This window comes from Hoplias malabaricus, chromosome 12 (genome assembly GCF_029633855.1).
Source record: "Hoplias malabaricus isolate fHopMal1 chromosome 12, fHopMal1.hap1, whole genome shotgun sequence".
NCBI classification, from domain to species: Eukaryota; Metazoa; Chordata; class Actinopteri; order Characiformes; family Erythrinidae; genus Hoplias; species Hoplias malabaricus.
In genome coordinates, this window is record NC_089811.1 from 22,862,035 (window position 1) to 22,995,065 (window position 133,031).

Genomic DNA, 133,031 nt, shown 5'->3' on the forward strand with positions numbered 1-133,031 from the left:
AACATTAAGAGTTCCTTTCACTGGAACTAAAGGACCGAACCCAACTCAGCATAATTCCCCCCTACCCCAAACTTTACACTTGGCACAATGCAGTCAGACCAGTCTCCTGGCCAACGCCAAATCCAGATTTGCCCATCGGACTGCCAGACAGAGAAGCATGATACACCACTCTAGAGTCCAGGGGCAATGCAATTTCCATCACTGCATCCAACGGTTTGCATTGTGATTGGTGACGTAAGGCTTGGATGCAGCTGCTCAGCAGTGGAAACTCATTCAATGAAGCTCTCTACACACTGTTCTTGATCTAATCTGAAGGCCACATGAAGCTTGAAAGTCTGTGGCGATTAACTCTGCAGAAAATTGGTGACCTATGTGCACTATGCACCTCAGCATATGGTGACCCCGCTCTGTCATTTTATGTGGCCTACCACCTTGTGGCTGAGTTACTGTCATTCCCAATTGCTTCCACCTTGTTATAATACCACTGACAGTTGATTCCTGTGGCCATGGAAGTGATTGAAACACTGTGAACTCAGTTATTTGGATGGGGTGAGTAATATAGTGTTTGGCAAGATAGTGTAGGTCTGGCAAATTTTCTGCTACTGTAGTGTTTTCAGGGCCTGGCACCCAGGACACAGTTTCCTTCATGTTTAAGTATTCTCTGCTCCCAGCACACTTAATGCAATTTTCAGTTTATAAACAGAATTAGAATACTTGATAACAATTACTTATGAAGTAGATGAAGTAACACAAAGGCAGCCCAGGACAGTATGACTAGGTCTGGGACATAAGACAAGAACACATTTTCCAGGCGTAAGCCAATAATTACCAAAAACGATTTTGTTTCATAATATTTTTAAATAAACAGGCAGAGTTTTACAGCAACATACTATTTGTCCTCTTGAATTTAACTACAGGTATTTAAGAAAAATGAATAACACCTTCCCAGGACATTTTAAGTACCACTAAAAGTGAAACACATGCCTAGAAAAAAATGCATTGTTGTATAATCTCTTTGTCAGGCAGTGAATATTTACCGGCATTACATTTGCTAATGGAAGGACACAGTAACAGGTCCATCTTCATTCTGTTGGCATTATCAGGAATAATACAAACTGGATTCCAAAAAAGTTGGGACACTAAACAAATTATAAATAAAAACTGAATGCAATGATGTGGAGATGGCAAATGTCAATATTTTATTCGTAATAGAACATAGATGACAGATCAAAAGTTTAATCTGAGTAAATGTAACATTTTAAAGGAAAAATAGGTTGATTCAAAATTTCACAGTGTCAACAAATCCCAAAAAAGTTGGGACAAGTAGCAATAAGTGGCTGGAAAAAGGAAATTGAGCATATAACGAACAGCTGGAAGACCAATTAACACTAATTAGGTCAATTGACAACATGACTGGGTATAAAAAGAGCTTCTCAGAGTGTCAGTGTCTCTCTGAAGCCAAGATGGTAAGAGGATCACCAATTCCACCATTGTTGCGCAGAAAGATAGTGCAGCAATACCAGAATGGTGTTACCCAGCGTAAAATAGCAAAGACTTTTAAGTTATCATCATCAACCGTGCATAACATCATCAAAAGATTCAGAGAATCTGGAACAATTGCTGTGCGTAAGGGTCAAGGCCGTAAAACTCTACTGGATGCCCGTGATCTCCGGGCCCTTAAACATCACTGCACCTCAAACAGGAATTCCACTGTCAAGGAAATAACAGAATGGGCTCAGGAATACTTCCAGAAAGCATTGTCAGTGAACACAATCCACCGTGTCATCCGCCGTTGCCAGCTGAAACTCTACAGTGCAAAGAGGAAGCCATTTCTAAGCAAGCTCCACAAGCTCAGACGTTTGCACTGGGCCAGGGGTCTTTTAAAATGGAGTGTGGCAAAATGGAAGACTGTTCTGTGGTCAGAGTCACAATTTGAAGTTCTTTATGGAACACTGGGACCCCATGTCATCCAAAAAATGGCCTTTTCCCAACTTTTTTGGGATTTGTTGACGCCATGAAATTTTGAAACAACATATTTTTCCCTTAAAATGATACATTCAGTTTAAACCTTTGATCTGTGATTTGTGTTCTATTCTGAATATAATATTAGATGTTGGCACCTCCACATAATTGCATTCAGTTTTTATTCACAATTTGTTTAGTGTCCCAACTTTTTTGGAATCTGGTTTGTACTTCTTATATTCTACATTACCTCTCTGGAAGTGAGTACAAATAAAGTGTGTTCAATCTGTATAAATTATACTTATATTAACCCAAATTTGAACCAAATGAAATGATTAAATTTCCTACATGCCTTGAGTACCTTCCTACCTCATGACTGCTGTGTCTACACATTTACTCACTTATTGATGTGAGTAGTAATATACTACTATGAAGCTTTACACACACTGCTGAAACTTAGTGAACAGGCAGAGTTGAAATTGAAAGACAGCCATGCTTTGTGCTCATCCCTTCAAGGCTCTCTCTCTCAAGGACTCCTCCAGCTGTAGTCAGGCAGCGCAAATTCATGTTTTGGAGGAGTGGTTTTGAAAGAAGGGCTGAATGTAAGAGTTCATTCGGTTGGAAATTTTCAAAAGAAAGCGTACACTTGCTGAATTCTACAAAAGTACCAACCCCATTTAAATATTTATTTCTTCCTGCCCTCAAACTTTAGCCCTTGAGTTTTCTTTGTTTTGTGTCTACTTCTTTGATTCTGTGAGAGATTCAAATGCCTTCTCCTTGCCTTTGTTTGCAAAAACAGAACTGCCAGACAATGTCCAAATTCTATCAAATCCAAAACAACTCCCACTCTGCTTTAAAACTCACAGAGACATTATTGTCAGTGATGCCTAACCACACAAACTGTAATCACGTAAGCCAAAAGCCCACTTTGGAGGAGGCCAAAGAAGAGAGCCATCTCCTGGCCTGGACCCCTGGTACCTGGCTTGACCAGTAGATGTCCACACTTTGAACTTAATAAGGCAGCCCAAGACGCATTGGGTGGACTTTCTGGTGGCTTGTTTGCATTCAGCAGAGCTGGGGGCACGAGAGGTGGGCCAGGTGCATGATCACAGCAACTACACTGTGGTGCTCCCTTGGCTTTGGGCTGGAGTGGTGCAGGTGGAGCTGACCATGGTGCATACCAGCAAGGCGGTGGTGGTCCTTAGTCTCTTCCACTCCGGATTACTTTTGGAGACTACAAAATGTGACCTGTGTTTGCCCCACAAGGGACAGCCCCTGTGCCACTATGCGGACCCATAAACTAGAGAGCCCTTGTACTGCTACAAGCCCAAAATGTTAGGCTGTGACATTTGAAGCTATCATTCAAACGGGGGATATAAGAAAACCCTTTTCTTCTTAAAGCTTTTTTTTTGTGAATAAAGTGCTTTACCAAATGTGTGTTTGAATTAAAAAATATTATTCAAAAGACTGGATAATGTATAAAAAATATTATTTTTTATTATTATTTTGAATGTAGTTTATTCTGCTACCTGTTTTGACCCACTAGTTTGATATTATTGACTGTAATTGTTTCTTTTTACAGTCGTGTAAATATCAGAGTTCCTATCCAATGTGAATGTATTGCATGCAGGAAAAAAATGTTTCACATTGTCACTAAACTCTTTATAAAATATGAGTGTAGAGTGACTTAAAGCTCCACTAAGAGAACACTATATTATTTCACAATCCAACATATGTGCTTAAATGAAGGATATTTTGTTTTATTTTCTCTTTTGTAACTGACATGTGGCAATATTCAGTAATATGAGATGCCACGGTATCTTAAAATATTGTTACTGCAGTTTAAAAACCTCAATTCCAGAAACATCAGAATTCTTTATTTAACTAACAAAAGCATACAAATATCCAGTGTTTTCACTGTGTCACGGATCACGGGGCGGACTGACAGAGGCGGACGCACTTGCTAGAACTCGGAGAGTTTTAATATAACAAAAGATATAACAAAACACAGACAAGCTATAAAAGAAACAACAAGACGAGGATTTTAAATTACTTGAGACAGGAAATACACTAAACGACAAAACTAGGGAACAAACATGACCTGACTAGAAACGGGAGACAAACAACACGACATGACTTGGGACAAAACAAAGGAGAAAGGAGAAGGAAAGAGACAACACAACAGGACTCGGAACATAGTAGAAACACGACATGACTGGGCAACAATACAATACAAAATGAACGACAACAGGAAGTGATGGAAGGGGACTTAAATACACAACATAGACGAGACGCACCTGGACAGATAACGAGGAGGACGGGTTAACACATGACACAGACGAGAAGGCGGAACAAAGGCGGGACAAGGGCGGAGACAGGAACATAAACAAAACATAGCCATGTGCTAAAAGAGCACATGACCGGGGAAAACAGAGGTGACGAGACGAGGGCATGACACACTGATCAACTTTATTGTTGTTTGTAAATATAAACAAAGTTCAAATTTAATGCCTGGAACACAAAGAAAAAGAGACATAATGGAAAAAAAAAATTCATGCCTCTCCATTTCAAGGTACGCAGGTGAATATGAAAGGTAAAAGGAGCATCCACCAAAGGCTTCCCCTTTTCAACTTCATGTAATAATTTTCAGAAAGTTCAAAAGAACATTTCTCAGTGCAAACTGAAGAATTTACGACATTCCCCATCTACTCTTATAAAATATTTGCAGAAGATTTAGGGAATCCAGAGAAATCTCACTCTGTGTAGGGCAAAGCCAGACACACAAACGCGGTCTCCGGGCCTGAACTAATCTGAGATATCACTGGAGATGGTTTCAGTCCATAAAAGATGACAGAGGTTACAAATATTTGTTTCCAAAATATCTCAAGCCAATGGGCCTATATTAATCAGACTATCATGACAGATTCTTATGGAGAGTGATTAGTCTCAAAATACTTTACAAATGCATAAATGTTAATCCACAAATTAAACACAAGTCACAAATATGTTTCACTGTTCACAAATGAATACATCCCAATCTGTGTCTCACAGACTGTAATTTGTACAAATACAGTTACATTCATAAATAAATGTTTTTGGTTTTCATAGATACATCACAATTTTATGCGAAAATAAATACATTTCTTTAAATTTACATTGCATATATTTGTAAAGTATGGGTCTCAAATTAAAAATTTATTTGTAAACTGTTGAATCTACATTTGTGGACCAAGTCACTCACGTGTTTTTCGTGACGTTCATTTCCTCTCATGGGTTTTTGGATTCTGAGACTTTCACATTTCACCCGATTCCAAATACAAATACAACCTGATCCACAAATGTGGCCAGTAGGCGAACACACTTGTGTCAGTGTTTTTCTTATTCATTTTTTAAAGATAAATACTAGATGATCTACCACCAAAGTTCAGTTCTGTGTTCTCTTATAGGTGAAAACTAAATGCTGTTTTATTATCAAACATCAAATCAATTCTTTTTTTTTTTTTTTTTCTTTGGTATTTTTTTAAGCACCTTCTTTCAAATTAATGTGTAAAGCAAAAAAATGGCACTGCACTGAAATGTAAAATTCATATTCAGCTTTAAAACATTTCTGCTTTAATACTGGGTGCAACTTTGTGCAGTAGTAGTAATATAACTTCTATATCTGGCTTTTGCCCTTCAATTTCATGTGGTTATATGTCGCTGTGTATTAACAAACACTAAAATAAAAAGATGCACCAAAAAGCAAAAACTATAATAGCTTTCTTTATTTCTTTCCTGCATTTTCACACTGGAGTCTGCAGAGCAGCCATTAGCACATTTTGAGCATCTTCAGCCAGCCCACCTAGACACTTATTCAGTGTGCCATACACCGTGGCAAAGGACAACACACCAGCTACCAGAGAGCCAAGACCTGGGATTAGACCAAGCCAGTACTCTGCTGCTGCTTCTGCAACACCTACAGTGCTGCCAGCCAGCAACTTAATGATCAGATCTTTGTTTATTTCTGCGTGTAGAGGGGATTTCAGTACAGCTTTCAACTCTTCCACTGGCTTCCCTTTCTTTCAGAGAGTTTTTCTAAGGAGTCAGGATCAAGACTGAAGGCATTGTAGTACCTTATAAGTTCTTTTACAAGGATTGCCACATCTACAGTGAGTGAAAAAGCTGCATTTACAATAGGGATGGGGAAGGCCGCAGCACTAGCAGACAGCAGAGCCAACTTCCATATGTCTTTCTTCAGAGCATTTGTCTTCCTCCTATTGATTTCCAGGGTAAAGGGAAAGTTGAGAAAGTTCCACCTCCATGGTCTCTTCAATACAGTTGAAATCATAGCAAGCAAGATCATATCACGAGATCAGGAAAACCACAGGAGAGTTAATTCCAATCTTTTCCAGCCCTAGAATGAAAACACATGTTTATTTTAAAGCACTGAACACACTGAGCTCATTATAACACAAAATTCCTTGTTTCTATATTTGTTGTAAGCATAGATATTTACTTCCAAAGAACCAAGATCCAAGACTTTGGAAACATAACATGTTTTCTAGATAATTCAAATTACTTTAAAAAAAATTACATCAAAGCTACAAGAATGTCAAATAGAAACTTATAATCCCAAAGAAACTAGATAGAGCCATATTAAACACTTATCTCATAAACTCATTTCCACAAATAGTGGGTTGCTAAAGTAAAGCTGAAATAAAGCAGACTGTAAGGATGTGCAAATCATTTAAACCCTATAGATAATTGAAAATACTACAATAAAGAATTTCAGATATTGAAACCTTTTAAATGTTTTTTTTAATCTGATGTCAACAAATGCCCATTTAAATTTGATTCCAGCAAAATCTTTCAAAAAGTTGTTTAATGCTTAAAAAAATAAAAAGCAACTAAAGCAACACTAGGTAATATTTTTACCTTAAAACTACAGCTTCAAATTTATTGTGTCACATCCTGGCCCAGTCTCGTCTGTTTTCCCCACCATGTGCTCATGTAACACTCGGCTCTGTTTGTTGTTGTTCCTATCTCTGCCTTAGTCCCACCTTAGTCCTGCCTCTGTCTCATTATTGTCTCCAGGTGTTCCTCATTTGTCTTCTCCTGATATACCCCTGTAGTTTGAGTGCTCCTTTGTCTGGTGTTGTGTGCGTAGATGTATCCCAGTAAACAAGGAACGTCCCTGGATGTTCAAAATAGGTTTAAATGTAGTCTGTCCGTCAAGGACATTTTTTAAACGTCAATGGACGTCCAAAATCCATCTTAATAAGTTAGTTATCAAGTGGTGACCAATCGATAACGTCAGTGGACGTCCAAAATGGGTTTTATACAAGTAATGTATTTCGGGACCAATTAATAACGTCAATGGACGTCCAAAATACGTCTAATAGTCGTCTTTTCAATGTCTGTGTTTGGACGTCTTTTCAACTTTCATTTTCAACCTTAAGAGAACGTTGATTAGACGGCAGTCATTACGTTATTTCAACGTTGAATCAACGGCTATATGTTTACTGGGATGTTTCTCAGTCTTTTTTTACATGTGTCAACCCCAGTTCCTGGCTCTTCTCTGTCTGCCCTAGTTTAACTATGTTTAGTTTAGTTTTGTCTTTATTTAATCTGTACATACTACCCGTGTTTATTTTGATTCTGTCTTTGTTTAAATAAAACTCCTTGCGTTTACGTCTGCCTCCTTCGTCCTCCCTGCGCATCCGTGACAGAACACCAGACCTTTATAATGGACATAGCGAGGAATCCATTTGCAGGGTGTGCTGTTCTGTTCGGGTCCTGGCACTCCAGTGGGGTATGTTGTGGAGGCTAAACAACGGAGTCGGCGGAAGCAGCGTGCTGGAGTCTCCCCCTCACCAGAGGACTGCCCCTTCAAGCCCGGGGAAGATTTTGGGGGGCCGTTGAGGGTTGGTGCTGTTAGCCTCGAACCTCAGGGCAGTAGAGGTGAGGCTAACAGGGGTGTATTTCATGAGGATCCTTGGTCAAAGGACTTCATGGACTTCCTCATGAATGCGCCCATTGGACATCTTGAACCCTCAACACCTCCAGCACCTGCCCCTCAAGTAGCCCAAGTCCCTGCCCCGTGGACATCATCGCAGGGCCCCCTGCCTCCGTGGACATCACTGCAGTTGCTCCTGACCTCCAGGAGGAGCTGGCAAGACTCACTGCCATTTGGGATAGCCTTCAAAGGTGACACCTCGTCTCCGCAGGGTCTCCTGTTCCCGTGAAGGCAGCGAACCCAGCTGCTCCTGTTCCAGAGAAGTACCTGAAACCAGGTGACTTTCAGAGAGAATTTGATATACCCAAACTTTAGCTCGCTTCAGAGACACACCAAGCAAGATTGGAATTTGAAGATAAGCTTTTCAGAAAGAACTGGCCCCAAATTGGTGTCTGGCTGTCTGTATCAGAGAGTCATAAAACTGACACTATAGGTCTTTTCAAGGAAAGTTTATGACCGGGTCTTGGGGGATCATGGAACTCTTCTCAAAGGCAGGATGCAGAGAGACACTCCTGAGGATCAGTTTAACTTTAATTAAAATATAATTCCCATTGGTTTAAAACAATTTGAAGTTACATATGTGCACAGCTGTTTGAAATTAATTCCATTTGGACAATCAAAATGGGTGGGATTAATTTACATGTGTTTAAAGTCATTTTTGTTTATATGAATTTATGTAGAACCAATGTAGCCACATAGTATGTGTGTAGTTGCTTAATAATTATGTAGAACATGGTTGTCTGAATGATATTACTTTGTGTTAACATAATCTTTTATAGTGCAAAAGCATGATTCAGAATTCTGGGATGGTCAGGAATTGTCTTCAAGTCTTTGTCTTGTCAAGGGTCATAAATTCTATGTGATGCCACTACCAAGGTACAGGAAACAGCCAATCAGGAGCAAGAAATGCTCCAATTTTCCCTCATTGAGGACGAATCAGGTATTCGGGGCAGGTTTTCTAAACTCTGGTTAAAAAGCTGGGGCGCCAAATGCTTCGGCTTTTTCCCCTTTTTCTCCGCTGTTCAACTCTTCACTTCACTTCAAGACTGTTTCTCACAAGGCGACAGATCAACGATGACAAAGAATCCCCACAGAGACCTTCAGAACGCCACCAGCCCTGACGGCTGCATCTGAAAGCCTCGGGAGAAAAGGAACGTCCGCGGTTGCAACCTACAAGGCCCGCGTCTGCAATTCTCCAGGAAGTCGTGCTGGAAGGCACCGTCAGCAACATGCTCCCTGTCCATCTCCGGATACGTAAGGTCACATGGTCTCATGTCTCTCATGGCTCATGGGTTGCTACTGAAAGTTTGCTGGGATAAACAATAGGCTTTCTTAGAACTTAGGGTAACAATTATCATAGAGAAATTCCCTCATATATTAATCTCCCTGTTCCCTCATATATCGCTGTAATGCATTTCATTATATGAATGTCTAATACATATTCATTATTTGATATTACAATTAATAAACCAGTTGTGTGATAAAACCAATCCTTTGTTATTTGTTTGTGTGTGCATCTTTCTTGTATGGAATTATAACTTCTAGTTATGAGCATAATGAGCATAATTCATTAATAATAGTTCATTCTAGCTAATTCTGCTGTATAATATGTGAAGATGACCTACTTGTCTAAGCTAAAATTAAGACAGGTAAGGACATTTTAGTTAATTGCTCCCAAACATGGAGCTTAGCAAAATGAATTAAATAATTAATTATTAATAAAATAATAATTCATTATCATTGACTCCGCTATGTAGTGCTAATGCCACCGCAACGTGTGCATACTATTTCCACTACACTACAAATCAATAATAATGTTTCTCAACTTAAAATAGTAAAGATCTTGGGGACTTCTTCATCTACATTTCATAGTATCTTTAAAAGTTCCAGAGAAATCTCTATACTCAAGAGACAAGATGCTAAGCACCCATTAGCTGGCTGTGGTCTTCCAGCCCTCAGAGGGCACAGATTTACAAACAGACAAGATTATGCAGTGGAAACCACTTCAGAAAACCATCATCCATGAACACAGTTCATCCCCATGCATGTTAAAACTCCATGAAAGAAGAAACCATATATAAACATGATCTCCACCTTCTCTGGCGCCAAGTTCATTTATAAGATAGACCGAAGCAAAGTGGAAAAATGTCCTGTGGTCTGGAAAATTTCAAATGTACATTCTTTTTGAACATCTGTAATGTCTGTGACCAGTTCAGGGTCGCAATGGGTCCAGAGCCTAATTGGAATCACTGGACACAAGGCAAGAACACACCCTTGGCATGTTGCTGACATCAAATTCAATATGTTTTCAAAAACAACCTTTCTCAATTTAAAATGTCTTCATTGCACTGTTTACCATTTAATAAACAGATTTAATGATTTGCACATCAATGGATTTTGTTTTTTTACAATTTGCACAGGGTAGCAATTAATGTTTTTTTGAAAATTGAGTTTGTATTTGTCTTATTTTAAGTTTTAAGTTTAATGTAACATGTTAATTGCTGATAAAAAAAACCTTTATGGCAGTCTTTCCGAATGTCATCCAGTATCTTGTGCTCATTGAACGTCTTCTTTCTTTTCTCAGCAGAAATGTTGCAGTCAATCTTAGAGCGAACAAAGTAGAACTTCTTTTCCATTTTGTCTATTTCAGCTGCCAGTTGAGCGTGACATTCCCTGAAGCGATCTGATGCGATGATGATGAAAAAATCATAGCGTTTAAACTCAACCTGTTTAAGATATTCATCAGCTTTGAAGTTGGGTGTTCCAATGCCAGGAAGATCCCACAGTTTGACATTCTGATATTTTGGATGCGAGTAAGGTGTAGGAACCATATGTGGTCTCTACAACACCAGTTGGTGCAGAGCCCTTATCTTCATCTCCCAGTCCCCTGAAAGCATTGACAAAAGAGGATTTCCCAGAGCCAGACTCTCCAGTTACACCAATGTTCAGTTCCACATGGTCTTGCTGTTCAAAATAATCCTGAATCTTCCTGACAGCCGAAGGCAGATCTTCATTGGCTAGGGTCGCTTTAATTTCATCAACAGTGATGATTTCAAAGTCACTGTCATCACTGTTTTCAGGATTGGCGATTTCAAGCACATCCATCTAAAAATTGAATACATTAGCCTTATTTTAAGGTAAAATGCAGGCACAAGTTGCATTGAGTATCTCATAGTTTTAAGTAACAAATCCATTCATACATTGTCTGTAACCAATGATCCAGTTCAGGGTCGCGGTGCATCCAGGGCCTGCCTGGTAACAGAGCCATACTGGCTAGGATTTTCTAATGCTTATAAACATATCAATTAAATGTACATCAGCCATATAATAAAAAAAATTATATATCACTGCTCTGACAAATAGAATCAAGATACGTAAGATGACATTTAAAAATGCAAAATATAGGCCCATCAACATGAAATTTTAAGCCTTATTCTAGAAAACTACATATCTCCGCTATGCACTATGGAAGCCACGTTACTCCGCTACTGGCATGTTTGGCAGCTGTACTGTCAGTGGAGCAGTGCGAGTCTGTTCTAGTTAGTAGTTGTGGAGCTAACATTATAAGCAGAAAAAACAATCTGTTCATTTAAAATTGCACAGCCTGTTTAACACATGCACAGTAACCTGGAAATCTTTGTGTCCATTCTGTGTGAATGCTAATATTCTTGGACCGACGTGTAATTTTTGCCTGCAATGTCCTTAATACAGTATTTTCCCACAGACAATAACAAAGAATATTTTCATTTTTTCTTACATTTTCACACTCAGGCAGCAATGACAGCACTAAAACTGGAGAAGCATGAGCAATATGAGTGGACTCTACATGGAGACAAACTTTAAATATTGACCCCAATGCCCTGATCGCAGAATTTTGAATGCTGATCATTGCTAACTACAACTTCCTACTAAAATTACCAACCATCATGTTCAGGAAATAAATATGTAAACCAAAGTCCATGGCTGGGTGCAGGATTTGTTTTCACCCAAAATCCTGCAATAACACAGTTCTAAAAGAACAGGAAAGCTAGATGTTAATTAAGGAAACTTTGTACAGCAAAGTATATGTTATAAATATATTATATATTTATGCTGTGATAATGTAGTTCACATTTTTTGTCATTGACATGAAAAAACCCAACGTTTGAAACTAGTAAAGTAAATAAGAAAATATTCCTAATTTTTATGGTATTGTACATTCAACATTTACAGCCTTACTGATGAGGCAAAACATTATCTATAAATTTAGGATTTAGTTTATTGCACCGGGATTATCTTTTTCACCTTTTACATTGTGTGACTTAAGCCACTGCCGCAATCTTTCACTCCTACAATTTCACTAATAAAAAAAGGTAGCAAATAAAAAGGGAATGCTCAGAATTAGCTACAAAACAACTTTGATCAGAGAATACCAGGTAATTAGTGGCAAAAAAGTAATTATTTTTAATTATATAAGCCTCATTTTTCACATATTTTTGTGGTAGTAGAAAATAACTGTTGTGAAAAGCATTTTAAGGTTTTAAGCAACAGGATTCACTGCTATGAAACACATTACTATTTATTGCTGTCTGTTTACTTCTTTCAGTTTCAGCATGTTTCTATTCATTCCAGTAAAGAAGTTAATAACTCCTACCTTCACACTGGACCAGTGCTACACTGTGGATCTTCCAGAAACATGTAATAACCTGCAGAAGACCTCTCTGTGAGCTGAGGTCCCATATTTACTCCACGTGTAGCCAATTAAAGCTGCAACGAAGTAACTTTAGACTACAAGCTAATTTTATATCTGTCCAAATCTGTACATCAGCAGGCAGTATTTTATACACTGGATTCAGACATGACTCCCTGCCTCGGAGTAAAGCCTGAGCAGACAGCAAGTTTGACATTAACCAGACCTAAAATTAATGGAGTATAAAATTTACCCTTTGGAGGAGATTCATCACTGAAGAGCTGGTGCTTTTATTACATTATTTAAACTTGGATGAGATATTTAGTCAGTAGATATTCTTTGACTAAATATTATTTACATTCTCATTTAGTAAATTACAGTTCCTATAAAACATTAAAGGTTTAGTAAAAAGGTATTAAGATACTAACATCCAAACTATCCAGACACCTTCGGATGAAGAAACAAATTAGATTTCTAGAGAGAAGCACTGTTATGAGATCAGGAGACTCAGGAGCATCCACACAGGAACCCAGTGCAAAATGTCAGCATTGTGGGGCAGTAGAAATGTATTCTCTGAAGTAATAGAACACCATCTAGTACCATTTGGATAATTTGGGAAGTCATTTCAATTTGTGGTCCAGATTTAAAAGTTCAAAATCAGCACCTGACCTTAATGATGCTCTTGTGACTCACTTATAACAAATACTTAAAGGAATTTTCCAACATCTTTTATAAATCCTTCTCAGAAAAACTAAACAGTTACTGAAGCAAAGGGACTAAACCCCTTCTTAGTACTCTTGATTTTATAAAGAGAATCTTTGGACGAGCAGGCGGAGGAATTTCTGGTGTATGTCAAATAAAGCTGAAACTGAAAATAGGTGAAAAAAAGTGTACTATGTTCTATGTTTCTACCAGTCACAAGGTCAAAAAAGAAAAAGAGAGACAAGATAAAGGAGCAGGAGATTTCATGGTCAGAAGTGTAATAAATTAACATAAATTAACAATAGCAAAGCTCTATATTTTTCCTTTTTTATTTAGTTTCTTTTGAAAGACAGCAATGAACAGTCTTTTATTAGAAAAATAAATAAAGAACAACTAACAAGTTATTGTACGAAGTGTGGCAACTTTATAGACTGTTCTTTTTTTATGAGCTTCCATTGTGCATTAAGTCAGGGTATTTCTGACTCTATTTGAGCAATCATTACTCACTAGGAAAGGGGATCGGATTAGGAATCAGATGTTTGAGGCCTCACCAGATGCCGGTCGATTCAAAAGGTATCCGACAAGATTAAAACAATCAAATTGGATTAAACTTGAAAAATGGGTTTTTACAAACAGATTAAAGGTTTTTTTTATCCTGAAAATTTGGATCTGGAGTTTGTAATCCAATCATTAATCAGGATTAAATGCTACAATTGGTTTTTTCAAAACTTCCAGCAGAAACCTTGGATAGTTTTGATGACAAATAACAGGATTTAACATAGGATAAAATATAAATAAAAACTGTGGAGATGGAGAATAAATGGAACAATGTGCTCTATTAAAATGCTTGATTTAATCATTTTACTTTTCATTAGCAAAAAAATGCTACAATTATTCGTCCAGCAGATGGCAACACTGAGGAGCATTAAATCACAGAAAATCCAGATCTAGAAATCCCTATCCTGAGATATATAGACCAGCTTAATCCAGTCTGAAAATTTTTTGAAAAACTGGGGCAAAATCTCTGAGATCATTTTGATCCTGGATAAGAAAAAAGTGGATTTAATTATCCAAACAATTTGGATCAAGATTAAAAGTTTTGAAAAACCAGCCCCTGCAAATCCCACAGTTTCAGACTGGAAAAAAATTATCCAGATATAACTGAATGAGAGATTCCGGATCTGGATTTTCTGAGCTTTTAAAACAACAATGCGGCCTTCTGCAGGACAAGTGATATTTTAGCTTGAATTAGATAATTTTGCTGAACTGATTTTTTTTATAAATGGCTGACAAATGATGTGAAAATGTTTGCCTTTTTTGCCTAAACTATTTTTACAGTGTACATTTATATAATGTTTAAATAATGAGTGCAGAGTTTTAAATCACTTCTAGAGCACATGGGTTTATTTTTAAATTATTTCTGTACAAAGTGTGTCCTCAACACTGTCAGTACAGCTTGAATCCTCCTCACAATGTGGGGTTAAAGTCATCCTTAGATTTGGTATCAAAATATCCAAGATTTCTGATTAAAGATTTGAAAAACCTAGATGTAGCATTTAATCCTGTTTAAAGGGTAGACTGGATTACAGAATTCAGATCTAAATCTTTAGGATCCAAAAATGTATCTGTATTGGAAAAACCCCATTTCAAGTTTAATCAACCCCTCCACACACCCCCACCCCAAAATAATAATAAAAAAAATAAATTCATTCATACATTCATTCATTATCTGTAACCGCTTATCCAATTCAGGGTCGTGGTGGGTCCAGAGCCTACCTGGAATCATTGGACACAATGCGGGAATACACCCTGAAGGGGGCGCCAGTCCTTCAAATAAATAAAAAATCCAAAGTTAAAACAAATTATACATAATACAAAATAATGTACCTCAAATCACATGCCAATAATGTTAGCTAATCTACTTGTAGAGTCATCATCCAAAAAAGACACCTGATGCAAAACTTAAATGTTCCTCTGTTATGAAATAATACTAACACAACTTTCTTCCACAGCTCTCCATTCTTTCTTTGTTTTAGTGACCAACTGAGCTGGGAAAATAAAACAGTGTGCTGTGTGCTGCCTGTGACACTCTTCAAAAACATCCTGAATCTTCACACTCACACATTTGCAAAAGTAACTCAACAGATTATTAAATAAAAAAATAAAAATAAATTGATTAAAAAATTCTCTTTACAGTGGACATAATAATAATAATAATAATAATATATATTTTATTATTATATTAATATATTATAACTACATTATTATTAGTGATTAATATGAGATTAAATTCTGTGCTTTGCAGAGCATACCTGAGCACACTTTAAGCATCTTTAGCTGATCATAACAGTGCATCAGTGCGAGAGAAACACTGTCAAAGGACAGTGGAGCAGCCACCAGAGATCCCTGAATAGGCACACACTGCAGTGCAAAAATTTTTCATAAAATGCACATATTAAACTGAAATCTAACCCTGTCTGAATTAATGAAAAGCAAGTGTATGTTAAATGCAAAGTTGTAGATCTGAAACAGCTGAGCTGGGATTTTAAAGGGTTATTTTTGGAGAGAGTAGGTTAGAGAGTCTGCCAACTGTGATGTCATTCTCTATTATGATTAAACTAATTTACCTCAGAGGAAATAACTGTTCTTTATGCCCATGTTTCAAATTTGTCTGTTTTAATTCCAAACACCATGACTATTAGTTCTATTCTGATTATTAGTCAAAGTTTCAATTAAATTGCACAAAAGACATAAACCCATTTCCAGGAAAGTTGGAACTATGCATCTGTTAAAACTGAATGATATATACAAGTTGGGGAGCAACATTAAACTCCTTTAGTTTAAACACATAAAATATTGCATTTGTACTGTGTTAGGTATTGGATTTAAATTATTTGCATATCATTAAATACAGTTTTATTTAAATTTTTCACATTGTCTCAACCTATTTGGAAATGGTGTTAGCACATTATTTCAAACATGCAACCCTTTTCAAAAGATTGAAAAGTGTTGAAATTATATTAATAAATAAATATTTATTTGATCTTAAGGCAAGGTATTATGAAGTAGCAAAATATTAGTTTAAATGTATGTACAGTTCCCTACACAATTACTGGTACCCCTGGTAAAGATGAATAAAACAGATAATGAGAAATTCTCCATATTGTCATGACCTGTCCTGTCATGTCTGCTTTCCCTGCCATGTGCTCTCTCAGCACATGGATCTGTTTGCTATTGTCCATGTCTCCGCCCATGTCCCGCCTTCTTGTCCATCCTCCTTGTTATCTGTTTCAGGTGTGTCTTGTCTGTGTTATGTATTTAAGTCCCCTTGTCTCACGTCCTCTTGTCGGTCATTCGTTCCAATTCACAGTCTTGTTGTTTCCTTCCCTAAGTCATGTTGTGTTGCTTTATGTCGCTCAGTCCAGTCTGTTTGTCTCCGTCGTGTCATGTTCTCGTTTCACTTCCTAGTTATGTTGTTTTGCGTTTCAATCCCTAGGTCATGTTGTTTAGCCTTCTACTCTGTCTGTCTCTGCTATTACTTGTTTCATTTTCCATTGTCTTGTTGCCCCCAAGTCTTTCTGTCTCTGTTGATCCTCTTTTAGGTTTTTTCTCTGTTTAGTCCACTGTTTAATACTCTGTTTATGACTTTGTTTAGTTCTCTAGTCTTTATGTACCATTAACACTGTTTAGCACTCCATGTTTATGTTTAGTCTGTTTAGTACTCTGTGTTTAGGTTTCGTCTGTTTAACTGTGTCCTAGTTTAGTTCACTTAGCTCCTTTTTGTCCAAGTCTCTGTTAGCTCTCTGTTTTGTTATTCTTTTTGTAAATTAAAGTTCACTGTGTTTTAGCATGTGCGTCCGCCTCCGTCAGTCCGTCCCACGATTCCTGACACATATGTTATGAAAGTTTATCCTCTCTCACACGTGCACACACACACACACACATATATATATATATATATATATATATATATATATATATATATATATATATATATATATATATATATATATATATATATATGTATATATATATATCCCAAAATTATGTAATTACATAACTTCAAATATATATATATATATATATATTTGAAGTTATGTAATTACATAATTTTGGGAGTAGGACCACGCCCAAACTCCAGCCCTATATATACCCCGCAAATTCATGTCATTTCCGCGTTGGACAAACTCGCTTCATTTAGTTCAGGAGACAGATTTCGACTCGACTGCTTCACTACGTCAGCTCACTCCTCCGCGCTGGGTCATTCCTGCTGATCCCCATATTCGTGTTCGGCCATTATCAAACCCAATGAGCCTCCTGTTTTAAAAAACTTGCTCCCACCTCAACACCGTCTCCACCCTTTTCTCATATTCATTTATCCAACGGGGGAAACGGGGCTATTCTTGATAAACTGCATATTCCAAACATCTGTGCCGGGGTCGGCTCCAGGCTATGTGATGGTGGGGCACCACACCCCGGAACCCCCAAGGCTAACACTGTGCACAACCACGGTATTCAATACATCGACTACGCCACCCCTATATTATGGGAAAGGGGACCCCTTGCTAGGCCACTCAACCGAATGAATGTGAGGGCCAGACAATAACACACGTGTATCACTCAGGATGCCAAGTATCAATACAAATTTTATTTCAGTTAATTAAAAAAAATGCACTAAGGAAAAAAACACTTAATACTGTAGATACTCTTAAAAGGCTGTATGGGGTTAAAGCTGATATATATAGACACCAAGTAACATATCACAGACCAACAGAATATGTGGCCAAGGAAGTGCCCAACCCACAGAGCCCTTTGATTTGCACACTAGTCATGCAGTCAATAACACTACCAAGCAAAACCAATATCAAACCACGGTCATCAAAAGCAAGATGACAGCACCACAATAAACCACCTCCAAAGAAAGCACAACCAGAGCACCTGGGGTGACCCACCCCTTGACCACAAAACAAAGAAAGAAAACTAAAAACAACAAGAAGCTAGCGGCATTAAGGCCTAAACCCCAAAACAGTATTAATAAAACCTTTTAATTTATAAAATGGTAACAAGTGGCTCAGCTAATACAATGTCCACGCATGTAAAAAAAACACAATAGACAGGGGACAGAAAAACAGTGGCCCGCAGCACTTCTGGCTGCAGCCCCACTCCGAGTAAAAAGACACTGCTGTTGTCAATATGATTGATATACCAACGTTCTGTTGACACAAAATGTCTCAGTAGGCGGCAGTCAAGCAACACGAACGCCCTCCGACCGTTGATTCAGCTACCTGCGCTTCTCTAGTTCTCAAGCGATTGGCTCCAGGCACCAGCACACGTACACAGACCAAGTCCCCCTAGTAGCGGTTGCAACGCACCAGACAATTCCCGCCGTCCCGTCGTTTAAACAAAGTGGAAGTGAACTCTCCTGGGTGTGCTCCCTTTTATCTTCCCCTGGGGATCACATGCTCCCTACCTGGGTTCAGGGTCCCTATAAGACCGCTACTGGTCTTTAAAAGCTGCAAGAGTCCATGTTTTCCTATACAGAACTATTAGGCATTTAGCCATACCACACATCATATAACGTGCTAGAATGATCCAATTTTCCCAATTTTCTATACAGTATTGTCATATCCTTAAAATAGGCAATGCATGAAATTGATATCTAAACAAAATTATTGATTGGTTTAAATTTAAACATACCACCTTCTCATTTACAGCAGAAATCACTCTCTTACCTGTAATCAATTTCCCAGACAAGCCACTGTCGTTCTCATGACGTATTAATCTTTTATCTAATCTAACTATAATACTTGAAAGAATAAGTTCTAATAAAAGTTTCTAGTTCTTTTAAAAATACTTGAAAGACGAAGACGACTTCTTGGAAGATCAGCAGGCTCTTTATTTTCTTAAAGCATTGGGGAGCAGTCTCAGAAGCCTCCTGCAGACTCACTCACAAAGACACACACAAAACCACAGTTTACATACACTTTTTTTGGGGTGAGGTCATCTCGCCCCTCCTATTAGGTTGCATTTCATAGGATACAAAATGGTACCCTTATCTCCTCAAGGATGCAGTATATCATAGGAGCCCAGTTAAAAAGTATCCTTGCCTTCTAAGGAAGTTGTATTTCACACTGTACCAGACAATCTCATGCTACCATTCTCCTTTTTTCCCACAGAATTCAGGCCTGAGTTTTAACTCAAGTATCCCTTTGACCATTCTAATATCCTCTGCCACAAAACTCATTTGCCCAAAATAATTCTCATGTCTTTATATTATTTGATCACTACAGTCACATGTTTTCTATACTATTTGTTTATTACAGTCACATGTCTGTATATTTTTGCCTCTGGGGAAATGTCCCATGCCTGATCTATGAATAAGTGAATTCACCATCATTCCCCCCTTTCACGACTACTAGTCGTGAACCCCTGCATCTTTTTATAAGTGTAAATAAATTTGCATATATGCATTTATATAGTTGTTAGTATATACTGTGTATAATAGCTGGATATATGTCTGAATAATGCAGAGTATTGGACTAAAAATAAACTAAATAAAACATACCATAAAAAATAAAAATTAAAAAAATTAAACATACCAAAACATACCATCATTCCTTCCCAGACAGTTCATACTATTGTATGATAGAATACTAGGCAGGTACCCTTAATAAAACACGTCCCAGCACGGATGGCTATAACAACTTTTAGAAATGTCGACTGTCCTGGGACAAACTGTCCTAGGTGACATTAAGAGTCAGTCAAAACTGGAGGCTGGCACAGCTTATATACATAGACCATGCTCATCAATCAAGCACCAACCCTCCTTTGGGTAATAGGTCCATAATGCTGAATTTTCAGGTCCTCCTTTCTCCCATTATTTGGGCATTTCATGACTGCTCAGGCCTTATAGCCCTGTCTTCACACCCTTTAACAGTCTTTGGGGCTACTCAGCCAATAACCAATAGGCCAAATTACATCCTAATATTGACTACCTTACAATACAGAGTCTATCTGGGAGTAATGTATATGTAAATATTTAGCAAGCTTAACTATCCCTGTTCCTAATAAACAAGAATGGCATATACAACTGCGTTTTCTCATGAGTAAATACAAATGAATATATGGATAATTGATTACATCAAATAATAACAAAAGTAAAAACACATGAGTAAATACATGGATAACATGAAACATGCAAAGAAGGTGTTTGCTCCTGAAGACGTTGTCTTCTACCTATTGTGATTTTACATCACATGGATAGGCACGTTGCTGACTATAGGGAGAGGTTGCTAGCACTTCACCTCAGTCAGATGACTTGACAATCCGAGTTGGGGTAAGGTCGGACATGACATGTCACACGAATAGTTTGAGAAGATCCACTGGATTGTACAGGTTGAAGTACAGGATATTGTCCTGTGAGTCCAGACATAATCTTGCCTACCATACTGTGAATAAATGGCATAACACAACTTCCCAATATAAACAAAATAAAAAGAAACAAAAGCAACAACATACCCATTCTAATCAACCCCACTTTCCATTGGCCTGAAAATAGCCAAGACAACCATCCCTCTCCAGGGACTCCTCCCTTTGTGTTGACCAAATGTTCATCTCTCAGTTCTCTTAATTGTGTCATACATTTAGTGAAATTACCATCTTCAGCAGTGTTCATAGGAATATAAGTACAACACTCTTCTCCAAACAGAACACAAACACCATCATCTGGAGCTCTCATAGAATCAATAGAAAACCTATTTTGTATCACCATTTTAGAAGTTGCATCTATCTGCTGGCCCAAAGAAGCCAGAGCACCTATAGTGATATTCATAAACCTTTGCTGGTTGTATCAAATATAATTACTCCAATAGGCATTCTTATAAGTCTGATGCCATGGAAAACAGGCTACCCAACTGTCAATACTAGATTGAGACATTACCATGTGTTCAGCTGGTATGTCAGTTGGCACTCCAGAATACGTTAAAGTAGGTTTTTGAAAATATAGTGTCTTTACCTACAAGCCAAGATGATACATCTCGCTTGTTCCGAGCTGTCAATAGATGCACAGGTAATAGTGCAACCTGACCTGATAAAGTAACTGGAGCACAACAGGTAGGAGCTAAAGATTGAGTTATTTGTTTACCATCATCACAAACCCAAAATATATCAGCCACTGGTACTGTACCCTCACCCTTTGCTTAGTCTATGTTCAATAACTTTGTGTTACTGTCCAGATCCCAACCTGTACTATTTAGCTTTCTTCTTCATCTGTGAACTATTCCCCTCTCATTTGGGACAGAATATTGACAGAAACAATATGGGTATGGCCATCCATCATCCTGCACCATAGGTGGAGGATAAGTGAATGGTCTATACAATATTGAACAACTGTGGAACAACTTCAGGACTGTAGTTAAAATTCATGCTCCACAATAAGCAGATTAATGGGCATACTGTAGACTTATTTACACATTCAGCTAAACCTCCCAATGGAACAATTGTTGGGACCCCTTTTTTAGAGTAACATGCTATGCAATCATTGTCAACATTAGTAACATTTTATGGCCTGTGAATTGCAAATATTTATACAACATGTTCTGAGTAGCATACATTGTAACTACCTCACCTTTATCCTTTTGGCCATTGTTAGTCTTAGAATCAATAGTTTCCATTAGCACGTATAATTCTAGGGCTTCCCATTTGTGTATGACTACTCTGTGTGAATAATTAAGGTGTATACTTTCATAGCACATCATTCATTCATTCATTCATTATCTGTAACTGCTTATCCAATTCAGGGTCGCGGTGGGTCCAGAGCCTACCTGGAATCATTGGGCACAAGGCGGGAATACACCCTGGAGGGGGCGCCAGTCCTTCACAGGGCAGCACAGACACACACACACATTCACTCACACCTACGGACACTTTTGAGTCGCCAATCCACCTACCAACGTGTGTTTTTGGACTGTGGGAGGAAACCGGAGCACCCGGAGGAAACCCACACGGACACAGGGAGACCACACCAACTCCTCACAGACAGTCCTGGAGCAGGAATCGAACCCACAACCTCCAGGCCCCTGGAGCTGTGTGACTGCGACACTACCTGCTGCGCCACCGCATAGCACATCAGCTAGTCACAATGTGCACTAACAGTGAAAATCCCACGACTTGAACATTGTGAATTTTTTTTGAGTTCCAGTTAGGTGGAACTTACCCTTTATGTCTGTAATTGTATCATTAGCTCCTAAATTCTGATATTTCACAAAATAATCTTGCTCTATCTTGGACTGATTTAGGTGATGTACCATTATTAGTGCCAAGGCACAACGTACCTTATGAAATTGTTGTCTTGGTTTTGTTGAAGCTGGATTAACACAATTTGGGATTTTAGTACAATTTGATATACCTGGCTTATGTAAGCATGTCAATGACCTTATGTACTTCTTATTACCTCTCACCAATGTCCATTCATTAAGCACATTATATTCTCCTGGTGAAAAACTTAATGTCCCCATGCATACCTGCTGACTATTTATTGAACAGTAGCGTTCACAAACTAATCCTTCTGATGTATTCCAAGTCTGCCGTACTGCAGAATATTCTAGAGATAAGGCTACTGCTCGCTTCTCACGTTTGAGTGAAATTAGAACTAGACCTGTGTCATTTATTCTAATCTGTGTGGATGTGTTTAGTGATGTGAACACGTGTATCATTCAAGTTACCTTGTGGGTCATAATTTGTGTAAGAAATACCTGCAGACAGCATGATTATCACAATGATACTGGACAACATAAACAATACACAAGTGGTTCCCCTCAGTCCACAAAGTCCAGGATGTCTAAATGGATGCCAACCAGGCATAATGTCAAATTATTCAGTCAGAGTTAATTAGTTGTTCTGTTATTTTGTTACTGCAGCAGAGGCAGCGTTTGGCTCACTCCTCAAACTGAGCTAAAAAAATAAAAATAAATAAAAATAAAAATGGGGGCAGCACGGTGGCGCAGCAGGTAGTGTCGCAGTCACACAGCTCCAGGGGCCTGGAGGTTGTGGGTTCGATTCCCGCTCCGGGTGACTGTCTGTGAGGAGTTGGTGTGTTCTACCCGTGTCCGCGTGGGTTTCCTCCGGGTGCTCCGGTTTCCTCCCACAGTCCAAAAACACATGTTGCAGGTGGATTGGCGACTCGAAAAAGTGTCCGTAGGTATGAGTGTGTGAGTGAATGTGTGTGTGTCTGTGTTGCCCTGTGAAGGACTGGTGTCCCCTCTGGGGTGTATTCCCGCCTTGCGCCCAATGATTCCAGGTAGGCTCTGGACCCCCCGCGACCCTAAATTGGATAAGCGGTTACAGATAATGGATGGATGGATGGAAAAATAAAAATGAGTCTGGATGACTGTTTGCCAGCCGTTGCCTAGACTCATAACATCAATCAGTCAGAGTCGTCAGCTGATGGTGGTGTAGCTCTAGTGACGCTCCTAGTTACTGGTCTTTGTACTGCATTCTGACCTGGCTTGATGACGTCTGGTGCTGGCGTTGTCTGGTCCCTTGCTTCTGCTCCTGTGTCTGTGCTTTGATGTTGCACAGTGGATGTAGCTGATGGCAGAGGTTTTTTTTTTTTTTTTCTTCACTTGACATACTCTTGTAGTTCTTTTTGCAACTGTTCAAGGTTGGGGCCACAGGTGGGTCCCTTCAAATATGTTACTGGCATTGGTCGACCAGTTAACATTTCATGAGGCGTTAGGTGAGTGACTCTGTTGGTTGGCATTCTCATGCTCATCAATGCTAAAGGTTTTTTTCTGTTTTCTATCTGCCATAATCTTTGCAATCTTTGCACAAATTATTCCATTTTGCCTTTCTACTCTGCCTTGTGACTGAGGATGATAAACACACCATAGTCTGTGAGATTTTCTGAATCACTTTGTTCACAAAGTGTTGACCATTTATGCTAATTGGCACTACTGGTTCTTCATTTGCCACTGTTGAGGCAACCGAATTTAAATAGTCCCCCCTTAGGTCTCCTGGGCACCATTAATACCATTCTTGACTCTGGCAATCACAACTGTAGTGGCCTGGCTTACCACAAGTCCAGCAGTATACAGGAGATCTCTGATACTGTTGTGCTTCTGGCTGTCTTGTCTGCTGCACACTTTATTTCAGGGGCATACAGTGGGGGTCTATCTTTAACTCCCTGTCTTCCTTCGTCACTGTGTCTCTTATCTTTTCCAGGAACTTCCCTTTCTTTCTCCTGCACTTTTTCTCTCATGGGTTCCTGTCTGTACTCCTGTTCTTTTTCTCTGACTTTAATTGCATGAGTTTCAAAAGCTTGTATTATAGCCAAGCACCGAAATTTTTTCTCTACCTGGGCCTTAGTTCTAGTAATTTTCTTTCCACCATCTCTCTCACCTCCTGACATAATTCAACATCAAATGAACCCCTAAGCAATCATTCCTTTTCTTTTTTAGCTGTTTTTTTTTATTCCACTGCTTCATGCATTCTGACAATTCTGCCTTTGTTCCTACCCCTTCAGACAACATCAGGAAAAATGGTGTAATCTCATCTTTTTTCGGGTTTCATTAACTTATTCCCCATTTTTACTTCACTACTTCAACTTCAACTGTGTGTTCGTAGTGTAACCAAACTAATCCTGTGTTTGTGTATATGTGTGAGAATAAATTCACACTTGTATTGCTTGTATTGATGGCTCCACCTGTTTTCAGCTTTATTCTGGTTGTCCTGTAACACAAATTTGCTTAACAAAAATATATACATGTTAATTTATACATATTAATTCCCTATCTTATTTTATGTGCATGTTATTCCAGTTATTACTGGTATCATTTACATAATTTAAGCTCAGCACACGTGTGTCTATTAATTCTCATCCTGTCTCTTTGTACACACACAATGCTCTCCTGGAGCTGCATTCCTTTGAGTGGGTCTGGGGTTAAGCACAGCCTCCTCATTCCAGTCAAACTCCATACATGCACTACACCCATTGGAAAAAAACCTAGTTCAAACGCACCCAATCTCAGGAGCTCCAAACCCCTGCACAGCACTATACATAAATATTTTTCATACATTTATATTTTTAATTTGCCCCAGTAACTATTATTTTCCATTTAGACCAAATCAAAGTGGCTTTTATCAGTACGTCACAAATCAAAGTCCTGCCATCTCTCTCTTTTTCAAGAGTGAAACTTAGGCCTTACACACTTGTTAGGGGAGACCCCCCAAGCAAAGCATATGATCTCAAAGCTCCAGTGAAATTGAGAGGAACTTAGACCCGTGATCTCTTTTTTCTCCCAATAAAAGCCATCATATGGGGATTTAAAATTTTTCTCCTTTTTCTCCAATACTAATTTACCTTTAATACCCATGATTACACCTTACAGTTTCCCCAATGTACCCTCAGCTTTAACACCTTGCTCTCCTTTTTTCTATTCTCAGCATCTAAAAAACGTCTTTCTGGAGCTCATTTTCTAGTCTCCCAGAAAGCTCATAAGAAACGTCTTTCTGGAGCTCATTTTTTACTATTTTCTTTAATTTACAGTCTCCCAGAAAACTCATTTATTTTTACTTTTTATTTAAAAACGTCTTCTGTTCAAGGCTCATTTTCATTACAAATACAAAACCCTCAATTTAGAGGTTCATAAAATTATTTACTAACTGTCCTTGAACAAAGCTCATAAATTTTACCATTACAAATTTCTTCCCCTATTAATTTCTAAATCTCTCATTCTTTATCACATTTCCCACTTTCTCTAAACACTTTTTTTTACTCTCTCCGATACTCTCTGGGTAGCGGTGTTTTTTTTTTCCTACTTTCTCTAAACACACACACATAAAATTTATGGCTCTTTACAGCGCAAGGGAGAGACCAGTTCTGCTCACACTCTCATGATGAACCAAAGAAAGGAGGGGGGTGGCCATTCCCCCACCTGCACTCAGCTCTCTCAGCTGACCATACACACACACATAGAAGGGGAAAAGGAAGAGTTAGAGACACACTCATACTGACACACACACACAGAAAGACAGTCCTTTTTTTTCTAAACTCACTAAGCACACACACACTTTCAACATTTAACACAATTCTTATAGTCGACTCATTCACACTTTAACAGCATGCTTTTTATTTTCTACCTCTACTTATTTTCTTATACCTTTTCTTATTTTTAATTTATGCTACCTTATGAGGTGTAATAATTCAAAGAGAGGCAGCATCAATACAGTGTTCGTCAACAGTGTTTCGAGTGGGCACCCCTAATTAAATCTCCGTATCACATCTCCAGTTTCTCATCAAACTGACCTAAAAAATCACCTACTGAATTTTTCAGGGTTTATGGCCGAGCTAATCCCGCCTCAACAAGAGGGCTTAAATCCAAATTTGCAGCATCCTTTCTTTATTTAACTTAACTATTAACCATTACTTAACCATAGACAAACAAACACACAACACTTAACTCTTGGTACCTTTCATGCACATTTTTTCTCTGTCTTTCTGTGCACTTTTATTTTTCCTTCTCTTTTCTCTATTCTTTTCTGAGCTCTTTCTCTTTCTGTTATTACTTTTTATTTAGCCAAAGGTTTTTTTTTAGTATTTTAGTCTTTTTATGCTTGCGGCCTTTTTCCTATTTTTTATATTTTGGACTTTTTTCTGGCTGTTTTTTTCTTTTACTCCTTTTTCTCAAAAGTTTTTTTTAATCATGCCTCTCTTCCAATAAGCCTTCTTTACATATCAAACTGCATTACAACTTTTTGTGGCAGAGAGACACAAGCTCATCAATATGCAGAATTTATATGAAAAAAGGCTCTGCTTACCCGTTTTAATCATGCATGCTACGATGAGGTTGGTTCTCTCACCCCCAAAACGAAATGCACAAGTTCTGGTGCTAATAACGATCTTTTGCCACCGGTCGGGGTCTCTCAGAGTCCCCTTAGGACGGGCCACCAAAATGTCGTTCTCATGACGTATTAATCTTATATCTAATCTAACTATAATACTTGAAAGAATAAGTTCTAATAAAAGTTTCTAGTTCTTTTAAAAATACTTGAAAGATGAAGACGACTTCTTGGAAGATCAGCAGGCTCTTTATTTTCTTAAAGCATTGGGGAGCAGTCTCAGAAGCCTCCTGCAGACTCACTCACAAAGACACACACAAAACCACAGTTTACATACACTTTTTTGGGGTGAGGTCATCTCGCCCCTCCTATTAGGTTGCATTTCATAGGATACAAAATGGTACCCTTATCTCCTCAAGGACGCAGTATATCATAGGAGCCCAATTAAAAAGTATCTTTGCCTTCTAAGGAAGTTGTATTTCACACTGTACCAGACAATCTCATGCTACCATTCTCCTTTTTTTCACACAGAATTCAGGCCTGAGTTTTAACTCAAGTATCCCTTTGACCATTCTAATATCCTCTGCCACAAAACTCATTTGCCCAAAATAATTCTCATGTCTTTATATTATTTGATCACTACAGTCACATGTTTTCTATACTATTTGTTTATTACAGTCACATGTCTGTATATTTTTGCCTCTGGGGAAATGTCCCATGCCTGATCTATGAATAAGTGAATTCTCCATCACCACCTACCAATACACTGTGGGAGCACACTCACCCAGACACAGATAGAACTCACCAAATTGTGGCCCAAGGAGATGATCAAACTGAAGATCCCAAAAAGCTATGGAGCTATGTGATACTCACACTATCTGCAGTACCACAGTGCCATCCTAAATAAATATTATCATCTGGGCCAGAAATATCTCACGTCTCCCTTTAGTCTAATGCTTTTCCTGCAAATACATTTTAGGAGAATCACCAGAGCAATAAAAATGTAAATTATAAAATGAATACACATTCATTCATTCATTGTCTGTAACCACTTATCCAATTCAGGGTCACGGTGGGTAATAAAAAAAACAAATAAAAGTTTGGACACAACATCATCCTGAACATGACGAATTAAAGAATGAATCAATCAAATAACATTAGAAGTATATTTTATATTTTAATGCCTCAGTGTTAGGTTAAGTAAATTTATGAAAAGTTGAATTTCTTATAAATTGCTAAGTAATTTCTAAGAGGTGTGATAATTGTTGAGGGTGTTGCATTATGATTGTATGTATGTAAATTGTCTTACAAGTACATGTTTTTGTCCCAAAATAATAAAACAGCTCCCCGCTGAGATGAAAAATATGTCTCTGTGTATAAAAAGAAAACTCTAAAGTAAAGAGATGCACCAAAAAGCAAAAACTATAATAGCTTTCTTTATTTCTTCCCTGCATTTTCACACTGGAGTCTGCAGAGCAGCCATTAGCACATTGTGAGCATCATCAGCCAGCTCACTTAGACACTTATTCAGCATGAGGTACAGTGTGGCAAAGGACAGCCCACCAGAAATCACTGAGCCAATGATTGGGATTAGACCGACCCAGTACTCTGCTGCTGCTTCTGCAACACCTACAGTGCTGCCAGCCAGCAACTTAATGATCAGATCTTTGTTTATTTCTGCATGTAGAGGGGATTTCAGTACAGCTCTCAGCTCTTCCACTGGCTTCCCTGATCTTTCAGAGAGCCTCAGTAAGGAGGCAGGATCAACACCGAATGCATTGTAATACCTTATAAGCTCTTTTACAAGGATTACCACATCTACAGCGATTGAAAGTGTTGCATTCACCAAAGGGATGGGAATGGCCGCAACACTAGCAGACAGCAGAGCCAACTTCCATATGTCTTTCTTCAGAGCATTTTTCTTTCTCCTATTGATCTCCAGGGTAATGTTTGGAAGAGCCAGCAACAGCACATGCCTCTTGTGTTGAGGAAGTTCCCTCTCCATGGTCTCTTCAAGACAGTTGAAATCATAGCGATCAAGGTAATGGCATGAGATCAGGAAGACAGGAGAGTCAATTCCAGTCTTTTCCAGCCCTAGAATGAAAGCACATGTTTATTTGTAAAGCACTGAACACACTGAGCTCATCATAATGTGATGTGATTTTTGAGATATTGAGGTTCAAAGATCCAAGTTCTAAGTTTGACATTGAAGACAGATCCTTTCTAAAATAAATACAACTTTAAAAACACATTATGTTGATCAGATGTTACAGATTAAAATATAGGAATTATAGGAATAACTCATTTTTGACAAGAATGTCAGATAGAACCTCATAATCCCAAAGGGACTAAATAGATTCATTAGCATTTATTTATGTCTTATTTTAATAAATAGAATGATTTAATGTAACATGTTAATTGCTGATAAAAAAACCTTTATGGCAGTCTTTCCGAATGTCATCCAGTATCTTGTGCTCATTGAACGTCTTCTTTCTTTTCTCAGCAGAAATGTTGCTGTCAATCTTAGAGCGAACAAAGTAGTACTTCTTTTTCATTTTCACTATTTCTGTTGCCAGTTGAGCGTGACATTCCCTGAAGCGATCTGATGCGATGATGATGAAAAAATCATAGCGTTTAAACTCAACCTGTTTAAGATATTCATCAGCTTTGAAGTTGGGTGTTCCAATGCCAGGAAGATCCCACAGTTTGACATTCTGATATTTTGGATGAGAGAAAGGTGTAGGAACCATAGTGGTCTCTACAACACCAGTTTCTGCAGATCCCTCTTCCTCATCTCCCAGTCCTCTGAAAGCATTGACAAAAGAGGATTTCCCAGAGCCAGACTCTCCAGTTACACCAATGTTCAGTTCAACATGGTCTTGCTGTTCAAAATAATCCTGAATCTTAGTGACAGCTGATGGCAGATCTTCATTGGCTAGGGCCGCTTTAATTTCTTCAACAGTGATGTGTTCAAAGTCATTGTCATCGCTGTTTTCAGGACTGGGGATTTCAAGCACATCCATCTAAAATAAAACAACAACAACAACATATATTAGCCTTATTTCAGGATAAAATACAAGCTCAAATCACACTGAGTATCTCACATGCACACAGTTCTTGTAAAATGTCACTGTTTATAAAACATATTCTGCATCATTAACTCTTTAGCTACATCACATAATAAAGAGTTGAATCATCACTGCTCTGAAGAATAGAATCATAATATTTAAGGTATTTTTAAAAATAACAAAAATTTGCCTATCGCACTGAGAAATGTATAAGCTTTCATTTAGAAAGCCACAATATCCACTATGCAAATTGGCAGCCATCAACTCCAAGCTAATGTGATCAAAACTTACAATAAAATACAAATGAAAAAAAAATCTAATGAAATCACCTACTCCTGGTTTAGCAATAAATATTAATGTCCCAGTTAGCTTCAGTCTGTTTGTTAGGGGTTATTCTGTTACACAGGACCAAAACATGAATATATATATGTATTTTAAATATTACATGTAATATGCCAGTAAAACCCCAGTGTACAAACAGATACATACACACATAAAATGTGTTGATAAAATAGAATGTTTCCCTTGTATTTAAGCACATTCCTGTCTGCTGTTGTGTGCGTGTATACATCCGTTTTCATTTCTACTCGACTCGGCGCAGCTCTTTTGCTTTTCCACTGGCAAAATCTAGTCCTGGTCCCTGGAACCAGGTACATTTTCAGTCCCTGCTTGCGCCAGGTCCCGACCGTGCTGAGTAGGTACTAAATGGTAACGTTTAAACCCTGCAGACCGCTGATTGGCCCGAGAGACATGTTTATCACCAAGAAATGCAGAGCTCATTCAAATCCAGCATAAACTCGCCACTTGTAAAATCTCTTAAGTTTACAGCAGCTTTCACATTTATTTTTATCTGACCTAACTTTCCCTTGAGGTGTTTTGAAGAGGTTTATATGCTCCTGGGGTCAATGGCAGACAAAAATTTCAGAATACACATCCGGGACACCAAGGATGAGCAATCGATTCATTTGGATTTTCTCTTTCACCCTAAATGGTGCAGTAGTTGCATTCTGTCTACGAACACAACTTCCATACCATGAACAAACTACACGTTTAACTTCCTTCCTCGGATATTATTTCTTTATTTTCAAAGTGTCTCATAAATCTGAAAGGCTCACTAAAGACACAATATAACAGACTATCCTGAAGATGAAGAAATTCTACTGTGGAAATTTTTTGTATTTGGCCCTGTGAACAGAGCATGTGATATGACAGAATATGTGGAAACATGAATTGTGGGCATACAGTCATGTGAAAATTAGAACACCCCATGAAAGCCTTTGTCTTTTTAAACATATGTACATTTGACTTTTATTTGAACAGCACTAAGAAATGGAGCTTATACAAAAAAACTGAAGAAATTACTTAGAAACAGGTTGCACAATGTAAATGGTTTTGCAGAGAGGATTTGGCAAATTTTTCATGGGTGCAACCCACATAGTCAGCTCTACTGCTCCTCCCACAAATGCATGTTTCTTACAAATGTGCCACCATTGAAAAGGGAAATTAACAGGCTTTTAAATGGTATATAATGTACTGCCAAGAAGCATTGTTACAACAAATAAATAATCTACAAACACAAATTTCTATATATTTATAAGAATGTTAGAAATAACCAGACATTGTTAATATACACACACCGACATTCAGTGTTTAAACAAACACAACTTTATGAATTAAACTCTGCACTTTGGGATATTATATTTGTACTAAACCTTCTGTAAAATCAATTTCAGATTCTTGATAATCTGACAATTAAAAAATAAAAATGCCATAGGACATATACTCCAAAATTCATGTTTCCACATATTCATCATGTCACTTTCTATATTAACAGGGCCATGACAAGATTTCCACAGTAAAATTTCTTCATCTTCAGGACATCAATATTCTGTTATATTGTGTCTGTAGTGAGACTTTCAGATTTTTGCCACACTTTGAAAATAAAGAGATAATATCCGCGGAAGGAAGCTAAACGTGTAGTTTTTCCACGGTATGGAAGTTGTGTTCGTATTTCGACAGAATGCAACTACTGCACCATTTAAGGTGAGAGACAAATCCAAAATCCAATCCTTGGTGTCCCGGATGTGTATCTGAATTTTTTGTAACTCGTATTTTCGCATCTGAATGTTGTCTACCGAATTTGAGCAACTTCGAAATATATTGTTTGAAATTTTTTAACTTGATTTTTTTTATCAGAATTTATTAACCTTGAATAAAAAAAGTGAAAAAGTGTTCTTGAAAATGTATGAGTTCTATTCAAGAGCAATTATATTCAGATGTGTAAATCTGAAGACTTAAATTCAAAAGCAGCAAAATTCAGATGCATAATTTCAGTGCAAAATAATTCAGTGCTACAAATTCAAAGGTGGTAATATTTCAAAGTCTGGGACAGATTCGCTTCCATAAGTATGTTCATAATATATATTTTCCATTATCTATTCAGGGGCTCCGTACAGAAAAGAGCTGTCAGGTCGTGAGAAACGCTGTTCACCTTCAGTTTCCCTTCATCCAGTGTTACAATGTCTAATATATCGACGTGGTTTTATACTATTTCTGTCCGTGTAGAACAGGTCTATTTCTAATATTTCAAGAAGGAACTGTGCATTGTAGACATTAATCACACTAATCATGCACACCCTTTGGTTTGTAAAATTAAATTCTTATTTTTTATTGAATTTTTTAAAATTGAATTTTCAATAACTTTTCAACAAAGTTATATAAGACTTTAAATTCAACTGTGCATTGTAGGCATTAATCACACTAACCATGCACACCCTTTGGTTTGTCTATAAAATTAAATTCTTGATTTTTATTGAATTTTTTTCAATTGAATTTTCAATACCTTTTCAACAAAGTTATATAAGACTTTAAATTCAACTGTGCATTGTAGACATTAATCACACTAATCATGCACACCCTTTGGTTTGTCTATAAAATTAAATTCTTGATTTATGTTACATTTTTTAAAAATTTAAAATCAATAAATCTATAACAATTTGCCTAACAAACATCAAGAATTTAATTTTATAGACAAACCAAAGGGTGTGCATGATTAGTGTGATTAATGTCTACAATGCACAGCTGATTTTAAACTTGTAAGTAACTTGGTTGAAAAGTTATTGAAAATTCAATTTTAAAAAAATCAATAAAAATCAAGAATTTAATTTTACAGAAAAAACAAAGGGTGTGCATGGTTAGTGTGATTAATGTCTACAATGCACAGTTGATTTTAAACTTGTATGTAACTTGGTTAAAAAGTTATTGAAAATTCAATTTTAAAAAATTCAATAAAAACCAAGAATTTAATTTTACAGAAAAAACAAAGGGTGTGCATGGTTAGTGCGATTAATGTCTACAATGCACAGCTGTATTTAAAGTCTTATGTAACGTGGTTGAAAAGTTATTAAAAAATAAATTTAAAAATTCATTAAAAAAAAGATTTTTCCATCCATCAATCATTTTATTGATAAAATAAATCACGTGCATGATATCAAACACAATGTACACTTTATATTAAAAAAATAAAGGCTTAACATTTAAAAGAACAGATTCCAAAAACAGAATTACACAGTTAGAACTTTAACATTCTCTTTAAATAAAGCTTTCTGCTTCACTACTTCTCACAGTCTCTGGTATTCTTCACTGTGTCCACAGTCCTCACTACCTGACCCCTCCTGGGTGAATCAGATCAGACAGACAAACAGAGTGAGAGACAGACTGAGTGAGTGAGTGAGAGAGTGTGTGTGTGTGTGAGAGAGTGAGAGACAGAGAGAGAGAGAGAGGGAGAGAGAGAGAACTAAATTCTGAATTTAACTGTTAATGAGAGGTCAGTATGAAAACACATTTGCTGTGCATTCTTCCCCATCACTCCAAGTATTTATCTGATGTTTATAAACACAGTGAAAACGAAGCTATTGAAGATTGTCACCTGTTGTTAGCGGCGACAGGAAAGTACGTATTTAATCGTATTTAAGCAAATTAGGCTGAAAGACGATGGTGTGCATTGCTGTAGACAGAGTCTAGAAACGAATGCACTTTGTTGCGATGTCAAAAACGGTCTGTTTTTTTAGCTATTGAAAGGAAAAGGAGCATATATCAAATGCACCGGAGCGTCCATAAAAACAGTGTGCATTGTTCTCTGTGTCCGTACCATTCAGAATATGTAACCCTGTGTCAGATATAACTTTATTTTGAAAAGGTATTGACGCCGGAAAACCGAATATCGAAAAGAAAACTAACTTTACCGTGGTAAGGAACCAAAGATAGACATGAACTCTTGCCTATTTACGGAACAATTACAGTCTTCTTTCAATCAGCACGTTTCATTCAGCTAAGAAATTATAATTCACTCTTACCTTCACTGGACCAGCACTGTATCTTTATCTCACAGCAGATTCGTAACAACACACAGAAGAGCACCTTGTGAGCTGAATTCGCTTAGTTTCACCAAGTTTCACCAAAAGTGAAAGAGAAACTCATCCGTCCTCCCGGTTTGTTTATCGGTGTTACACCGAACTCTGTGACCGTAGAGGGCGCTACTTCACAGCCTTAGTAAAGGAGACACGACTCAGAGCTGCCATCAGAACATGACTTTCAGTCTCCCTCCGTACAAGATTCAACATTGAAGACTTGTTGCATCACAACAGCTTTTATTACCTAATTTAAACCTGGATGCGTTATTTAGTCAGTTGATGTTCCACCAGAGCGCTGTAAAATGTAGTTGTAGTATCTGTGGACAATATACAGTGTTTGACAGTTCTTAAATAAGCCCAATGTAAGAGTGCTAGCAGTAAAAATTCGGTACCAATTTAAATTACAGCTCACTAATTACTGGGTAAAAACCGAGTAAGTACTTGTTAAGTAAGATAAAATAAGTAAAGGGTATGATACTAAACATAGCACAAAAAGTAAGGAGATTTGTGTTTGGTAGATTATTACTTTGTTGTAACAATTCTCAGCAATAAATATTATGTAGTTGGAAACTCTGTTAATTTCCCTTTTAAATGGTGCCACATTTGTAAGGAACATCCATTTGTGAGATGAGCAATAGAGCTGAGTATGTGGGTTGTGCCAATGAAAAAAATTGCCAAATCCTCTCTGTCAATGCCAAACAGCTTATTTTGTGTGATAGTGTGGGGCAGCATCTCCCTCACTGAAAAAACAAGGCTTGTCATCATTGCAAGAAATTTTAATACAATTTAGACCAATCTTCATGGTCTGGCACAGAACTCTATCCTCCAAGATGACAACATTTGACCCCTAACAATCCCAGCTGTGTGTGTGTGGGGGGGGGTAATGCTCATCATCACATACTTCAGAGATATTTTATACTCTTTAGCCTGTATGTGTTGAGGCATAGTTCACAAATGATGATCTCCATGCCTTAGTTACGTGCCTTATTTGTAAAATGTTTGTAACATAACCAGTAATAGCCACATATTTCTAATATCATACCCATTACTTACTCAGTACTTATTTTAATCTTACTGCTTACTTAACAGGTACTTTCTCTGTACTTGCCCAGTAATTAGCGTGCCATAATTTAAAGTGTTACTAAAAATTCTTAGACATTAATGGATAGTTTCCCAGACCGGGATTAATAATGTATCAACATTATTAGTACATTTTACCTATTTATTTATTTATTTTTTACTTTTGACAAGAGAGTGATGGAAATTCACATTAAAAAAATATGAAAATGTTGTAGTCAGTTATTTAGTAAAAGCTGAGCAATAATAAATTAGTTTGAAAAACAAAGAACAGTTAAAACTTTGTGAGGACATATGAGCTTGTTGTCCCCACATATAATAATTGATGGGCAAAGCACAAACTACAGTTTGTAAATGTGAATTTTCAAATTCCAAACACCATTTCTATGACATTTCTAGGACAGAATGACTGACAACATTTTATTTAACTATAATCACAAATATAATGTTTGGAAATATTGTGAGTCACATATACTTACAATAATGTGAGACAATAATATACACTAACATATTTGTACACACATGTACACATTCTACCTAATTATTAGTGAGTAGTGTGATGTGTACATATTTTCAGAATCACACTGTGGTTTGCAGAGCAAATGTGAGCACATTGTAGGCATCATCAACCAACTCATCAAGGCAGCGCCTTAGTGTTAGATACACAGTGACAAAGGAGAGTGGAGCAGCTACCAGCGATCCCAGAAAAGGGATGAAACTCAACCAGTGTTTGGATTTTTCAACAGCAAAAAAAGAGTTGTGGTGTAACAGTTCAATTATTAGTTCTTGGGTAATTCCTTTATGCAGAGGGGACTTCAGCACAGACTTCAGTTCATCGACAGACTTCCATGAAGTGTCAGAAAGCCTCTGCAAGGAGGAAGCATCAAGACTGAAAGCGTAGTAATATTTTGTGAACTCGCTAACCAAGATCACAAAATCTATGGAAAAGGAAAGACTTGAATCCCCATAAGGTACTGGAATGATGACAGCACAAGCAGAGAACAAAGCTGATTTCCACACGTTTTCCAGCAGAGCCCTCTTTCTCTCATTAATTTCCAGGGTGATATTTGGAAGAGCCAGCAACAGGACATTTCTCTTGTATTGAGGAAGATCTCTCTCCAGTTTCTCTTCAAGCTGGTTGAAATCATAGAGGGCAAGGTTAAAGCACGAGATCAGGAACACAACAGGAGAGTCTATTCCAATCTTTTCCAGTCCTAGAATAAAAGCAAATATTCATTTTAACATATGAAATATTTTTCATTTACACACCAACCTAAAAGTGATGAACCCTAAAAATGTAAATGCCTTTTATCTTAAAAAGCCTTATGTCTTATTTACTCTACTGCAGTTATATTTGAAATATTGATATGTGAACCTTCAATACAATCTTTTCGGATACGATCCAGGGTCTTCTCTTTGTTGAATGTCTTCTTTCTTTTCTCAGCAGAAATGTTGCAGTCAATCTTAGAGCGAACAAAGTAGAACGTCTTTTCCATTTTCACTATTTCTGCTGCCAGTTGAGCGTGACATTCCCTGAAGCGATCTGATGCGATGATGATGAAAAAATCATAGCGTTTAAACTCAACCTGTTCAAGATATTCATCAGCTTTGAAGTTGGGTGTTCCAATGCCAGGAAGATCCCACATCTTGACATTTGGGTATTTTGTATAAGGGTAAGCTGTAGGAACATTAGTGGTCTCTACAACACCAGTTTCTGCAGAACCCTCATCCTCATCTCCGAGTCCCCTGAAAGCATTGACAAAAGAGGATTTCCCAGAACCTGACTCTCCCGTTACAGCAATGTTTAGTTCAACACTGCATTGCTCAGCAAAGTAATCTTTAATCTGGCTAAGGTTTTTGTTAGCCAAAATCTTTTTCATTTCTTCAGCGGCAGCAATTTCATGTTCCTCCATCTGTAAAATAAAATATATTAGTTTTATGTCAGTGTAAACGTCAAATAATGTATTCTATGGGAAAATAATACAAGACCAGCAGGAGGTCTGAACTTTCAGTCCTTTATAAAGAAAACTCTTTTGCTTGTAACAAATGAACCAAATGTATATGTATTAATGGATTCTGTATTATTCTCCTCCTAAACACACTGTTACTCATATATTCTGTGGAGTGTTTCTCTAGGCTGTTGTTCTAATACTAATTCTAATAAATTAACTTTTATGTCTGTCTGAATGTGTCTCTTTATAATCACAGCACATCTAAGCCTACATACTGGAAATTGGGTTTGATATTTTCTTCATGATTGGAAGTACTCTTCTTCTGTGGGCTCCTCTGTGTGAGATGTTATTTGCTAACCGCTACTTGCAATATGGAAAAAAATCATATCACAATATATTTCTTAATTTCTGTCAATACGATATAATTCTGATATCAATAGGAACAATGAAAAAGCCACAGAACAACTGTCAAGAACTGAAAGCAACATGACATCACCATCAAACAAAAACCTCTTGGCTTTTTCAATATTAATATTTTTAAGCTAACTTTAAAACTGAGTGCAATAAACTGATGGCAGTGCCCTGTAATTACTGTCAGTCAGTGGCACATGCTGTAAATACAGTGGCATGCCAAAGATTGGGCACCCCGCATCAAAATGTAAGTTACTGTTAACAGTTAAGCAAGTTGAAAATTGAATGATCACCAAAAGGCATAAAATTAAAGGCGACATTTTCACTTTGTTTTTTAAGCAAAATAATATTTTTATTATTTTACATTTTCAAGATAACAATAAAAAAAGGAAAAAGTATCACCCCTTTTGGCAAGTATCACAGCTTGTTAACGCTCTTTGTAGCCAGCCAAGAGTCTTTCAATTCTCGTTTGAGGGATAGTCATCCATTCATCTTTGCAAAGTCTTCCAGTTCTGCGAGATTCCTGGTCCTTCTTGTGTGCACTGCCCTTTTGAGGTCTATCCACAGATTTTCAATGATGTTCAGATCAGGGGACTGTGAGGGCCATGGTAACACCTTCAGCTTGCGCCATTTGAGGTAGTTTACTGTGGATTTTGAGGTGTGTTTAGGATCATTATCCATTTGTAGAAGACATCCTCTTTTCAACTTTAGCTTTTTTACAGATGGTATTATGATTTCATTGAATCCATTCTTCCTTCTACCCATGAATGTTCCCCTTACCATTGGACATTTGCAACACAAACCCAAAACATGATTGATCCAAGGCGGCACGGTGGCGCAGCAGGTAGTTTTACAGTCACACAGCTCCGGGAGTTTGGTGTGTTCTTCCCATGTCTGGGTGGGTTTCCTTTGGGTGCTCTGTTTTCCTCCCACGGTCCAAAAACACACATTGGTAGATTAATTGGCGACTCAAAAAGTGTCTGTAGGTGTGAATTTGTGCGTGTGTCGCCCTGTAAAGGACTGGCGACTCCCCCAGGGTGTGTTCCTGTCATGCGCCAAGTGATTCCGGGTGGGCTCCGGACCCACTGTGACCCTGAACTGGAAAAATCGGTTACAGAAAACGAATGAATGATTGCTCCACCCCATGCTTAATGGTTGTAGAGGTTTTCTTTTCATGAAATTCTGGGCCCTTTTTTGTTCAAACATACCTTTGCTCATTGTGGCCAAAAAGTACTATTTTAAACTCATCGGTCCACAGGACTTGCTTCCAAAATGTATCAAGCTTGTTTAGATGTCCTTTAGCAAATCTCTGGTGCTGGTAGTGTTGCAATAACACAGCTCCAGGGACCTGGAAGTTGTGGGTTTGATTCCCACTCCGGGTGACTGTCTGTGAGGAGTGTGGTGTGTTCTCCCTGTGTCTGCATGGGTTTCCTCCGGGTGACTGTCTGTGAGGAGTTTGGTGTGTTCTCCCAGTGTCTGTGTGGGTTTCCTCTGGGTGACTGTCTGTGAGGAGTGTGATGTGTTCTCCCTGTGTCTACATGGGTTTACTCCAGGTGACTGTCTGTGAGGAGTGTGGTGTGTTCTCCATGTGTCAGCGTGGGTTTCCTCCGGGTGACTGTCTGTGAGGAGTGTGATGTGTTCTCCCCGTGTCCGCGTGGGTTCCTTTGGGTGCTCTGTTTTCCTCCCACGGTCCAAAAACACACATGTCTGTAGGTGTGAATTTGTGTGTGTGTTGCCTTGTGAAGGACTGGCGCCCCCTCCAGGGTGTATTCCCGCCTTGCACCCAATGATTCCAGATAGGCTCTGGACCCACCGCAACCCTGAACTGGATAAGCGGTTACAGATAATGAATGAATTAAATGAATGAATTAATTTTGTAGTGAGTATAAAGGAGAGGTTTTCTTCTTATGGCTCTTGCATGAAGGCCATATTTGTGCAGGCCATACCCTTAAAAGCCTAATTAGGTCAGAGGCCTTGATCAAAGTTACATGAGCACTCAAGTCTCCTAGGGTTCCCTTACTTTTGCAAGGTACTCCTTTACTTTTTTTACCCTAAAATTGTACAAAAGCAAAAAATATATACTGTTATTGCTTAAAATGGTGAAAGGCGTGTTTCCTCTTTAACCTTTTGCCTGTTGGACATCATTTCATCTTCAACATGCTTATCTGTTCACAGTAACGGTAATTTTGACCAAGGTGCCCAATATTTGCATGCCACTGTAATATATATTGAAATATTGAAAATCTGTATAAAAATACTATTATAATCATACCCAGGATAAAATATAAAATATCCTATGCCAATCCATTAGAGCTTCACATAGGGCCCACCACACTCTCTTCTTCCCGGCTGCCACCAAAATTCCTGTTGAATCCTACACCTCAACACTAAGGTTGCCGTGGCCGTCAGCAACCGACTATCCTTAACAACCTCATTTACTCATTGAGCCCAGCCGATGAGTACACAAACCAGCCACTGTATCACTACGTCTTCACAGGGGTCATCAGGCAGGCACCTCCTCTCATTGCTGTTTCACTGAATTAAGCCCACAACACCTCCAGAAGGCTCAACAGTGAAGTCTGGCATCCCAGACCACAATTTCTAGAATAAATGTATAGTGTTTAATGTTATTTTATAACGATTAAAGTAACCATATAAATCTATTAATCTCTCACGTTATTGGACCTAATGATGTCAAACCAACACAGAACTGTACAGATATTTATTCTTTACACATTACAAGGCTTGTTTTGGTAAAACATTCTGTTATTTATTGTATAATGATTACAATAACCGTATAAATCTATTAGGGTGGATGGGTTTCCTCCGGGTGACTGTCTGTGAGGAGTGTGGTGTGTTCTCCCCGTGTCCGTGTGGGTTTCCTCCAGTTGCTCTGGTTTCCTCCCACAGTCCAAAACCACATGTTGGTAGGTGGATTGGCAACTCAAAAAGTGTCCATAGGTGTGAATGTGTGTGTTTGTGTTGCTCTGTGAAGGAATGGCGCCCCCTCCAGGGTGTATTCCTGCCTTGCATCCAATGATTTCAGGTAGGCTTTGGACCCACCGCGACCATGAACTGGATAAGCGGTTACAGATAATGAATGAATATAAATCTTTTATTCTCTCACATTATTGGACCTAATGGTGTCAAACCAACACAGAACAATACTTATTCTTTACACACTACAAGACTTATTTAATTTATTCATTCATTCATTCAGGCAGGAATACACCCTGGAGGGGGCACCAGTCCTTCACAGGGCAACACAGACACACACACATTCACTCACACCTACGGACACTTTTGAGTCACCAATCCACCTACGTGTGTTTTTGGACTGTGGGAGGAAAACGGAGCACCCGGAGGAAACCCGCGCAGACACAGGGAGAACACACCAACTCCTCACAGGCAGTCACCCGGAGCGGGAATCTAACCCACAACCTCCAGGTCCCTGGAGCTGTGTGACTGCGACACTACCTGCTGAGCCACTGTGCCTCCCTTATTTAATTTAAAGATTATTTATTTAATTTATAATGATGTTAATAGCCAAATGAATCTACAAATTCAAAAGACTTGAGACATTGTGCAAAATGTAAATAAAAACAAAATGCAATGGTGTGCAATACAACATTTTAAATTTTGAAACTGAGAAAGTTTATGACTTTTTGAAAAACATTTGCCCATTTTGAATTTGATTCCAGCAACAAGTTCCAAAACCATTGGGACAGGGGCATGTTTATCACTGTGTTACACCACACTCTATAAGTGTTCGAGAACCGAGGAGACCAGTTGTGGTAGTTTTGAAAATAAAATGTTTCTGATTCTCGGTTGTTATAAGATTTCAGCTGCTCAACAGCTCAGGGTCTCAGTTATTGTGTTTTTCATTTGATAATGCACCAGATGATTTCAGTTGGTGACAGGTCTAGTTTGTTCACGGACACTTTTACTAAGAAGCCATGCTGTTGTAACCCATGCAGAATGTTCATTGGACTTGTCTTACTGATATTAGCAAGGCCTTCAGCCGATAAAGATAAAGATGTTGTCCGTATGACGCATGTTGCTCCAAAATCTTTAAATATTGTTCAGCATTAACGGTGCCTCCACAGATGTGCAAGTACACAGATGTACACTAATGCCCCCTATTACCATCATGGATGCTGACATTTGAACTGTGCACTTATAACAAGCTGGACGGTCCCTCTCCTCTTTAGCCCAGAGGATGCATAATTTCACATTTTGATTTGTCAGATGACAAGGCACTTTTCCACTTCACCTCAGTACATCTTAAATGAGCTAGGGCCCAGAGAATGCAACACTGTTTCTTGGTCTTATTTATATCTGGTTTCTTCTTTGCATTTCTGCGTTCTAACTTGCATTAGAATAAATCATGTTCACAGACAGTGGATTTGTGAAGTGTTTCTGAGCCCATGCATTGATTTCAACTACAGAAACATATCTGTTTCTAATTCAGTAACATCTGAGGCCCCAGAGACCACACCCAGTTAATACTGGATTTGGGCCTTGCGTATAGAATAAATTAATGAATTAATGAATTAATCAATCAATTAATGAGGTGTATTGGCAATAGGCCAGTGACACTGAATTAAAAACAGATATGTTTCTGTAGTTGAAATCAATGTGTGGGCTCAGAAACACATCACAAATCTTATAACTCAGAAACAATTTATTTTCAAAACTACCACAAGTGGTCTCCTCAGTTCTCAAACACTTAGAGTGTGGTGTAACACAGTGATAAACACGCCCCTGTCCCAATGGTTTTGGAACGTGTTGCTGGAATCAAATTCAAAATGGGCAAATGTTTTTCAAAAAGTCATAAACTTTCTGTTTCAAAATTTAAAATGTTGTCTTGCACATCATTGCATTTTGTTTTTAATTTACATTTTACACAATGTCTCAAGTCTTTTGGATTTGTAGATTCATTTGGCTATTAACATCATTATAAATTAAATAATCTATAAATTAAATAAGTCTTGTAGTGTGTAAAGAATAAGTATTGTTCTGTGTTGGTTTGACACCATTAGGTCCAATAATGTGAGAGATTAATAGATTTATATTCATTCATTTATTATCTGTAACCGCTTATCCAGTTCAGGGTCGTGGTGGGTCCAGAGCCTACCTGGAATCATTGGGCGCAAGGCAGGAACACACCCTGGAGGGGGCGCCAGTCCTTCACAGGGCAACACACACACATTCACACCTATGGACATTTTTTGAGTCCATGAATGAAATTTAATGAATTGAATTCATTAAAAACAAACAAACAAATAAATAATAATAATTATAATAATAAATTTTTTTCACCAAAATTAGCCTTAGTATGTAAGGAATAAAACTGTGTACATTATTACAACTTTGACATCATTAGGTACAATAAGGAAAGAGATTAATACTTTGATATTAACATTAAACACTACACATTTCTTATAGTAATTGTGCTACGGTCCCTAATGCTGGAGGTGGGCGCAGGGGTAAAACAGCGATAATCGGCTGCGTTTCTGGCTTAATCTCAGCAAGTACAGTTTAGTAAATAAAGGATATGGATGTCATTTTTTGGTTTCCTTTGTTATATTAGGAATCTGCAACTGTACCGATGGACATACGTTTGGTAACTGGCGAAAAAAAGCGGAATGTCAAACGAATGTCAAATATGAAACCAACTTTACCGCAGTGTGACACTGCGTTATTAACACACGTTTTTAAATGATATCAACAGTTAAACGGTCGTATGCGGTAAAACAGACATTCACTGGAAATAATGGTCAAAGCTTACAAATCTTGTTCGAGGCTAAACGGTTTGCAAGTGGCGAACCCATTTCCTCCGTTCAAGTTCAGCATGTTTCTATTTGTTCCAGTAACTAAGCTAATAATTCTTCCCTACCTTTACACTCCAAAACCAGGGCTCTATATCTCCTGAATCGTTGCAATAACCCGTAAACACGTTCACTGTATTTCCACTGAAAAAAAAATTAATTAAATAAAAAAGCTCTGTGGTCCCTCCCAGTGACGTTTTCCAGATGGGTTTTGTGCAGCGATGAGTGGGCAAAAATGTGTATAAACCCTAAACTTCAGTGTCAGTACAGTAATCGCATGCACACAATCACACCCACCCACATACTGCTATTCTTGATAAACTGCATATTCCAAACATCATACTATATGCTAGAATGATCCACTATATTTTAAATTATCATTAAAATTAAGACTGCATGCTTTAATTCAGTTTTATTTTCCCAATTTTCTATACAGTATTGTCATATCCTTAATGTAGGCCATGTATGAAGTTAATATCTGAACAAAGTTATTGTTGATTGGTTTAAATTTAAACATACCACCTTCTCATTTACAGCAGAAATCACACTCATACCTGTGATCAATTTCCCAGACAAGCCACCTACCAACACTTTGATACACTGTGGGAGCAAACTCACACAGACACAGATAGAACTCACCAAATTGTGACCCAAGGAGATGGTCAAACTGAAGATCCCAAAAAGCTATGGAGCTATGTGATACTCACACTATCTGCAGTACCACAGTGCCATCCTAAATAAATATTATCATCTGGGCCAGAAATATCTCACGTCTCCCTTTAGTCTAATGCCATTCTTGCAAATACATTTTAGGAGAATCACCAGAGCAATAGAAATTTAAAGTATAAAAGGAATACACATTTATTCATTGTCTGTAACCACTTATCCAATTCAGGGTCATGGTGGGTCCGTAGCCTCCCCGGAATCACTCGACGCCATTCCTTCACAAGGTTCAAATACACATACACTGATCTAATCCTTCCTGAATTGTGTACAATAGAAATCAATAAAAATAAGCAAATTAAATTTAAAAAAGTCAAAAATGCTGGGCTTTTAAGCTTTCACATAATAAAAAAGTGGGGCTTCTGAATGACACAGCAGTTTAAGCCTTGCCCTTTCACCAGGGGTTTGCTGGTTTGATGCCTTAACCTTTTGGGGCCACAAGTCCTAAAGAGCACAGCTGGTCTTGCTCTCTTCGTTGTTGGGAAGGACTGTCCTTTCTTTAAATTTTTTGCTTTCTGTACGCTCTAGCACATGCCTGTCAGCTGATGTGACAGGTTTAGGCAGTTAGCGTTCTGTTTAGTGCAGTTACATTAGAGTTAGTTCAAAAGTGGGGAGATTCACTGGGTGGAAATAGAGACAACTAATTATCGTCAAGAGTAAACTAATTTTTTTATTGGTCTTTCATGAGCCATCATAGTCATCCACGTTATATGGTTTAGTTAATGTTTTGTTTAGCAAAAGCTTCATGTAGCACTTTCTTCATCACCCTTTCTCCATCTTCACTCAGGCTGTTTAAGGCAGAGGACAGCAGGAAGTAGGACCCCACGAAGGTAATCACACCTGTAGCAACAGTAGCCAGAAATGGGAACCTCATGTCTAGCTTTTTAACCAGGAGCTGATAGGTTGGGTCTGTGCGAGACACAATACCTTCTACTTCCTCTGTTGGCAGCTGTTTACCAAAGGTGGAGGTCACCTCACTCTGAAGCTCCTGCAGCAAATGAAGTAATTGGAAAAAAATATTTAACAACAATCTATAGAGAAAAACAATGCACTGAGTGAGGTTACACTATACAGCTGCTATACATTTGAACCAGCTGTCAGAAATAGCTGTGTATTCTGAATTGGATTAGAGCAAAATCTGTGCAATGTCTGGAAGACCTGAGGAGCAGTTTGTGAACCATTACCTATTTAGGTCATTTCGGTGTGTAAAGATGACTCACTGGTGTTAAAGGCAACATCTAAGATTCTGGAGAACTGCTGCTCTCTCTGATTTGTTTAGGTTCAGAAGTTCTGCATCTTTTATGGTGGATTGGTATGTTTAAAAAAAAAAAAAATTACTTGTTTTCATGTTGCTGAAATTTAACTTGTCTGTACATTTTTATTCAATGTATGATTTACCACAGAAACTTATTTTTAAGTTGTCTAATTTTGTAGCACTTTCTGCCTGTGTGTGCTTTCATGCAGTTAGCGGTCTCTGAATTTAGAGTCAGCCGTCTTAAATAATTTGTAATGGCAAAATATAAATCAATATTTATATATATATATCTATGGAGCAGGAATAAAACAATATCCTCATCTCTATGGAGAGAGATTAATCTCAAAATACTTTACAAATGCATAAATCCACAAATTAAACACAAGTCACAAATATGTTTCACTGTTCACAAATGAATACATCCCAATCTGTGTCTCATGGTCTGCAATTTGTACAAATACAGTTACATAAATACATGTTTTTTACATGTCATAAATACATGTTTTTGGTTTTCATAGATCTGTCACAATTTTATGCGAAAGTAAATACATTAGTTTAAATTTACATTGCAAATATTTGTAAAGTCAAAGTCTCGAATTTAAAATTTATTTGTAAAATGTAGAATCTGCGTTTGTGGATCAAGACACTCGCGTGTTTTCTGTGATGTGCATTTGTTTATTTCCTCTTGCAGATTTTTGGATTTTGAGACTTTCCTCTCGCATTTCACCTGATACAAATACAAATGCAACCTGATCAACAAATGTGGAGAGCAGACGAACAAGCCTCCGCTAGGTGACACTGTTGTTTCCCCCAGTGTCTCAGAACTGACCTGTTTCTCTCAGGGCCTCAGCGACACAACCCCCTGTAGGCGGGACTATGACTTCATTGGCTGCGACAGTAAATGATAGCGAGCTAACTCTGGCTGCTGATTGGTTAAGTTAAAGTGATGACCAATGAGAAGCGCATATTCTGTTTGGATGCCGTGGGGAAACAAATCACCCGTTTTAACAGTCCAATCTCAATATTACGAAACATATCAGTCCAATGAACAACATGGGTTTAGTCCAAATACGGGATGATTTTAACGTATTTTATTTGACAACACTAATCTGCAGCGAAATTAGGGAAGTTCCGCTGGATTTTAACGTCTTTAAATTTAGAGCACATTTAAGTGTTCCACAGTGATCCCCGTCCCTGTCTGTGATATGAAGCTGAATTTAGCGGCTTGGGGGGTTTTTGTTCGAACTTCAACATTAAAGGCTGCGCAAATGCGTCTCCATTTAAGTTGCCCCCCCCCCCCCCCCCAAATTAATTTAACTAATTTAATCAGTTAAATTATCCCAATACAAAATACATTACCTGAAATGATATGTGTGTAATGCTTGCTAATCGAAGTAGAGATTCCTTATCCACACAAAACGCCTGCTGATAAGACTTTAGTGTGTCCATTAACTTGGAAGCCACTGTACATAGATTGCCACCTACAACAGCACTGCTTAAGCAAGCCGCCACAGCTCTCTTCCACACATCTCCAGCTAGTGCCTGCTTCTTTTGTAGTATTAATGATGCACTGAGGTTGGGCAGTGACAAGAGCAGAGTATGCTGCTTGTGCCCCTCCAACTCCTCCAGTAAGGTCATCTGCAGGGCTGGAAAATCGTAACCTTGTGGGTGAAAGCAGGAAAGCAGAAAGACCCGTGCATTTTCCACTTGACCCATTCTTAGGTTCTTTTCACAGTTTGCACGAATCTGGTCCAAAACATCATCATCTGATAAACCTTTCTGGCTCCTGCGCCTGGCATTGGCCTCCAAATCTCGGTCCACTTTATTCCTGATGAAATAAAACTTCTTCTGAGCTTGCATTATACATTTGGCCAGTGCATAATGGTACTCTTGAAAACGGTCAGCTGTAACAATGATGAAAAAGTCATATTTTAGTAGACCAACATCCTCCAGGTAAGTTTCAGGGTTGAAAGAGGCTGTCCCAATCCCTGGCAGGTCCCACAGCAAGACCCTCTGAGCAGTTGGATGTGGGTATGCTGCGGCCCCTAAGGTGGTTGTCGTTATTCCTGTTTCTGCAGCTTCAGGATCATCATCATCAACCCCACGGAAAGCATTAATAAAAGCAGACTTGCCTGAACCTGACTCCCCAGTAACAGCAATGTTCAGGGTCACAGAATTCATCTGGTCAAGCATGCCTTCCACCTGAGCTAAAACATCCATGGTTTTGTGGGACTGCAGGACAGTGCTCATCTCATTCATGACTGCTTCACTTATTCCAAACTGAGAGGCCATATTAGCGCTAAAAAAGCTAAAACAAGAGAGAAAAACATTTCAGAAAAAAAAACATTCACATGAGATACTGACAGTTTCTAAATTTAAAGCCCATGCTTTATATTTACACAAAGCATAATATCTGTTGATGCAGCCATTTTGTCAGTAAGTGATTTTTGTTATTACTTCTTCTAATTATTCTTCCAAAAGCAGTAACTCAGGGATGGCTTAACATAGAAATTTTCTTTCAAAATTCCACACTTTAATGTTTTAAGATTTCTAAAACATTAATTTACCACAACGTCATACTGAATAGTTACGATCAAATTTAAAACATCTTCAATGATAATTTCAGATAAACTCCAGATTTATGACACTTCAAATGACGAATCTAGAGATGCCACTTCAGATATTTTACAGGTAATTTTGACTCTTCCAAATGTAACTGTATATATCTTGAATTTCCATTTCAAAATATAATTAGAAAAATCTTACATTTGCATTTCATTTAGTCAATATATAGAGATATCATAATTTAGTCATGTGTCTAGTCATAAATGAATTACAGATATCAGAAATGAAAATCTGGTCATGAGTTACAACAGCTTGTCATATGTGTCAGGCATAGCAGCAACAATTGTACACATCCTAGCCATGTTATTGGACCCTCCTGCCTTGTAAATTCACCTTGTATGTGTACACTTAGACACTGTAGCTCTTCTACCTCCATGCACAGATAGTATTATTACTTTTAGACCTTTATTTAATTCTGCAGTGCACAGTGCCAATCAGGGACATCACCAAAGGTTGTAGTTGCTGTACTGACACTAGACCACACACACTTTAGTCTACTGATCCAACTGTTGAGATCAATCCAATGTGTTTGTGTAATCCATGTGTTTTGGATAAACTCGCTGAAATAGTTTAATCTTGCATATCTATACATATAATAACCGATGTTCTGTCAGTGATATTCCGTTTATTAAATATTAAACCATATGTGTTACAATGAATTGCACATGTTCATCTATATTGAAATTAGCATGCATCCTATGGATAAACTGAAACATTTAAGAGGAGTTGCGGATGATAAAGATTAAAGCTTTTGTGGTCCAGCCCGTAACTGACATTGAACTGAGTGTAATGTGGCTAGCTACACACTGAGTTTGACACCCCTGGTTTACTGTATTAAACCATTTGTTAGTACAAATGTATGGTACTGCAGTTTTTTCTGAATGCGGCAAAAATATCCTGTGTTTTTCTATGTTTTTGTTAACATCATGCTATTTTAAGTGTATTAGCTAAGTACTCATATATTAAAGTAATCTCAAATTAAATGTGCAACCAACGTATTAATTCATGCAGTTTTAGTACAAACCGGATTCCAAAAAAGTTGGGACACTAAACAAATTGTGAATAAAAACTGAATGCAATGATGTGGAGATGGCAAATGTCAATATTTTATTCGTAAAAGAACATAGATGACAGATCAAAAGTTTAATCTGAGTAAATGTAACATTTTAAAGGAAAAATATGTTGATTCAAAATTTCACAGTGTCAACAAATCCCGAAAAAGTTGGGAGAAGTAGCAATAAGTGGCTGGAAAAAGGAAATTGAGCATATAACGAACAGCTGGAAGACCAAGTAACACTAATTAGGTCAATTGACAACATGATTGGGTATAAAAAGAGCTTCTCAGAGTGTCAGTGTCTCTCTGAAGCCAAGATGGTAAGAGGATCACCAATTCCACCATTGTTGCGCAGAAAGTGCAGCAATACCAGAATGGTGTTACCCAGCGTAAAATAGCAAAGACTTTTAAGTTATCATCATCAACCGTGCATAACATCATCAAAAGATTCAGAGAATCTGGAACAATTGCTGTGCGTAAGGGTCAAGGCCATAAAACTCTACTGGATGCTCGTGATCTCCGGGTCCTTAAACGTCACTGCACCTCAAACAGGAATGCCACTGTCAAGGAAATAACAGAATGGGCTCAGGAATACTTCCAGAAAGCATTGTCAGTGAACACAATCCACCGTGACATCCACTGTTGCCAGCTGAAATTCTACAGTGCAAAGAGGAAGCCATTTCTAAGCAAGCTCCACAAGCTCAGACGTTTGCACTGGGCCAGGGGTCTTTTAAAATGGAGTGTGGCAAAATGGAAAACTGTTCTGTGGTCAGATGAGTCACGATTTGAAGTTCTTTATGGACCACTGGGACGCCATGTCATCTGGACCAGAGAGGACAAGGATAACCCAAGTTGTTATCAACGCTCCGTTCAGAAGCCTGCATCACTGATGGTATGGGGTTGCATGAGTGCTTGTGGCATGGGCAGCTTGCATGTCTGGAAAGGCACCATTAATGCAGAGAACTATGTTCAGGTTCTAGAACAACATATGCTCCCATCTAGACGACCACATTCGCATGCCAGACCACATTTTGCAGCAATCACAACATCATGGCTATGTAGGAGAAGGATCCGGGTACTGAAATGGCCAGCCTGCAGTCCAGATCTTTCACCTATAGAGAACATTTGGCGCATCATAAAGAGGAAGGTGCGACAAAAGGCCCAAGATGATTGAACAGTTAGAGGCCTGTATTAGACATGAATGGGAGAGCATTCCTATTTCTAAACTTGAGAAACTGGTCTCCTCTGTCCCCAGACGTCTGTTGAGTGTTGTAAGAAGAAGGGGGGATGCCACACAGTGGTAAAAAATGGCCTTGTCCCAACTTTTTCGGGATTTGTTGATGCCATGAAATTTTGAAACAACATTTTTCCCTTAAAATGATACATTCTCTCAGTTTAAACTTTTGATCAGTGATTTCTGTTCTATTCTGAATAAAATGTTAGATGTTGGCACCTCCACATCATTGCATTCAGTTTTTATTCACAATTTGTTTAGTGTCCCAACTTTTTTGGAATCCGGTTGTGCTTACACTCTGTGAAATATTGACAGTTGGTCAATAAACGTATTATGAAACCTGTTTAAAAAAGCTGCTCAAATTATTGCCTACCCCACCATTACTTCATTCAAACAGCCCACCACAGCTACGTGCTATTTTGAAGCAATTTCATTAAACATTCCAATTCAACTGAAATTTATTCTCAAAGATGCATCACCATGGGCCAGCAATGGTTAAATTAACCAAAATAAGAGGTGTACTATGTCATGTCGTTGGATTTTTGATTAAATACAACTTGTTTTGAAACAATATCATCAAATGTTCAAAAGCTATTTAAATTTGTAATGAAAAATGTATCACCACGGGCCAGTAACAGTTAAATTTGCCAAAATAACAGGTGTAGTATGTTATGTGGGTGGCACTTTATCAAATACAACTTGTTTTGAAACAATATCATAAAAGGTTGAAAAGCTATTTAATTTTTAATGAAAAATCTGTCACCATGAGCCAGTAATGGTTAAATTGACCAAAATAAGAGGTGCAGTATGTCATGTGGGTTGCACTTGATCAAGTACAACTTGTTTAGAAACAAAATTATGAAAGGTTCAAATACTATTGAAATTTATTCTCAAAAACACATCACTACGGGCCAGTAATGGTTAAATTTACCAACGTAAGAGATGTAGTGTATGTCAGGTGCGTGGTTCGTCAACTTCGTTTTTACTGTGTAGTGTAGTTTGTAAACGGTCCCTTGGCTCTCGCGGAGATGGCGGCAGCCCATAGTAAACAATATATTTCGTGTTTTTTAAATGGCAAACATTTCTGACATAAACTGAGTTGTAGCTGTTTGTCTTGGATCCCAAAAACAATACTTTGCAAGTATTAAGTCATTTGCATGCACCGCTTGAGAGCTATTGAAGAAAGAAATCTGAATATGCGAATATGAAACCAACTTAACCAGAGTGACTCGGAGTCAAATCTGCTGAGAATCATAGTACAACACACTTCCCTGCTCCTAAAATACTCACCTTGAAAGACGCTCGTTACTTGCTCGCCGAGTCCCGAGGAAACACGGCAAAATGGAGCAAGTGCTGCCGAGACTGGACCTCTAATGGTGCTAGTGTCCGGTTTCTAAATTTGGTCACCTCACTTCCCCACTTTAATGAGCACCGATACAAAAACTTTACGAGATATTGACAACAAATATTACATAATTTAGGGCCGACTAATATTCTTCAGATGTGTGTGTGTGTGTGTGTGTGAGTGAGAGAGAGAGAGAGAGAGAGAGAGAGAGAGAGAGAGAGAGAGAGAGTGAGTGAGTGAGTGAGAGAGATTGTGGGGGAAAACGAAACCTAAACTTGTAGTCAGACAGCAAGTTTACAGCCCACATTTGGCCGTGCAAGACGTCGACGCTTCAAACCTGTTTTGTTTAAATAGTCTTTTGTGTTGTCTTGTGTATCTAAAGAAAGGCTTGTATACCACATCCTCTCCTCCGGTTTAGCCAATGATCATTCTTGCAAGTGTTGCAGTACAACTAAGCAAACAAAATATACAGTAAAATGTAATAATTTTGGGTTATTTTGAATTTTATATTATTTTTCAAATGGTGTCATCCGATTTATGACACATTTTGGAAGTATGTATAAATTAATGCTTTTATTATTTTCTATTTTCTTCAGTTTCCTAAGACTTTTAATATGTGGAAGGTAATGCTATGCCCAATAAGTAGTTTTTCAGATTGTCTGCGCCCTCTACTGGCGATAGAATACAACTGCGGCATAATTAAATCTCCCACGGTATTGAGTTTCTTCCTTTCTTACGTTTAGTAGGGCATTAAGTGCAGACACCTAAGTTGCTCCATTTTGTGAGTCTTTAGGATTTCAGTTTTGTTTTAATTGAATGAAAATCCTGTTCAGTTGGGCGGTGGTCAGGTTAGTGACTCGGTGAAAGGGAGGAAGACAGTGACGTTCTTTCAATCCCTGGCCCCCAATTTTCCTGCCGGCTGTGGGAATCAAACCAAAGACCTTTCAGTCCTAGCCCTCTCCTCAAACCATTAGGCCACGATATGGCAGGCCCTACATTATGAGCCCTTCCTTTCATTTTGTGGTTTGCATATGTGACGTTCATGTTCAAATGTTCAAAGAAGTTTGTTTTGATTGTAGACTTTGAGAATGATATACACATGTCCAAGAATGACTTGGCTAGGATTTGTGAAGTTAAAAAATAAATTAAACAATTACGTAATCATCTTTTCAAGTTGTTTACCATGGTCTTTGAGGTCTGAGTACTCTTTCATTTAAAAATGTTCCAAATTTGATGTTCCCAGTCAAGTAGATTCTGCTACCTGCTTAATGATGGCATTGTTTACTGGCATCAACAACTTGGGACTGACGAACAGGTAATAAATGTAAATTCAACATTTGGAAAAAGTCTAGAATTTTTATTTCTTTACTTTGTTATGACATTGTATGCCTGTTTTACACCTACAGGTCCAAAGATAGATCATATGCACTTATTATTTCAGACAGCCTCATTTTGTCAGCTTATTTAAATAGAAGCCACATTTTTCCATTTTTCTATGTTTCTTTGAGGGTTTCTCCACTGAGGTATTTCAAAAATTAGCCTTCATTACTTCACTGTCTGTAAGTTTGTCACTGTGGTGGTACCTCAAGGGTACATATTTGTACCTTATTTTATTATAATTGTAGATGATAAATTGTGGAATGTGTATGCCCCATTTCATCTCCAGGACTTTTATGATGTTTTTTTTTTTTTTTTTTGACACAGTTCTATAATGAAATATTACAAACATGTATCTCTCCTGCTGGAGAAGAGAATGTACCTTTAAGGAACAAAAGTGGACTTTTAAAGACTGTTGTACCATTAAAGGTACATTTACAGTTTGTACTTTTAGTGACCAACATTGTACCTCTACTGTAGCTTTTTGTCTGAGAGTGTATGATCCCTTGTGGGTGTAACAGTTTGTAAAGGCTGGTGTGTGACCTAGTGTCCATATCTGAGATACCTTATATGTGGACATGTCATTGCACCCAAATTCTAGATATCATGAAGACTACCACAAATGTGGTACCTATTAGCTCCCGCTATAATGTTTCAGTATTAAGAGATAACAATGTACCGTACTTATATTTTGATATAAAACATTCAGCACTGGCTGAATACAAATGCATAATTTTAACCAAAGCACTTCACTTAAGATGACCGTATAAAAATACAGATCTCAAAGTATTAAAACACTCTACCGCTCAGTTTCTCAAGTCTTTTTCCTCTGGTCTAGTATTTGCAGCTATCTAAACATGGCACAAAAAGTAAGGAAATTTGTGTTTGGTAGATTATTTCTTTGTTGTACAAATGCTTCTTGGCAATGAATCTTATACCGTTGGAAAGCCTGTTCATTTTAAATGGTGCCACATTTGTAAGGAATGAGTTTGTGGGATGAGCAGTAGAGTTACATATGGGTTGTGCCCATGAAAAATTTGCCAAATGCGAAACAGCTTATTTTGTGTGATGGTGTGGGGCGGCATCTTCATCACTGGAAAAATGGGGCTTGTCATCATTGGAGGCAAAAGATGAAACTCTGCAACCAGTGGCAATCCCATATCTCCACAGTCTGGGACTAAACTCTATCCTCCAAAATGACAACACTTGCCCCCACCACAGAGCGGGGTTTATCAGAGCCCACCTCCAGAATTTGAGAATGGAGAGGACGGAAGTGACCAACACAACCATGTTGGCTGCTTGCGATGCGACAAATGCTGGTTGAAGAATGGGATGCCATCCCACAGCAGTGTGACCAGGCTGGTGACCAGCATGAGGTGGTGATGCCAGGCTGTTGTGGCTGTGTATGGTTCTTCCACACACTACGGAGGCTTCTGTTTGTTAAATGAATAAATTGTTAAATTGCCAATGTGTCTTGTTTCTTCAAACTTTAAACATCCTGTCGACCAAACGAATCAATAGCAGAATAAGCTGTTTGGCACTGGCAGTGTGGTTGGGAAAAATTTCATGGATGAAACCCACATACTTAGCTCTATTGCTCATCCCACAAATGCATGCTCCTTACAAATGTGGCACCATTTAAAAGGGAAATTATCAGGCTTTCCAGTTGTATAAGATTCATTGCCAAGAAGCATTGTTACAACAAAGAAATAATCTACCAAACACAAATCTCCTTACTTTTTGTGCTATGTTTGGTAGAAATTTAATCACATTTATACAACTTAGGATTCCTTTGGCCTTTGCGTTTTTGCAAAGCCTTTTTAATGCGAGATGTTGCCTGATTGTGTTTGGGAAAAGGATTTGTTTTAAGACAGTCAGATGGAAGTTCAGGCTATGGTTGTGGAACTGGTGAAAATTACCTGGACTTGCAAAAGGTGACGACCTAATTGAGCCAAATTTAAAGTCATGGAGCTCTTCAGTACCCCCTTTTGTTCTACCGGTGTATGTTTATAGACATTGCACGGATTTAGGCTTGATTCTGGACACCTGTGGAGAAATAACCAAAACCATTATCTAGTCATATCAGCTGTGAATTTGACACATGCTAATAATTAGAGAAAACCATCTATCATCCTCTCATTGTTTAATTTTGTACCAGTTCTAGAGCTCCTAAAAGGTTCAGTGTGACAGATTTCTGTTCAGTGTCAAAGTTATACTCTAATCGGCCTGAGCACCAATTCGTTTAAGAAATTTCAATTTTTAAATATCAAGTCCCTTTTTTCCATATATCCGCCATCATTAGAAGAAAAGAAATGTTAGTTTAAATGTTTATTTAAAATGGTGATATTAACTTGTTTGAATATCTGAAAATAGAATTCCTTTGTAGTGCATTACTCAAGCAAAGTAGGTTCATAACTGAAAATAGATGAGGACATAGTTGGTACTTCACATACAAAGCAATCTTATTTTGAGGATACAATATTCATACAGCATAGAAGACGCTAATGGAGTGCAACACGTTGGGTACAAGACTTCCTTTGGCAAAACCCTTGTATGCCACAAAAGGCCCTTTTTTTTTTAACAAAAACACAGAACAAAGTTTCAGAAGTAATCTACTCTGATAATATAATGCTTGAGGAAAAACAACCCCATTCCCTCTTGATGGGAACGTTCCATGAGTTGAGATTGGCAGTTACTGTACAAAAATAATCTCTCCCTAAACTGGAGTCAGTGCTTGGGGACAACAATTAAAGAACTGCTTCATAAAATTAGTTCATATAAATAAATATGTTTGGAGTGCATGCTCAAAAAGGGAGTAAATCAGAAGAAGTGACATAAAATACAATCCAAATTAAAAAGCATTCTCTTCTCCAGATTCCTGTTGGTTTTAAGTGGCAGTGTGCTGCCCCTCACAGTGCCATTTTTGACTGGAAGGCTGAAACAATGTTGATGCTTAACAGGCTCCTTCTTAAAAGTCTTCAACACCAGTATATGTAGCACATTTCACTGACAGATTCTTTGGCATCTGTGAGCATGAGCGATATCCTAAAAGTTGGTGGCTCTATTTTTAACTTGACAAATGTATTATTTGAAACATAATTAGGTGCTGAAAGCAGAAGTTAAACAAGTATGCAATCAGAAATCATGGCAGAAGAAAACAGAAAGATAAAACATGACGCTGATATGTAGATATCAGAGAGGGGGAAAAAGACTAGGGCAGCTACACATCCTGAACCTCCATGGCGTCTCTGGGCCATGTGTAGGTATCCAGGCTAAAAGAGTCATAGTCAGGGCTGTAGATATGAGACAACACAAATGCTTCTTTATCCTTGGGCTCAGGATACCAGGAGGCAATATCCAGTTTGTAGGCATAGTCTACAATCTGAAGGAGGAGAAAGACAGAAATATTCAGGGGGTTAAAAGAGTCAGAAAACATGTCACATTTCACCATATGTCTAATTAGCTATTAAAAGAAGTTTTTCTACTCCAGAGTTTTCTCACCACCTAGAATAAGAACTAGACAGGAGTCTTGATATTGCTCACTCCGTGTTTATAATTTAATATATTTCTATGGGTGCTGTGATGAAGATGTAACATACACAACTGTACCATATATTGATGGTAGAAATTTTTGTAAACATCTTTCTTGGAAGGCTTTACAATAGAAACAGAGCTGGGAAAATATTTGGAATTCATCATTTGTGAAGTTTGAAAACATGAAGAGAATGGACAGTTAAATTGGGAGAACCATTTGTTGAATAAAAGGAACAATTTCAGACTCACTATCAGCTCAAGTTTAAACACCCCTTTTTATTTATGTATATTATAAAGATAGAAGACTAGCATTTGTGCAACTAGACACAAAAAAAATACTTGTTTCACTGTAATTGACAGTAAAGTTCCAGATGGTTAGTAACACCATCTCATATTTTAATTACCATTAAAACTGTGCTTGATTACCATGTTCTGAAAAACTCACGTATAGTGTCAACTGAAGTTATCAATGGTCTCCCAGACATAGCCGCGATGGCACAGCATGTAACAGGAGTTTGTTTTATGTCAGGGGGAAACATGGAACTGGGACAGAGCACCGGAGCTGTCTAGCTGATGCTGATGCTCTTGTAAACATATTATATACTGACTTGGTTACATTTGACCTACTAACAATATATCTCATGAAATATTCTAACCAGAATTACAAACTGACTACCCCATTCCACATTAAATGGTGCTGTAATTAGCCCCCACCTTGAACTGTGAATAGTTCTGAGCCTCTTTCCACATTTAATGATTTGTTTATATAAGTTTGAATGCAACCTTAATTTAAACAAGTACATGGAGCTTCTAATTTTGTGTTGTTCAGTACATTCTGAACTTTTCAGCACATTTTAACTATAGTGTGAAACACTGTTAACTGTTATCATTTTGGCTACTATAATTGTGATATTAAATTCTGCAGATTGCAACGGGTTACACATCAGCTGAATTCAGTAACTGGATGACGCCTCTATATTTATGGACATATATTGTTTACTGTGACTAACCTTAACTGCAATCTTGAAGGACACTTCTCTGATGGTGCTAAGCGGTGGGTATAGTCTCCCTTCAGCCAGATGCTCCTCTGTAACCATGTCAGCTATTGCCTGAAACACACAATCAGCATAAATGTGTTTTTAAGCACTATTCGAAATGAGCTTCTTATGAGTTTCAGCAGGTAGTGTCACAGTCACACAGCTCCAGGGACCTGGAGGTTGTGGGTTCAAGTCCTGCTCCGGGTGACTTTAAACTTTTCAATTCATACACAACTTAATCTCCTTATTGAACACAACAAAGTGACAAATCGCATTTACAGTGGAATTGTTACAAGTGGACTTATAACATCCCCCCCAACTTTGGGGACCATGGATGAATTCAGTAAATGTTGTTCATTATGCCCATATTTAGACATAATAAAAAACATGAATTTAATCAGAACACTTCCTCATCACACTTTTATCATAATTTAGTATCATATTTACCTCTGCTGTGGTGAGGAAAATGTCATCCGATATGTGGCGCACTCCACAAGCTATGACTCCCAGTGCTACTCCAGGGAAAACATAAGCATTATTGCCCTGGCCAGGGTAGAAGCTGCGTCCATCTGTGAGAGTAACCTTTTGAAAGGGACTGCCGCTGGCAAAGATCCCACGACCCTGTGATACACATATAAAGCTACATCTCAATGACATTTCATATAACAAAGTACAATGTACACTGAATCATAAAGCATCATAAAGTATGATAAGAACAGTCTGCCCTGTCTCACTCTTTAAAACAGTGAGAGCATTAAAGGGTGTGCATTACCTCTGTGAGGTTGTAACACTGTTCCGCTGTGCATTCAGCTTTGCTGGTGGGGTTGCTAAGAGCAAAGATAATGGGTCTCTCATTGAAGGAGGCCATGTCCTTTATGATCTTTTCTGTAAATGCCCCTCCAATGGCTGCTACACCTGCACGAATATTAGTATGAAAATTAAAAATTACAGTTGTGCTTGATTAAATAGCAACTTGACTTTGAACATGACCACGCTGCAAAACCATATTATTCATCCTTCAAGATGGTATACAATACCTTCTCTCAGGTGAATTTTTTTTAAGGGTTTACTGGTGTAATGCATGTCTAATTACCAATAATTGCTGTAGGCTTGATGGTCTCCACCACCTCCTCCAGGGTTTTAATATTAGGATGATCATGAGCAAACTCTTCCTTCTCATGGTTTAAGTGACTTCTTCCCTGAAGGAACAAGGCAAAAATAGTGTTCTATGTCCTTTTTAAAACACAGAAAGGACTGGTTCCCCAAGACATTCAGGAAGGATTTATAAGACAAAGAATGTATTTATTACAACCATAACAATATTCTTAAGGCAAAGGAGCATTTATCTACCATAGATTATAATTATATTTTAAATTTAACTTAAACTTTCATGAAGAGCCACGTTTATGCTGTAGGAGGGAATCCACATTTTGACATAATGATGATAACATAAGTACACCCACAGGCTAGTTAGAGGAACATTTTTACCTTAACAATAAGCCCTTTAGAGTCCACCATCCAGATCCTCTTGACAGCATCAGCATGTGACACTCCTTCTTTAGCCATGGCCATGATGAGAAGATGAGCAATTCCCAAAGCAGCCTGAGTATTAAACAAATAAAAGATAGTATCAGTTCCTTTGGGTCCTATAAAGTGAAGCTGCTGCAGATTAAACTTGTTGTTACAGCACTATGCACAAGTGCTGTATCAGACTGGGATCTGGGAAATTTGAAGATCTGGGCATTTGTCATGTTTTTCAAATCAAATCAATATGTGCGGTGTGGCAGGACATAATCCGGCTGAAAGAGACCACTGGGAATAACACTGCCATGAAAGGTGTATCTAACAACGTTAAAATGGGTAGCATGTGTCAAATCGACATCCATATCCAATCAAATTTATTTGCATAGCGCTTTTTACAACAGATGTTGTCACAAAGCAGCTTCACAGAATTCCAGTAATGACAGATGTTTTAACATGAAATGTAAAACCCCTCAAAGTGAGCAAGACTGGGGCAACAGTGGCAGAAAAAAAACCTCCCTCAGAGCTGAGAAAGAAACCTTGGGAGGAACCAAGGCTCACAAGGAGGGACCTATCCTTCTCTGGTCATGAATATCCGAAACCAAGGTTTTCCAGAACACTACAACCCAGAGTATCACCGTTAGTTTCCACTATCATCCTGTTAAGTTGGTGATCATAAACTTTTGGCTCATTACAATAGGTCTTGGTGAAGAAACAAATAGCCTTTTGTGTACACAGTACCTCTCCAGCTCCCTGGAACACAAACTTGTGATCAGATAGCTTATTTTTGGTGATCTTCAGAGCAGCAAGTATGCCAGCAACAGCAACTGATGCTGTGCCTGAAAAAACAGAAAACAATTATTAAAGGGAAACGCTAAAATCTCTTTTTTTATTTAACCATAGCACTCATTTACCTTGAATATCATCATTGAAGGTACAATAACGGTTGCGGAACTTATTAAGAATGCGGAATGCATTACTGTTGGCAAAGTCCTCAAACTGAATCAGGCAGTTCATTCCATATCTGCAATACGAAACAATGTTACTCATTACACTATCATATCAGTTTTGTAAATTACACTTTGATAGACCTGATACTCACTTATCTGTGACGGCTTGCATGAACTCATCAATGAGGTCATCATATTCTTTTCCCCGCACTCTTTTGTGCTTCAGTCCAATGTACAAGGGATCATTCAATAGAGTCTTAACACAAAATATAAAACAAATCAAACAAGATGTTCTGCTGGGCTTTGCGGACAGAGCATTCTTATTCACTGAGTCAGGCCCTGTTATGCTTGACATGTTTCTTGTTTACACATTTAAAAAAAAATTTAGGTGGAATGTGTTTGTTTTATTTTTGAGATCCAGTACTCAAACATGCAAAGTAATTTGATCTGTGAGTAATCTGAAAGCAATGCACCCAGTTTGTCTACATTCATGAACTAATGAAGTAGTTCCCAATCCTGAAGGCCCTCTGCTTTGCAAACTTTCCACTCCCAATACATCTGATCCAACATACCAGCGCTTCTGGAGCTGAAGCAGTAATGCTAGATCAGGAAAAAACTTCAAATGTGCTAGCCAAAGAATTCTCTAGCACCAGTAAAAGGTGTGGTATAACATCACTGAAAATCCACCCTTTCAGCATTAATCCTGCTGCTCTTGTTTAACAAGATATTTTAAGTGTTTCCATATTTGGCACATTCAAATTTGGCACATGAACGCAAAATTTGAAAAAACATTTGTCACCAGTGTAAGACTATGTAGAGGTCTTCTGCCAAACAAGTGCTTAATAATTTGTAATAAATATTTTGAATGTGATTTTTGTAATACTAATACATTAATTGCTATATAAAATATGATTCATATCTATACAATAAGTTTCACATAATTGTTTTAAACAAGGAATAGCTCAAAGAATATTCTTGAAGTTTAAATGCTGAATGCTTAACTTCAATATGCTATTTTTACACCTGTGCCATACTAACCTAACTGAAAAACTGTAAGCGTCCTGTCTACAATGAATAAGAATGACCAAATACTGACGCCAGTGTAACAGAGCACTAGAGTTCTATTAATAACAAAAACAATTTATCTTTATGAATATAAGAATATGTTGAACCTCATTATCCGTGCCCACATCCAGTAGTACAGGAAGGCACTGCTGAGGATGCACTCCTCCACATGCGGTATAGAGAGCCAGCTTGCCCACGGGAATTCCCATGCCATAACTGCCCAGGTCTCCAAGTCCCAGTATCCTCTCACCATCAGTTACCACAATGGCCTAAGGATTCATACAAGACAAATTGGATATTCAAAAATAAATATGAATATGTAAAAAGGTCACTCTACACATCTGAGCCTCTTTGTGCTCTGACCATATCCCACACACCTTGATGTTATCCTCTGGCCATGAGTTCAGCATGGTGGCAATGTGGCCCTTATCATGAATGGTGATAAAAAGCCCTCTGGGGGGAGAAAAAAAATCATCTATATAATAATCCACATTTTCCATGCACAGTCTCCACTGACATAGTAATGTATTGGCAAACTGGACATTATCTGTATTAAATGTATTTGGAGTTGAATGGTAATACAAAGTATATCAAAAATAATTTTATATATATTACCGTGGTCTCCTGAAAGCCAGGCCATACTGCTGGCAAGCCAAGCCCACAGTGGGAGTGTAAACTATAGGCATGAACTCCTCAATATCAGAGGTCAGCAGACGATAAAAGAGCTTTTCATTCCTGTCCTGCAGGGTCATCAACAAAATATACCTGAAATAAAGAGACAGAGAAAATGAGAGTGTGACAAAAAATATAGAGCATGACATGAAGAAACAGACAACAGAGAGGACAGTAGGTAGAAATAATGAGAATAATAAATACAGTCTAGGCCAAAATTTTACATATATCAAGACTGAACACTTTGCAAGTCTTTAGCCTAGGTATATATACACATTTTTGGCCTCAACCTTGCAACAGTGAATATATGTATTAGAATATTTGGCTATAATATGTTTATATAGAAGTCATACTTACTCAAATTGCAGATTCTAAGTGACTCAGTTAAAACGAACACTTTGTAATTAAACTACCAGAGAGAGGCCACATGAGCATTCATTAGCTTCTCACAAAGCATGACACTGTGGTTTTGTGGCTTGTTTCTCTGCTCAGAATGCTTTTACTCCACTTTATTTTTCCATAAACATTAATCATTTGTTGCTTTAATAATGTGTAATATGTTGGATACTGCAGTGTATCATTTTCTTGTGTGTTCCAGACCAGGAGGACTGAACTAGTGAAAGTATAAAAACAAGCTTAGGTTCTTCTCCTGGTCTCTCAAAAAGGTTAAAGATTAAAAGACTAAGATTAAGACTTAAAATATATCAGCCACATATATTTTACAAAAAATGTAATTCATTCACTGTCTGTAACCGCTTATCCAGTTCAGAGTCGCAGTGGATCTACCCAGAATTACCTAGAGCCTATCCGGACTCACTGGGCGCAAGGCGGAGACACACCCTGGAAGTGTGCCACACTCTCACATTCACTCACACCTATGGACACTTTTTGAGTCGCCAATCCACCTACTAACGTTTTTTGGACTGTGGGAGCAAAAGTTAATTAATAAACCAATTAATCTGACAGGACTATATTCTTTCAAAGTGTGCTGATGTAAAATTAGAATTCGCAGTACTGTTCGTCTCTGCTTTACAAGTCTGTTTACTGATCTTTAATGAAGCACTATCACACAGGACAAGAGTTTTACAGCACGAGTTATGACAATGGGCTTTTCGTATAGCTTAATTTGAATGGGCTGAATGATCTCGCGAGAGTGGTTCACTATGTCTCTGCGTGGTCCAAAGCAGAATATACTGAGTAAAATATAAATGCTCCACTGCTGGATCGTGGCCTATACATGAAAAGGACATGACACAAATTAGCTGGCCTAACATAGCAATGTTGTATAGACCTACATAAAGTGGCAAGCTAGTTTGCACGTAAATATTTGTATGTTCGTCGATCCATATAAATGATTAAATAACAAACAATCAGTTGTCTCTTATTACTGTTAACTAATAAATAATTAACAACAGTGATTATTATCTGTGACCATATCACAGCTGAGCTAACAGCACTCTCTTTGGTGTAAGAAATGTATCAATTTTTCCTGTATTGTGCACTATATGATAATAATTAGCAAAGTTTGTGAATTTCTGAATAATTTGGAAGTAACTCAACAATATAATCAGTATTCTTAGCCCTAGGTGTTCATATGTATGAATTTGTTACAACAGTGTTAATCAAACTTTACTTGTCTAGTGGGTTTGTGCGTGTCTCATAGCTCTTCATGACTCTGAGCACTTGAACATCCTGGGAGAGAAAGCATGGAGGCAGCAGGCCGTGAATGCCCAGCTGAAGCCTCTCCTCCAGGGTAAACGCCATGCCCTGTAAGCCCAGAAACACACCAACAACCACAAGTGTAAACAATGGCTGTGGGCCAAAAATGCTCAGTCATCCCATAATCTGGTTTAAATTAAGCACTCAGACTGCATTTGGGTCTGTTTCTAAGATTAGGCAAGGTCCCAGCTAAGAGGAAAGGCATACCACATGTTGAGTCTATTTATTTCTGACCAATGAAAAGTGAGTGGCTGTCCCTCCCCTGTTACACTGCCTACTCCCTCTGTTTCCAACTTCTAGTTTGACTCTTCTGATCCAGCTAGCCATGTAATTAATCCTTTCTGTCTCTTTTAAAAATGACCCCACCCTTGCTGCAAAACTTCAAAAACAGGATACAAACTGCAGCTAAAAGCCTTTCTAATGCCCAAATTTCATGACACAGTCAAATTGCTCTGCGGAATTCTGAGTCATGTCCTGCAAGGCAGCTTCCTATTTTTCATAAAGAGAGTGCACTGGACATATTACAACTCCCTGCAACTAATCAATCATTTAATAAGTACACTGTACTGTACCAAACGTTTGAGACTCTGGCTTTCTACACCGACATTAAGGCTGACATCATTATGCTGAGTGCACAAAAGTCTGAATGGCTTGCCAGTTCTGACTAGCATCCAATTGTCACTCAAGTGTGTCTTATCAATTATCCAATGCTATGGACACACAGCACATTGGAAAACTCAGTCTGTCATGCTTATGGTCCTTCAAATGTTCAGAAGCCCTTCTTAAAATATTAAAAGGGGAATGTCCAGTGGAAAAATCAATAATTTGTAGTGATTTGAAGTGTTCAATTTTATATAAACGAAGTTTATTAGTTTTTATTATTTTTTAAGATTGTGCCCACATGTGCACGTAAACTATAAAACTATAATAAGATAATGTTTAAAGTGTCAGTCATATAACCACAATATGTAGTACATTTTTCTGAAGTAACTTCTAAGTTTCCACAGATAGATGAATGCATACTTCGGGAGTTAGTTTCTGGTATTTTTACCTTGTTAAGGTGGGGGTTTCTAGTGATATCATAGCCCCGTTTTTTGGTGCTGACGCTGGGCCTGGGAGCCCCGGCCGAGTGGCACTCTCTCCTAGGGCTAAGGAGCAGAGGGGCTGCGGTTGAGACCGCGCTGGAGCTCCGTCTGCACACAGACACCACACCCCGCACACACAGAGAACTCATGATTCCTGGGAGAAAAAAAAGAAAGAAAAACAAGGATGTTATTTCATTCCCATTAAACTCGACTGGGTGTTTCCAAGTAAAGCTGAAGAAAGCTTCTTACTCCAGTTTTCCGTTCCAATTTAAGTTGTGCAGCAATTAAGGTTAACGATATATGTTGGCTGTTTATTCAAATAATCATTTCCACCTTAAATAATACAGTCGTCACAATGTAAGTGGTGCTATTTAAGGTGGAGCGGAGAATTCGAAGCCGGCTGTGCTCATCTTGTGTTACAGCCTGACGTTAAGTCTTCAGCAAGTTCTCTCTCTCTCTGTAAACAACAAAGGGCCTTGCAGGATAAAACGCTCCATGCTAAGAACATAACTACTTTAAAAATAGTCAGGACGTTTTGTTTCGGCACAGCAGGACACTACATCATGTGTCGGTGAAACAGACAAAGGCTATAAAGCTTTGTAGTCTTAAAAATTATAAGTTTTATACCGGCTGAACGTAAAGTTAGCAAGCTAGCTACAACAGCACAAAGGATAAACACATACAGCTTAAATTTTACCTGAGACAAAGCGGCTCCTAGTCTCTAATGGTTACACAGCGGTAGCTGCTGCCAGCCTCCTGTAAGCTGTTTATTGGCGGTGGATGTTGCAATCCGCGGATACAGCAGACCCAGGTCTATATGACATTGAACCGCTTTTTCTTCCCCAATAGACCAGCCCTTGGTCTCACAATAATCCAGCCTCACAGTCTCAGACCCGCCCACTCTGCCTCAGCTCTCCAATCACCACGCACCAATATATTCAACTGGGAACAGGTCCAGGAACACACAACCTTCAGTGGGGTTTCTACAAAAAAAATATTCCATTTAATAAGATAAATTAAGCTCAAAGTTAAATGCGTGTTCTCAGTTATACTAAATAGCTTAATCCTCAAGTCAAATGTTTCCAGTAGTAAAAGGCCTTTTTTTGCTGCTCGTTCCCTTGCTTCTTTCCTTACCTTTTACCTGTTTCGGTGTTCAGTTGAGGTTGCTAAAATCGCAGAAATGGTTTGTTGACTTTAGGTTTATGAGCATCCAATTTAATTTCCTGATTTTTATGAAGCAATTTTTTTTTGTGTCCACACAGTACAAATTAAATTGTACACAAAGCAAGCCCACCCTTCCAAAGAGGCTCTTTATAATAACAAACCTATTTTTGTCACCTTTGATACTGGTTTATGTAGAGAAAGGCCAATTGTTGTGTTTGGCTTCAAATTCTAATTCTGCTCCTTATAGCTTCTGTATGAATGAATGGTTCTAAGCAGATAAGGATTAAATGTAAGTAAAAATTCAGTTTTTATGAAATCAAAAAAAAAAACAAACATGTAATTAGTAGGAATAATGAATTCAAAACTGACATTTTGTACACCTGATCTCATATACTGACCATGATAACTGAGTAGTGACTTGTAAAATTTGAAATTTTAACAGCATTATTTAAAAATATCTTAAATTAATCAAAGCATGACAAATATTTTGTGTAGCTGACTTATCATAATCTGGGCCTTTTAACATTTAAGAAGTTAACTGTGATTTTTTTTTTTAATTAAAAATATCTGAAGAGAAACCATGGCACACATGCTGCTATAGGTTTATTGAAAAATTTCTTTATTAGTTAATCACAGATATTATTAGAACAAAAAATATAAATCCAGAAAGTAAACACAGCAATAGTTCATGCGTAGCCAAAGCCTGACTTCTGTTCCAAAAAAAATATGCGAAAAATTAGTTTTTCAATGAGTATTTGAGAGTGACCTTCAAAAGGTCATCTGAAACTGGACAAAAGACTCCAATGGCCAAAGGCAACAGAAGCATACAATGAGGTAAAAATATTCCTCTAATCTTTTACCAACTCACATATGCACTAATAATGTTAGGAATGTACAAAGGTTGTTGCTATAAAGTCTTCATTTGGCTACACATGCCCACAAACATATACATGCACATATTTAAATGACCTTCAAACTCCTTCATATATTCAAGGCTGCAAACACATTCTGACACAAGCTGCCACGACACATTCAAAACCCAATTAGGAAACCCAGTAGGAAAAGTTGTCCATTTTCTGTTTGCAGAATGAAATATACTATCATAATACTATAGGAGAACAAGGTTGATGACAGAATTGTGCTCATGGTCTGAAGGACATTCATAGTAAGAAACAGTCAGGAATTCACAAAGAGAAATTTAAGACCTAGTATAAATTGAAATTCCACCTTGTGTTGTTAGTTTTTTAAAAAATATGTCTGCAGTCAATTTGTAAAAAATGGTCTTGGATAGTAATAAAATGGTTATTTGTGTTGTATAAATCACACTCCCTGCTTTCTATTACTGCTATCTTTCACAGCAAGACAGTTTATATGATTGTGCTAAAATAAAATCAAAATATAAAAGTCAAATTCCCCTTCATATGAACAAAAAAACAGCATCAAGACAAAAATTAGACAAAAACACCCAACACCACACTAAACACAAACATTTATGTTAATGTAAACAAAAATTCTACACTTCTATCATACAGACAGGCAGTATAAAATAGTAGCACATAGACAGCAACCAAGACTTTAAAAAAATTATATAAAAGCTTTTTACTATAAAAATGGAAATGTATGCTTTTTAATATGACAACTCTTTATCAATTAATTATCAACATATTCTTCTACTACTGGCCTAGTGATGACGACACTTTGACATTATCATAATTTCTACAAAGACCCTAGAATCCTTCCCCATCACTGAAACTGAATCATACTAACAAAGTATCCACTGATGGGACAGCGTGAAAATGCAGGACAAAGCTGGATGACACTTCAGATCACAACACTGACACCACTGCGGGAACTTTTATCCTGAGACAGAGAAAAGGAGGAAGAAAAAAGTAACTGATCAAAGAAAAACACAAAACATCTAAGAACTATAGAGGAATGTGAATGATAAAATTAACACTTTAAAAAACTTTATCCTAAAATATTAATTTGGCTTGACACAGCCAAATTACAGTTTTTCATAATCTCCTTCTTATTATTTCACCATAACTTTATATGTTCACCTAGAGACTTAATGTAATGTTTAAGTGGTAGAAATTTTTTCCTTGTCTGGTGCCTGCAAATTTCAGATAATTTGAAAATACGGTTTTTGAGTTATTCATTTTTGTTCGGCACTATGGAGGGTTTCGGCTCCCGTAGAGTTCGATATATTTTCATAGCGGCTCAGCGCTCAGTTTCAAATATTTGTTCAGTGATTAACTTGTCATGACACAATCCATCCTTGCTTGAACTACAAACTTTTTACAACAAATCAATCTCCAGAGTGTCCTTGTCACTACAGTATATTTACTTAAAAATATTCAGGAAAATGTCCTAGCTACATGAGTTGTTTGGAGGGTGTACCCCTGTAGGAATTCATTGAATTGTGAATCTATCTGTGCTTTAGCTGTGTGCATGAGTGTGTGAGAGAGAAAGGGAGGAGGAAGGTGAGAGAGTGACAGTGAGGGGGAGGGGTGTGAGCGACACAGAAACATATAGGCAATCTCTATGATTTTAAAGGTTATTTTAAATGTGGAAATCCAAATAACTTGTTGTTTTTAATGTGGACGTCTTAATAAAATTGTGGCTTTCTTGAGGTGGATTTTTTTAAAGACGGCAATCAAAATGCATTGGTCTTTTTAAGATTTTAAGGGTTATTTGAAGTGGTCATTTATTTAAGGTGGAAGTCTAATTTAAATGTGGACTTTAAAAAGTATTTAAAATATTGGCAGTCTTGTTATTTGTCATTGTACAATGTATAACAAAATGTGTCTTCCGCATTTAACTCATCTGTGGCAGTGAACACACACACACACAAGTGCAATAGGGGCTGTGAACAAACACCCAAAGCGGTGGGCAACGTTTGGGGGTTCAGCCATGGATGTTCCTGCCGTTCCTAGGGATCAAACTGGCACCCTTCTGGTACCAAGCCCGGTCCTCTAACCATTAGGCAAAGACTGCCCCATTTTTAGACTTCATTTGAGGTGGAAGTCTAATTAAAATGGCATATTTTAATGTGGAATATTTAGTAAGGTGTCAGTCAAAGTGTATTGGCAGTCTTTTTAAGCTGGTGATATTTTTAAATGTGGTATTGAATAGATCCATAAATTTAATGTCATAGCTATTAAGCAGAATATAAGATAATGTTGAAACGATGCTAGCAATGCATGACAAGTCAAATTCACAAAACTTTCACCCTCCAGTTTTTTTTTTTGTTGTGGTTGTTTTTGTTAAATTCCTAATAACTTAAAAGCTTTTTAAATCTATGGAATGTCTTTTTTTAAAGGGGAAATTTAACTGATTTCAGACAGTTTGGTGGACTGATATATTAATACTGCTATATTAATCCATATCTGGTAATCATACATAATATGCAACTTTTGGCAGTGAAACACTTTATCAGATGTTAACAATCAGATTTAATTTCTGCATCATGGAGTATTTTAAAACCAGTAAAAGAAAGGTTCTATTTGTAATACCAGTGATTCAACTGTGATGTTCTGACAAAAACTAATGTGTGTGGGGTACATTTTGCACCAAAAGCCTGAAATAACAAAAAATTACTTAATATCAAAATATTTTTTAAAATATTGTGTATTTTTCTTGCTTTATTTTCTGAGAGCAATTGTAGTCAATGGATTTCATATAAGCAGTAGTTTGACTGTTTTATATGCCATTGTACTAATGTGCAGTATTGTACAATGATGTGTGAGTAATATGAACTGATACAGCAGGTTTTACACCGTGTTCTGCCATGTTGGCATGGACTTGTTACTTTACACCCAACAGTGACACCTACTTCTAATATTCAGCCACTGATAAAACTGTGTCAGAAAAGAAAAAATCCAGAAGTGAAAGAACCTTGTCAGCAGGAATCCTCAAATAACCCACAAACAAAAGAAAATGAAAGTACAAATTAACAAAACATTAAAACCTGGTTTCTGTACTCTCCACTGCTCCACTTACCATATAAATGCACACTGTAGTTCTATAATTAACGACTATAGACCACCTGTTGCTCTGCATACATTGTTTGTTCCCTTTTATCCTGTTCTTTAATGATCAGGACCACCAGAGTGCAAGCATGATTTGGCTAGTAGATTTTTCTCAGCGCCACACTGATGGCATGTTATTGTGTGTTGTGTTGCTATGAGTGGATCAGTCACAGCAGTGCTGCTGGTGTTTTTAAACACTGTGTCCACTAAATATCAAGCCTATTGGACACATCTTCTAGTTGATGCTAATTATAGATTTACAGTCAGAGAAAAACTCATTCTTCAACAGTTCTCGCAGGACTCTTTCGGGTGGAAATTTTTGGTTGGTGGACTTTTCCCAGTCTGGCTAGTGTTTTTGAGGTGTTAAAAATCCCTGCAGCATGATCCACTCTGAACAGCACTACAGTCATTAAGTATATCAGTGTAATTGCAGCACTGAGAATGATATACCACTCAAACGATACCTGCTCTGTGGTGGTCTTGTGGGGGACCCGAAGACCAGTTAACATTGTTTGCAAATCAAAAGATGGACTACAGTCTGTAATTGCAGAACAACAAAGTGCATCTATATGGTAAGTGGAGATAATAAAATGTAGTTTCAGCAATAAGTGTAGAAAGAAGGAGGAGGCTGTAATGTTATGGCTGATCAATGTAAGATTTTGACATTTTGTATCCTTGGCTTCCAGATGAATATGAAAGGTGGTGTAACACTGGGTAAACATGCCTCTGTTCCATTTTATTTAGTGTGTCACAGGCATCAAATTTCATGTGTTTTACTAAATACAATCAGCTTGGTCAGAGACAACCTTGGAATACTTTTTATATTTTAATCAGTTAAATAAAGCTTCAAGAGAGTTAAACAAATAATATATTCTTGTTTTTATTACATATTAAAAATATGCAATAAACTACCTAGGAACAAGTTTGTATGTATTTATATAGCATACACTAAAATAGAATAATTTAACACAGCATTTTTAAATAAGTTGGTCACATAGTATTGGCTCTTTAGGGTCAGGGCCAAAAACGTATATGAAGAACTGATGTGTATATATAGTGTAGCAACAAGGAGGTGGTCCTAAAGTCTGTGTGTTCCCCCTTTCACCACATTTTCAATGGTCAGGACCCCGACAGGCCCACCGAAGAGCAAGGATTATTTGGGTGGTGGATCATTCTTAGAGCTGCAGTGACACTGATATGGTGGTTTGTTATTGTGTATTGAGATGATGCTGTGTACTCAATTTGAAATTAACTGTTGCTCATATTCATTTAAAGGAACAGGTGTTTAAACTGGGCAAGGTATTTTGACCAAAGTGTGTAATAAACTTTTCATTAAAACATGAGGGAACTTGTAGAAAAAAGCATACAACTGGCCCCATTTTCCTTTCATTTATAAATGGTGTGCAGCTGGGAACAACTGATGCCTGGAAGAGAACACACCATTTGTCGAGCACTGTCCTGTTCTAAAGGTCTACAGGTTATGCCAGTAAAATCTGTGCTCCACTGCCAACCCATTTTGGGAGGTGGAAATTAAAAGTTAAATTTATTCTGGATATTTCTGAAAAAGACAATAAAACAGTTGATCACAAAAAAAAGAATAATAAAATTCTCACCGAGTTGCGATCATTGGTCTTCTTGACGTGGCCAGGCAGGACCTCAATGGAGGAGTAGCTGGGTGGTTTCTCAGGCCAGGATCTGTCCCGTGATCTTTTGGCTCCTCTGTGACTATCCTCTTCTGAGCTCCAGGAGCCTCTGCGAGGATTTGCTCGCTGTAGTTCTTCAATCAGCTCACGTTTGCTGCGTGCACGTGGACGTGAGCGCTCCCCACCTGCACCTCCCTTGTGTCCCTTGGAGCCCCGGTGCCGGTACCTGTCATCCCAATCTGATTCATCGCTGTAACTGCGGAGGATCCCACGTCTGGCTGATCCAGGACCTCGTTGTGAGTCATCACGATGATGGCTATTGCGACTTGAGCTGCTGCTGGAGTGACTGGGAAACCGGAGAGCCCCACGGTTCTCACTCTGAACCCTGCGAGAGCTTGTATTTGGGGCTCGACCCATGATGGGGGGCAGCTGGATGACCCTGCGCTCCACACCACGCACACCCATTTCATCCAGGGCTGAGAGCATGCTGGGGGGCCCGGGGGCGTAGGGCACAGACTGAGTTAAAGGCTGCATCTGCACAGTCAGTTGTGAAGGAGCAATTTGTTGGGGAGGTACAGCCTGAAGAGGAGCCGCCACATACTGAGGCTGAAAAACTGGAGCTCCCACATCCATCCCCCTCACCTGATTCTCCAGGAAATCCAACATCGGTTTGTTGCCATGCATGCTGCTTTGCACACTCTCATACATGCTGCCATTGGCTTGGACTCCATTTGGAAGAACCATAGGTGGACTGGATATGGATGGTATGACCATTGGCCCCATCGGAATATTGTGTTTAGATGGGTACTCAGAAACAGAACCTGTGAATTTTCAATAATATAATCACAAATGTTCTTTACAAGTATATAATAAAAAACGGTAGAAGCACTCAGCTACTAAAAGTAGCTGAATATAGCAAAGTAGGTGTTATTTTTTTATCTGACAATGAAACAAATTCAAAGAAGGTGTAACCAAGTGATTACAGGTTTTATTATGCACCTGGATAAAGCAGAGGGTTTCCCTGTGAGGATCCATTTGAGTCAATGGGAGAATAGATGGGCTGACCATAAAGCCAAGGAGCCATGGCTTTCTGAGCCTCTCGCATCATCCTGTGTTGCATGACCACTAAAGTGAGGAGAAAACAAAGAGAAAGTCAATCTTACTAATTTATATATATATTTCTGTATATTCTGTACTTGTATCACAATTTGCTGGTACTGACAACTTCAGTGCAGTGTGTGATTTACTCAAGATGAAATAATTTTCCTTTTTGAGATAAGAATTTTGACTCTTGTACTTTACAAAGAATCAGTGTTCTACAATTTACAAACCCCAACTTTTTCCAGAAAACTTAATACGCTGCACAAAATGTAAATAACAACAGAATGCAATGATGTGTAAATCATTTAAAACCTATTTTTAATTGTATATAGACAATATTCCAAATTTTGAAACAGAAATTGCATATATGTTTTTTGAAAAATATAGGCCCATTCTGAATTTGATGCCAGCAACAGGTTCCAGAAATGTTGGGATGGGGAAAAAAAGCATCAGATCAATTGGCAAGAAGTTGGCAAGACATGATTGTCGTTAGAACCCAATCTCAGTGTTTCAGAAGTAAAGATATGGAGGGATTCATAAACAGAATTCAAGAATATAATAAAATGTTCAGAGAATCCAAAGATCTATATGTAAGAAATATAGACACAATTCTCTATTTGAAATCGCTGCATAGGCTCAGAAACAATTCCCCAAACCACTGTCTGTGAACACAGTTAGTTGCTGCATCCAAAATAATCTCATAAGAACTTATCCTTTTCTGGGAAGGCCCTGTTTATATAAATAAGACAATGCAAATCTATATGAGGGGCAGCACGGTGGTGCAGTCACACAGCTCCAGGGGCCTGGAGGTTGTGGGTTCGATTCACGCTCCGGGTGACTGTCTCTGAGGAGTTGGTGTGTTCTCCCCGTGTCCGCGTGGGTTTCCTCTGGGTGCTCCGGTTTCCTCCCACAGTCCAAAAACACACGTTGCAGGTGGATTGGCGACTCAAAAGTGTCCGTGTGTGTGAATGTGTGTGTGTGTGTTGCCCTGTGAAGGAATGGCACCCCCTCCAGGGTGTATTCCCGCCTTGCGCCCAATGATTCCATGATCAATGATCATGGCTCCTTAGTAAAAAAAAAAGTCTGGATGCTAAACTAGTCAGGACCTGTCACCCATTGAAAACTCTTTGTTCATTATGAAATGAGAAACACTTTTATAACTAGCAAAAATGGGAAGACTACAGCAATTGGTCTCCACAGTTCTAAAATCTTTACAGAGCGTTGCTATAAGATGAGTTTATCCAAAATAACACTGAGGAAAACATGCCACTGTCCTAATTTTCTTTGGAATCTGCTGCTGGCATCAAATTCAAAATGGGCAAATAACTTTCTAAAAACGAATAAATTCAGTTTTGATGTTTAAAATATTATCTTTGTATTATTGTCAATTAAATACAGGTTTAAAATTTGCACTTCATTGCATTTTGGTTTTATTTACATTACGCACAGTGATTCAACATTTTTGGAAATGGGGTTTGTATATTTTTGCAGTCTGTGAAGTGGTTTGGCCAGTGTTTAGTAATGAAGGAAACTGCAGTGTCAGCAGACATATATTGATGTAGGTGCTAGCTGGTTTGTTTTTGTACATTTCTCTGGGCAGCAGCAGGTTCTGGGACAGCAGGGGCATCGTACGTAACAGCAGCAACCCTGAGGGCAGCACTGACAGCAGCACACTCCCAAAAGTATGATCAGGAGCACTGCCCCAATAATGATGAACAGCACTGTCAGCCAATCTGAGAAAAAGAGAGATAACACCATATTGCCTTCTAGTTTTGCAAAGACCAAAATATCAAAATATGCAATATGACAATTAGTGGAATGGTCATTAAAACTGTTCTAGTAAACCTTTTACTGAACTTATCGTTCAAAATTTAAGATAAGAATTATGGAGGTTATATTCATTATTGAGCTAATATCGTGCTTCTTACTGTACACAATGAGTCTGATTTCTTTGTCAGAGTCTCCTATGGTGTCCCCAGGTGCGTCAATGGAACAGAAATACATGCCATTGTCCCACCACATCACCTCATTTATTACCAGATCTGCTTCTGCAAATGAGCACATTTAGGCTACATAAACATTGCTGGACACCACAGAACCATAATAGGAAATATACTGCATATATTATAAATCATATTTACAGCTGGAAGAACAACATATTAGTGGTGAAATTAAAAACAGGAACGACATATTAGTCTAACAACTTCATGGTAAAACTAAAGATGAACATTTAATATAATAAAACAAATTCGATTTTTTCGATTGTATAAATGAAAAATAAAAAAAATACAGATTCCAGTATTTGATTAAATGCTTAACAATTATATGGCTCACTGTTTTGGATGGTGATCTTGCGTTCTTGATAGTCTACCCCCAGGATTGGTTCACTAAGGCCTCTCTTCTGGATGACTGTGCGGACAACACGTTGTGAGTCTTGGCAGTCATTGGTGGGGTTCTGCCCCAGAGACAGAGCTGCTTGGTATGCTGGACAGAGGCAGAACACATACAAACCCATTTCATATTACAGTATTATCAGATTAAGGACTGCAGCTATACAGTCATGGCTGAAAATGTCAGCATCCCACAAACTTTCCTAGAAAAGTATTTCTTCCAGAATATTATATACACATGTTTATTTTCTTTTGTGTGTATTGGAACAACTAAGAAAATGAAAAAATAAAGCTAAAATTGATATAATTTCATGCAAAACTCCAAAAATTGGCCGGACAAAATTATTGGCACCCTCAACTTAATATTGGGTTGCACATTCTTTGGGAAAAACCCTGAAATCAATCACTTCCTATAACCATCAACAAGCTTCTTATACATCTCAACTGAAATTCTGGACCACTCTTCTTTGTGGTAATTTGCAAACTGCTCCAGGTCTCTCATATTTGAAAGTTGCCCTCTCCCAACAGCAATTTTAAGATCTCTCCACAGCAGTGGCGGATGCTGGTCTTTCAAGGAGGGGAAGCTCAATTTCGGCCTACATCATAATATGTGTCGGTTTATTTATACGTTAATTCTACCCTCCGTTCCTTTTAAAGAAAATGATCTTTGACCATGTCGTACCAACAAGGCGTTTTTTCCAGTGACTTGACTAGTGTCCTCTCAATGGCCAGCAGAGCTAGGCTTAAACGGCCTTGGCCCATGTGAAGTGTGTCCGCCTGTGAGTGCTTTGTGACGGTGGAGGGGCTCAGCAGCACCCGCTGGACAGAAACTGCGATAGAAGTCAGAAAGAGTGATAGAAGTCAGTCTCCAAACATAAGCAGCTACAAAAAACCCACCAGAAATAGAAGCTCGATTTGTCACTAGTCATTTGTAACAAAGAAAACGCCGCTAAGAGGATTAAGAAGTCTGGTTCAACTCAGAACACAATGAAAATGTAATGCTCCCACGGATCTTTACACCAAAGGGTCGCTGATTCGCTCATTTCGCTGTCAATCAAAAAGGAATTCAGCCTCAGACAGATCATCCAATCATCATGCAGAAGCTGAGCGTCCGGGCCAGCCGAGGCCAGCCCACTGCCCCATAGACCCCCAGAGACGCTGAGCGTCCACACAGTTTAAATCACAGTGTAGCTGCGGGAAAGCCGCGTCTTTACCAGTGATAAGAAGCTGATTCTGAACGCGTTGAGCGTGTTGTAGTGCATATTTATTCCATGACATGTACACACAACAGAATATATTTGATCACTTATTTTTTGACATTTTAGGGGAAGCTGAGCTTCCTTTGCCGTCTTAGAGCAATCGCCTCTGCTCCAGAACTCTCCAGCGCTTTGTTTCCATCCATTTCTGGGAGCAGTTTGAAGTATACTTGGGGTCATTGTCTTGCTAAAAGACAAGGATACAAGGATGCAAACCCAGCTTTCTGACACTACATTGCGACCCAGAATCCTTTGGTAATCTTCAGATTTCATGAGGCCTTGCACACAGTCAAGGCACCCTGGGCCAGAGGCAGCAAAATAACGCCAAAACAATTCTGAACCTCCACCATGTTTGACTGTACGTAGGGTGTTCTTGTCTTTGTAGGTTTTCAGTAAACAGTAGAATGATGTGCTTTACCAAAAAGGTCTCATCTCTCCACAAGATATTTTCCCAGAAGGATTTTGGCTTATTACAGTCTAACTTTTTCATGTCTCTGTGTCAGTAGTGGGGTCCTCCTGGGTTTTCTGCCATAGCGTTTTATTTCATTCAAATGTCATCAATTTACTCTTCTGTCCACGTCCAGGGAGATTAGCTACAGTGCCATGGGTCGTAAACTTCTTGATTTTGTTGCGCACCATGGACAAAGAATATCAATATCTCTGGAGATGGACTTGTAAACTTTATTTTGTTGATATTTCTCCACAATTTTTGTTCTCTTCTCCTCTTTCTGTTCTCCATGCTAAGTGTGGCACACACAGACATACAAATCAAAGATTATGTCAAGTTCTCCCCTTTTTATCTGGTTTCAGGTGTGATTTTAAACAAATGTGTGATGCTTTAAACAAGCATCGCATGCTTGAAACAAAGATATTATCCCACAGTTTTGAAAAGGTGCCAATCTTGTATCCAGCCCATTTTAGGAGTTGTGCATGAAATTACATCAATTTTGTTTTGTTCTGTTTTTTTTTCTCATTTTATTTTGTGTTGTTCCAATACACACAAATGAAATAAACATGTGTATAACAAAACGTGTAATTGCAATAATTTTCCCATTTAATTCTGATCATTATTTTAGAATATTTTAGAATCTAAACAATTAAAAAAATAATCACAGACTAAATTATTTTCTCTACTGTGATGCAAAACTAAGATTAATAAACTGGAACCTGCAGTATCTTCATTATAGTTTTGTTCATTGACTTTAAAATGTAATGCTGATCTTTAATCTTTAACCCTTAAATATGGGCAGCTGTCTCTGTCTTGGAGGGATACAATAATATTATTCATAACCAAGGAAGGTAAAGATCCAGAGTACCAGTGCTCAGTTATCAGCATAGATTATAAGATTTACACCTCCATCACTGCAAAAAGATATATGGCCTTAATGCCAGATCTATTTGAAGATTAAATATGTTTTATTATTGGTCAGCAAACACAGGAGAGGGGTACTCCACATTATTATTGACTTAATACAAAAGACTGCAGTAATTGCTATGTTGGTAAGCCTTGACAAATTTGAGTCTCATACATTTAGTGTTGGAGTGACCAACCACTATGATTAAGATTAATGGCAGGATAAAAGAAAGGTAAATCAAATACAAATTCTTTAAGAAATAATTAACCAACTCTGCAGGTGTTGATGTGAAAGTATGGGAGCCAACCATACACATATCTTTTGGGAAAGTAATAAATTACAGTCCTTTTGTGAGAATGTAAATGATATAATATTAAAGATATCCTGGTGTATTAATTTAATACGTTATGTACTTAGTTAATATCAATAATTATGTTTTATACAGAGCTGCATACACAACTACTACATCTTAAAACATAATTTAATTTGACCCTAGACAACTTTTGATGACATTTATTTTAATCTTCTACTACCACTTTAATAGTAATACAATACTTTATGTTAATAATACTAATACTATTATTTTACTTCCTCTTCTGTCCCACATTTATTGTTTTGATTTTGTTAATCTCCCCTTGTGTGTACTTTTGCATATTGTGGAAAAATATATAAATACTTAAGTATTTAAATAAAATGAATCCTAATTACTAGTAAAGTAAATCTTACAAATGCCACATAGTTTCAATGTACTTTATAATCTAAATCAAATTATTAATTGTTAATTATTTGAAAACTGTTGACAGTTACATTAAGCATCCATTTACTTGGTATATTTAATTGCAAATACCCAAGAATTATTCCCACAAATCAGCTTAAAGCTTGATACAGATACAGATCAATCATCTCTTTCAGATCGTCTAAAGCCTGGAGAAATAGTTTTCCAGAGATTGCTGGCATCAGGGATGTAAATGTCATTAAATTATGTATTTTACGCAATAAACAGCAAATTTCTCAAGAGTGCGCCAAAGTACTGTTACCAAAAATGGCCGGTAGATGGCACACTATACATGCGCACAGTGGCATGATTTCACCCAACAGATATTCTTAAACCATCACGAAGGTAAACAGTGCGGGCAAACAGTCAGTTTATCTTTATTAAACAGGTATATTAGAGAGAGATAGCATGAGTGAATAAGCCCAAATAACTTTAGAAACTAGCCCCAAAAAGTCAACCTACGACTACCAACATTTGTGTGCAACTTTACAGAAGAAAAACCTACTATCAATTAAAATGCATCCTATCAATTAAATTATGATCCTAGCAACTGTGGTAATGGTACAATGGATCAAACCACTGTGCATGAAGGGGGATGCAATCTTTCAAAATCTAAAAATTAATTTCTTGTATCAAAATTAATGGCAACACATTCAAAAATAATTGCAGAGGAAGAAAAATAAACAATGCCATGTTTAGAAGATTGTGACGGCTCCTTTTTGTTGCGCTAATAACTGCAGTGTTTGCATACTTTCATTTGATCTCTTACTCTGACTCCAGTGGCTGGTCAGAAGCTGGGGGGACATGTATCCCTCATTCACTCTAAATTTGCACCCATATAATTGAGGTTCTTAAAATAAAGATCTCAAAAATAAATCCTTTCTACTTTATTGAAAGATAAACACTCAAATTTAGGACAAAAATAACATTGATAGTTTATTTACATATAAAAATATTGGAATCTTTCTTGAACATGCTTAATATGTCAATTAACCATGTGTCTCATCAGTTTATAGACTAAGCCTCACAGAGTCCAATCTAGCAACACTCATAATCAACCAATTTAGTTTCAAATGCAAATAAAGGCAAACTTTGATGTTAAATTGAGAGACAAAAACTGCATGTACTCTGGACACAACAAATTTTACCTGCTGAGTAATACTGCAACACTGGGTCCATGCAGAAGGTCTTGTAGCGCCAAGTAACAAGCACATCCTGCAGGCTGGCTGAAGTAGAGTAATCACAACGCAAGATGATGGAGGCAAACAGAGTTGTGCTTCTCTCTGTGTAAGGGACTGTCACCTGGATGGCAAGCAGTTCTAAAGAGTGCAGAGAAAGTCCTTCAGTGGGCAACACACACTTACACATTCACTCACACCTACGGACACTTTTGAGTCTCCAATCCACCTACCAACCTGTGTTTTTGGATCATGTTAAGAAACCGGCACTGTAATAATTAATTTTTGAAAGTAAAAAATAAAATAAATAAAAGTAGTTCATGAAATTCTATTCAATTAATTATAATTGAATCAAGGCGTCAACATAAATATTTGCAGTGCAGATAGCACCAAACAAACACTGGGTATCTATATTGATATAGTCAGCAGAGGACGTTTGCAAACTTAACAAGAAAAAAAAAAATGATCCAGTCACACCTTATAACAAACATATCCTGAAATAGCACACAATAGCAGACAGTGTGATACATTTCCTATGTATTATAAATATGCAATTACAATGTTATAAATTACTTTCTGATGGATAGTAAAACATTTGAATACTTTGAATATGATATTACTTTTCTATACTCGTCTACATTTAAACACCTCATCTTAAAGTTGAATAGTTTTCAAGAACAAATTTTAGACTGTGTTTCAGACCCTGCTTATAAGTATGATTTATAAATCAGTGATTCTTAACTAGGGGACAGGGCCCCATGTCAGTGTCAAGTGATTTACATATGAGGTTGCATTACAGTGAAGTTGAACCTCTGCATTTTACCCATCCCTGAATACAATCTCTCTCTCTCTCACACACTCACAGACCCACATGAACTAGTGGCAGTGAGCACCACAAACACCCTCAGAGGCAGGCAGCCATCCTAGTGCATAGACAACAGAGCATAATCCTAGAGCATTTGACAATTAGGTGCCTTGCTCAAGTGTTTGATATATTCGCATATTTATAATCAATAAATTATTGTAAGATAAAATAATTTAATAAATAAAGTATAAATAAATATACATTCACAATTTTCTAAATATCATATGAACCAGCCAATCTATAAATGTCTCTCTGTCTGCTCAAACACATTTAAATATATTTTTAAAATAACTATATCTATAATTTTTTTAAAGGGTGGGGGGTGGGGGGGGGGTTGTAATTCAAAAGAAACGCATTGTTCATGCCCAACTTGCCAGCTGTTCCAGACCAATGCAAACACAGTGTTAAATTTCAGATGTCCATTTCCTATCACTTCCATTATGAACATTTTTAGAACATAGCATTTCAACTGAAAGTATTCAGAATTGGTTAATTTACATCTCTTTAATTTCATTATACATTTTCAAAATGTGCTGTCCCTGTACCCCTTTAATGTTGTATAATTATGTAGCTTGGGTAACAGCACATGCATAATATCTGTGGGGTCATTTGCCCAACAGGTTGCTGAAATGCTGGTGCAAATCCACACATGCCCAATACACAGCACTCCAAAGACCGGTTACAGCGATATCTCTGTAAAGGGGCTTCAATAGACCACAGGGTGATTCAGGTTCTGTCACGTGACCATGTTAGACCCGGTTTACTTCTGTAGATAATTAACCCCCTTATAACCAACATTAGGCCCTTAACTATTACAATAAAACCAGAGCTTTAACGAAGGCCCTCACACCAGGCGGTGGTATTTTATTGTGGTATATACTTTGTAATAGCAGTTTTCTAAGGGGCGGTTACCTGAGGGGAGAAGACAGAAAAACAACGACGCTATCAACCGGGTCCTCTTCGCCATGTCTGCGTCACTCCAAATGTTTTTTATCCAAAAACACCGAACAGACTCCTGCGCTTCACTGAGTCATTTGATCGAGGATTGCTCCATACCACAACGGCGTGTTTCATCGAGTAAAACCGCAGTGTAACCCTTATATATGTTGTGTTTGTATTCAGGTCTCTCTCTCTCGTTCTCTCTGTTGGGGCCTCACCTCCACGTAGCCCCTCCTCCACCTGCCGTGACGTTTACGCAGACAGGTGCGCCAACTTCAGACTTCGCTGTTTTTAGAGCCAAATCCACTCTGTGTGTACCTTGTGTCAGTTGCTGGACATTGTAGGAACAAATACACGAATTTAAGTCCTGGACTCTATACAACAGAATAGTCCCGTTTGGTTTGTTTACCTGGAGCTCTGTTCGACTTCAGAAATGTTGGAGTCGATTCCGATTCTAACTCCCTGTAACGGTAATCAGTAGAGTCGATTCTAAGAGTCGATTTCACAAAATAATACCGACTCCCAAAACGAACGTTGAACGAAAGACTCACAATTCCCTTAGTACACCATGTAATAACCTCTTTTTTCCAGACAAAGATGCATTTTATGTCTCTTATAAAGCTATTATGAAGTCATAATTAGCACTATTCTCTAATCAAACATTTAATACGCTGATTTTGGAATCCATAGTTTTACAGTTCGGGGAATATAGCTATTTGAATTTCAAAAGCACGTTCTTGTAATAAAGTATGGATTTTGAATAAATGAATGAAAGTATATATAATGTCTACATATTTCACAGAAAATGTGGGTGGGTCTTAAAGGCTTGTTTTATGCAACTGGACAGCCTGTGTGCTCACTTGCCCTCTTTTAAACGAACAACAACTCAATTATTGGTGAATTGTGCCACAGTTGAATTTGCAAACAAATTTATTCAACTTTAGGGTTGTTAGGGAAATTTACAAAGTTCATCAATTTGCAAAAAGCCAGCCAAGCAAGAACAATATAGCAAAGCACAACTAACAAGTGGTTTCTAAACATTCAGCACTCAGTGGCACTTTTAATGCCTACCCAGCTAACAACAACAAAAAAAAAGGTCCCCAGGACGTCCCCAGAACCAACACTGCGAACATCCCCTGGAGGTTATTTTGTAGGGTCACCAAAATGTTACAGGGGATGTTTTTATAGGACCTTTATATGATCACCAGGAATCATTCAGAGGACTATGATGGGACATTTGAGGAAAGTCCTGTAAAAGTCTCTTTCAAATTTCTTAGGACGTTTCCGGAAACATTAATTCATTCATTCGTTCTCTGTAAGCACTTATCCAGTTCAGGGTTGCGGTGGGTCCAGAGCCTAACCGGAATCACTAGGCGCGAGACGGGAATACACCCTGGAGGGGGCGCCAGTCCTTCACAGGGCAACACACACACCTATGGGCACTTTCGGGTCGCCAATCCACATACCAACTTATGTGTTTTTGGACTGTGGTAGGAAACCGGAGCACCCCCGGAAACCCACGCGGACACAGGGAGAACACACCAAACTCCTCGCAGACACTTGGAGCAGGACTCGAATCCACAACCTCCAGGTCCCTGGAGCTGTGTGACTGGGACACTACCTGCTGCGCCACCGTGCTGCCAGGAAACACATGATGGGACGTTTATGGGATGTTGTTTTAGGACATTTGTAGAACCGACAGGAAACATTCAGAGGATTATGAGGTGATATTTGAGTAAAGTCTTTTAAAAGTCTATTTCGAATTTCTTAGGATGTTTTAAGGACTATCAGGAAACATTCAGAGGACTATAATGGGTCAATATTCAAAGCTTTTTCATTATTACTGACTTTATTTTACGAACAAAATTTATATAACCATTATATTCTCACTTAATGAAATAAGTACAAAGGAATATTATGTTTTGTCATTAAACTGAAAAAAACACAGCTACTGCGAAGTGTATAAAAAATAAAGAATTATACTTAAAAAACAAACAAACTTTGTTTCATTAATTTCACAGCCCCAGCAGATGCAACAAGAATGTATGTATCTATCTATTAGCAACCCTGCCAGTGGATATGTGTTTTTAGATGTGTAAATAGAAACTCAAAATTATGAAAACTTTTGTTCATATAAATTTCACACAGTTTTAAAATTGATATCCAAAAACACAAAGAAGAAAAAAAAAAGAAATTGAACAAACATAATTGCTTCACTTACATGGTTTGGAGTGGTGCAACCAATCAACAAGCAACAAAACCAGACAATTAAACTATTAGTTTATAAAGTGTTTAATTTAATCCAGTTCCAAAGTAGTGCGGCTACCAAACCTGAAACAAAACAGTTCTCTAAAAAAAAAGAAGATTTGCAAAAGTAAGACGATGGTGGATTTATCAAGAATAGAGAAGGTGCTTGGATGAGGGAGTACAGGGGCCCCGCATTGAACAGCACTTGTTACAGGTTTTTCAAATCAGTCGGTTGAATTCCAGTGACAGGTTACTCTCCACAGTTAACAGGATATCAACACGTTTGTTAGTACTGAGGAGAACACCAGCACAAGTGTACAGGAGGGTGAATCTGATGTTAATCAGAGGAATGGTGGAGAGCAGGAGAGGGTGAAATAAGGCGTGAAAGAGAAAGTAATTGGGCAGAGAATAAAAGTAAAATGGCCAGCTACAGCAGATTTAGTATGATGGAAGTCTATAAATGATGATTTGAAAGGTATATTGGCTGGTTTGAAGGGATCAGCAGAGAAGAAATGGAATAGTTTAGGTATAGTTATTTATGAATATGGAATGGCAATTTTGGTATGATGCAGGAAACGCAAATGAGACAAGATATAGTGAAGTCAAGATGGCAAGTAGAAATAGATAAACTAATACAGGAGTTAAGGGCTCTTAGAAAGCAGTGGGGGTGAGTAGGGTAAGAGGAAATAGAGGGCATTAAGGTACTACAGAAAGAGCTTAAGGGTAGGTTGGCAGTGTTGAGAAGAGCAGAGAACTTGAGGAAAAAGAAGGAACATGCTAGGGCAGTGTTTTTTATGAAACCTTTTAATTTTGTGAAGACCTTATTTAGTAAGGCGTGAAATAGAGCAGCAAATGGAGGTTAGCCAACCAAAATGGAGTGAGGTTCAAGATGTGGCACATCATGCAAAGGCAGTTTCTGCTCCAGGGCCTAATGGTGTGCCGTATCGTGTGTACAAATGTGCACCTGAGGTCTTGAAGTTTTTGTGGAGGTTAATGGTCATAGTTTGTAAGAAAGGGATCAATCCAAAAGAGTGGAGAAGAACAGACAGTATCCTTATCCCTAAGGAGAAAGATGCTGTATGTGTATAGAACAGTTTCAGCCTATAAGATTTAAGGTAAGATTTTCTTTAGTGGGATAGCGTGGAGACTTACTGCTTATTTGAAAGCAAAAAATTAATTGATATGTCAGTACAAAAGTCAGAGGTTTCTGGCTTTGCAGGATGTTTGGAACATAGCAGCATGATCTGGTATCAGATTCAGGCAGCAAAGAAAGAGGGTAGAGATCTACATGTCATTTTCGTAGATTTAGCGAATACACTTGGCTCAGTGCCACATAAACTTATGTGGAAAGCCTTTGAATTTTTCCAGGGACCAGATACGATTACTAGGCTTGTTAAAACATATTTTGAGGACTTTCAGTTTTGCTTTTGTACAGGGGAATTTGCTACGTCATGGCAGTGATTAGAAATAGGAATGGCTGGATGTACGATTTCCCATTAGCATTTACGATTGTGATGGAGGTAGTAATCAGAGCCTCTAAGTGAGTCCTAGGCAGGGAGATGTTGCATGATGGTACTAGGATTCCCCCAATCAGGGCTTACATGAATGACATGGTGACCCTGACGACTACTGTGCCTTGCACACGGCAGTTGCTGTGGAAGTTAAATTATAGTCTAAGGTTGGCTAGATTGAAAGTTAAATCAAGGAAAACCCATACAGGAAAATTTCTGAATGGAAGGAGAAATGATTCCTACAGTACTGGAGAGACCAGTGAAGAGTTTAGGTAGATGGTATAGTGCAGCGCTAAATGATACCAACCAAGCTGTGTGACTAAAGGCTGAGTTGGTGAAGGCTGTTAATAGCATTGTTAGCTCATGTCTGCCAGGGAAGTTGAAATTGTGCTGCCTGCAGTTTGGCTTACTGCCCCGTATTAGATACAGTTACAGTATTGACAGTTTATGACGTTTCGATCACAGAAGTAGAGAGGATGGAAAGGGTTATGAACAAAGCTATAGGGAAGTGGCTAGGGGTGCCACAGTGTTTAAGTAGTGCAGCATGGTATAGGAGAGGGGTACTAGAGCTACCACTCATAAGTTTAGTTGAGGAATTTAAATGTGCAAAGGTCGCGAGATGATTTTGTCAGGATTGAAGGATGCAGTTGTTAAAGCAGCAGCACCAGTCACAAAAACAGGAAAGAAGTGGAACCCACGAGAGGCAGTGCAGGCAGCCAGCTAATTAGAGCCAAGGGATGTGATTGGTCAAGTGCAATGTGGAAGTTGGGCCTTGGGTCAGGTGATTTGTGGAAAGCGTTTAGTAAGGCCACATCACAAGAGTGCAATGATGACTGGATTTATTTGTGATCTGCAAGAGGAGGCAAGGTGCGCAACAGCAGTGTCACAGGCAAAATAAGGCCAGTGGCTTTGCTGGGAGAATCTAGAGAAGCAGAAGATCACTTGGCAAGAATTGTGGGTGATGCAGGCAAGTTGGATTAAGTCTTTGCATGGAACAACTTATGATGTTCTTCCAACTCCAAAAAATCTTGGACAGTGGGTATGTGAAGACCCTAGTTGTAGATTATATACAGGGGTTGGCATGCTGAAGCATATTCTATCAGCTTGTAAGTTTAGCTTGTCTCAGGGGAGGTATACTTGGAGACATAATCAGGTGCTAAGGGTTTTAGCATGTTTGTTGGACAGCAAACACTTAGAGGTAAACACATTAATGAGTGGTTGTAGTAAAAAAATGATCAACAATGAATGACACTGATAAAACACTTAAAAACGTTAGCATCTAATTGCACAGCCCTTATCCCCTTTTTGTTTCAAGCAAATATGAAGCTGAATCATGTGTTCATTTTTAACTGCTTTTGGCATAGAAATAAAGTATTTAATACACAGAATGCATTCAAAGAACTGTCGACAGTGAATAACACTGATCAAGGAGGGGTCAACACCTAGATTATCCTTGTCCTTCCAAAATACACCAAATCCATTGATTATGATTTCTAAATTACACGATTATTTTAGGTTGCTAAATATTAATTATCTGTTTTTTAGTTATCAACAATGTTTCCATTATTTTCAAGCCAAATTTTACAAGATAACAATTGCGGGCTTCAGGCTTTAGTAAGGCCTGATCTTGAGCTGGTCCTGTCTGCTCACAAGACAAAGTTGATAATAAACGTTAAAAACTATCATTGTCTCAAGCCTCTGCCTTGGATCCACTTTTGGTAATAAGACTAAGTTTTTGTAAGAGCCTTTGTTCGTATACATGTTTACCAGAATTGGGCTTCTTCAGCGTCATTCTGTAGCCTGTAGCACAATAAATAAATCTGCAGTAACCTCCTCTCTCAGTACTTGTACTATAATATTTATTACATATATTATGAACCATCATGTCAACAACGATCACCAAGTGCAGCCTCCCTACGCATAAAATAACAAATATTATTATATTGTATATTTTTCTTATAAATACCCACTGCTTTAGAATACATTCCCAATCTGTGTTTGGGATTCAGACACAGTCTCAGTTTTCAAATCCAGGTTACAAACTTATTCATTTCACCAATTTACAATTAAAGGGTTTAGAGGTTTATGAACACAGGGAAATGAAATGAAATGAATTTATAGGTCCTGCATTTCACTGTGCATAGGCCTAAACGTTGGTTTGGGGCTCCCTATTAAGACATACCGGAAATACTAAAACGTCTTCTTCAGACACCATTGTAATGCTGTATGGAAGTGATACAGAGATTCAAGAATAATCCACATGTTATTCTGCCAGTGGTTTGTGTGTAAATGACAGTAGTGTAGGTATGTTAAGTATCTCAGCCTTGAGATGCATTTGAAAATGTGAGCAGGGACCACCTGTTAAGGCCACTGTTAAATAGCTTCCAGCTATTGTAATGTTGTTTCCAGTGGAGTTTCCCTCTTGTACTTCTGGCTCAGTGTTGCTTAATATATTACAGAATTTTGTTTTACCAGAATATATTAGTCAGCCTTCTGCACAGTGCATGTGTACTGCATGCTACATTGTCACTGTGTTTCTTCAGAAAGAAGTGTTTACCCATGGAATGTGTATTTAATATTTTATACTGATATGAGATAAAAAAAAAAGCCTGTGTTATTTATCAAGTGTACACACTTCATATCAGCCTTAATAAATAAACAAATGTCACACAGCTTTAAATACAGTGATTTTTTTATCAAAACAATCATTACTTCAAACAAATGGAACAGTGCATGGCACATCACCAAAACCACAATCATTCAGTGTTGCCCATGATGGCAAACTGTTTTAACACTGATATACAAACTTACACTTTAGTGCAAACATAAAAAAATAATCATAATAAAAAAGAGCAAAATATATATTCAAATACAATAATTTACCTGGACATGTGCAAGGCTTTTGAATGGAATTGAACACTTCGGAAGCATATTTAGTTAATATGGTTTTGTGCACTTGTAGACAGAGGGAGTGTTGAATCCCTCTTCCATTTTCTTGTCAAAGTCCATAAGACACAAACACTGATATATACAATGAAAGATGAATGAACTGGTTGCTTAGAAGACAGAACAAAGCACATGTGAATGACCTGGGACCATGAAGCAGAATTTCTTGCACTAGCAGCTAAATTTAAGTTAGAACAGTTTGCACACCAAAACAAATCCACAAACGTGTTACAAGGTTCAAGTAATTAGACAGGGCTTTTCTGTGTTATGATGATTGAACAGTCTAACCTGGTTTGAATGGATCAAACACAACAGTGCTGCTGGAGTTTTTAAACACCATCCATTCACTTAGATACACCTACTTCATTGGTCCACCTTGTAGATGTAAAGCCAGAGCCATGAGCCAGTAGCTCATCTGTTGCTGCAGTTTGTACTGGTCATCCTCTAGTGTTTCATCAGTGGACATAAGACTACAGTCAGTAATTGTAGAACTACAAATTGTTCCTGTGTGGACAGCTGAGAGAATGTCCAGTGGATGTAGAATCAAAAAGGTGGCCATAATGTTATGGTTGATTGTTGTATACACACAAACACATGCACACACACACACACACACACACACACACACACAATCAAAAAATAAAAAATTCAAAGACAGAAAAACATATTAATGAATGATTATATTTCTATGAGTTCCTCTTTATAACAGATAACAAGCACCAGTGTCATTATTTCACAAGGAGTGTCCTGCAGACAGGGTTGTGCATCTCGACATAAAGTGATGCAAGCTGTTGTTAACATTTGATGTTTTTCCAATCTGAGCCACATGGTGGACACTCTGGGGCTCTTGAGTGACATCAAACAATGAGGGTGTCTCTGCTTAGATGACTGGTCTGTTAAAAAACACCAAGAGCCACAAATTAGAGACCTCGCCGACATGCAGCTAAAGCTTAATTAGTCTGAAGGTCAGCAGCACAAAAGCAAGCACATGATCCATTATTAAGACTTGTTAGTAATGCACAGTAAGACAGGGTAAGAGACAGATACTGTAAGCCTAGAAACGGGACATAACTAAAAATAATCTTGTAAAAGAACACAGAAGACATAGAAGAGAATCTATACACAGTCTGATTTCTTTATACAAGTGCAAATTTACACCTCAAGTGGGACTACAGTTACATGCAATTAAGTACAGGTACAAAAACCTCAGAACACTGAATGACCCCAATATATTCACTTCATGCATCAGCATTGGGTATGCTGAATAATACTGGGAACAGGCTTAAAATATCCTGCTTCAGGTGGTCTTCTTTCTGTCTCTCTGGACATGAAATGATTTGTGCTTTGATGCTTTGCATTTCCCTGAGGACATACAATAATCCAGATGAACGTTGTGTTGTTTTATTATGTTGTCGTAACATCTGGGATTCTTACACATGTCTTTTAAATATCGCCTGCACGTTGTTCTGTGTCTGTAGCTTGAGAGCTGGAATAACACTCTTCCTAATGGCCTGCACCTTCAGTTTAATCACCTGACTTCAGCTTTTTTGAGTTTTGAACTCGCCATTGTCCTCTTTAGGGTGAATGCAAAGATTCTTTATAAGTAACTCACCAGTTTCCTGGGTTTGTCCCTCTCCTCTCTGCGCTCCTGCAGAGTGTGTGACAAGCCTTGTCCAGGGCGAATGTAAGAGAAAGGCTGTGCTCCCGTATCCACTGTCCTGTAACGCTCTCGTTCTATAGGATGCTCAGTTCGGTATCTCTCTATCTCTGTGTACGGTGGCAGTGGGTCATCCTCATCTGGGCGATTGCTTGGCGACCGGCTGTAATAACAGTCGCTGCTTTTTGAGGGGGTGTCACTGTCCTCATCTGCTCGTCCACCTCGGTCTCCCCGTCCCCTGGCCTTTCGCTCCAGTACGGAGGTCAAGTAGGCATCATCGTAAGATTGCCTACGAGCAGTGTAACGTTCGCTGTCAGCAGTGTCCCGTCTCTTCCGTGGAGGTGAAGGGGTTCGGCGTCGCCAGTCATCATCATCATCATGTTCTCGGAAACGCCGCGGTTCATCCCTGTACGGGGAGTGCTGGTCTCGGGACCTCAGTTCCATTTCAAAATCTCGATGACAGTCACGGAAGTCACCTCTACGACCGGCACGGGGACAATAGCTCCTTGCAAACTCCTCTAGTTCATCCAGAGAGCCAGCGCGTCGCCTGCTGTCAAATGGCTTTCTCTGTAAATGTTCTGACCGGCTGTTCCACCTGCACATAAAAGGACACAGTAACATTAACAGACACACAGCCTAAACCTTAACACAAAAATCATGATGTAATTAAACATCATGAAATTATGAAATAATAAGAAACAACTTCTTTGACATTTCACTGTGTAGATTGCACCAAAAAGACAACAATTCTTTTTTCTCTTTTTCATTTTTTTATTAGTTTTTTTTAGTTTTGAGTTTTTTCAGAGAGTTTCACTGCCTCATTCACAACCTGAAACTTCATACCAGTAGTAGACAATGTTCACAAAATATGCACTTGATAAGCAATGCTAATCAAGATAAAACATTATTCCAATAATAATCCTCCACTTAAGGGACAGATTAGATTATATCTCCACTTAAGTAAAAGTACCATTAATTATTATGGCTCTCAGTCGCAGTCACACAGCTCCAGGGACCTGGAGGTTGTGGGTTCGATTCCCGCTCCGGGTGACTGTCTGTGAGGAGTTGGTGTGTTCTCCTCGTGTCTGCGTGGGTTTCCTCCGGGTGCTCTGGTTTCCTCCCACAGTCCAAAAACACACGTTGGTAGGTGGATTGGCGACTCAAAAGTGTGTGTGTGTCTGTGTTGCCCTGTGAAGGACTGGCGCCCCCTCCAGGGTGTATTCCAGCCTTGCGCCCAATGATTCCAGGTAGGCTCTGGACCCACCGCGACGCGGAACTGCATAAGTGGTTATAGATAATGAATGAAACATTTTAATTAAAATAAATAATATTTATTTCCATTCTGCTCTCCATTCTGTTGCTGCGCTTAAAACCTAATGTGTTCACGAAGCCCCAGTGTCAATAAAAGTGTAAAAAAATATGCCTCAGTCCAGTATGCTACACTTTCTCTCCCCCTTTCTCATGAAAAGCATGAACCGAAATGAAGATATTGCTCTATTCCTACTCCATAGGTGTGTAATGCCTTTTTCACCCATGAACTCTGTAGAGTATCGAGTCGGAGTGGTTTTTCACACATGCAGCTCACAGCGGGAATTTTCTGTGTTAGGCGCATTCTCCCAGTGGGAGTCAGAGTTAACTCTGGAACATTTCTGGATTACCATGGTATTATGCTGTTTCAGATTACTTAAGGTGGAAATTTTTCCAAATTTAGGAGAATCACAGATGCCCCCTTTAACCCTTTAATCAACTCATTTTATGTGAAAAATCTCATACTGATGTATAATAAAGTTATAACCTCAAAACACTGAAGATAAACATTTTCCTTAACGTAAACTTAAGTGGCTTTGAAACAACATTTTGTGAACAAGCAAAGTTTGGTTTAAGATTTACTTACTGCTTAGTTACAAGTTTAAGTTTAATGAAAGTTAAAAATCTTGCTCTTAACACAGGTTAACAAATGAGTGTGTGCTATTGTTTTTTATGCACACGTAGGCCAAAAGGAACAACAGATTTTGCATAATGTAGTGCACTAAATTGTGAGATATTTGACATTGAAATATAGTGGAGTTGGGTGAAGTTATCACCCAAACTGCTTGGTTCCTGATATTGCACTGCAAAGTCAACTGTGACTGGACGATAAATCTGAAAATAAAAATTGCAAACAGAGAGCATACCGATCTGACAACAGTATTTGAATGACACCAAATTGTTACAAAACAATTTTCCAAAATATTGTGTAAAGCACAACAGAAAAGTAGAAACTGTTACTGCAAGAAAAGGGGACAAGCGCCCTATTGATATTGTTCATTTCAAAAACAACACTGGATATGTAGGTCTCCACAAACTCTTTGGCCATTTAGCATATAAAATGGACACTAAAAGCTTTCATTCAACTTGAGGCACCAATGCAAAATTAATTAATCAAACAGGACCTAGATGATTAAAACCAAATTAAGAGTAATAAGAAAATCATGTATTTGATTATTTGCCAAACCACCATCAATTTACATAGGATTAACAAAAAATACACAAACATTTTCATACCTGCTGTCAGGATGGTCCAAAGTATTATTTCTCTGATAGTGTGGGGGCCGAAATGTGTGACCTGTGGAGACTGTGGGAAGGTGTGTGTCGTCTCGATCACTGATCGGGGGCAGAGCTTTCTTCTGCACCTGTCGATAGGTCTGTCTGAAGTCTGTATCTCCATCATGAAGAGAGCTCAGTTCTGATAAGCTGCCAGCTGCTGACACAATCATATGATTATGGACAACATACTCACAATTACCATATTGTCAGCATAATGACCATATATATCTATCCACCCAAAAAGAGATCTTAGACCTCTGGGTAATATCACTGAACCATTAATAAAGTATCATAAAACACTACAAATGGGAAAGCAAAAATATAATGACAGAGATACGCAGTAGTTAAGCCTTTTTTTATATTAACACACACATATGTGTGTGTGTATGTATATATCCATGATGCTGCATTCATACTCTTCCTGTGCCGATCTACAAGCAATTATGTACATTTCATTAGATGGAAGTGTCACAAATAGCGAAATGGTAAATGTGCATGTGTATAATTAGCATGAGCAGAATAATGGTAATTGGGTTGAAGTGTGCTGTTGATGGAAATGAGAAATGACTAAGTAATACTTTGTTTTCCAGTTTCCAAATTTTGTGTTTGTACGTATGTATACAAATATATTTAGGTTTGTATTTACATTTCATACAGACAGGTGAAAAATGAAAGGAATTACTTGAATAAATCAATACAGAGACATAAATACTGTGCTGGTACCATTCACGTGTACTGCATAGTAAGGTGGTGTTTACAAGCAACGAGGAGGCAGATGCACTCTTGAACATTATACAAACACAAAGAACAAACAAATGGTCACAGGCAAATATACTAAACACTGACCGAGTAGCAAACAACTGAACAAGTACATGAACAGCAACAAGACCAGAAAAAAATTAACCACATACTGAAGACAATAAGGGTGAAATCCTAAAAGTTCAGAGCATGGCTAGGGGACATGAAGGGACAGAAGCAATTTACAATGTGCCATGACCTTGGGCACATATAATGGCTGTCTAAGGTTTCAACAAGAAAATGGAATAAAGTTATTCTGCCTGATGCTTAACATATGATGAAATATTTCTGTCCTGATGTAAATCATATTTTTTGTTTTCCAATTCAGCATATTTTTTTATTTACTCATGTATCTATAAGAATTTTTAATTGACTAGATCCCACCAGCAAATCTCCAACATCTAGTAGTATCTAAGCCAATGCACATTAAAACATTTCTAGTGTCTTGAGGTGTTCACCCGCTTACTAAGACACTTAATTTATTCATCACATTCTGTTTATCAAAGTACCTAGAAGTAATAGAAATATTTTCCCCTAACCCCTTTACTTTTCCTTGGTAAAATGAAACAACTTTAAATAATAATAATAATAAAGATGCACACATGCACACACACACAAACATACACACACAGAGTGAGTGAGTGCTGAGAAACATGCTGACTGTATACAGGCTTACATGGATAGACGGCCCCTTTGGCTGTCTGGAACTGCGCCAGGTCCCTCTTTATGTAGTACACAACTTTCATAGTGTCCTGACCCTGACTGGCCTTGAGGCGATAGCCACTGCGCACTGTGGACACACACAAACACACATATGCTGTGTGTTTCTGCTGTGTCCTGGTGACCACAAGTGTCACTGAGATTCATACTGCACCATGGATAAATAAAAGCAGTGTTTTTTCAAAAAAGCTAAAGAAATATGTTGCCTATTTTTTATGTCCCTATTTTACACTTTGACTAAACACCACTTTCACTATTCTAAAGTGGGAATCTCCCTTAAAATATATATAATCCAACTTGCAAATACAACTTTCATTTTGCACTTCTTGCAGTAATGTTCTCATTCAGTGATGTTAATGACAATGAATATAGACTGATGAGAAGTTAGTAGGAAATTAGCTCAAAATGCACATTTAATGAATGAAATCCTTAAGGGAAACCAACTGCTGAGTGTGTGTTTAGAGAGTAGAATTCTTTGGGAAGACTTTGAGAAGTCTAACTGACCTCCAGCAATGTTGTTCTCCACAGAAGGGGTCACTGCAGTTATATTGGGATCGATTAGAGCTGGTGCTGTTTGAGGAACAACGGGAGTAGGAATGTAATATGGAGAATACATGGTAATCTGTGGAGGCTGTCCATTCTTCGCCATCTTCCCGGCTTCATACACTAAAGAGGAAATAATACGTTCATGATGAGAAAAGATATATGATAGAGAAATATGTTTACTTAATATAGATGGATATTAGTGTCTATGTGCATGTGTTTGTAAAGATGCCTTTGTGTACTACATATCCAGGATATAGAGTGTAGTTCACATTTATGCCACTAGTGTGTGCAGCATAAACTAGCTACATTCAGTAAGTGTGTGTGTGTGTGTGTGTGTGTGTGTGTGTGTGTGTGTGTAGTAAACCCACAGTGCTTTGGGCAGCAGCAAGTGTCTGGACAGCAGCAGCAGCGTAGGTAACAACAGCAGGAGTGTGGACAGCACTGGCACCAGCAAATCCCCACAAACAGCAGGAACAAAACACTACCCAGAACTACTGACCCTACAAACACCCACTCTGAACAGAGAGAGAGAGAGAGAGAGAGAGAGAGAGAGAGAGAATAGGGAAGCATTTATTTTAAAGGTATGAATAACCTTGGCATACTGTCTCACATTTCATTTACAAACATGGCTTATTTATTGTAAAGTTCTTTAGGAAACCAAAAGTGTTTTTTTTTCCTTTTTTTTTGTATTTTGTGTATATGCAATGCATAAAAATTTTAAACTGGAAATAATCATCAGCATTACACAACAGGTGCCACACAATATCACAGCGCAAGAGAATTTTTGTTAGCATGTTTTGTTTTTACAGCATTTATATAAACTGTAGACTGTTTGCACATGTGTAGTGGATTAAAATGCTCATGCTAACATGTAATCATTAAAACTTACAGCATGCTAGGGTAGAACTAACAGATCTGGTATAGGGTTTTGACTTATTAACCATAATCTTTTAAAATCTCACAAGCATAATTTTGGTTTTAAACTCAAGGCTGAGTCAGTTCTGTAGGAAATTCCCATCTAAGCCCTTATCTTTACACAGGATGTAACCTCCAAACAAAACTATAATTAAAAGTGGTGCAGATGATTCAGACTTCATGCTCTCCTCCTGCACCTTATCTCTAAAGCCAGTGCGTGTTTCTAGAGTAATGATGCACTTCCTCTGGGCATGAACTAAGCTTTCAACAGCCATTACCTCAAATCACGTCCCTAGTGCCTTTTAACATCCTCTAGCCGACAAAACAATATTCAAAATTAACTATATACAAAGATTTTTTATGGGTGTCCTACTGGCTGAGAAAGATACAAAATTAGAATTGTTCACAGTGCTGGTGTTATGAACCAGATATCGGAAGGATGTAATGCCTTTAAAATGACCTGAATCTGATACATGATGTCATATAAACATATAGCCTGATGGCTGAAACATTGTTACAGCAGTTCTGTGAAGGTTTAGGCATAAAATTATTTTTTTTTAATCTACTTGCAAAAGGGTACCTGCAGGCAGAAAAGGATGAACAATGATTGTGTGCCAACATCATATTTAAAACCTAAAAGACTTTTTAGGCTTTCTGAACATTCCTTATAGTAAATAAAATGGCTATATTTGCGAATCAAGTCCTAACACCACAAAAATCAGAAAAATGTTTATCCAGAAATGCTGAAAAGCCAGCGCAAGGTGTTTTTAATTGTGCCGAAATGTCCTCTTCATCTACAGAATCAAAGGTTAAACATGTTAATTAATATAATCTGAAGAAGCATGCAGTTCATCAAGTCTGAAAAATCAGAATAAAGTGTATGTGTGCTGCCCATGACACACAGAGTGTAAATACAGCACCATCACCATGAAAGAAAATTAGTGGTGTGTTGTAATGGAGCAGAAAGGCAACAGAGGGGAGCTGTACCTGGCATAATCTCCAGCTCAAACTCAGGCAGGACGTCATCCAGCACACCTGTCCTACCTGTACAGAGGAGAAAGCCACAGGTGAGCAGCAGCGAAAGAGTCCGGGATTAGAATAGAGGGTCTACTATGGCACATGAAAAATGATTTGAGAAGGTTTTTTAAGCTCAGACCTAAGCACCCAACAAGCATGCAGGAAAAAGGGGGTAAAAAGGAGATCACTGGTGATCAGCCTGATTATCTGATTTATGGCAATGAAAATGCAAGGTTTAAGCTTAAGCAGGAAACTTCCAGCAGGAATGTTAAGTATTGACCTGAAGTTTACCCTATGTTGCAACCCTAGATTTACTGCTTTAAGTTCATGTTGAGGGAATAACAACTGTGTTATAGAATTAAGGCATTATAACAATTCAGATATTTATGGCTATATATGGTGCACTGATTTTAAAAACTACTCATTTTGGAATTCAGCTACATCCACCCAATGTCGATATTCTATTTTGCACATAATGCTAGTACAAGTGGATCACACACATACCAGCACCAAGTCACTGTCTCTGCAGTGCTGAGAATGATCTATCACCCACAGGATAAAAAAGGCCAATAAATGTATTGCAACAATGAGTGTAGACACATGGAGATGGTCATAATGTTATGGATGATCTGTGTATATCTCATATAATTGAACTGGGATGCTCTGGAGCAGCTGCACTTGAGTCTCAGTTCACCATGCTCAATGCCAAGCATTGACTCTGGAGCAGTAGAATTGCATTCTCTCGACTGACATAGTTCCATTCTGTACATCTGTGGTAAGTTGGGATGGAGTATTAATTGAATCATATGCCTGAATGCAATCAGTCCTTCACAGCAATGATCCAACATCCAGTTTAACAATTTATAGTTTTTGCAAAGGAGGACACTCCTTTGAAAACTAACACACAAGTAGGTGTCTATATACTTTTAGACATGCAGAGTTTTTATTCCAAGACAGAAAAGCCAAACACAGTCACAATATATGTGTATGGCTTATGAATGAAATGACAGATGCTACACACCAAAACCCACAGTGCTGCTGTACTCGTGTTCACTTGTGTTCAGTTGGACTTAAACAAACACTAAAGATATTATTTCAAGACTTTTAAGTGTTAATTCAACACTGGGGACTTTGCTGTGTATACACTCAAGTAACAAGCACTTCTTCACTGCACTAAGAAGTAAGGTGACTCATTATAGCAGGGTGCTGTGTAACTGTTGGGCTACAACTTAAACAGGACATACAAACAAACAAAAATGAACAGCGGAGACATTCTCATCTTTGAAATCTTCACAAGAATACCAGATCAATACTAGTGATCCAGCACTAATCATACAACGTCAAAAAACTCACAACATGAATGTTGTGGCCACATGCCATAAATGTCTCACAGCAAAGTTCTAGAATCAGATCTAAAGCCTTCCCAGAAGAGCAGAGGCTGTTCTTAGTAAAAAAAAAAAGAAGAACAAACTAGGGCTGGGAGTGAGAGTGAATAGGGTTTTATGCTTCCACACCAATACGACTCCTGTAACATCCATCAATGTAACATTTATATTGTGCTTGAGTAACAGATCTACACTCTCAGAAAAAAAGGTACGATGGAGGTACATTATTTGTCACTAAAGCTACAAACTGTGTAAATGTACCTTTAAAGATACAACAGTGTTTAAAAGTCCAGTTTTGTTCCTTAAAAGTGCATTAGGAGAGCTACCTGTTTGTAATATTTAATTATAGAACTGTGTCATATAAAAACATAATAAAAGTCCTGGAGATAAAATGATGCATATGGAATCAACACAATTTTTGAAATCTACTATTATAATAAAATAAGGTACAGTTATGTTCCCTAATTAAGGGTACAAATATGTTCCCTTGAGGGTACCACCACAATGACAGCAAAAGGTACCAACAAAATGACAAATTTTCTGACAGTGTATTACTCCTGACTTCATACAGAGAGAAGATGGGAAGCTAGTCAACTCAGGCAGACAGTGAGAGATTATGGGAAACTAATTAACCAATAGGACCCATCAGCTGTTTAAGAAAAGGGGTCAGGGTTGTGCCATTGCCACGGTAACAGTGTGGGCTTTGTTTGGAGGTAGAGAGTATTCTGGAGCACTGTCCAATCAGGACCTAGCCGTGGTCCATCTTTAAACCCCCTGCCTGAGATGCTCGGCCAGATTTACACATACAGCCCAAATTATACTGTTCACACTTTGTCTGGCACAAAGCCACAGTTCCAAATAATTCCCACAGATTAATCTGATCCTAATATTCAGACAAATGTTGCCATATAATTCTTAAATTAGGAGTATATATTTTTAAACAAAATGCAGCAAATAGTTCCATATTAAATGAGTAGCTGAGGATCCTTGGAAAATAAAAAAAATGTAGCATGTATGTAAATACTGGTAACTGTAATAGACCAAATTACCAAATACTGCAGAATACTAAAAATAATGCAAATGTGTTGCATTAAGTAATTTTAAGGATTATGTAATTTTAAGCAATTACTAGATCAAGACAAATTGTTTTTGGTCATAGTGTCCCAAATATGTACTACAAGAGATTTGTTTTATTATTTAGGGCATAAATTCACAAGGTTTTCCATATCTTTTACAGGTTACACACTATCAGTGTCATGATGTTTTATGCAGTGCTATGTAACATGCAGGCACACTTCAGCCTGCAAGACCAGCCATGCTGAGTTAGCAGAGTACAGCGGAGGAAATATCAGCCTCTGCTCCCTGATGGAGAACGCAGGCCCCTGCCTTTCCACTCTCATAAAAACAGCACAGTAACCTGAGAGCCAGGCGCAGACAGACAGGCAGACTCAAGGTGGAGAGAGAGTGGAGATTCACCAGACTACAGAGACAAAGCTGAAAAATTGAAGTGAGGCCAGCAGAGAATAGTAAAAGAGAGAGATAAGGAAGAGGGGAGTGTCGGATTTAACCTCAAATCTTATAGAACAAATGGCAAATGAGTTTAATTCAAATAAATCCTTAGGCCCCAGTAAATGTTCAAGACAGACAGCATTTAAATGCTTTGTTTGCATACACCCAAAAGCTAAACTAACTTCTGAAAAAGAAGAAATTCTCTCTCCTGATCTTATGTTAAAAGAAACTATACCAAGACCTTTATGTGAGATAAACAAATTATGCTTTAGGCTGCTATTTATACACACACTAACAAAGTCTACACACAAAGGCTTTGCGTTTCCTGACATTTGAGTTCCTTTTTCCTTTCCGTTGAAATTTTCCCCCACTTTAGGTTCCTTTTTTCATTCTTTATAGGCTGCATTTTAACAAGAATTGAGGGTCAGTGGTGCATTACTCTATACAATTCAGAGGCCAGCCATCAAATCACAGAAATAAGCAGGGATTCATTCTTAGATGTTGTTTGCATTGTATGCTTCTCACATTTGGTCACATAGTTTGATCACTATATGACATGATGCTAACTGAGAAAAACTAGTTCTACTGAGCCATCAGTGTGCATATAAATATAGTTCATCTCTCTCTGTCTCTCTAAACCGGTTCCAATCTTCTTACTCAGAGGCCATGATACACTCCTTGCACACACACACACACCACTGATCCTCCTGGCTAAGATTAGCTCCAACTTTCTCTCTCTAACATCTCTCTTTTTTCATCTCTATCTCTCCACATGGTAATAAACAAAGAGGCCCTGACATCCCTCAGCTTCTGACAAAATGGCCTTTGTTCCCAGGGCAACAGCTTACATTGGCTTACACTGCTCATGTCAATAATTGGCAGTTGTTTATATTTTGTCTAGCAGGGGGCAAAAGACCTTCTTTAGTTCCACAGACAGAGAGATAACTTTTGCAACCACACAGTGCCAGGCAATCAGTGTTTCCCTGCAGTGATTCTGTCCTAGACCTGAGCTTTAAGTTTGCCTGACCTTAGAGGAACAAAAGACTCTCTTATTAAGGATCAGGTCCCTGTTGAGAGCCATGCAGCATTCATCCATCCCCATGGCAGCTCTTTTAAGAGCACCTAGGAATGCAGACCCTGCTGTAAATGAGGGACTTGCGCTTAGAATGCGCCCAGACAGACACAATAAACAAACAGCACAACCATGGTCACAACAACATCTATACCCTCTCATGGTTTCCCATTTGTTAAGTTGTGCAACTAAAATTGGCATCAACAGGGTGACAACAAATCTAGACTCATGGAATCACAACATGAACAAGTGGTAAAATTCTTGCATTTTAAACGGCAGCACTCATCTTACAAGTGTCAACCACTTTGTGTGAAATGCAAAGAAAATACATGCAGATAGCTAGAGATTAGCACCTGCAACTCACAAGCCACTGCTTTAGAAAGCAAAATTACCTTGTGTTTTTGGCCTGCATGCTTAGGGCATTACAAAAACATTTGCCACGTTTTGACAAAACAGGCAGAGGAAACAGGCCACTCAGGCCTTTCACAAAGCTTATAATGCACTGTGTAATGAAGAATCATGTTATGTATTAGGTTTTCCATCTATTTTTCTGTTATGTAAAGTAAAACTTTACTTAACTATCATTGCCATTTTTAAAAGCTGGAGATAGGGTTTAGTTTGTAATGTGGTAGAAATGACTCACCCAACACAAGCAGCTCCACTTGGCCTTCATTCTTGCCCTCCAGATCATTAGAGATGACCACCTTACAGAAATACACACCACTGTCCCCCCACTGCAGCTCTCCAATGCGTAAGTCTGCTTCTGAATGGTAGGAGAAACACATTAAATGTTAAACAATGAAATTAAATTGCTTTCTGGTTTTAATGCTAATGTGGTGGCATCCGTTAAAAACATCATGGACCTACTTGCAGCTCATGCTATCTAGAATCGGCTCAGCAAACACACTATATCATTAGTAAGTTGGACATAATGCTGGTCATTAACAGTTGTGGGGATTGATGAGAGTGTGAGGGGAGTGAGAAGTATTTGTTCAGTAACGGCACAAAGGAGGGTGTTTATTTTTGATAAAGAGCGCTGTGGGGGTGTTTTGTGGAGTAGAGGAGAGCAGAGGGAACCTTCATAAAGGCCAGCTCCTGACCATTGTGTAGTCCAAAGAAAAACGTATTTAGGAAACAGGAAAAGCATACCACAATTGCCATTGTTTCCTGCAGGGAGACGGATAATGAAACAACCATTTCCATGACACACTGGAAACTGGACTGTGTTGTTTCATAATTATACTGTAACTATTACACATTTTACAGTTCCCCATAAAAAATCCATTACATTTTGCTGTACTGTTCAAATATAATGGTGTAATTGCATAATTAATTACACAATAAGTTAGTACACAATTAATTACATTTATATCAAATTATTGAAGTCTTGTGGTAAAATTACATTAACTCATTTTCCCATGTAAAAATAATCCCGTCCATGGGTATTCTCTTTGAGATGTAAGCATGTTATCTCATCTACTTAATTTATAAATAATATATAAATACATTTTAAGACTTTATATGAATGTTAAGGATCCACAGGGACAGAATTTTCGGGTTAATTAACTCATTTTATCCTGGTTAATGCCACCATAATATGTTTATGTACAAAAACTGTTATCTAGAGCACAACCTCACACCATCTTACTCCACATAAATGAAGGAAGGCCTTTGAAGGTTTGTTGGCTTGCCTTTCACTCATGAACTGAAACAACATATATCATATAACAGGGTTAATATGTAAGCAGTCCAATCTTCTATTGAGGGTGATGTTCATCCTCCTGATTCATTGAGAGTGTTGTGAACACTGCTGGTGCTTTATGCTTATTCAAATGAAACCAAATAAAATTTCTACTGTGGTAGAAATTTTTCGCACAGTTTTACCAGCACCATTGTGTTAAGCAAGTGGAGGCTTTTCATCTCAGTTAGAGGCTGTTACGATAATTTATTTAAAATGTTTTAAGAAGAGTCATCATGTGTATTGTGAACAGCTGGCATAGCCGAACTACCACACCATTTAGGTTGTAATAGGAAATGCAAATAATCAAAATTTATTTATTTATTTATTTTTTGCCATGCCACAAAAATGTTATTTCTTGCCTTGGATGTCTGTTTTCTGTTCTCAAGCACAGCACATTTTGTGGCAGATAATTTCATTCTTACTCTACTGTAATCTTTTTAGTAAGTTTACTTTGTTTATTTTATGCGTGCTGCAGCTCGCCTGCTACAAGGCAAGCTTTATGTAAATTAAAAAAAAACTAACTGAATACGTTGAATAAACCAGCAAATATACTAGCTAAATACAGTAATCACACAGCCCTGTTTTGTTTTGTGATTCAGACATTGCTGTAAAACACAAATTATACAATTAGATAAAGACAAATTACTGTTTATAATGGAGATGTCTCTTCCTTTATAGTATGCAGACAAGGTCACGGCAGCTCCTTGTGTTGAAGCCACAGCACGAATGGTGCGGCTCTTGTCGGAGCAGTCCAAATGGGCTGTGGCTCCCAGCTCAGAACCATGGACCCCCAAGTTCTCGAGCGGGGTGAAGGAATCCCGAGTGCGGTCTGTACAGTAGGATTTGTACCACCACTGCACCACTGCAGGCTCAGTGGAGTGTGTGGTGTACTGGCATTGCAGGACCACAGAAGAGAACATCACGGCAAACTTCTTCTCATCCTTCACTGTCACATGAACGCCATCACAGCTCAGCACTAAGAAAAAAACAAACAAACAGCAATTGTAAAAGCATTAAATCTTTAAATATATATTTTAGGTATGGCAGAGATGTCCAAATATATTAGGCACCACCTCTTTGTCCATGTATCCAGTGTAAAAGTAAATGGTCACTGTTTATCAAAACCCCATAATGAGATTTAAAAAAAAACAACAACAAAAAAATGTACTCATGTGAAGAAACCACTTGTCCTTTTCTGATGCAGATACTAAAACCTTGAATAATGGCCAACTTGTATTGTATTTCTAAATCAACTGAGCCACAAAGTTGTGTCTAAAACACAACAGTGATTAAAACAACTAAAGTACATTCAACTAGGATACAGGAAGAAAATCACAGTAACAACATGACATCAAAGATTGTGACCATATAATGAATTTGTTACAGGAAACATTCTTTATTTCCCCTTTGACATTCTATCCAAAAACAGCCTCATCTCATTACCTAATATCAGATAGGTGTCAGGTGTTTGCCATCTAATGGTCCATTCCTTCTGCAATATTCACACAGTATAAATGATAGCAGCTATTTGTTGAAAAAAAAATGACAAGAAATTAATTTATTCATTCATAGTCTGTAACAGTTTATCCAGTTCAGGGACGCAGAGCGGATGCCAGTCCTTCACAGGGTGGCACACACACTCACAAACACTTTAGAATCGCCAATCCACCTTCCAACAAGTGTGTTTTTGGACCATGGGAGGAAACTGGAGCACCAGGAGGAAACCCACGCGGACACGGGGAGAACACACCAAACTCCTCACAGACAGTCACCCAGAGCGGGACTTGAACCCATAACCTCTAGGTCCCTGGAACTGTGTGACTGGGACACTACCTGCTGCACCACAGTGCCGGCCTAAAAATAAATAATTTTTTCAAAGTGAAAATTGGACCCATTAATCATTTAAATTAAAAACTGGTCCTGTAACACTACTCTAAACTACTAGAAACATACTGCGTCTTGACTATATCAAGCCCTCCTTGATACTGGATCTCCTTTATCAGCGTCTTCACTCCATAAACAACCCACTATCAGCACAATATCAGGGGGAGAGATATAGAGGTGGTGATCTGAAAACACAAATGCCTAAAAACATCTGGGTTTAGTCATCCACTGAGTGTGTGTAAAGGATTCATGTGCGTGTCTGTCCATGAAAGAGTATGTTTGTCCAGCTGCGTGTAGGAGCTCACTGAGCAGTGAGCTGGATGAAATCAAAAGTGCACAGGAGGTGGATCTGCTGGGTGTGTGAGTGTGTGAGGCAGTGTGTGATTTAGAAGTAAAATTCCAGGCTGTGTGGGGGGTGTGGAGAGGTAGGGGGTTGTCATTTTGGCGAGAGGTCACGGTCTGCCTCACAGTCCTACTGGTTTGACTGGGGTAGTGTCCTACATATCTGCACACTAGGAAGCAACAGAAGGAGAGATGTGAGCAGGAAGAGCACTTTCAGGAAAACACTGAAGTCACACATCAGCAGAAGATGGCATCCTGTCTAGAGCAACTGGAGACATGTTTGCACTACAGGAAGAAGAATTAGTCAAAACTCCAATTCTGGACACAGGCGTGAACTCCATGTTATATATCTTCCTTTCACAGCGCTGGCCCATTGTTTGCCAGTTTATTCTTGACCTTAGAAAGATATAAAATGGAGGCTTCTGTATAACAATAACAATTGTTATTTGTAGATAATATAATATTGATAATAAATTTGGGAAATGTAATGAACATTTATCTCAGCACAGAGAGCTATGCACTTTAAGGGCCGTTTTTGTCTTCTCTTTGTTTTTAAATATCATATTAACAACCACATTAGAAAAGCATTCGGTATTGTAGCTTTGTCAGTGGATTATTTTAGAGGGATTGAGCACTTGGATGTCTGGTTCCTATCACTATGAACAATTCTTGCCTGTTTATAACAGCTAGAGACCTATTAACTTTGCAGGAGAAGGATCTAGTAAAAATTCCAGTGATAGGCAGTGTTCTGAACACTATTCTGTGAGTCTAATGCCAGCCGACCCCCTTTTGGTCCTTTTGTTCCTGGCCTAATACATTGTTTGGCCCTTGGAGAAAACCCCCACCCAATAAGACCCTAGTGCAGGAGGGGGACCGTTTAAGTCCCACCAATACGATAAACCCACTGGCTCAGTCAGCCGTGAACACCCAATTAGGTTGGAGAGATTTAAACAGAACTGTTACAGGAATCCTAGACTAACAGGGGGAGTGCAAAACTTCTGTGAACATGTTATTTAAGTTTTCCATGTTCAGCTATGAGTCAAGAAAATAATAAGGGCTTGTGATACAATATAATAACAGGGTAAAAGCAATAAACAACTACAAAACATCCTGATATTACCAGCAACAAATCCCATTTACATCAACAAATGAGGTCAAATTCAATTCAAGGGACCGCACCCCACCACACCACTATGTCACATCTGAGCCTGGGTGAGATCTTGCATTATTATGAAACAATGGAATGCGTTTCAATATCCAACATGCGCTTGCAACACCATTACACATTAAATGATACTTTGCATGTTTCGTCAGTAAAAAAAGCCCCAGCGATGATACAAAGCAGCTTCTTTTCCAACAGTCCCGAACTGAACCAGTGCCTCCCACAAACCTCTCCCACCCAGCCACATTCAGTTCTGAGCCAGTATGGAAGTGTAGGGTGTTGAAACATGAACCACAGGCTGCTGAGGGATAGACATGTTTTAATGAAAAACTTGAGGCTATCACAGGCAAGAATAAGAAGTATGAAACCGTTATTCTTCATAACTGACACACAAAAAACAAGACGTCCATGCAATACTGAGCAAAACACATTTCGGAAAGGCACGATATCTACAAAACTGAAGAATAACAAAACGGGTGTCCTGTTTTGAAGAGTCTAATCCAAGGGAATTAATGTAAACTCTTTCTCAACTGAAGGTGGCCTAAAAATAAAAGCAGAAGGAGATCAACCTGTTGCTCCTTTCTAACACGCGAACAACAAATCTCTTCTTTAAATAGACTCAGGGTCAGCACTCACCTGAAAATAGTACAAAGGGTATCCAAAGGCTCGATAAAACACTCATTTTCCGATGAAAAGCAAACAAATTCAGAGGTAACCCCTCATCCACTGCATCTCGTATCGGTCCGTTCCTGCCTTCTTTCCCGTCCCCGACCAAAGCAGCGAGAGCTTCGAGACTGTACCATTCAGAAAACAGGGTGGGCTCCTAAACCCCTGAGCTTTTGTGGTTACTTACATGAGGCAAAGAACAAGGAAAAACGACAGAAACTCAGTTTGAAAAGAATTACAGCAACCTGCTTTTCCTTATGATTAACAAAATGAGTAACTGAGAAGAATTTAAAAAGTAGGCTACGGAGCCAAACTGTTTAGTCTACCCTCCTCAGATGTAGACGCGTCCATCAGACCTAGATGCTGCTGCTGCTGTAGCGAAATGTCACAATTTTACTAGTTTTTAAATTGCAGCAAGTATTTTTATTTTTCTAAACCAGTGCTGTACCTACAAAGCAATATACTTACTAAGCTTTAATATACGTTTATTAATTAGCTACTTAACAATAAGAAAAAATAGCTAGTAATACTCAAAGTTATTTAAGTTTTATATTATTTTATATTTATATCGTATAGTAAAAAGATATTCCAGGTGTGGTATTTCAGGCCTTGTGACTGAATCAAAGCCATTCTGATATTTGTTTAATCTCTTATTTCTACGAAATCTGTGTCCTCAAAAAATATGCATATGATTTTTGTGACAACAACTTTCAAAACTAGACAGCACAGTGTTGTGGGTCTGAGCCCTGCGTTGAGTGACTTGCAATGAGGGGTTTGGTGTAATCTGACATTGCTTTTGCTCCAGTTATCTCTCTCAGTCCAAAACACATTGACTGTGTGGCTAACTGGGTGACTGTGTAATGCCCTGTGATAGACTATCACATTATAAGAGTCTTTTCAATTGATGAAATGTCAGGGTGGTAGGAGGGGAAGGTGAAACATGATGTTACTTACTAACACTATTTATCCCTGCCCCCAAGTGCATGGGGATGTTATCAAAATTCCATAGGTACATAGGTGTGAGTGTGTGGGTGTATGTGTCACCCTGTGAAGAACTGGCACCCCCTCCAGGGTGTGTTCTTGCCTTGCGCCCAATGATTCTGGGTAGGCTCCAGGCTCACAAACCTGAACTGGATGGGCGGTTGCAGACAATGAATGAATTGATGACTATTCATTCATTCATTTATTGTATGCAACCACCCATCCAGTTCAGGTTAGCGGTGGGTCTGGAGCCTACCCGGAGTCATTGGGTGCAAGGCTGAATGAAAATTGCAATTATATAATGTTTCATTAACATTTATATGATTTTCAATATTCTAGTAGACAGTACAAAGAGCATGGATGTTCATTACAGTCTGCTGTCAGTTTATTGTTATCAATTTTAAATTTAGTTTAAAAATGTTAATACTGGCAAAGCCAAGAGGTTTATTTTTCACAATGATGTATGTTTGTTGTTTGTTCTTGGCAGTTTTCTGTGGCTTTTATGTAGGTCATATCGATATCGGATTTATAATGTTTCAACAAAAATTGGAAATATATATTGTGATATAAATGTTGTCCATATTGTTCAGTACTGCAGAACACTAGCAAGGTAAAACAAATATAATTTCTGATTTCAGGCTGACTTTGAAATGGTGTATACAAATTTATTGCAGACTACAGTAATTGCATTTGAGGTCCATGAATCGTAAACTTGATTTGATCAGCATAGTTTTATTGATTGTCGCTTATATATTTGATTGACAGGGATCATTTTTTTAAAATCGTTTTCAAATTTTTTTCTATGTCATGCTTAACTATAATATATGAGTTTATACACAGAATAAAATGTAACTGCTAGTGTACACAGCTTAGCTATGTCATGTAATTAAACATTATTCCTTATACATACAGAGTTCCCTCTGTGGTCACAGATATTACTGTATGATTATTTCTCTAGCGATCTCTGCGGTCATCATAACGCTCTCTCCTCTTTTCATAGCTGTCTTGTCTATCATCATATCGATCTCTACGGTCATCAAAACGATCATCATAACGATCTCTACGGTCGTCATATCTGCCCTGCCGGTCATCATAAGTATCCCTGTGGTCACCATAGCGATCATCATGACGATCCCTGTAATCCTTTCGGTCGTCATAACGATCTCTGTGGTCTGGGCGATCATCATAATGGTCTCTACGGACATCATAGCGATCCCTGCGGTCATCAAAGCGATCCCTGCGGTCATCATAGTGATCCTGGTGGTCTTTATAATGACCCTTATGATCATCGTAGTGCCCTCTGTTGTAATTGTCTCTTCGATCATCTTCTCGATGGTCAACACTTCTGTCGTGGTGATCATCCTGGTCAAAGTGGCGATTAGAATTCTGATCCCCATACTCTGAGATTTTCTCAACTTTCAGCTCAATCTTCTCTCTGCGGTCGATGCTTCCTTCAATACTAGCCTTCCTCAGGTCCAAAGGCACTTCTTCTCCCTTCTCTTTCTCTGCTGAATCATGGTATTCTATCACTGGAGGCCTAAATGAACAAGAGCTGAATTTCAGTGTAAATAATCTTTATACAAAGGTTACTCTTGATAGCTACATGATCTTGATATATTACATGTCCAGAAATATCCAGAGACCTGTTATAATTTGCAAATTCAGCTAATGTAAGGTGTACTCAAACTTTGAAAGCTTTCAGGACCCAGTTTGCACAATCCCCATAGAAAAGTATTACCAGCAGAATGGGATGCTCTGCAACAGCTGCACATTAATGTAATGTCACCATGCTCATTGTCAAGTGACAGCAAATGTTCTATAAAAACTCCTAGTATTGGGTTGTGGAGAAGTGGTGAGACTTTCATTGGTCTAATCGAGAATGGCCAAAGTTACCATTCAAAATCAGAGCAATATTTGCTGTAGAATCTTCACAGAAATATGAATACATGTAGCCTAAGACATACCAGACAGGTGAAATTAAGTTATTAATTATGAAACTGACTTCTTTTAATTTCTGGAGAATCATTGAAAAAGCAGCTATCTACAAATGTGTAATGGTCTTTATTAAAGATTCCTACTCCATTTCAAACTTCTCCAGCTTCTCCTTTTTTCTGCAGCAACAGTAAATTATCAGCACAAGAACTGCGACTCCAGCAATACACCCTCCAATGATGCCGGCTGCAGCGCTAATCTTCATGGTAGCTGTAAATATTAACATAAGAGGAGAACAATTAATGTGATCAGACCCTGATGCATTCAATTAAACACTACTGTAGAAGTGAAAAAGTATATATATATATATATATATATATATATATATATATATATATATATATACTTACAAGGCATGACCGACAAGGTGAGATTGCAGGAGGCAGAATTAATCGAATTGGTTGATGTGCAGATGTAGTAACCTGATGTGTCCTTAGAGATGTTGAATAAAGAAAGGACTCCATTTTCTGTGAGATAGTTCAGAGAAGTGGACATATGAATCAGTGTTATGACTGTATAAAAGCCAGAATAAATATATAAAAAAATGCATAAAAGCCACAGGATTAGACACATACGTTCAGTGGTTTTGGGTGGAAAAGACCTCTGGACATTTGTGATATCATAACTCTGCCACTTGTATGTAGGAACTGGAAATCCCTCATCGGAGACACAGGTCAGACTGATATTATAGCCATATTCTGGAGTGCCTTTGATCTTACAAATGGGATCTGATGGTGGAACTGTTAGACACAAGCAGGCAACACTGTATTACACTAGGATCATATCAAATAGCTGAGCTAATATAAAAGCATGGCAGTAGGTAAGCAGTACTGAAAACTTAGCATTAACATTTGAGAGAGGTTAAATTCGATCAGTGTACTGTGATACATTTATTTGAAAGTATTTGTTGAACCAGCACTGGTTATGTCATATCAGAATATGGTTGCTGTACAAAGAAAAACATTGTTTCCATTTTTGTCATTTCTCCATTTCCCCCCAATTTTTCCATTTTTGTCTATTTTTTGTTTACTACATCAAATGAACAGTGTCCTTTGCACTATGTAAAAAATAAATGATGAATGGACCAATAGAAATGCTAAAGATTACTTTAAACAAAATCGTTTTTACATTGTGTTCCACTGAAAATGTACCTTTTTGTTGCTTCTCATATAGAGTAATTTTTTTTAGATACATCATTTCTTTGGACAGTGATGATTTAGTAATATGATTTTAATAAATTATGTATAATTCTTTAGCGATTTTCAAGCACTGATGTTTTGTTTTCATATCCTTTGGAGATGGAAAATGGAAAAATAAATCTCTGGATTGCTAATGTAAGTATCGCTGCTGTCCAATAAAAACAAGTATCTTAAATAGTAACTTTACAGGAGAAGGCAAAAACCTTCTTAACTAACAATGGAAGTCAATGGAAATATTTTTATTCAGAATAATTCTGGAGCGTTTCTATTGGCCCATTCACCATTACATTTTTAACACTATGAGTACAGCTGATGGGTTCCAGTGAAGTACTAATAAATTATTTTCAATTATTGAAAAACTAATAATAGTTTCCTATTTATTGTTTCTTGTTCCCATTTTTTACCTTGTATTATGTACTAGCGGCTTTTTTTCTATCCAATTTATTTAGTTTTTTTCTACTTTTTTCCCTTAATGTATGGTTTAATGTTTAACACGAAAACAACATCATTTATTAATATGGTATTAATGTGAAATTCAGCATTTTGCAGACAGTTGGGAATCCTCCAATGACCAATGACTCTTTTGTGTTTTGTAGAAGCAGAACCCCCTGAATGATAATTACATTACAGCAAATTAAATAAAAAAAATTAGTGGATTAGTGGAAAATGGGCCAATAAATGGGCACTTAGATTTGCATTGGTGCGCTCTCTAAATCTATGTCAATAATTCCTCCAGTGAATTCCTGCATTTCTTCATTTAATCAAATTGTGTTCAGAGATTTACAACACTAGTATGTAATTATCACACACACACACACACACACACACACACACACAGAGAGAGAGAGAGAGAGAGAGAGAGAGAGAGTGAGAGAGAGACTCAGCACAGCAACATAAATTAATCCAAACTAATATTAAGTGTAATGAAAAAAACGTTCTCACCTTGGACCTCAAGTGAAGTCGTAGCAGACGTTTGTCCGATGTCGTCTCCAGGAATCTTAACTCGACATCTGATGCGTCTGCTCTCTCTCACTGTCACTTGGGTCAGTTTTAGTTTTGAGACCCTTGTATTTACATCGCTTATAATCTGGGCTTTGCCCACATACATTTGATTAATATCTACATGGTTATTGCTGGAGTAAAAAGTCCCAAAAGATATCTACATAAAAAATAAGAAGAAATTTGTTGTTTTCTATTTGCAAGGAACATTTCTGCAGTTCTGTGCACAGACAAATAGGAACAACTTTGAAATAGAAGAGGATCTGTCTTCATATCGATGGAACCATGGGCTCTTTGTCTCACTTACCTCCTCATCCTCAGCCGACCCATCACGGTCAGCAGTCCATGAGATGATAATAAGATCATTTACTGTTTTTTTTGGCTGAAAATTGCATGTGATGGTGACCTCTTCACCTCTTGCCACTATATACTCAGACTGTGGAATAGTTACCTCCAAGGCAAAAGTAGCGGAAACCACTACAGAGAAAACACAACACACAGCAGACATCATTTAATAAACCACAAAGACAATATCCTTAAATGTTACTTTTTGATCATCCAAATGCTAAAGAACCTCAGGTCTATGAACAAACTGAATAAGACAAAATCTTTCCTATAAAATATGTAACACCCTTCATAAAATGCATAAAATTGAAGATTGGTAATAAATACTTGTCCATTTAAAAGGATTTACCAATGATTTGTCAATATTTCTGCATAATAAATACTGTGTGCTATACTTTCTGGTTTACAGTCATTCACAGAAATAGAGGAAATTGATGTCTGAAGACTGATGTCTTTTGATGCTACAAACAGCCTCACAGAAAGTCATTATATGAAGTGTTTTGAATGTGCCACCTGAAGCTTGAGACACATAGTTCAGAGAAAAAAAACTGGATGGGAATTGAAATGGTTATATTTGTGTAGTTGATCTACTGTAAAAACAAAACAAACAAAAAAAAAACCTAATAGATTCTCTACAACAATCCAGTTCATACAAAATCATACTAAATGATTAATGATTTTATTTACATGTTCCCAATATGAATACGCAGAATTAAAAAGAAATGAATTTGGTTTAATTTCCTTTTAATACATGTTTGAAAAAAATTCATACTCTGATTTGCCCTTTTCAATCTTTTTGAATACTTTTACAAGACAACCCATCTGAGAACATGTTGAATATGTTTAGAAAAACAGTAGAAAATAAAGAATAGTCTGGATTTAGGTTGTTGATAGTAGTACATGGTTCCATAAAATTATTAGACTTCCTTTTTCTTCCCTCCTTCTTTCTCAAATGTATGTGCATTGAAACCGAACAAATATACGTCCCAAAAGTGACCTATAAGAACTTGAAATCATGTCTGTCCTAAGAGTATTATTGTATTGCTTGAGTTTAAATTAAAATCAACATTTATATTTAAAAAAAAAAACATTAGGCCTGACTTTTGGAAAAATACATAATGTAATATAACGTTACCCGAAAGCAAAATTCCAATTCCACAGATTCTCTGTTTCCATTTCTCCATTCTGTTTCTATTTCTCTCCCATTCACGGTTGCTGTTTTTCAGGTACGTAATAGAATAAATGATCTTACTGAGGATTTGGTGTCTGCACACTTCCTTATGACGGTTAGGTCAATAGCTGTCCCAATTAAAATGGCTCCATCTGCACACTACACACCAGCCACACCTTTTTCACCCTTTGGACTTTCAGTCAACTTCCCTTCAAAATGGGAGAAAAGCACAAAGCTATTCTCTCCTGTTTTAACAGTCAGAGACTGATTTTAGGCCTGAAGACAACAGGCTGTGTATTCATCTGTTTTGATTTGAGTCACAGGAAATGCACAAAACAGTAATCAGTAAGAATTTATAAAAAGCTTTATCCTCGTTGTCCTATCAACTGAACCTCCTTTTTTCACCAGGGGATTATTTTATTAGCAGTGTTTCAGATCAACTTTAAGGAAAACTTGTTCTTACTGACGAAGCCTCCACATCTTACTTTGCTTCTTTTGTTCCATTTCTAAACAAGAAGGTTTCATTTAGGAAAACAGGATAATTCACTTGAACACTGATTTCACTCTATGTTTTCGTTGATTTTCCTTCATGGCCATGTGTAAATATACTCTCATTAGTTGTCTTGTATTGTGCCTCCTTTGAAAAACAGCTTCTTATAACCTCGCCAAAAATGGGCGGAGATGACTGTAGGCCGTAGGCCGATTTAGATGTAAATATGCAAACAATGCAATCAGAAAATATCTAATTTGGAAAAATCTATTTTTTTATATACTACATAAGCAGTAAAAGAAAGCATTATAAGTTTTTCTAGTTTTCACTTAATTGTGTGCATTTGTAACTGTATGCGCTTTTTTTTCAAATGTATTTGCAGTCATAATTATTCAAATTAATGTGATTAAAATTAACCAAGAGAATAATTGTTAAATAGTTAATAATAATTAAAAAAACGTAATTTGGACACAAAATAAGAAACCCTGCAAACAGATAGCAAATAAAGTCCTCTGGAGGCCTTTATGTTTACAGCGAAAGGTGGCACAGTGGTGCAACAGGTATTTTCACACTCATACACTCCAAGGAACTTTTGTATCCACCCGTGTGTGGGTTTCCTCCGGGTTCTCCGGTTTCCCCCCACAGTCCTATAAGACAGATCGGTAGGAGGATTGGCTATTAAACTGACCGTAGGTGTGAGATGCCCTGTGATGGATTGGTGGAATGTTGCCCTGTTCAGGTTGTGTTCCCTCTTTGCGTTTGGGCCCAGAATAAAGTACAGCGGCTGGATGAATGTGAATAAGAATGAATGTACGTTGTCACGCATGACCCACTTCGACCCAGCAGATGGCAGCAGAACGTTATCAAAAAATCCGTTCAATAATCTTCAGTGTTTGAGGAGATAATGCGTATGAACCTATTGCTACTTTCCTTAGTTTTGTTGACACAGTTTGAAATAACTTGAACACCACTGTTAAATGCTCTGAAAGTATCTTTCATTCTCCACTACATGACCGTAACTGAAGAAAATAAAAACAAAATTTCCCTACTGATTTCATAGTTTATAAATGTATACCCACTGATTCTACCTACAGCTGACCACTCTAGATAACGTTATAAGGAATATTTCTGCTTGGACCTCAAATTAGTCACAGCAGAGGGCAACCAATCAGAACCGGGCTTATTTACATACAGCCTTAAATGTACCGTCGCGTAAAAAAAGTTTGAGACTGAAACAGAGAAAAAACAGAGACTAAGTTAAAATGAATGAATTATATATATATATATATATATATAATTGGAGCTTGTGCAAAATTATGTCAGTTACATCTCATCTATGCCTGTAGACTTCTCTGTTAGGCAGAATCCCCTCTCAACCCCTCCCTCTCCTCTTCACACACAGACTGTCACCTCTCACCCTCCCCTCCCCCCTGCCAGTCAGAGAGGGCCGGAGGACACAGAAATGCAGATCTACACAGATCAGCCCTAACGTTATGACCATCTCCTTATTTCTACATTCAGTATCCATGTTATCAGCTCCACTGTCCACAGGACCATGTTGTAGGTTTAAAATTACAGAGTGGGTTCCACCTCTTGCTCTGCATATTTTCATTGCTCCCTTTCACCCTATTCTTCAATGGTCGAGACGCCCACACAGCAGGTATGATTTATGTGCTAGAGGTTGAAAGCCCTCAGCATCATTGCTGAACTAATAGTTCTCCAGCAGACAGTGTCCTATGTCCACTGATGAAGGACTACAGGACAATCAGCACAGCTTGTGATGCAAAAGATGAGCTACTGTTTCTGCCTTTATATCTATAATTTGGACCTACAAAGTAGGTGTATGTAACAGTATGGACAATGAGTGGACACAGGTTTCAAAATCTCCAGCAGCACTGCTTTGTCTGATCCAGTCAGAAGAGTACAATACACACTTACACATCACCACAATGTCAGTGTCACTACAGTGCTGAGAATGTATGAGCTACTGTCTCTGATTTATATCTATAAGGTGGACCAATAAAATAGGTGTATCTCAAAGTTTGAACAGTGAGTGGAAACAGGTGATAAAATCTCCTGCAGCACTGTTGTGTCTGATCCACTCATAAGAGCTCTACACACACTGACCTATCACCACAATGTCAGTGTCACTGCAATGCTAAGAATTATCCACCAAATCATATCTGCTTTGTGGGGGCCCTCAAAATTGGGTCAGAATCCAGGGTGAAATTCCAGAGTGAGTTCTGTGCTCTGTGCTGTCTCTGTAACCCAAGTCCAACCCTCACCTGTCTGCAGACCAGAAATTCACCCACTCATCCACTACCCCTCCCTCTTACAATCCAGCTCTGCTGAGATACCAGAACACAGATCACATTTAAAAGCACTATAAAATCTATCTTAAAGTGTGTCTCCTATATCAAGTAATGTCATATGCTAACCTCTTGCTCTGAAAAGATTGCTTGCTTTCACCCTGGTCTTCAATGGTAAGGACACCCATACAGCAGGTATGACTCGGGTGTTGGAGTTTTAAATCCCTCAGCATCATTGCTGGACTGAGTATAGTCCACAACCAAACACATCCAGCAGACAGTGTCCTGTGTCCACTGATGACAGACTCAAGTACAAGCAACTCCACATCATATCTGCTGTTTGGGCGTCCTGAACATTAGGGTGAGAAACCAGTGTGCTCCAGAGTGACTTCTGTGCTCTATGCTGTCGCTGTCATTCACTACTCCTTAATCGCATGCTACATCTCCACAGAGATGCCAAAACACCAAGGACCAACTTCAAAAACTACACAAACTTCCCCAAAAGTCCCCTTCTATCTCAGGAAAGCTCATATGCTGGTGAGTTGTTCGTCTAACAGTGACAACTGACATTGTACAGTTTTTGACTCTAATTTTCTGCTCCGACTGAAAACCAAAATCTTCTCCTTTTCAGTGTCCGGAGCCTACCCGGAACCACTGGGTGCAAGGCAGATATACACCCAGGAGTGGGCACCAGTCTCTTAAAGCATGACACACACTCACACCTATGGATACTTTTAAGTGGGGAATCCACCTACCAACATATGTTTTTGGACCCTGGGAGGAAACCGGAGCACCCAGAAGAAACCCATGCAGACACTGGGAGAACACACAAACTCCTCCCAGACAGCCCCCAGAGTGGGGCTTGAACTCTCAACACAAGGACCCTGGACCTGTGTGACAGTGACGCTACCTGTTGCGCCATTGTAGCACCCCAAGATATACCCAGCCCAATGGAATTAAAATAGAGATTAATCAACAATTAAATGTAGGATTATTAGCTTTTATATGCAAAATATGTGCATATGTGTTTTTACAGCTTGTGTTAATTTATTCAGAACTTTTAATTAACTGTCTTTGTTTTCCATGACTAAGAACTGTGGAAATGTTCAAAGCAGGAAAGGCGCAGTTGTAAAAGCCAGCCAACTGTTTATGTAAATGTACCTATTTTTACATATATATATTTTTTTTTTTAGCATTGAACATTTATTCATTCACTGTCTGTAACCGCTTTTCCAGTTCAGGTTCATGGTGGGCCCAGAGCTTACCAGGAATCATTGGGCACAAGGCAGGAACACGTGAAGGTGGCTCTAGTCCTTCACAGGGCAACACACACTCACACATTCACTCACGCACTCACACCTACGGACACTTTTGTGCTGCCAATCCTCCTACCGACGTTTGATTTTGACCATGGGAGGAAACCAGAGCACCCAGAGAAAACCCACATGGACACAGGGAGAACGCACCAAACTCCTCACAGTAGCATTTAACAATGATGTTGAATTAATTTGCTACTGTTTTTTGTCTTTGTATTTTCAGTGTATGTAAAATTCAGTGAGTGTGAAATTCACTGTCTGTGTGTGTTATATGTGAATTGTATATGAATACTGTGAATGTGTTCAAGTGTGCTGTGTGTTTATTGGAGTAATATTTTTTAATTGATGTTTTTTTTTATACGTGTGTATATTATGTATGCATTGTGTGTACTGTGTATATATTATGTATGTGTGTATTGAGTGTGCGTATATTATGTATGTGTATTGAGTGTGTATATTATGTATGTGTATTGCCTGTGTATATTATGTATGTGTTGAGTGTGTGCGTGTGTGTATATAATGTGAGTATTGAGTGTATGTTGCGTGTGTATATTATGTGTGTATTGAGTGTGTGCATGTGTATATTATGTATGCATTGAGTGTGTGTATTTATGTGTTATGTATGTGTGTATTGCGTGTGTGTATTATGTATGTGTGTATTGCGTGTGTATATTATGTATTTGTGTATTGTGTGTGTATATTATGTATGTGTGTGTTGCGTGTGTGTATTTTATGTATGTGTGTACTGAGCCACTGCTTGCCGCTTTCTGTTGCTGTTGGGCTGGGATCTGAGCTTTAAATATTCAAAATGGCGGACGGAGGAGCAGCGAGTCAAGATGAGAGTTCAGGAGCAGGTAATCATTACTGCATTTTACATATTCATATTCATATTCAAACGCTCTTTCTCTCGGCTCCGATGAGCGGGAGAGTGGAGAGTAAACAGGCCGCTGAGAGGGCGGATATGGTGAGGGTTCGGCGGCAGTTCTGCGGCTCTTTTCTCGGCGGCTGGTTGGGGAAAGTGGCGGTGGAGGGCGAGGGCAGAATTAGAGGCGAAATGCCCCCCTCTTTGTGTGATTAGAGCCGGACTCGGGGCCTTACATATTCATACAGCAGACGGGAGAACGCCGTTTAGCATATTTTATTAGTAATCGACATCATGCGGATTATTTATTTATTCCAGCGGCCGCTCGGAGCATGCAGGGCTGTTTTTCCCCTGATTCTGGTTCAGTGTTGTGAAGAGCTGGGTGGCCACAGCTAGCCCGGGCTAAGCTAATGCAGCGGCTTTGTGTGTTTGTATTGTAGGCTGGGAGCCTATAGCAGATAAAGGCTTTGCATATTCATTTCCTCGCAATCTCCCGGTGTCTGCGCACAGTGTTTACGCTCCGAAATGTGAACCTGCCAAAAGGCCGAGGGAACTTCATTGTTAAATAAGAAACAACAAATCCTCCAGAGGTGCATTTTGCCCATATTCCCCCTCTCTTCTGCCTTTGTGCCGCAGCCGTGTCCCTGCTGTGTGTCTGTATGTACGTTATTGTGGGGCTGAGAAATGCGCTCTTCAGCATATTTACAATGAATCCGCCTCATTGTTCTAAACCCTGCTCCAAATGTTTCATATTTATCCGTCTCACGTTTCAGAGGGAGACGGTTCTCTTTGTGTTTGCGCATCTTTATGTTTATTTAAAACAGCTGCACTCTGATTTACAATACGTTTCGCTTAATAGACAAATAACAAGGAGTTTATGCAGATTATATCCCCTTTGCGAAGCTTAACACCCATACAAAATCTCGTTTAAGTCTCCTACAGTCATGTTTAGTGCCCATTCTGTACCGTTATTGAGTTTTGTCTGTGTAGTAGCCGGGCAGCTGTTGCTGTTGTTCCCGCTGCTGCATATGTAGCAGGCCACAGGCTAACGGCTGAATACATTTCATTAACGTTGGAGGCCTGACTGGCCGAGGCTCCAGAGGTACTCTCACCGTGGCTGAGCCCACAATAGAGCATTAAGTCACTAAAAAGTGTGGCCAGTCACGTCCAGTCATAACTAGAAATGCGTTCCTTAGTACGGTATGTAAAGTGTAGTAGTGGGTGATTTGGGACGGAGCCCGTGGCGCACTGTGGTCATAACTAGGGCTTCACTGATATGAGCGCTTTAGGCCAAAGACCCTAACCGATGTTTTCGTGCAAATTACTGTCGTGTGCAGACGTTGGCGAGGGTGTCTGATGATAACTTATTTTGAAATCCAGTACGATCATTTGGAACAGAGGAGTGCAAATTTTGCATACGACTGTAACTGAATCGTACAGCCCTCTATGAGTAAGCGTCCATAAAAATATTTATGGAATTTAAAAATTGGGATTTTGTATTTACAGAGAAGTCTAATGGGTCTTTATGTAGGGTTACAAATGCAGTTAAAGTAATTGAATGAAGACCTTGTGGAAATGTACCCAAGCATCACTGGGAGTTGAATGATTTGAGTAAAATAATAGCAGTGTTTCTGTCCAATGTGACTGAGATTCAGTTCCAGTCCGGGTTCACCAAGAAGGCCAGTATATGCACTATGTCTGGCTAGAAGATTGAACTGGTGCCAATCTATCAGTTATGCTGAGCATACATTAGAAGGAATTGAAGAGAATCTTAAAACTTTTTTTCTCAGTCAAGAGTGTCTGTCTGATCTTTTTGCTCTTCCAGAGAACAAAACAGGTTTGAAACAAACATGTTTCAAATGTCAGCCAAGACTGTAATGCTTTTTGATGTACCTTGAAGGTGTGGAAATATTTTGAAAGTGTTTTGAGGTTTATCCAGGGATTAATTTTATTACACATGGGTTTGCTATATCTAGATCAACAGTGAACAGTTAGGAGATGCTGAGTAAGAGGGAAGATACAAAATGATGAATTCTGCCAAAGGGATAGGGTTGTGATATTCGACACCTAACAACATAATAGTGCATAACATAAATAAAATTATAGATATTAAATTATAGTTTACGGCTTTCCTTCGTATTTCTCTCTCTCTCTCTCACACACAGAGACAATAAATATTTAATGTGCCATTGTTCAGTATGACAGTTTGAGTATAACTGATTTTATTTTACTGTGATTTCTCTCTCTCTCTCTCTCTCTCTCTCTCTCTCTCTCTCTCTCTCTCTCAACCCCTTTTTCACCCTCTCTCTTGCTCTCTTGTTTTAACTGGCCTTTAACTGGCTGCTTGGGGGGAGGTGTTAGTTTGCGATTTAAGAATGCACAAGCTTAGGCCCATTAGCCTAGGGCCTCATTAGAAAGTCTAATTTTGGGAGGTGTCAGGGAAAAAAGAACCGCTGTCCCAAAGGTAACACTCAGATCTGCTCAGAGAGACGTTATTTTATGTTTGTATGCAGTCTGGCTTGTGAGATGCTGTGGCATGCTGAAACACGTCTGTATGCTCTGTTAATAACTTATTGCTGTTTGCACGACAGAGGAAGGTTTCAGGCTTTTTTTTTTTTTGTTGCATGCTAGAGGGAGGGAGTATTTAAAGCTACAAGTAGGAGTTTAAAACAAGTGGCAGGCCAAGCACTTAATGGTCTGAACCACTGAACAAAGACCTCCTAAAATTAATAGACAGGGGATGAATTGACTCAGTAGCATTGCAGCACAACATTTTATATTTTTTGTGGTATAATCGCATAGTAATGTGTAGGTTTAAAACAAACAAACAAAGACAGCACTATTATTTATATTTTAGTAATGGTGTTTTAATATGTTAGACAGTGGAATGTGTTTGCGGTTTAATGAACACATACTGTAGAGAGTGTGTTAGGGAAACTAGCCTATGCTGTATATAAGCATACATTTTGTGTATATATATATATATATATATATATATATAATTAAGCTAAATTAAGTAATACCACACCAAGTTGTGTTTAAATTTAAGATTTACTCGTTGTCCTAGTAAAATAAAAGTATGTACCAACATGTCAGACTGCCATTTACATTATGTGCATGTTAATGTGAAGTGGCAAACACATGGCAGTATTAATTGTTTTATGTATATTAGGCTTAAATGGTCTTGATGGCTATGATGTGCCCACTCTACATTTTCCACTTTAAAGTGTCTTCTAATTTAATTCAAATGTGGAATTTGCATGTGATTAATATTGTGTCCATGGTTACTCGTATTGGAACTCTCAGCACTGTTTATCTTCTTCATGGCATTCAGTCTGCCTTTCAATAAAACACACCACTAATGAGTTTCATATTTAAAATTCCATATTTAAAATTCTACCAACCAAGATATTTGCATAATATCATTATGCTGATGGCTTGTGAAAGCATGGCAGCTGGGAGGGTTTTTTCTCATCGTTTCAATGTTGTTTTTCAGGTTGGCCTTGGTACACTTACTTGCTTATTTTCTTTGAAGCCTAACCAAAGATGTGTAGGTCTTGTTCTAGTTGTCTGTCTTGTTAACTCTCTAAGCCTTTTCCTTAATGTAGATTAAGTCTGTTGCAGAGAGAGGAGTCTTTTTATGATTTAAATGCAAATTATTGAGAAATCTGGATCTTGGAAAGGAGATAGTATGATGTTTAGGGACAAATGGAACATTTTTAAGACTAGGAGTTCATCATAGTACTCCACTTCATCCCTTGTACATGTTTTAAGGCTCTAGTAATTTGCCTAATAAAGTCTATGAATAAACATACACTTGCTGCGACACTCTGCTGGCAGAGTAATTTGCAAGAGTGAATTAACTTCTTAAAAGAATGTCTAATGGGATCTGAAGTTAATCTGGATATGCTAATCGCAACGCATGTCCCATGATAGAATTATGCCTACAGAATTGGCTGAATTCGCTCACTGGAGTGTTGAAGCCGTAGGGGGCCATGATGGCGTTGTGGAATGGAATGTCAACTCGTTTCTCAACCAGTAGGGCCTGTACAGCACTCCAGATAGAATGCTTTTGAGATATATGCATCCTAATAACTTTATTTCCAACATTTTTACTTTTTAATGCTCTCAGGTACCTTGTTTACCTGTCCTGTTAATTAGAATGCCTGCATTCTGCTGGTAATTGGGCCTGCGTGGGCTCTGACTGCACTGTTGTGCTGAGCTGTAGAGGTTATTTCTTTCCCCTTCTTTTCCCTCCAAAGCCATCCAATTAATATGCTAATGAGCTGATAAATATTTATGAAAAATGTAAATTATGCAGAAAGCTTTCAGAGCGCAGTGTGAAATGAATTGCTTGCAGGACTTCAAAGTGTTCGCTGCGCTAACGAGGCAGAGGAGGATTTGCATACGACTTTAATCAGCTGAATACTGATTACGCTTCATTATGGGCGCTGCCAGCTGCACTCTTTGTTTCTGTTCCATTCCAGGAAGGGGAAAAAAAGCAAAGTTTTTCACACTCAAGCTGTCGTGACGATCATGGCAGTGAGCGAACAAGAGAGGGAGCGAGCGAAAAGCACCAGTTTGCTTAGCAGAAGCTCTTCTCTGCATGCTTTACTGTACTGTATGTTAGTGTGTTATGCAGCAGACCATAGAGTAGTGAACGCTTTTTGAGTTCTGTTGACATATGAGTTAGTCAAACTGAGAAACCTGTGCTGTTTAGAGTGTGTATTTGTTACTCTTTACGTGGTGCGTGAGGGGAAAGTGTTGCTGTGTATGCTCACAGAGATCATGCTGGAGCGAGCAGGTGCAGCTGTTGCTGGTGAGTGTAACTGTAAAGGGGTGTGTGTGTGTGAAAGATCTTTGGCTAATCGTACAGTGTGGGGAACAGAGCTTTGTATAGGGTGCATGGGGACTGTAATATGATGAAAGTCCAGTTTAATGAAAACTGATGGTATATTTGCCTTACATGATTCAAATCATTATTCATTTTTCTAAGGCTTGACAATTTTTAACAGTTAAAGTGTAATACTGTTAAGTAATAAATACAATATAGTTTATTACAATCTTTGTGCAGTGTTTCACATACTGTGATGTGCCGCAATGGATGAGGCTCACTTTGCAATAACACATGTAGAAATGAAACCTGTAGGCACTGTATGATAAATGGTGTTTGTGATGTAATTAGGGGTACACTAGTTTCCTTGTTGCAAATCTTTTTTATATGTGATTTGATCTTGTAGACAGGGTAGATATTCCTCTGGAGATTGAACTAAATAGTTTGAACATGATAGCTTGTTTTCAGATGTTTATTGTAAGTGCTTAAATTATAAACTAGCTTTCTTCAGCAAAATTGTTGGTCATGCATGGAGGAAGTGTGGTATGAGTTAATTTAGTTAATATCAGGTACTGAATTGTACTATTGAAATATGTAATTGCACACATTTTTTTATAATATCCTGCAACACTAGTCATGTATGATGATGCATGGTTCCTGTTGGGTGTTTGCTTCTGGGATTATTCTACGTTCAGTGTGAATGAAGTTGTAACAGAGGCGGGGGTTCAGTTGATGCTTATCTCTGTTTCTTTCAGATTCTAGAATGAGTAATCCGTCAGAAACGAGTAAAAGTGCAATGGAGAGTGGGGATGGAAACACAGGTGAGTTACTGGAATGTTTTTGTAGCTTTTTAGCTTGTATTGTGGAGTGAGTGGAAATTTTATTGCTGTGTTGTTGTACTATAATTTGCACTAGGTTGCACTAGTATTTGGTTTTGAATTGCGGTCTAAAAAAGAAAATAAAAATGAAAGCCTCCCCCTCCCCACACGGCAAAGTGCATTTGCATCTTATATCAGATTTTTAATTTGAGTGTTTATGTTGCAAGTTACAGGTGACTGAATCTGATTGTTATGGTCAGACTGTAGTATTATGCTGCCATGAACACATTGGTTGTCATGGTAACTAGTCATGCACCAATGTGATACTTGGATCAGCCCTAATACTGACCTCATTAAACAATTCTAATATCGCCCAGACACATCTTTAGCTTCGGTTGTTCTTCACGGGAGGAAGAATAATTATTATTACTATTTTCTTTGCAATGATTTGAAAAATAATTTTGCATTAATGTGTACAGTCTGATTGCAAGTAACGATTAGATGTAAAGTTAGACTGGATTTTTTATCCCTTGTTATTTGTTTTTTGCATTAATCAAAATTTAGAAGTAAAAGGCAGCGAGACCCTGAACTGGATAAGCAGTTACAGACAATGAATGAATGAATAAAAGTAAAAGGGAAGCGTGAGTACGCTGATGGGGGGAATGTTATAAGCACTGCACTTTAAATGATGAAAATGAATTCTAATTAATTCTAAAATTAATTAGAATTTGACTGTTCAATCCAAGTCATGTGTTCAGACATCTGAATCTTATTTGTAGCTACCTTCAAGGTTAGCTTGAGTCCGACTGAAATTAATCTGACTTCATGATGCTTTTTGCTGTTTCAGAAAAAAAAATCTGTCCTGCATATATAAGCTATGCCAAAAAAAGGGATTTTTTGTTCTATTGCTCCAAATAATTTTTTGTACCCTTTTAAAGCAGAGTAGGAGGGAACATTCTTGTGGAACTGCATCCAGTGTTGGTTTTGTTAAGTGTGTGCGCGCCTGTTTAGATTTAGTTCAGTTTTTTATTTTGAGAAGTTTTGATGTTACTTTATAATCATACGGCTCTCATGGATTTTTGATCCTGGTGATTTGAATGTTCTACTGGAAGTGGTGACTGAGGATATCGGACTGGGAGAGTAGAGAATGCCTCTGAATATTTATCACCAAAAGCCTTGTGTTTCTGAAAGAGAGGCCACAAGGTGTGCTGTGTCAGTTGAAAGGGTTTTTCTAAGGCTGTGATCTATTGAGCGGCTGTCTTTTCTCTCCCTCCAGGTGCCCAAACAAACGGACTGGACTTTCAGAGGCAGACAACAAACGCAATCACCAACGCACATGCACAGGCCCTGCTCCAACAGGTATAGTTGTTCTGCTCTCGCTCTTTCTATCTTGCTCACTCTCTGTCCATTGTGCTCTCTCACTATTGCTCTGTCTTTTTTCAGTTTCAATCTCTTGTTTCTTGCTTTCTTCCCCTCATTAGTTCTCTCATTCTCTCCCTCTCTCACACACACACTTTCTCTCTTTCAGTCTCACTATCTCCTCTTCTGGATTCTTCCTTTGCCACAAACATGGTCCTACCAAGTTGCCCCCCCCCACCTTTCCCTCACAGAGTTTCTGTGAGATGCACCCAGGTGAAAGAAGCAATTTGGGCACGTATGCACTAAAACACACAAGCTTACAGTAGGGTTGAATCATGAACTGTTCTTTATCCTGAAATCGCAATTTCCTTTTAGAAAGGTTCTAAATCCTACTAGTTATAATTATACCCTACATTCACCCCCTCTTAGACCCCTCTTGTGGAAAATATTTACATTGTTGTGTTTACACCAGAAGAGATGATATGAACAAATGAGCAGTCAGCATGGTTGCTGAGCGATTCTGCTTTAAAACTGCAGTTTTCCTAAGACAGTTTCAGAGACACGGATTTGGCCAGCCAAGGTTTCTCACGTCACAAAGCTAAGGAACCAGTCCCATCAACTTATGAGGCTGGGCTCTTCAAGTAATTCTGAACAGCAGGTGAGCAGTGTAGTGATTGGTGGAGAAAGGAGAGATTAATTGCATAGATATGTGTCTCCTGAATAAAAGGGAAGGTGTAGAATTAATTAATTCATTCATTGTCTGAAACCGTTTATCCAGTTTAGGATCGCGGTTGTTCCGGAGCCTACTGGGAATCACTGTGCGCTAGGCGGGAACAAACCCTGGAGTGGCGTCAGTCCTTCACAGGGTGACTCGCATTCACTCACCCCTATGGACACTTGAGTAGCCAATCTACCTACCAACGTGTGTTTTGGCACCGTTGGAGGAAACAGGAGCAAGGGTTAGGAGTACATCTCTTAATACACTTTTAAAGTTTTTAATTATGTTTTTTCCCTCAGAAACTACTTCTTAATATGGAGTTTTGATGAACTGAGTAATTTAAACTATCACAGCATACTGTAGTGGTATCAGGCCTAGCGGACGTCTCAGATCACAAAAAATGGCTAATCTGGTCTTCTTGGCCAATAAATATCCCAGGACATTTTATACAATAGTTGTAATTTTATTCTGTCACAATGTTGGTCAGAAAAATCACAGTTGGATATTGTAGTGATGTCCCCAGGGTTACTATTCTCTGTTGACATGATGAATCCTGTCTGAGTGGCTAAACCGCTGTCTAACCCACTCTGTTATTATCATACCTGTGAATGACTGCTACAGACTTCACATTAATAAGATCTCAGGCTGTCACTGTGTGTTTGGTAGAAGGCAGAAGTATGGTAAGGTGTGTGTGAGAGCGAGACACGCGTGTTTGTGCGTGTGTGTTCACACATTATTTTGGACTTTATTAAAAGTGTAAAGATTGGAACTCCACAAATGTGCAAAAATAAAAGCAATGCTGCTATCTCCTTTTTACAAGGGAAATTAATTGTGCCCATATGCTAATTAGCTGCTCTGCAGTTGCTCGGAAACAGATGGTGGAGAATATGCAAATCTATGCAGAATTTGCATGCTCTGCATAACCGTTTCTTTAATTAACATACCCCACCTCCTTTTCCCTTCACGTCTCAGAGGACTGCAGAGTATTTTTATCACCAGTGCATTAAGGGAAACTGTTCTGGAGCATGGGGGGAGTTCTCTCTCATTCTCTCTCATTCTCTCTCGCTCTCTCTCTTTCTCTCTCTCTCTCTCTCTCTCTCTCTCTCTCTCTCTCTCATATTTCCTCCTTCATTTTACCCACACTCTTCCCCCCTCACCCTCTATTCTCAATATTTTCCCCTCTGTCTTCGTCACCTCATTTGTTTCCCCTCTCTGTGTAAAAAAAAAAAAAAAGAAGAGTAAATGTATATATTTGGGGGAAAATAAATAAATATATGTGTGTGTGTATGTATGTACTTGTTTCAACAGATCATTGTTGTGCAAGGTGTTCATTATTTATTTTTTTCATACTTTACCCCTACTCATAGCCATTCAGTTGCTTGCTTAAAATTGACTGGTAAAAGCACATTACCCTGAGACATTTTGCACAGTGCAGTTTTCTGAGCAGTTATTTTATTCCTTTTTCTGGAGTGCTGGAGGGACTTCTGCTCAGGTGGTGGGGTGGGATGTGAGAACTTGGGGTCCTATGCTCCAGGGCCTGACCCTGCTCTGTGTTCTGTCTTCAGTGTAAGTCAGAGGATTCGGCTGAGCTTCCAGCCTCCAGCCAGCAGGGTGCGCTGCCCCAGACTCAGCTCATGTTGGCCGGGGGGCAGATAGCTGGAGTAAGTGGTTTGATGCCTGCACGGGCGGGCTACCATGCACGTTTTCTCACCACCAGCACATCCCCGTTCTCATCAAAGCCATTCTTTACATTGTCAAGTGATGGTTGCCATTTCTGTACAGCAAACACCACATTGCTGAAGTCTTTAGGCTTAAATCGCCTAAAAAGTTGCACTTGCTAGGTCCTGAAACGTGTTATCATTTTCTGTACGATGCAGATTTTAAGGAACAACAATTCCTACTGCTTTCGTTGGCTTCTAATTAGTGCTTATTTTTCTTCACTTTCACCAGTTTTCTTTATACAGATTTTTTTTGGAGGGGGACTCCTCATGGTAGGGTTGGTTATTTAACTGATTTGTGTGTTTACCATGACTGTCTGCGGTGAAATTTGTTAAATCTTAATAAGTGAACATGACACACACACAAATTTCATGACATGTAACATCCAACCTAAACATCTTCAAACATCTAGTTGTCATATCATTTTCTGGAGTGAAATAGATTTTGTTAATAAATGTTAGTGTAGATTTACCTTAGAGAGCTGTATGAACAATGACATGCAGTAAAGTGTTATCAAATGAACTAATTCAACTTGTTTTGTAGTTATAGATTAATGTAGATCTTATTTTTTTGGTCAAATCTCAGTACTTTATTGTGATTTATTTGTCTTAAAATAATAATCTTCACTGTTTTAAAACAGAGGAAAAATGTTTAGTCGTTGACTCTTGAATTACAGTTGACACTGTTTTCAACTCAGCTAATATTTCTATTAGAAACAAGTTGGGGAAATGCACTGTAGAGGTACTATTGGGATTTTTGGTGATGTAACAGGTGACACTGGAGCATGCATTAACGGTGCCAGTGGGGCTAGGTACAGCCTTAGTCACCAGGGAGGCTAGTGTGGATTTATGATTGTTGATGGTAAAGGGTAAGGTAGGGCTGTAAAGCTGCCTTGGTGGGGGGGGGGGGTTGCGCCTGGGAGACTTCAGACCTCACTGTTGAGCCTTCTGGAGGTGTTGTGGGCTTAATTCAGTGAAACACCAATGAGAGGAGGTGCCTGCCTGAAGAGCTAGTGATACAGTGGCTGGTTTGGGTACTCATGGGCTGGGCTCAGTGACTAACCGTAGTTGTTAAGGATAGTCGGTTGCTGATCGGAGCATAAACGGCCACGGCAACCTTAGTGTTGAGGTGTAGGATTCAACAGGAATTTTGGTGACAGCAGGTAGGAAGAGAGTGTACTGGGCCCTATGTGAATCGCTAATGGATTGGTATAGGATATTTTACATCTTGTGTATGATTATAATTCTAGCTTAAGTACTATATATTTTTATATCGGAAATGTCAAAATATTCCATGATATTTATGTGTACTGTGTAAAATGAGCTGAAGCTTGTTCATCTGCACTTTCCTTTAAAATATTTTATGGTCTATAGTTGCATTTTGTGGTGTCTGATACATGATACAGGACAGATCTTCTTCTCTGGTCTGTCTTAGCCTTTAACTACCTGCAGTAGTCTGTCTATACATTCATATTCTTTTAATTTCACATTGACAGGACTGTCCATTTATCTGGCGTGTACTGTACTGTCTTCGTCCATTCTTAGTATTCTGAAAGATTTTCTGCATGTGTTCACCAGAGCAGCGCTCATGCATTCATTTTGTGTCGACTCTTGAAGTCTTTTACTGTCATCACTAAAGGCTCAGTGTGATGTTTGTTCAAGTTCAAACAGTTTTGTGGGATTGGGTGGAATATGGGAAATAGATATGACCCTGAAAATGTGCATGTTCTTCTGAAGATGAGTATGTGGTACTGGAGACCCACGTGGGGGAGGCTCCGCTATTCAGTTTTCATCCATGATTATGTAATTTTTTTTTTTTTTAATGGATCATACAAGCTTTTATCTTACAAACCTCATTAACAAGCCCCTAACAAATAATCTTATGTATGTGTTTAGCTGATTTAGCTTACTTCTCTCTATATCTGTCTCTGTCTCTTTCTCTCTCTGTAGTTGACACTGACCCCAGCTCAGCAGCAGTTGCTGTTGCAGCAGGCTCAGGCCCAACTATTAGCTGCAGCTGTGCAGCAACACTCGGCAAGCCAGCAGAGCAGCACCACAGGAGCCAGCATCTCCGCCTCCGCTGCCACACCCATCACACAGATCCCCCTCTCCCAGCCCATCCAGATCACACCCGTAAGAGCCCACCTGACAAATTTTCACTGCAAATTCTAATTAACGTTCTGTTCATATGCTTCTGTTATAATTCTGTACTGGTTTTCTTGTACATTAACATCATTCTAATAGATGAGATATGATTTAAAATAAGGAGTCACTTATCTCAGGTGGCATTGGGCTTCAAGAGTAAATTCTGATTATTATTTTTTTTTTTAACCTCACCAGCAGACACATTTGGTGAACCAAGTTTGTGTTTCAATGTATGCAACAGAAATACAAAGTTAATGTAACTAACTGGCAATTTTGATTTGTCATTGTGATTTCTTTTTTTTTAAAGCTTTATTTTTCACGCAAGGTATAATGTAATTCTTACAGGGGTATTTGACCATAACATAATATATACTTTACAAAATTAAAAAATACAAGGCTTATTTTGGTACTATTAAAGCACAATGTATACTTCTGCATCGACCCTACACCCTAGGCAACGCCTCAATGTGAACCCTACTTCGTAATATACAGCATAGCCTGACCTGCACCTCCCCAAAAATATGATTGGTCAGAAGTCGGTCGGACATTGTTTATGCAGAACCAAAGGAGTACAAGAACATAAACTCCTCTCCTCCACACACAGAGACACAGACAGCAGCACAATCTAGGGCTATCCGAATAACTTTTTTTGGGCTTCTGAGCTTTGGCCAGGATATTCAGCGAATATTCCAATACTTAGAGAGTGGGTTCGTGTATGTTGTTGTCATTACCAAAATATGCTTCCGACAATAAAATATCCCTCTCTCCAGGCTCAAAGTGTGGCGTTGCTCGCTAACCTGCTAACTAGCTCTCTAACTAAGGGCATAGACTATACACAATTTAACCAGTTTGAGTGGAGGTGCTCTAATTTCACACACAAAGCTGACACAATGAACTGTGGCATTTCCTCGCTTCTTTGTAAGTCTGTTGTTTTAGCATGTTAGGCTGTTTTATGACTGAGATTTAGGCTTCATTTGCACAAAGACTTTTATGTTGATGAGCCTCAATATGGTGGCGCGTTGCCTTTATCAATAATCACGTTTATCCAAAAGTATCAGAATCTCAAAATTAGAAACTGAATACCCGAACACTTGGGTCCAGGCCTATTGTTCAGAAAATCAACTCTCAGGCCAGCTGTGAAATTAAAGCTGCACTTTGGCTCGCTGAGTCGTACGCTACATGGTGCCACTAAGGGAACACAGTGTACACAGATAAACCAGAGCTTCTTGGAGGTGTTCTAATTTGAGTTATAAATTTGACAAAATGAACTGTAGCTTTGCCATGCTTCGTTGTAAGTGGGTTGCTGTAACATTAGGCTGTTTTTCATTTAGGACTTTTGTGTTGACAGGGCTGAATACATGAGGAGTGGAGGGTTGCCTTTATCGCCACATTTATAAAATAAATAAATAAATAAAATAATATCTGAATCTCAAAGTTATAAACCGAATACCAACCCAATGAACAAATAGCCGAATATTCGGGGCCAGCCCTAGCATTTTCACAGTGAAATATTTCCTCAGACATAGTGTGGGTGCTGAGGATAAATAAAAATTTTGAACATACTGACATCTCTGGGAGAAAAAATATCTCAACAAGAAGCGAATTGCCAGCTTTGTATTAGCTACTTTCCTGGTACCTCATGTAAACTCTGCTCAGTCCCAAACTATGGCTTACTCCTTAAATAGTGCATTTTAAAGATTTATAATAGAAATTCTACTGCACCACTATGCTGTGTTCTACATAGTGTAGAGGGAGATGTTTGAGATTCAGTCCTTGTGGTGTGGCAGTGTAATTGCAGGGCGAAGAGACATCAACGCAGAAGTATAAACGTTCGCAACGACATAGGGCTCTTGCGTAGGCTCTGCATCGAGTCAACAAAGTCAGAAGTATAAATCGCCATTTAGCCTTACAACTCCATGCATGTGCTTTTTCATTGCTCATTTAAAAAATACATTTGTGTCATAAAGTGTTCATATAGAACTATGATTAAATATCCAAGACCTTAAGATGCTTCCAGATTGAGCATTGGGATACAGCAAAATGACAAATAAAACAGTACATATGCATATTGATAAAATGTTTTGTAAGAAATGTGACAAATTTAACATCTGGTCTCTTCTTAAACCCAAGGTGCAATACCATTGCTTAGTTGAAGCAGTTTCTTTATTTGTAAATTCTATTCTGTAAATTCTATTGTAAATAATTCTGTTGGTTCTATTTTGTTTAAAGGGATGTGAAAAACCTCACTTTTTCTGGTCTTGTGCACATTTACATGCATTTGCCTACCATTCCACAAAATTTTGAAATATACTGCCTAGTCAGTTTTTTGTTTGTTCCCTAAGTATGAATATGGCATTATACAAACATATTCAGATATGGTTTCCTTTCTGACATTAGAATTATACTGCCACCCATCTGAGTATCCTCAATCACATTGCTGTTTAAAATGCATAGGACATACACAGCAAGAGTGCAGGTACTGTCTTAACTTGTGAAAAATGGGTCTAATATGTCAACTTTCTAAGTGTTGCACTTCAAACTAATGTGAATAAACCTGTTTACTCTGTTAAAAACTCAAAGCTCATAATATACAACATAAAAAGTGAGTAGGCATGCATGGTAGTGTAGCTGGCAGTATGTGGAATGAGTAATGTGTTCCCCTGTTTTCCACAGCAGTTGCAGCAGCTGCAGCAGCAGCAGAACCTCAACCTTCAGCAGTTTGTGCTGGTGCAGCCGGGCCACCCCATTGCCACCCAGCTGCAGCCAGCACAGTTTATTATCTCACAGACGCCGCAGGGCCAGCAGAGTGAGCACTCTATCCTTCTAGCCTTCACACAACACAGCATACAGGCAGCTAGTATGAGCTTCTGTTGTCCTTTACTGATTTTTTTTTTTTTTTTTTTTTTTTCCTCTTACATTTAATTTTTAACAGGCCTCTTGCAAGCCCAGAATCTTCTAACTCAACTACCTCAAAGCCAAGCCAACCTCCTGCAGACTCAGCCAAGCATCACCCTCACCTCACAGGTTAGACAGCTACAACCCGTAAACATTCAGGAAGTTTGCACTTAAGTCTTCATTTTTCTGCGGTTTCATTTATAAAATGACATGAAGTAAGAAAATGTTTAAGTCTAACCCTAGAATGTGCATGGTCTAATATTTGCTGTTTTAGCCCGCAACACCAACACGCACGATAGCAGCTACCCCCATCCAGACCCTTGCTCACAGCCAGACAACACCAAAGCGCATGGACACTCCCAGCCTGG

General features: G+C 38.3%; 8 protein-coding genes and 1 pseudogene across 12 annotated transcripts in view; 1 reads left to right on the top strand and 8 right to left on the bottom strand.

Moving 5' to 3' along the window:
- Positions 1-5,546: 5,546 nt before the first annotated feature.
- On the bottom strand, positions 5,547-18,724 carry LOC136711027 (interferon-inducible GTPase 5-like; annotated as a pseudogene).
- Positions 18,725-27,374: 8,650 nt separating this feature from the next.
- On the bottom strand, positions 27,375-35,495 carry LOC136711012 (interferon-inducible GTPase 5-like). The gene is made up of 3 exons (XM_066686959.1): positions 34,588-35,495; positions 29,599-30,187; positions 27,375-29,258 (listed from the first exon to the last, which is right to left on the bottom strand). Exons 2-3 carry the CDS (start codon positions 30,185-30,187, stop codon positions 28,621-28,623), a joined length of 1,227 nt encoding a protein of 408 aa, XP_066543056.1. The 5' UTR covers positions 34,588-35,495; the 3' UTR covers positions 27,375-28,620.
- Positions 35,496-35,890: 395 nt separating this feature from the next.
- On the bottom strand, positions 35,891-44,233 carry LOC136663967 (interferon-inducible GTPase 5-like). The gene is made up of 3 exons (XM_066640947.1): positions 43,984-44,233; positions 37,097-37,634; positions 35,891-36,935 (listed from the first exon to the last, which is right to left on the bottom strand). Exons 2-3 carry the CDS (start codon positions 37,632-37,634, stop codon positions 36,301-36,303), a joined length of 1,173 nt encoding a protein of 390 aa, XP_066497044.1. The 5' UTR covers positions 43,984-44,233; the 3' UTR covers positions 35,891-36,300.
- A 151-nt stretch (positions 44,234-44,384) lies between these two features.
- On the bottom strand, positions 44,385-52,337 carry LOC136664014 (interferon-gamma-inducible GTPase 10-like). Its single transcript, XM_066641012.1, has 3 exons — positions 52,097-52,337; positions 47,253-48,201; positions 44,385-45,626 (listed from the first exon to the last, which is right to left on the bottom strand). Exons 2-3 carry the CDS (start codon positions 48,183-48,185, stop codon positions 45,354-45,356), a joined length of 1,206 nt encoding a protein of 401 aa, XP_066497109.1. The 5' UTR covers positions 48,186-48,201; positions 52,097-52,337; the 3' UTR covers positions 44,385-45,353.
- Positions 52,338-55,798: 3,461 nt separating this feature from the next.
- me3 (malic enzyme 3, NADP(+)-dependent, mitochondrial) lies at positions 55,799-65,977 on the bottom strand. The gene is made up of 15 exons (XM_066686333.1): positions 65,809-65,977; positions 65,078-65,265; positions 63,941-64,074; positions 62,251-62,400; positions 62,013-62,088; positions 61,743-61,904; positions 60,723-60,826; positions 60,535-60,644; positions 60,362-60,459; positions 59,588-59,701; positions 59,193-59,298; positions 58,872-59,014; positions 58,547-58,720; positions 58,073-58,171; positions 55,799-56,910 (listed from the first exon to the last, which is right to left on the bottom strand). Exons 2-15 carry the CDS (start codon positions 65,258-65,260, stop codon positions 56,749-56,751), a joined length of 1,815 nt encoding a protein of 604 aa, XP_066542430.1. The 5' UTR covers positions 65,261-65,265; positions 65,809-65,977; the 3' UTR covers positions 55,799-56,748.
- Positions 65,978-66,912: 935 nt separating this feature from the next.
- Positions 66,913-82,226, bottom strand: ildr1b (immunoglobulin-like domain containing receptor 1b). Its single transcript, XM_066686766.1, has 8 exons — positions 81,782-82,226; positions 79,975-80,145; positions 75,385-75,534; positions 74,979-75,098; positions 74,637-74,783; positions 72,949-73,074; positions 71,920-72,770; positions 66,913-68,135 (listed from the first exon to the last, which is right to left on the bottom strand). The coding sequence occupies exons 1-8, from the start codon at positions 81,834-81,836 to the stop codon at positions 68,097-68,099; spliced, it is 1,659 nt and encodes a 552-aa protein (XP_066542863.1). The 5' UTR covers positions 81,837-82,226; the 3' UTR covers positions 66,913-68,096.
- A 6,025-nt stretch (positions 82,227-88,251) lies between these two features.
- ildr2 (immunoglobulin-like domain containing receptor 2) lies at positions 88,252-106,611 on the bottom strand. Of its 5 annotated transcripts, none has more exons than XM_066686617.1 (10): positions 106,483-106,611; positions 103,105-103,434; positions 101,361-101,480; positions 96,722-96,778; positions 95,188-95,334; positions 94,778-94,939; positions 94,230-94,343; positions 92,714-92,909; positions 90,125-90,764; positions 88,252-89,405 (listed from the first exon to the last, which is right to left on the bottom strand). In XM_066686617.1, the coding sequence occupies exons 1-10, from the start codon at positions 106,526-106,528 to the stop codon at positions 89,370-89,372; spliced, it is 1,848 nt and encodes a 615-aa protein (XP_066542714.1). In that variant the 5' UTR covers positions 106,529-106,611; the 3' UTR covers positions 88,252-89,369. The 5 variants fall into 5 exon arrangements, with proteins under 5 accessions (XP_066542714.1, XP_066542713.1, XP_066542715.1 ...); XM_066686616.1 differs by having other exon boundaries at positions 92,714-92,912; XM_066686618.1 differs by lacking the exon at positions 96,722-96,778 and having other exon boundaries at positions 92,714-92,912.
- Positions 106,612-108,447: 1,836 nt separating this feature from the next.
- Positions 108,448-113,212, bottom strand: gpa33b (glycoprotein A33 (transmembrane), paralog b). Its single transcript, XM_066685916.1, has 7 exons — positions 113,164-113,212; positions 111,991-112,160; positions 111,627-111,843; positions 110,061-110,225; positions 109,836-109,952; positions 109,572-109,695; positions 108,448-109,030 (listed from the first exon to the last, which is right to left on the bottom strand). The coding sequence occupies exons 1-7, from the start codon at positions 113,210-113,212 to the stop codon at positions 108,448-108,450; spliced, it is 1,425 nt and encodes a 474-aa protein (XP_066542013.1).
- A 4,883-nt stretch (positions 113,213-118,095) lies between these two features.
- The window catches only part of pou2f1b (POU class 2 homeobox 1b), a 20,291-nt gene continuing 5,355 nt past the window's right edge, over positions 118,096-133,031 (top strand). Inside the window, exons 1-7 of the mRNA XM_066686908.1 lie at positions 118,096-118,168; positions 123,766-123,831; positions 125,105-125,187; positions 129,574-129,756; positions 132,442-132,574; positions 132,701-132,792; positions 132,938-133,031. The exon at positions 132,938-133,031 is cut by the window's right edge and continues 80 nt beyond it. Coding sequence (XP_066543005.1) covers positions 118,123-118,168; positions 123,766-123,831; positions 125,105-125,187; positions 129,574-129,756; positions 132,442-132,574; positions 132,701-132,792; positions 132,938-133,031 — 697 coding nt within the window. The 5' untranslated portion in view covers positions 118,096-118,122. The remainder of the gene's footprint in view (positions 118,169-123,765; positions 123,832-125,104; positions 125,188-129,573; positions 129,757-132,441; positions 132,575-132,700; positions 132,793-132,937) is intronic.

Excerpts from the sequence above, each read along its gene's own strand:
- ildr2 (XM_066686616.1), bottom strand. The coding sequence starts at position 106,528 with ATGAGTGTTTTATCGAGCCTTTGGATACCCTTTGTACTATTTTCAG. Across the intron at positions 103,435-106,482 it reads ACCCTTTGTACTATTTTCAG|TGCTGAGCTGTGATGGCGTT; the intron begins GTGAGTGCTGAC and ends TTTTTTTCTTAG. Across the intron at positions 94,344-94,777 it reads GGAGAACAACATTGCTGGAG|TGCGCAGTGGCTATCGCCTC; the intron begins GTCAGTTAGACT and ends GTGTGTCCACAG.
- LOC136664014 (XM_066641012.1), bottom strand. The coding sequence starts at position 48,185 with ATGGCCTCTCAGTTTGGAATAAGTGAAGCAGTCATGAATGAGATGAGC. Across the intron at positions 45,627-47,252 it reads TTACACACATATCATTTCAG|GAGCTTCAGAGTGAGGTGAC; the intron begins GTAATGTATTTT and ends CATTTGCTGCAG.
- LOC136711012 (XM_066686959.1), bottom strand. The coding sequence starts at position 30,187 with ATGGATGTGCTTGAAATCCCCAGTCCTGAAAACAGCGATGACAATGAC. Across the intron at positions 29,259-29,598 it reads TCGGAAAGACTGCCATAAAG|GGCTGGAAAAGACTGGAATT; the intron begins GTTTTTTTATCA and ends CTTTCATTCTAG.
- me3 (XM_066686333.1), bottom strand. The coding sequence starts at position 65,260 with ATGAGTTCTCTGTGTGTGCGGGGTGTGGTGTCTGTGTGCAGACGGAGC. Across the intron at positions 59,299-59,587 it reads CTAAAGGGCTTATTGTTAAG|GGAAGAAGTCACTTAAACCA; the intron begins GTAAAAATGTTC and ends TTGTTCCTTCAG. Across the intron at positions 59,015-59,192 it reads CAAGCCTACAGCAATTATTG|GTGTAGCAGCCATTGGAGGG; the intron begins GTAATTAGACAT and ends ATATTCGTGCAG.
- gpa33b (XM_066685916.1), bottom strand. The coding sequence starts at position 113,212 with ATGGAGAAATGGAAACAGAGAATCTGTGGAATTGGAATTTTGCTTTCG. Across the intron at positions 110,226-111,626 it reads GACTTCACTTGAGGTCCAAG|TTCCACCATCAGATCCCATT; the intron begins GTGAGAACGTTT and ends TGTGTCTAACAG. Across the intron at positions 109,031-109,571 it reads CTGGAGAAGTTTGAAATGGA|GCCTCCAGTGATAGAATACC; the intron begins GTAGGAATCTTT and ends TTGTTCATTTAG.
- ildr1b (XM_066686766.1), bottom strand. The coding sequence starts at position 81,836 with ATGGCGAAGAGGACCCGGTTGATAGCGTCGTTGTTTTTCTGTCTTCTC. Across the intron at positions 75,099-75,384 it reads CAAGATCACCATCCAAAACA|AAGCAGATCTGGTAATAAAT; the intron begins GTGAGCCATATA and ends GCTCATTTGCAG. Across the intron at positions 68,136-71,919 it reads AGACCAATGATCGCAACTCG|GATAAAAGTTCCCGCAGTGG; the intron begins GTGAGAATTTTA and ends TCTCTGTCTCAG.
- LOC136663967 (XM_066640947.1), bottom strand. The coding sequence starts at position 37,634 with ATGGAGGAACATGAAATTGCTGCCGCTGAAGAAATGAAAAAGATTTTG. Across the intron at positions 36,936-37,096 it reads CCGAAAAGATTGTATTGAAG|GACTGGAAAAGATTGGAATA; the intron begins GTTCACATATCA and ends CTTTTATTCTAG.